This window comes from Myotis myotis, unplaced genomic scaffold (assembly GCF_014108235.1).
Source record: "Myotis myotis isolate mMyoMyo1 unplaced genomic scaffold, mMyoMyo1.p scaffold_m19_p_9, whole genome shotgun sequence".
Taxonomy (NCBI): domain Eukaryota; kingdom Metazoa; phylum Chordata; class Mammalia; order Chiroptera; family Vespertilionidae; genus Myotis; species Myotis myotis.
Genome location: NW_023416401.1, coordinates 76,063,201 through 76,205,921, shown reverse-complemented (window position 1 = coordinate 76,205,921; position 142,721 = coordinate 76,063,201). Strand labels below are relative to the sequence as shown.

The 142,721-nt window shown below is 44.6% G+C and overlaps 3 protein-coding genes, 1 non-coding gene and 1 pseudogene across 10 annotated transcripts; 3 read left to right on the top strand and 2 right to left on the bottom strand.

Moving 5' to 3' along the window:
- The first annotated feature begins 2,515 nt into the window (after positions 1 to 2,515).
- OVOL2 (ovo like zinc finger 2) lies at positions 2,516 to 31,057 on the top strand. 5 transcript variants are annotated; one of them, XR_004969970.1, is made up of 5 exons: positions 2,516 to 2,985; positions 3,770 to 4,011; positions 17,548 to 17,737; positions 18,426 to 18,582; positions 30,362 to 30,493. XR_004969970.1 is itself a non-coding variant. In XM_036322304.1 (4 exons), exons 1-4 carry the CDS (start codon positions 2,742 to 2,744, stop codon positions 30,673 to 30,675), a joined length of 1,050 nt encoding a protein of 349 aa, XP_036178197.1. In that variant the 5' UTR covers positions 2,556 to 2,741; the 3' UTR covers positions 30,676 to 31,057. The 5 variants fall into 5 exon arrangements, 4 of the variants coding, with proteins under 4 accessions (XP_036178197.1, XP_036178198.1, XP_036178199.1 ...); XM_036322304.1 differs by lacking the exon at positions 18,426 to 18,582 and having other exon boundaries at positions 2,556 to 2,985; positions 30,302 to 31,057; XM_036322305.1 differs by lacking the exon at positions 18,426 to 18,582 and having other exon boundaries at positions 2,562 to 2,985; positions 30,362 to 31,057.
- Positions 31,058 to 57,231: 26,174 nt separating this feature from the next.
- On the bottom strand, positions 57,232 to 64,109 carry MGME1 (mitochondrial genome maintenance exonuclease 1). 2 transcript variants are annotated; one of them, XM_036321387.1, is made up of 5 exons: positions 63,967 to 64,109; positions 61,447 to 62,025; positions 59,960 to 60,176; positions 58,380 to 58,512; positions 57,232 to 58,010 (listed from the first exon to the last, which is right to left on the bottom strand). In XM_036321387.1, the coding sequence occupies exons 2-5, from the start codon at positions 61,958 to 61,960 to the stop codon at positions 57,849 to 57,851; spliced, it is 1,026 nt and encodes a 341-aa protein (XP_036177280.1). In that variant the 5' UTR covers positions 61,961 to 62,025; positions 63,967 to 64,109; the 3' UTR covers positions 57,232 to 57,848. The 2 variants fall into 2 exon arrangements, with proteins under 2 accessions (XP_036177280.1, XP_036177279.1); XM_036321386.1 differs by lacking the exon at positions 63,967 to 64,109 and adding an exon at positions 63,779 to 63,910.
- Positions 64,066 to 126,569, top strand: SNX5 (sorting nexin 5). Of its 2 annotated transcripts, none has more exons than XM_036321384.1 (14): positions 64,066 to 64,208; positions 64,432 to 64,514; positions 73,451 to 73,555; positions 75,405 to 75,515; positions 76,260 to 76,381; positions 77,746 to 77,869; positions 79,102 to 79,197; positions 80,339 to 80,444; positions 80,530 to 80,605; positions 81,687 to 81,726; positions 81,809 to 81,895; positions 83,668 to 83,827; positions 89,631 to 89,716; positions 125,025 to 126,569. In XM_036321384.1, the coding sequence occupies exons 2-14, from the start codon at positions 64,464 to 64,466 to the stop codon at positions 125,085 to 125,087; spliced, it is 1,227 nt and encodes a 408-aa protein (XP_036177277.1). In that variant the 5' UTR covers positions 64,066 to 64,208; positions 64,432 to 64,463; the 3' UTR covers positions 125,088 to 126,569. The 2 variants fall into 2 exon arrangements, with proteins under 2 accessions (XP_036177277.1, XP_036177278.1); XM_036321385.1 differs by lacking the exon at positions 125,025 to 126,569 and adding an exon at positions 91,538 to 91,733.
- On the top strand, positions 69,659 to 69,895 carry LOC118663910. Its single transcript, XR_004970206.1, has one exon. It is a non-coding gene; the product is annotated as a small nucleolar RNA SNORD17 (small nucleolar RNA).
- A 9,810-nt stretch (positions 126,570 to 136,379) lies between the features above and the next one.
- On the bottom strand, positions 136,380 to 136,907 carry LOC118663588 (annotated as a pseudogene).
- Positions 136,908 to 142,721: the final 5,814 nt, after the last annotated feature.

The following is a 142,721-nucleotide window of genomic DNA, read 5'->3' as shown; positions in this document are numbered from 1 at the left end:
TATACTTTATTGATTTTAGAGAAGAAGAGAGAGGGAGAGAGAAACATCAATGATGAGAGAGAATCATTGATTAGCTACCTCCTGCAAGCCCTCCACTGGGATTGAGCCCGCAACCCTGGCATGTGCCCTTGACCAGAATCGAATCCAGGACTGTTCCGTACACAGGCAGATGCTCTATTCACTGAGCCAAACCAGTTAGGGCTGTACCTGTCTATTTTCAACCTGACTATACATTACTGGAGAAAACAAGTCTTAAGTGAGAACACCAATGGATCCTTTCACACAGTTAAGCACTACCAGGGAGAAGGGGCCCAGGCATAGTCTCAGCAGTCCCTGAGGGCAAAATGGGGAAAAGGAGATGAAAATACAGGAAAACAGATTTCCATGAAGCAGAAGGAAAAGTTTTCTAACATCATTGCCTAAGCAGAGAATAGTCTGTTTTTGTTTGTTTGTTTGTTTGTTTGTTTTTTAAAGTGAGCTCCCCAGCACTGGAATATTCTAACAGGAATGAATACACACCTACCAAGGATAATATGCAGGGCCATCTTTTCTCCCCGATAGCGGGTGGGGTGTGGACCATGTCATGTCTTCTTTCTCTTCCAGTTACAAGCTTTGATTTTTTTAAAAAAGAATTTGGTTTATTTCTTATCCCACTTTTAGGGGGTGCTCTATGAACTCCTCATAATATATAGAAAACTAACTTTACAACCAGATAAAAGTCAACAGAGGCAAAACTGGTTCTTTTGAAAATGTTAATAATATTGATAAACCCTTTTCAAGTCTGATCAAGAATCAGAAAAATAACACATTGTAATTCCTTTCACTCAGAAACACCCAACAAATATCATCCAACAATCGTTGAATAAAAGTGTAGTTATCCCTGTTATTTTCATCCCCAATTCTCCAAACTTGGCATTTTTCTGAGGCATCTAGCCTTATATCTCATTATTCTACAATCTTCTCAAATAATGGACAAAGTGATCCTCTCACTCATCGCTTTGAAAAAAAAAAAAGAAGCTGTTAATGGGGTTCGCGTTTTTGTAAAATAAGGAATGTTGAGCAAAGCGAAGTTTGAAATATTTTTAAGATGAGGAATAATCCGATTTTGCCGTTTTGCTTCATCTTTACTTCCATTCAACCAAGCTCCTTCTCTTCCTAGCACATCTCCAGTTTGTTGGCACATACAAATACATTCGCAGAGCCTCCCAGATGCTGCGCCATCAGCCTCCTAGACTAGAAGGGAGCCTCGTTTCCTTACACTGCTGTACAAATGTCTTCCTCCTCCCGTCCCTCGCCCGGGCTACGCAGATAAAAGTCTTTTTTTTTTTTCCATTCTTGGTAGCTCTCAAAGAAAATCTGGAGTCCAGACAGGGTTGAGCCCAGAGAGGGCGACCCCTTGAGGGCAGACCTTGAGGCATCGCGCGTCCCCTCCCTCCGCGGTCGCCAGCGCTGCGCCCCCTCTCCGTCCCGCGGAGCACGCCAGCCGAGCGGAGAAATCCGTTACCAGGCGGCTGTGTCCCTCAGGGCCATTCCAGGGCGGAAGAGAACCGGGAAACCGCTGCGCACGTTCTCCAGGCCTGTGGGCTGGGCGCGTAGCGGCTCAGGTTACAGACAGGTGAGTCTGGCCCAGGGGCGAGCTGAGGGCGCCAGGGAACCCCTGGCCAGGCGCGCCCCCGCAGTCCCCGGAGCTGGCACACATCTGACCGCCCCCGGGAGGGTGCGCCGACCACAGGGGTGGAGGCGGTGCTGGGCTGCCCTGGGCGCACCCGAGCAGGGGCCGTGGGAGGGTAGCGTGTCCCCCAACGCGGGCAGGACTGCTCTTAGAAACTTGGTATCTTTCTCTCTCTCCTCCTCCCCTCCAGGTATAAAGGTAGGCAGGGAAAAGCAAAACCAAAAATAAATACAAAATTTCCAGCCACCTCCCCAGAAGGGATGTAGCCTTCTTGCTGGCTTCCCGAAAAGGCATTTCCCAGCCTCAGAATCGGGGGAGCAGGCGGGTTAGGGGAGGCAAGCATGGAAGTGGGCGAGGATAAGAAATTAGATTCGAAGCTGTGTTTGCATAAAGCGCAATTGGCGTTTATTTCCATTGTGTTACAATTTGTGGTGATGGTGCTCTTGGGGTGCAAGGTCTTGAGGTGGGAGCTACGTTGGTGGAACAAGCCGACTTGTTTTTCTTTCATTGTACGGTACGAAACAATGTGTTCTAAAGATGCTGACTTTTTATATTTTATTATGACTGTGTTTATCTGGTGGGACTGTTGTAGTTGATGGGAGCTTAAGCCCTCAAGTTCCCTCTTTACCAAATCACAGTCCTGGGGAGTCTCCCCACAGCCTCCCCCATCCGCCGGCCAAGATTTCAGCGACCGCCGGCAACGATTCACAAAGTCCATTTTCTGGTCGGAGACAAAAGCTCTTGGGGGTGGGGGCGGTAAGTGTGTGTGTGTGGGGGAGGGGGGCGCGGGGGGCATTCTCAGGAGGCCCTAAGTCTCGGGAGGGATGCCCTGGGAAGCGGACCTAGGGTTTAGCTCAGAGTTTGCCCCGAGGTGCCTGTGATGGGGAATGGTTGGGGGTTGATTAAAAAAAAAAGTTCTCCCCTTTTTAAAAAGGGGAGGGGGGAGAATCAGACGTTAAATTCTTTTGCAAACATTCATGCCTAAGGAAGGGCTGGAACAGGCAGCCCCGGCCGCCGGAACCGGTCGGACAGGTAGCGAGCTTGTTGACACCGTTATGTTGCAGGGCGCATGCTCACTCCCAAGTTTCCTGGTGCCTTTTCTATTCCACCTTATGAAACTTTACCACGGCGTGGTCTCACCCGCGGTTTAAGGCATAGGTGTCGCCGAGCCGGGAGTCTGGGAGTCGCCAGTAGTGCCGGAGGGAGGCCGGGGCCGCGCTGCGGCGGGGGGCGGAGGGAGAGGGTCGGCGAGGCGGGAAGGTGGGCTCTGGCCGCCAGGAGCTGGGACCCAGACATCGCTGCGGTCCCTAGCGGTGAGCAGCCGGGACGAGGGGGCCGGGAGGGGGCCTCGCCATGCCCAAAGTCTTCCTGGTAAAGCGGAGGAGCCCGGGGGTCTCGGTCCGCAGCTGGGATGAGCTCCCGGACGAGGAAAGGGCAGACACCTACATCCCAGGTGAGCACGGCTCGGGGGCCAGGCCTGGCGCGGGGCTCCTGGGGTGAGGGCAGGGGTGACCTGGTTCCCTCTGCTCATTGGCTGGGGGTGGACCACCCAACCCCTGCTTCTTCTTCCAGGGGGGAGTAGGAAGTCTCAGAGGTGCGGGAAGACAGAGTGAGAGGCTGGGAAACCGTGGGCATCGTGCTCCCCTTCCCCCTAGTGGGCGCCTTTAATTGCCCGGCGGCGGGACCGTTGGCTGCAGCGGGGGCCGAGGTGGTCTAAGAAGGGGGTGGGGTTGAACGCCGGGAGGGGCTACTAGCCCCCAATTCCACGCCTTCATGGGTTGCACAAGGGTCGGTGATCCTGTCTGGGGCTGGGTATGTAGATATCAGACCCCTCCACCCCCATCCCAGGTAGAGGAAACTTGGCGCGCGGGGTCCCGCACTTCCTCGTGGCCCGGGGACCCGGACCGAGGAGCGTCCCCCAGAACCCCGAGCTCTCTCAGGAGGCCGAGCCGGGGGCTCGCTAGCCCACCCCCTCGGCTTTGCCCACCTGGCGAGATGCCCAGGTCCGGGGCGGGGCGGCGGCGGCACCGGCGGCACCGCCCTCAGGTCAAACTACCGCGGGCGCCCAGGCCTGACGCCGTGTGTCTGTGTGTCTAGGCTCGGCCCCTCCCTTCGCAGTGGGTCTGGGCCGTCTGCTCTGCGACCCCCCCGAGGACTGCCGCAGCGACGGCGGCAGCAGCAGTGGTGGCGGCAGCAGCAGCGCGGGGGAGCCTGGAGGCACCGAGAGCAACTCGTCCACGCGTACCCCCGAGCGCGAAACCCCGGAGCCTGGAGATGCCGAGGACCCCGGTGGACACCTGGCGGCGAAGCAGCGCCCGGTCGCCAGATCGAAAATCAAGGTACGGAGCCGACTCTGCCCGCGCCGCCACCTACACCACGCCCTGGCGTCGGGCTCCCGGGGCCAGCGCCCCTCCCTGCCGCGCCCGCCCGCGCACCCGGCTCCCGAGCCTTCGGCGCGTCCGCCGCGCGGTTCCTGCACCTGCCCCTGGGCCGCGGCCAGGGCGCCTCCGCGCGTCCTCCGGTCGGCAGGGGAGCCGGCCGCCTGCGCCGCTGCGCCCCCAAGGCCAGCTCCCCGAGCGGGCACAGTCGGTCGGCGGCCTAGGGAACTACCTGAAAGGTTCAGGTTCAGCTTCTTTCCTCCCATTCGGTGCGCAAGGGCCAGGGAATTATCAAGTCGTCGGGGTTCCGGTGGTCGGAGAGGAGGGACCTAGACACCGGAACTCCAAGCGCTCTGTGAATTCTAAATATCACACTCTTCCTTTAGTTTTGGAGACAGTGGTGGCAGCTTGGCACACAGTGGGCCTCTCATAATAACAGTGATCCCCAGCGCCATTATGGAGTGCCCGTTAGACACCAGGTCTGCAGGGCCCTTTAAATGGGTCTGTTTCAAATTTTCTTGAATTAAAATGATGGACAAATGAGATCAACTGTAAACTGCCTCATACCGCATCCTCAGTGGGTTGGAGTGTTTGTTCTCCTCTATCTTAGCGTTTCAGCCCCGCCCCCCCCCGCCCCCTACCCCCGTCTTCTTCTAGAATGGTAGGCTACATCTTATCCGGACGCTCTTCTGTGCTTACACGATTGCCTGCTCAAAGGTATCCGCTACCTCCTAGGTTAAGGAATCCCGTTCCACTGACTCACAGCCACCTGGAGTCAGGGAGTGGTGTTTTAGGGATCACACGAACCCCGTCGCTAGCCGGATGGGCCAGAATGTGACCCTTCCAGACTCCAGGTCCTCGCTGTAGGTGATAATTCTTGGGCGTTCCCGCGGTCCGGCTGCCCAGGAGGAGATAGGGAGGAGGAGGCCTAGAGTTTGCTATGGATTAGGAAAGTTTACGTTACTTTTCCTGGGAGAGGCGGGCTCGCCCCTTTGCATATTCCTGGCTCCTGGGGCTTGGCTGGGGGGTGGGGAGCTGGGGAAGAAGATCCCTAGCGTTGGCTGTGGATTAGGAAAGTCTCCGTTACTTTTCCTGGGAGAGACCACCCCTCCCCTATGCATATTTTCTGATGCATAGCTCAGAGGGTTTGGCTGGAGGTGGTCTGGGGGTGCATTTGGTTATGAATGGAGGCTAGAGGCCTGTGCTGGAATCTTAAAGACATCTTTAAAAGATGCTGCCAACTAGGGCATGCTGCTTAGTGTTAAAGGTTCTAAGGAGGTTCAAAATCAGCTAGCCTGAGGCTTTTGTGGGCCAGATGGGGTTAAGTGGGAGGGCTCAGTTTGCCTGAGGCTGGTAGTTCTGCCCTCCAGGAAATTCTACAGTGTCCCACTTGCATATTTATCGCCTGGGTGGAAGGACAATTGCAACGTTGTTTTGGAATGGATTGCAGACAGTTTGCCCCTGGATGCCCAGATTACCCTTGAGAAAAAGTAGCAGAGGGAAAATATCCAGTCCCTTTACCAACATTTTAGGAGATCTTTCTTTGCTGCCTCAGGCAAACAGCGCTATCTGGCTTAAGGGAATGAATAAACCAAATCTATTTCCATGATCACTGTCTATGTGCAGCCCCAAGGGTGGGGGTGGGACATAGAGTTTGCCCCTCAACTGTTAACATAGTTTCCAGAGGAGTGTTAGTTTACTCAGGAGGACAGTCTGGTTCCTTCTCCCTCTCAGTTTCACCCACAAATAGGAGACATCTTGGCTTTAAGATGCTTTGAGCCTCCGGAATTATTAGTAGTGATATTGGCCATTTTCAGTTGACTGGTTAAATTTAGCGCATTGTATAACTCTAGAGTTCTATGCAAAGCAAGCTGAACTCTCTAGTAATTAGTCTTCTAACTAGAAGTGAAAAGTCTCTCAAGGATGAGACCCTTGTGGTAATGACCATAGTTTCAATGACTTGAAGACATTTGGCTGTTGGCTATTAGGACCAGAGGAAGGGCAAGTGTGATCTGCAGAGAAAAGCAACATCCCATCCAATAGTATGGAGTGCCTGTTGTGTATCAGGCAGCCAGCATAAAAATGCTCCCATCCTAGAGTTCCAGAATCATTTGACAGAAATGACTAAGCCTCTAGGCTCTGGCTTTTGTTACTTCTTAGCTGTGTGACCTTGGGCAAATTGCCAATCCCTCTGGGCCTTAATTTTCTTGCTTTTACAGTAGGGATAATAAGGATACTTAGAGAGTTGTGAATAAATGAGTTAAGAGTGGAAGATGTAGGAACTCTAGCTAGAATTAGTTGGGTTGGTGGGGAGACTCAAATATTAATTATTAACTACGACAGGAATGTGAATGCTAACCCAGAAGCACAAGCAAAGATGTGATAAATTCTGAGCAGGGGAAAGTTTCTTGTGTGAATTTGAGGCCTATGGAGAAGGGGAGGTATGGGCTCAGCCAAAACTTGAGTAAGGAAAGAACTCAGCTATGTTGGCTGCAGGATGGGAAACTATTGGGGTCAGAAAAAGTTGAAGGTGAGGCTGGAAATGTAGCTAGTACCGGGTGGGATGGTAAAGAGGCTAAATCAAGAAGTGTGGAAATTCCCTTGGGGTTGTGGGTGGGGCTCTGGAAGGTGGGTTTTTTTTTTCTTGTTTTTTTTTCCTGGGAGGTTTTTGAGAAGGAAACCCTCAGTTGGATCTATAATATGTGGTTCTCAACCTTCCTAATGCCGCGACCCTTTAATACAGTTCCTCATGTTGTGGTGACCCCCAATTTCATTGTTACAAATTGAACATAATTAAAGCATAGTGATTAATCACAAAAACAATATGTAATTATATATGTGTTTTCTGATGGTCTTAGGCGACCCCTGTGAAAGGGTCGTTCGACCCCCAAAGGGGTCGCGACCCACAGGTTGAGAACCGCTGATCTATATCATCAGCTGTGATTGGGGATATGTGACCTGTTTGAGCCTCAGTTTCCTGATATGTAAAATGGAGAAATAATAGAATCATCCTCTCAGAAGTGTTGCATAGATTAAATGAGACAATGGGTGCAAAATGTTTAGCACTTTTTGTGCATGTATGAACTGCCCAATAGGAAGTTAGCTGACAATGACTGATAGCTATTTTGTTACCTACAGTAGGAACAAGGGATTTGCTAACCTGATTGTGCTGATCAGTGGATCTGGACAGGACTCGTAAGTGCCAGTTACGTGGTTTTATTTCCCAGCCTAGCTATCTTTCAACTGTGTGCCTTAGGGTAGGTTATGAAATTGTTTCTTTACTACTGAGGATTCTGTAATTTATAAAACAGATTTGGGGTGGGGAGATGGTGTACCTCTGGGAGAGTATTCATGCCAGAGGTTTAAGTCACTTTAAGTCCCTTTTGTAAAGCTGGATCCATTTGCAGGTCTTTAGCTGTGGGAGATACCCCCTTCCCCCAACCCCAACCACCACTGTCTTCCCAAGGCTTATCAGAAACAAAGTGACTCAGAAATTAAATCAGTTGACTGATGTTATTCATTCCTGACTCAGAGTGGCTGGTGGGACCCATGTGCAAGTATAGACTAGAAGTAAATGTCTTCTTACCCCATCCCATTCTTTTCTCTCTTCCTTTGGTTTCTCCCAAGGATTCTTCAAAGGAATTGAGTTTAGAATTCCTTCAAAAGTATTCTTGGCCTTTTCCCTGGCTCTGTAGCCTGAGTCTTCTAGTAGTCATGGATGTGTGAATGTGTGTCTTTTTTTTGTTCCATCATATTTTATTATGAAAATTTAAATACTTGTCAATACTTGTCACCTGGTCCTAACAACAATGAACCCAAGGCTACTACTGCCATCCTTCCTCCATCCACCCCCCAACACTATTTTGAGACAAATCTCAGCCATCATAAATATTTTGAATGTGTCTCTAATAGATAAAGACCAAAATGCATGATTATACTCACATTAACAATGATGTACACATTGCTAATTGTCTTTTTTTTTTTTTTTTTTAATATGCACAGGGGTTTATCATTTTCATCTAGAGTTTAGAGCAGTGTGGTCTAATAGAAATAAATGTGACCTCTTATGTAACTACTTTTTCTAGTAGCCACATTAAACAAACAATAAGAGCCCCACCAGTGTGGCTCAGAGGTTGAGCATTGACCTATGAACCAGGAGGTCACGGTTTGATTCCCAGTCAGGGTACATGCCTGGGTTGTGGGCTCCGTCCCCCTAGCCCGTGTGTAGGAGGCAGCCAGTCAATGATTCTCTCTCATTGATGTTTCTATTTCTTTTTCCCTCTTTCTTCACACACCAAAAAAATGTCTTCTTTCAAAAGTGTCTAACAGGTCCTTTGCCCATTTTTGATTATCTTCCTTCTGTTAAGTTGTATGAGTTCCCTATAAATTTTGGAGATTAAACCCTTATCAGAGATAACATTAGCAAATATGTTCTCACATGCAGTGGGCTTTCTTGTTGTTTTTTTTTTTTTTTTTTTTTTTTTTTTTTTTTTTTTTTTTTTTTTTCAGTTGATCAGCAGCCTAGCCAGGATCTCCAGCCAGGATCTCCAGCCAAGTTCTGGTCTGGATCTCCAGAGAGGTCCTGCTCGCTAATTGTCTTATAACTTCATTTTTTTTGTTTTGTTTACTGAATCAGGTCCACATAATGTCCACACATTGTAATTGTAATTCATTGAATGTGTCTTTTAATTTATATTTTTCCTCCCTCACTTTTTTAGTTAGTTGTTGAAGAGATGGCTAATTCGTTTTGTAGAGTCCAGCAATCTGGGTTTTGCAGAATGCATCACCGTGGTGTCTAATGCTCCTTCCTCCCATATGTTTTCTCTAAATGGTAGTTGGATTTGCAGCTACACTGTACAAAATGGTAGCCATGGTCACATATAACTACTTACATTTAAACTAAGTAAAGTTAAGTAAAACTAAACATTAAATTCCTTACTTGCACGACTCATATTTCAAGTGCTCAGTAGCGATGTGTGACTAGTGCCTACTGTATTGGACAGTGCAGATTAGAACATTTCTATCATCACAGAAAGTTGTATTGCACCAACACTGCTGTAGATGTTTGATCAGGTTTATTATAGCTAAAATCTGTCACAGTAGGGGTGTCTATTTCCATCAAGAGCTACATAATGTTTGGTTGTCTCTTTGTGATGTTAGCAGCCATTGATGCTCAAGGTCTAAATATTTTAGGTTATTACGGTTTATACATCAGTAATATTCTAATTCTGTCCCTTCTTTATTAGCTGAAATTCTTCTATGGAGAGATAGTTCCTCTGTTTCCTAGTGAGACAGTTCACTTAGGAAAGGCAGAGTAAAATTCTTTTTATTTACCAATTTTCAAGATAATCAGTTGGTTCACCAGAATTCTTTAGTGATGACCAATTAGTTTATTTTTAAGTATTGTTGTGAATTGTGGACTTAAGTACAGTAGTTTATAAAAACACATCCATTTGATAGTTGGAAGGGACCATAAGTGCAGTCCCTAATTGTCTTCTTTCTCCCAAGAAAATTGGGTGCCCCTCTTCCTGCCTCCATTGTAACTCACTGATCATCTCCATGACTGCACATTTGGCTGACCAGACTCCTCTTGAACTGGACACACCAAAGGCAGGCTTGTATCTTCAGCATCCGGTACAGCAATGCCTAACTCTTGGGAGGACATAAGTCAACACAGAACAGAAATACAGATGGGGAAGAAGGGGTCAACAGTCCCTAGATGTAAGTGATAGCATTTGGAGGAAAACAGGAAGCAAGAAGAAAAGGGAGATCTGGGAAAATGCTTAGAATAGATGCTCGAAAAAATTTAATTTAAAGAGGAAAAAAAGGAGGCATAAGAGAACAATACATGTTAACTGCATCAGCTTTTAATTTGAATATATTTTTACTTATTTTTATTTTGGAGAGGAAGGGAGAGGGAGAGAGATATAGAAACATCAGTGATGAGAGAAAATCATTGATCTGCTGCCTCCTGCCCTGGGAATTGAACCCGCAACCTGGCATGTGCCCTGACCAGGAATCAAACTTCCTGGTTCATGATTCAACACTGAACCATGAGCCACACTCACTGGGTTGAAGTGGGTTTTTATTGTTGGAAGGGACTGCATGGGTTTAGTTACAGAAAACAATCTACTGTAGCTTGCTTAAGCAGAGAATGGTTGATTACAGGGCACTAAATGAACTAAAGAAAAACCAGGCTGAGCTCCCAGGCTCTCCTCTGAGAGCCACACTGCAGAACTGGGCAACCTAGGGAGCTACAGCTGCCTCCTCTATGGCTGCCTAATCATACATCATGATGCTTCTGCTAATGCAGTGTGTGCAACAATTGCCACGTGCCTTCCTCTCTTCAGTTAACCTAGTAATTGGTGGAACCTAAGTTCCTACTGGGTTACATCTAAAGATCATAGCTGCAAGGGAGTCTGGAAAATGCAGTTGCTAGCTTACTGGCCTCTGCAGTATAGGAAGGCTCACCAGAGGAGTAGGAATAGAGGCTGACTGTGTGTACATAGGATCCACTACAGGGACCTTTAAAGCTTACATGGTCCAGTCTCCTCATTTTGTTCTGTTTTTATTTTTATTTTTTAACTGATTTCAGAGAGGAAGGGAGAGGGAGAGAGAGATAGAAACATCAATGATGAGAGAATCATTGATGGGCTGCCTCCTGCATGCCCCCTACTGGGGATGGAGACCACAACCCAGGCATGTGCCCTTGACTGGAATCAAACCCAGGACCACCCCCTCCCAGGACACCACCCCCTCCCAGGACACGCCCCCTTTCTCCCCCACCAGTCCACAGGCTGATTCTCTATCCACTGAGCCAAACCAGCTGGGGCAGTCTCCTCATTTTGAAGGGGAGAAAGGTAAAGACCAGGAGGTTTTGTTGAATTCCTCACAGCTGTTAGTGACAAAGCCCAACTCAAGGATCCTTATTCTTTCAATGTTATTGTATTGCATTATGGGAGATTTTTAACACTTTATCATTAGTGCTGACGGTCTGACATAAAGGAATTTGAAGCTGTTTCTTACCATATGAGACAAACAACAGAGTCCTTCCCTCCCCCTCCCTTACAGTTAACGGTAGACACTAGTTTGGCAGACAAACCACATTCAAAGACTCATTGTGGGTACCTAAAAGCCATATGGCCATGGGCATTTTATAGCTCTTTGAGCCTCAGTTTTTTATGGATTATAAGAATATATTTCCTTCATCATCTCTGCGTTTGAGAAGCTTCTCCACTGCCATATAGCAGAGTGGTGAAGCCTAAGGAAATGCTACATGGGACCAGGAGGGAAGTTTTTATCCCAAAGGAATTGGGGAAATACGATTCGCATGTTTTAAGCACTCCAGCATAGCAAATGTGCCCCTGGAAATCTTGTTCATGTGGCCGTCATAAGATAGCTTGGACTCACAGTACCCTCCCACAGAAAATAGGACCATTAATTTAATGAACTTGTTTGATGGAAGCATCAGCAGAAAATAAAGGATTTAAAGTTTTTTTACTTTAGAAGGCTGACAGGTAAGTGACCATAGCCAGCTTTGAAGTTGGTCAGAAGGCCTACCTCCCCAGATGCTCCTGAAGTTTTCAGCAGCACTGATACAATGATCGGTTTGTTTCTGCTGCAGAGGACTGTTTTTTAGAAAAACTAGAGAGGAACTTTGTGTGTTTTTTAAAATGAAAGCCGAGACCTTGCAGAAAACAGGACAGTGAGCAAGACAGTGCCAAGCTGAGGGATTGACGAATTGCTTGCTCTCTGTCTTCATTTTTCTTGTCCTGAATTAATCTCCAGACTGATGTCATCTCCCACCCTCCATAGTAGCTTCCTCACTTCATTACTAAGCCTTTTGCAAAGTGTTAATTTTGGATTAAGGTGAGACTATTAAGCTTTTAGAAAGTAGCATGGTATAAATACCACTCCTGGCAGGTCTGGAGCAGTACCCTGTAATTAAACACATTAATAATTTCTGTATCAAAACACATGAATATTGATACCAAAGGGATAAAGTCTGTGTGTAGATTCATGCTCACTTGTGTCAGGTTTTATTATCAAGGAAGATGGGAGAAAATGTCAGTTTTCAGAGCTTTTTGGATTTCAGTTTCGGATGAAGGACTGCAGACTTGTGGCTCACACTAAAGTTAATCCCCTTTTTCTTTCATCAGAGAAAGAAAAATTCAAAAGCCAAATAAGTAAACGAGGGGTTTTGACCAATTGATTTTTTTAAATATATTTTTTTATTGATTTCAGAGAGGAAGGGAGAGGGAGGTAGGGAGGGAGGGAGAGAGAGAGAGAGAGAGAGAGAGATATCAATGATGAGAGAGAATCATTGATTGGCTGTCTCCTGCAGGCCCCACACTGGGGATCGAGCCCGAAACCCGGGTATGTGCCCTTGGCCGGAATCAAACCTGAGACTCTTCAGTCCGTAGGCCAATGCTCTATCCACTGAGCCAAACCAGCTAGGGCTTGATCAATTGATTTTTAGTTAGAATCACAGAATTTTGGAGCTGGTCTAACTATAAGAGTTAGGACTTATTAAGTAGTTCTTCTTATTTAATTCCTTAATAATCTTAAGAGGCAAATATCATTATTATCTACATTTTACAGGTGATAAAATTAAAGCTTAGAGAGGTTGAGTAACTTGCCTACATCCCACAGTCTGTAAATGGCGGAACAGGATCTGAACTTAGGAAGTTGGAAAAAAGATGCTCTTAGCTTCTTATTCTGCGATAGAGCTCATCTAATACCATTTTGTTATGTTTACATGCGGGAAGTTGTGGCCCAGGGATATTACATGACATCACATAACTAGCCAGGTCTAGGTTTTTATTTGATCCTTAGCATTTCTGTTTCAACATTCCACTCTCATTTTGTAACTAAGATGACTAAAGGGTAACTAGTTTGGGTCTACTACTTGTAGAGTAGAGTAACAATGTAAAATTGGTTAACCCTATTTTGAAACTTTAGGAGGTAGAGTGTAAGGTCTAAACCTGTGTAAACATAGCAAGAGTGGTGTAGTGAGCAGACATGTGTCCAGGGAGGGATTGCTGGTCCTCTGACTCACAGGATGTCATTCCAGAGATCAGATACACATCTTCTTATGCAGCCCATCTTGGGAGACAGAAATGTGGCAGATCTGGTGTTCTGGAGAGGATATGATACATTGGTTATTATTCCACTTTATTGCTGCTTCCCAAATAACCACAAGTTTAGCACCTTAAAATAATTTATCATTATGTCTTCCAGTTCTGTGGAATGACTCATCTCTGCTGGGCTGGTCTTCTCTGGGGCTTCTCATGCTATTGCAGTCAGATGACAGGTGGGGCTGGACTCTTCTGAGCCTTTTGACGGGACTGGACATCCAAGAGGGTTCACTCACGTGGCTGACAATTGCTGATTTTCTTTTTCCAGCTGCTTTAATGAAACGCTTTAAAAAAATTTTTTTTATTATTATTATTTTTTAAAATATATTTTATTGATTTTTTTACAGAGAGGAAGGGAGAGAGATAGAGAGTTAGAAACATTGATGAGAGAGAAACATCAATCAGCTGCCTCCTGCACATCTCCTACTGGGGATGTGCCCGCAACCAAGGCACATGCCCTTGACCGGAATCGAACCCGGGACCTTTCAGTCCGCAGGCTGACGCTCTATCCACTTGAGCCAAACCGGTTTCGGCAGCTTTTTTTTATTTTTAACAAATTCCTATTGACAGACATATAGGTAGTTTCCAGTCTGTTGCTATTACAGACCACATTTCAAGGTAGAAAATGTGAAATTCACTCTGGGATAAATTTCACATGTAGAAATTTATCCTACAAACATCCCTTTTTTTTTTTTTTATTGCTTAAAGTATTACAAAGGGTATTACATATGTGTCCATTTTATCCCCCCGCCCTAGACAGTCCCCTAGCTTCCCCTATCCCCCAGTGTCTTATGTCCATTGGTTATGCTTATATGCACAAACATCCCTTTTTTTCTGAGAAGTGGACTAGCCTGGGAGAAGCTGGCTTCATCAGCCATGATCTTTTACTATTTAATTAGCCTTACATCTTGTTTCAACAAAGCTGTTTCTTAAAGCTTCAAGTATAACTTAATGTGTGGTGGCTGGATTGGTCATAGATGTCTATAGCTCGCAAGTACCACTTCATGAATTGGTGGTTGCACCTTAGGGGAATTCCCTAAGTGAGTCACTCTGTGCTGACTCAGTTATTCATACTGTGAAATGGGGATTTATATGAAGGTAGAGAAATGGAAAAATTGCCTTTGCTGAGGCGTGCTTGGAGAACTTCTATTTTTGCTCCAAGAAAACCAAAGGAAAGTTCCCGCTGGGAATGGGGTGCCCTCGGTCTCCACCCCCTCTCCCCATTCTCATTTTCTCCCCTGTGTTAAAAAGTTTTCTGTGTCTGTGTCAGATGATCCATTGGCCCTGCACTCCCTTAAGTTGTCACTAATCTCCCTTCCCTCTGACCTTTAAGATTTTATTCTTTTCAAACAAAATAATGCCAGTGATTTGAGATTTTTCATCCTGGACTGTATTAGAAGGTATCTATATTACATGCTGAGCATTTTAAAATAGGAATTTACCAAAGTGATTAAAGTAAGGAAGAGGTCAGGTTGGAAATGTCGTTGTCCAGTCCTCAGGCACATTCTATAGGACTTTCAAAAGACAGTTCTTGCTTTCTACATGTTTTTAATTAGAATTACAAGGGTCAGTTGTCTTTGTTCTATTTTATTAGCCCCTCACTACCTCTCAAATGACTTTTATCCTGAGTAGCCTTGGCCTTGAGAAGCTCAAAGTACTCAGTTTGCCAAGATGTGGGCCATATTTAGTCTTTTTACATCTCTTCAAGGGAGGCAAGACCAGGAGGAGACCGTGACCTGTCCTGGTGATTGGAATATGGAAGCCTTGGGCACAGCTGGGTCTCCTTCAGGCTGGGTGCCAGGTCCTACCCCTTCGGGGAACACATGGCAGAGGTGGGGCATGAGGAAGTTGGAGGCCTATGATGACTATCCATCTGAGTCATCAAACTCAACCCAGTAGCTGTCCCCCTTTATCTTCCAATGTCCAACCCCTTCACCCTCTTTGAACAGACTTAAGCTCACCTCCCTGCAAGGTAGAGCCCTAAGGGGGACCCTGCCACTCTCTGCTACCACAGCTCTCTTCATTATCTGCTTTTCTGGGGCTCAGGCTAGCGGTGTGGAACCACACACACTCCCCGTTTCCCACCGTCCTCTCCTGGAATATTCTTTGCCATTCCTCCTCTCTTTCTCCTCATCTTTGCCTGGCTGAGGAGCTCACTTCCTCTATAGGCACCTTCCCCCTTGCCCCATGGCAGAGGCAGGTGCTCCTCCGAGATGCACATTGCACCTGGGCTTTCCAGATGTCAGTGACCTATTGACCAGTCCGCTCCCCCACTAGACTGGCAGCTTCTTGGGGACAGGTGGTCCAGGTGACTGTACTCCCTCAGCTCTGAGCACAGGACCTGTTACAGATCAGGCACTAGTTGTTCAGCTGAGACAAATTAAGCTCTGAGCCGATGAAAAAGAACTGGTACAGAGGAGGCTAACTGGAAAACCCAGTTCTGGAGTCTTGGGCCTCCTTCAGGTCTCTTTGTATCTTGCCACCTGTGAACCCACTGCCCATCGACACTTTCTGAATGTGCACTGACCTGAGTCTGGGCTTGGGGTGTGGGGGTGGGGGGCAGGAATGTGCACAAACACTTGCTGACTCAAGGCACTTCATTGAGGACACTGGATGAGCTCTGAGGAAACATTTGTGGGTGATGGAACCCCCTGGAATGAGATGGAATAAAGTTCTGGACTGCGTGAGGGCCAATGCTCCAGCCTCACTTCTCATGCAGAGCTGGTTAGAAGTGCAGTGTGTAGACCCCATCAGACCTCCTGAATCAGATCCTGCAATCTAGTAAGACACCCATGGGATTTGTGTGCACTCTGGGTTTGAGAGGCACTGGTCTTGCGGGTCAGAGAACAGTGCAGGCAGGGGCTGTAGTCGTTAGAGGAGCTACATAAGAGAAGGAACAGTTGAGCTGGGTCTCAGCGGAGGATAACACCCAGCCAGGGTGGATGAAAGGAGGAGGGTATTTGAGGCTAGGAAGATTTTGAGCCAGGAAAGGTCCAACTTTTCTTGCTAATGATATTTGTCTGAAAATACATTTTTTAGGTTCTTTTATGAGTAGACTTTTGGCAGAACAGTTGGATCATGCCTCTAAAGCAGTGGTTCTCAACCTTCTGGCCCTTTAAATACAGTTCCTCATGTTGTGACCCAACCATAAAATTATTTTCGTTGCTACTTCATAACTGTAATGTTGCTTCTGTTATGAATCGTAATGTAATTATCTGATATGCAGGATGGTCTTAGGCGACCCCTGTGAAAGGGTCGTTCGACCTCCAAAGGGGTCGCGACCCACAGGTTGAGAACCGCTGCTCTAAAGGCTCTGATTTGGTAACTAGGAAACCTTTGAGGAATATATTAGATCTGGTGGTTTTCACCACCGAAGAATGATCCAGGTGGACTCCCATAATAGACTCAGTTTTCTTTCTTAGAGATGGCAAACATAGTTGAGAGAATGCTGGAATGGGAGCCCAGAGTCTGAAATTTAGTTGTGAGTTTGCTTGTAATGAAGCTGTGGGCTCCCAACCAAGTCACTTCCCAAAATTATCATTCTGTTTGTTCATGATTTTGTGCATCAGGAACTGGGGCATGGCTTAGCTAGGTAGTTCTATTCCAGGCAGCATTGGTTGAGGTCACTCACTCATCTGGTGGCAGCCATGGGTGGGCTAGAAGGTCCAGTGAGGCTTTGTGTTCATACCTGGTACTTCTGTGCTCCTCCATGTGGCCTTCCACTCTCCACATGGCTGCTTGGGCTTCCTCACAGCATGGTGGTCTTAGATTCTAATGTGGCAGCTCACTTTCCTAGAAGGAGGATATAGAAGCTGCATGGTCTCTTAATACCTGGAACTGACACATTATCTCTGCATCCCGTTGGTCCAAGGGGAGAGGAGATAGTCTCCATCTCCATACAGCAGCATGCAGGAACAGGGAGGAAGGAACTGACTGCAGCTGTCTTTAGGGACTTTGTACCACAGGTTCTATGTTATCAGGATGTAGATTCCTCCTTTCTTTCTGCTCTTCCATCCTCAGCACTGGCTTTCCCCTTGTGGTCCAAGAAAGGAGAAAATGAGAGAGAGGGCAACATCCTCCCCCCTTAGAGAGAGTATATTTCATCGGCCAGGTGGCCATAGAGCCATGACTTGGTGGGGAATGCAGATGTTTAGCTGGGGACAACGTCCTGCTAGAAATCCGAGGTCTGTTCTCAGGAAGAAGGGGAGAATGAATGTTGGGAGGAACTGCCAGTTGTTCCATCTTCCCCAAAACCAAAACCAGGCCAAGCCTAGAGACTGAGGGAGGTGGACTCCCATAGTAAGCCTGCGAGGTGTGCCCGCCTGCACTGTGGTCCTCACGGCCTCTCTCTCTGTCCCAGTTCACCACAGGCACATGCGGCGACTCGGCAGTTCACAGCTGTGACCTGTGTGGCAAGGGCTTCCGCCTACAGCGTATGCTCAACCGGCACCTCAAGTGCCACAACCAGGTGAAGAGGCACCTGTGCACCTTCTGCGGCAAGGGCTTCAATGACACCTTTGACCTAAAGAGGCACGTCCGCACGCATACAGGTGAGGAAGGGTCATGTGCTTAATTTTAGTTTTGTTTTTCTGCCCAAGAGTTCCTGATGCTTTCCTCTCACCAAAGTACCAGGTTGGCAGATGGGACAATGTTGTATTTCTGGAAAGACCACAGGATGGGGCATTTGGGGCCAGCCCATCTGGGTTTACCTCCAGGCTGTGCCAACTTCCAGCTGTGTCATCTTGGGCCAGGCAAGCCTCCTTCCTCGCTTAGCCTGTTTTTGCCCCCTTTAAGATGGGGATAATGATACAAGTTTTAGCATAACTCAAGACAAATCACTGGCTGAAGACGTTCTGAGAATTATGATGCCTGATGCAATGCTGTGAGATATAGTTTGGCCCCTCAGTCCGGCCTGAATGCAGGGATGTGGTTCCTGTGGTCCCACTGGTGCTATTTTATGCACCTTTCTTGGGAAGTAAGCCTGTCTCCAAATAGCATCTTGTTCTTCCCAAGAACTGAAAAAGAGAAGGAAATGATCGCTCACTTAGAGCTGACTGAGCCTCCTACCTGAGGCTGGCAGGCAAGCGTCTTCCTCCCTTTGGGCCTTCCTCAGTTTCCCTTCTCATGAAGTGGGAGTCTAGGTCCTCCCCAGCTCATTACACAGAGAATCCTGGGGGTGCCCGCAGGCCTCTCTCTAAGCTCTTCTGATTGGTGACAGCCTCATTTATTTTATCTTAGAAACATCTGGCCTCCAAGCTTCTCCTTTAGGTCCATGGTCCACACCTTTGCCAGAGTGACCCCTTGAGGAGAATTCTGAGGATGCGACTTCCCTGCTAAAAAAGTCTCCAACTCTGGGCAGGGGGAAATCCAAACTCCTCATCTTGAGGGGCTTCATGTAAGGCCCCTCAGAATCTGGGACCCATCTTCAAATCCCCATCCTATCTCAGCCCGTCCCAATTCCATCCCATCCCAGCCCATTCAACCTCATCCTGGTTACTACCCACTCTCCCTACAGCCTCATAGAACTTACTGTATATAGTGTCTCTGACCCCTGAAGCCCTTTCAGAGTTTAGGATTTCCTCTGGCATTTTAGTGGGAATGGGAAAATGTCCACTCCTCCCTCCAGATGGCGTTTCCAGTCCCTCAACACCCCGGAGGACCTTCTCAGATCCTCTAATTCAGACTTCTTTTATGGCCCTTATGCTTCTGTGTTCTTAGAGTACTGGCCATAAGCCTCCTGCCTGGCCTGGGGAGAATGTCCTCCACTGTAGTGGGTGAGCTGATGAACTAAAAGGTTTTTTTCCTTTTTAAAAACTATTTCTCAAGGGATTTTTTTTTTTTTTTTTTTTTTTTTTTTTTAGTGTAACATACATCCAAAAGAGTGCATAATTCAGCAAATTTAAAAATTTTTACAAAGTGAACACACCCAGACCAAGAAACAGTATTTCCAGAGCCTGGAAGTTCCTGCCCACTCCTTCGTGCCCCCTTCAAATCATTACCTCCTAAGCCCGGGGGTAGCAGGGGGAGGTCCAGGCTGCAGCTCCAGAGAACATGCTTGTGCATAACTGGGGCCCACTGCTCTTCTCCAGCTGCCCTTTCAATCTTTTTTTTTTTATTTTTTATTTTTTTTATTGATTTCTTGCGGAGAAGAAGGGAGAGGGATAGAGAGCTAGAAACATCGATGAGAGAGAAACACCGATCAGCTGCCTCCTGCACACTCCCCACTGGGGATGTGCCCGCAACCAAGGTACATGCCCTTGACCGGAATCGAACCCGGGACCCTTGAGTCCACAGGCCGACGCTCTATCCACTGAGCCAAACCGGTTAGGGCTGCCCTTTCAATCTTGAGCAACACAACAACAAAAAGATAAATAAACCACTATCTCCTTTCTCCCAAGAGGCACCGATATTGTGACTTCCAATAGCATAACTTGCTGTTGCCTGGTTTTAAACATGATAGAAATGGAATCCTATAGTGTCTGAGTACAAGGCTTCTGTTTGAATCCCTAGCACCAGTGAATCAGTAAAAGGTTGACCTCTGTGTGGCCAGGCTGCTACCTTAGGTTGAGGCAGAGAGAATGCTTAGGGAGTATCACGGTGGAGGGGGGTCCCAAGGCTATCAATGAACCCATCAAGTAGCTGCAAATATAGGCTCATAGACAACTGACCCAAGGGCTGGAGAAACTGGGGACAGCTCACGCAGTCACTTGTCATTAATTGTCCTGGAGAGTTCTCAGCTTTTCATCTCTGTCTGAGGATGTCCTTGAGAACATGGCCTGTTTCTTCTTCTCCTGGTAGACTCTGTGGTCACTTTCTCGATCCTGTCCTTTAAGACAAAGGGAGCATTGCTGGCTGTTCGGTACCTTCACTTGGAGTAAATAGCTGATGGAGCTGTTTACTCATCAGTGCCGTCAACGGAGAATCAACCAGGAAATATTAGGGACTGACTGCTTCTCAGGCAAGAGTTTACAAGTTGAGTCACTGGCATAGTAGTTAAGAACTCATATCTGAGTTAGCTGACTATGCAAGCAGTTTATTTGGGAGATGGTCCCAGGAGACACAGTGAAGAGAAGACAGCCAATTAAAGTGACTACATAAGCAGGTTACCACTGTGGGCAACTGGCACTCAATCCCATTGGGGTCCCCTGAAGAAATATATAGAATGCATCCCAGAATTGATCTAGGGGTGAGGAAGCTAGGTATTGGTCTATCAACTCCCATCCCTCCTTGCTTGGGGGACCAAACTCCTGAATTCTACAGGAAAGACTCACACTGATAGGCAAAGGATACACAAGAATATTTTTAATGTTAATTTCATTTTGAAATGGTAATACCTGAATATATTAAGTTAGACAAAAATATATCATTAAAATTAATTTGACCTTTTCTAAACTTATTTTAATGAGGCTACTAGACATTTTAAAATTGCAAAGTGGCTTGCATTCTAATTTAGATAACTGAAATCTACAGATAATCATTTTTTAAAATTTTAATCATAATTTTGACTCTTAAAGTGGTAAACAAATAAAATTGTGAGAATATCTTCAACTTGTTTTCCCTGCCCTGGTCTATTTTCGGATGGAGATGTACCTTCAAGTGATAGTAGACTAGAAAGAGGAACCAGGAGCTTACTGACCAGTTAGCGGGGGCTGCTGCTGTGCCTGGAGCTGGAGGAATAGGCTTGCCTCCTGGTGTGAGAGACCTGCCCCGCCATCTCTTGAGCTCTGTGCAAAACAGATACTCAGTAAAAAGAGCAAAAATGTGGGATTTTCAGACTTTTTTTTTTTTTAGTTCATTGAACAACCTTCCTATTTCCAAAAGATATCACCAGAATTCTGTGAATTCCGTCTTGCCTTTGATTGAGACGTGAATGTTGGATTTTTACTATTGACTATTAAATGAATGTTGGATTTAGACCAGAAGCAAAGATATGAACACTGTTAACACAAATACAGTAGACAGTTGAGTGAAGGATATGCTTGCTCATAAGTGTGATTAGCCAGGCCACAACTGATGAAAAGACTTCTTGGGGATCCCAGGACCCTCTGAGATTGTGGCGACAATATTGATGAGGTTGGTGAAGACAGTGGGATAGAGAATCAGGATTAATCCCACCCCACTCCCACCTCCTCCTGTGCCCTGCAACTACTGAGGGGACAGGGCATTTAAGGAAGGACTCAAAACCCATGGAAACATCTTGGAAACGATCCAGGGAAACCAGAGCCTGAAAATGTCTTACCTTAATATTTAAGCAGATGAAAGAAAAGATTAAGATGTCTTTTTTGGATATAACTTCTCCAAGAGGAGAGTAAATCAGGGGAGTGTGAGATGGAGAGCTGGGATGCTAGCCAAATGACATCTGATTCAAGATTGGGAGAGAGAATCTACAGCAGAAAAAACTCCATAACAGTTTGTGAAAATATTTCAGGAAACAAATAGCTATTTTCAATCCAAATTGTCTTAGGTTGGGTTCCCTAGAAGCAGATCCTAAGATGGCAATTCTTATAAAATCAGTTGTTGAGGGAGAATGCCCAGAAGAAACCTATAAGGGAGGAGAGAGTGGGACAGGGTAGAGGATGGAGCTGAGTGCCCTGAGCTAGAGTCCAGCCCAAGCCCGATCCCATTGGGGTTCTGGAGTGTGGATGGCACCACAGCCTTGTCCTGTCTACAGGCAAGCGGGGGACATTTCCACTCAATGCAGGCCGCGCATTGGCTGAGGGCTGCCTCTTCCCTGGGCAGGGAGGTCAATTACTCAGTGTCCATTCCTTGGAGAAGGAGGCAGCCAGGCACTGTTAGCTCATCACACATGACAGCTGGGGGACGATGCGCTGGCCCTGAATGTGGGTCTGGACTGGGGACCAACAGCATCCAGTACACATAAGAGAGGAACTTGCTCTATTTAAGTCGACAGGATTGCTGAGGCTATCATGGGAAATTATGGCTGTTGATCCATCTTAGGTCAAAATGGTGCGGGGGCAGGGGTGGCATGAGCTTTACAAAAACCAATGTAAATTCAGTTAACAGCCAATGAAAAACATAGTGGGCCTGTTTATAGAGAATACATGTTTGGATTTAAGTTGAACCAGCTGGGATGCATTCTAAGAATGCATTGAGGGGATGGTTTGCTTTGGGGGGGGGGGGGGGGGCGGAATTTAAGTAGAAAAATAACACTACCAACACTTGCTTGTGCCAGACTCTGCATTCTGTCTACAGCCTCGTTACTCACAGTGTCCATAGTCCGTGCCCTGGCAGCACCTGGGAGCATGTTAGAATCACATTTATTGAGGGCCACATGTCAGGCATGGTCTGGGCATTGTTTACGGCTATGATCAGATATGCCAGGCTCATCAGACAAGTACAGTTTTACAGAAAGTGTTTTATTTTTCTCCTTTGTAAAATGAATACTTATTCTGTAAAAAAAAAACAACGCTAGCCAGTACAAAAGCTATAGAGAAGAAAGTGTAAGCCACTATACACAGTTGAAAAGGGCACACACATCTGTGGGATCCCCAGCTTAGTCTTTGGGGAGCAGGGTGCCAGGGTAAATAACCCATGTTGGTTATAATTTACACTCTGTAATAGAGGGGTCCAAGGTGCCTGCTGTTCCTGGGGAAGCTTCTAAGTTCCATAGAGAGGAGTGGAGGAATTCAGATTTGAGGTCAGGGAAGCAGGGAGGGGGCACTAGCCAAAGGGAAGTATTTGTCCTGCCTCCTGGGACACCTTCCACCTTATCTTCCATCGGCCACACTGAGAGGGACAGAAGGCAAACAAATCCCATTTTGATTGAAGAAGAGGAAACAATGGTGTCTTTCTTTGGAGTCTAAAGGGAAGGATTGACTGGATTGGGAAAAATGCAGATTGGGAGAATTTTGGAGTGGGGCAGATGGAGGGAAAAGAATAAAGTATCCTCCACCTCTAGCGAGTTGAATGGTCTTGTGGGATTGCCTCCTGTGCTCATTAAACTGTCTCTCCTCTATTTTATTTTGACTTACTTTTTAGCTTAAAAAGTAATATGAACGGGTAAATAATGACAGAAAAAAAAGTAAGCCTCCCTCCTCATGCCCATGTTCCACTCCACTTCATTAAAAAAATATTTTTCCCAGCCCTGGCCAGTATGGCCCAGTTGGTTAGAACATCATTTTGTGCACCAGAAAGTCATGGGTTCGATTCCCAGTCAGGGAACATGCTTAGGTTTCAGGTTCAATCCCTTGTTGGGGTGCATCAAATGATTGTTTTATCTCTCACATGGGTCTCTCTCTCTCTCTCTCTCTCTCTCTCGCTCTCGCTCTCGCTCTCTCTCTCCCCCCCTTTCTTCCTTGCTCCCTCTCTAAGATCATTAAAAAACAGTTTTAATTTCCCCCAGAAATTTTTTTTGTTATTGTCTAAAGTTTTATATATGTCTTCTTTTTCCCCAATTGACTCACCGCCCCCCTCCCCTCCCAGTCATTCCCATCCCAGGAAAGACCCCATCACCCCAGTGTCTGTGTCCATTGGTTATGCTAATATGCGTGCATACAAGTCCTTTGGTTGCTCTCTACCCAACCCCCCTACCATTTGTCTCTGGATCTATTCTTGTTCATCAAATTATATTGATTATTATATCCCACATATGAGTGAGAGCATGTGATATTTATCTTTCTCCGACTGGCTTATTTCGCTTAGCATAATGCTCTCCAGTTCCATCCATGTCCCCAGAAATTTAAAAAAAATTTTTTTTATTGATTTCAGAAAGGAAGGGAGAGGGAGAAAGGGATAGAAACATCAGTGATGAGAGAGAATCATTGATCGGCTGCCTCCTGCAACTCCCACACTTCAACCTGGGCATGTTCCTGACCGGGATCGAATTTGTGACCTTCTGGTTCATAGGTCGATGCTCAACCACTGAGCCACGCTGGCGGGGCAGAAGTTTTAAGTACACATTGCTTTTTAATGTACTGTATATCTTAGAGATTGTTTCACATCTGCACAGGTAGACACACCTCACTCTTTTTAATAATTGTCAGAGCATTTCTTAAATATGATTATGACATATTTTCAAATATGGAGGCTCCATCATTTTCCCTTGCCCCAATTAATAATAGTTATTTCCAATTTCAGCATTTTTCTTTTTCTTTCTTTCTTTTTAAAAAATATTCAGGCAGTACTACCATGAATATTCTTGTATAGCCTTTGCCTACCCCCGTGAGCCTTTCTGCAGATAAAGTTCTTATAGTAGGCCAAAGGGTAGTTATTACGATGTTTTTTTATGAGCATTGCCACATTACCTTCTGAGAAGGGTGCCCTAAATAGCCACTCCCACAAGGAGGCCTGTAAAAAGTTTTTCGCTGAAGTTCATGTTTGCATAAAGTTCAATAAAGCAGCCCTTAGCTACAATAAGGAAAGCAAGCAGAAAACGCCAATAACAAAGAATTTTCTTGGGTGATTTGAAGCTTGATTTTAGAAGTAGGAATAGCAAATCTGAAAAGGAGAAACCCTTTTTGATAACCCAGCACACAATATTAAACTAGGTAATATAGGCCCAGGGCACAACATTCTAAAGAACGGACAGTGGCCCTAACTGGTTTGGCTCAGTGGATAGAGCGTTGGCCTGCAGACTGAAGGGTCCCGGGTTCGATTCCGGTCAAGGGCATGTATCTTGGTTGCGGGCATATCCCCAGTAGGAGGTGTACAGGAGGCAGCTGATCGATGTTTCTCTCTCATCGATGTTTCTAAACTCTCTATCCCTCTCCCTTCCTCTCTGTAAAAAATCAATAAAATTTATTAAAAAAAAAAAAAAAAAAAAGAACAGACAGTGAAGGAAGTCTCTTCCCTTCTCTCTACCTAATGACCATCATTTAAAAAAAATACATTTTTTTGTTTTTACTGTGAAATAAATAATACATCTAAAAGTGCATGCAAGTACAAAAAGCATAGATATAATTACAGCTTAAAGACAGATACTAAATACATCCCCACTTATGAATGGCGCATATCTGGGTTACGTTGAGCTGGATTGTAAGCTCTTGCAGCTGTGTCCCATTGAGCACCTAGAATGTGCCAGTCCTTTGCATGTGATGTCTCAGTTAATCCTCAGAGCTGCCTTGCAAGGGGTATGAATATTATCCCTATTTTACAGGTAAGAAAACTAAGGTGGGGATAGGGTGTTCAGCAATCTGACCATGGTCTCAGTTAAAGAGTAGCAGACATGTGATGCCTGGGTTTTCAGTGGCCTTGGACTCTGTTACTCTCTACGTGTCAGTAGGTGAATGGTGTCTGGAGCAGGGATGGTGTTTTTTAGAATCCCACTACAGACATGGACAGGATTGGCCTTTGCTTCTGAGCTCTAAGGTGGATGAGACCCCAATGTCAGGCAGGACTTGGCATCAGTCCCCCTTGTCCAGGGCTTCTGTCTGGCCACCTTTATCTCCCTCTATTGAATTCATGGGGGGAATGAGGGGCTTCAGGAGGGAGGGGCTTGTTCCCAACTCCAGAAAGGGTTACCAAGAGGCTGCTGGATGGCGTGTCTGCCTACACCAATGAGTGAGGTGTGAATGTGTTATTTACAGAGAAAGGGGGGGAGGGGAGGCAGGTGTATAAAGTCAGAAGTGCTGTAACTAGAGTTTTCAGGGCCTACTGTTTCCTTTCCATCTCTGTGTCTGTGAGTCACCTGTCCTCCAAGCCAGGCTCATTCCCACCCCTTCCTGGGAAAACACACACAAAATGTGCTGCAGTCACCCAATTTGAGACAGGGCTACGAAATCTGCTAGCCTTTGCTGTGCAGGCCTCCCAGGCTGCCCTGACCAGGATTCAAACCGGTAACCTTTCAGTGCATGGACGGGACAATGCTCAGGCCAGGGCCACTTTTTATCCATTCATGTATCAACTAGAGGCCCGGTGCATGATCAGGGCCATCTTGCACAGTCCCGATTGGGGCAGGCCAGCTGGCTCGGGGGAGGGATCATGAGAGGTTGGCCGGCCGTGGGAGGTTGGCTGTGGGAGCACATTGTCCATCGGAGGGCAGCTCCTGCATTGAGCGCATTATAGCTAACAGCCAGTCGTCCAGTCATCAGTCATCTGGTCGTAACAGTTGCTTAGGCTTTTATATATATAGATGGGCACAGGTTGCTCCTATATCTTGGAGGTAAATAATGCTACAATGAATATAGGGGTGCATATTGCCTCCTTTGTCGTAGATTTATTGACCATATAGGGGTGAGTTTATTTCTGGGCTCTCTAATCTATTTCATTGATCTATGTGTCTGTTGTTGTTTTTAAGTAGCTATGTCTTTTTTTTTTTAAAATATATTTCTATTGATTTTAGAGAGAGAAGAAGGGAGAGGGATAGAGAGATAGAAACATCCATTGGCTGCCTCCTGCACGCCCCCTACTGGGGATGGAGCCTGAAACCCAGGCATGTGCCCTGACTGCAAATCAAACCAGTGGACTCTTGGTCCTTGGTTTGACACAACCACTGAGCTGCATTGGCCGGATGATATTTTGATTACTGTAGCTTTGTAGCATCAGGTAGTTGATACCTCCAACTTTGTTCTTTTTTCTCAAGATTGCTGTGGCTATTTGGGGTCTTTTGTACTTCCATATAAATTTTAGGATTACTCATACTAGTTTTGTGCAAAATGCCATCGATATTTTGATAAGGATTGAATTGAATCGATAGATTGTTTTGAATATTCTGAGCTTGGAAGCTTTCCCTTTTTTTGAATTTTTTGGAATAGTTTGAGAAAGGTAGGTGTTAATTCTTTGAATGTTTGGTAAAATTCAGCTGTGAAGCCATCTTTGTGCCGGACTTTTGTTTGTTGGGAGTTTTTTGTTTTTTGTTTTAATATATTTTATTGATTTTTTACAGAGAGGAAGGGAGAGGGATAGAGAGTTAGAAACATCCATGAGAGAGAAACATCCATCAGCTGCCTCCTGCACACCCCCTACTGGGGATGTTCCCGCAACCAAGGTACATGCCCTTGACCGGAATCGAACCTGGAACTCCTCAGTCCACAGGCCGACACTCTAGCCACTGAGCCAAACTGGTCAGGGCTGTTGGGAGTTTTTGATTACTGATTTGATTATGTTGGTAGTAATCAGTCAGTTCAGATTTTCTGTTTCTTGATTTGATCTTAGGAGATTGTATGTTTTTAGGAATCTATCCATTCCAGATTGTCCAATTTGTTGGCATATAACTGTTCGTAATATTTCCTTATAATCCATTGTATTTCTGTAGTGTCAGTTGTCATGTCTTCATTTCTGACTTTAGACTCTATTTCACTTATTTTTGCTTTGATCTTGATTACTTCCTTCTACTCACTTTGGGCTTTATTGTTCTTTTTCTGGTTCCTTTAGGTAAGGTTAGATTGTTTATTTGAGGTTTTTCTTGTTTGTTGGTGTAGGCTGGTATTGCTATGAATTTCCCTGTTAGGACTGCTTTCCTGTGTCACATAGATTTTGGGTTGTTGTATTTTCATTTTCATTTAATACATCTATTTTCAATATTTTTTCAACAACTCAAACATTATGGGGGGAAATAACTTAAAAATATATAAAACTGGATGAGTTCATTCATGTGGAATATAAAACAAAAAAATCAAACTAGCAAAACAAACTCATAGATACAACAACAGAATGGTAGTTACCAGAAAAAGAGGATGAGGAATAGGGCTAAGTGGGTAAATGGATCAAATACATGGTATAGAAAGGAAACCAGAGCCCTATTACTAATTTTTGTATCTTTACACATATTAAAATTCTTAATCTTTAAAAATCCTAATTTCTGCCCTAGCCAGTTTGGCTCAGTGATTAAAGTGTTGGCCAGCAGACTGAAGGGATTCTGGTCAAGGGCACATACCTCAGCTGTAGGCTCGATCCCCTGCCCCTCTCTCACATTGGTATTTCTGTCTCTCTGTCTCTCCCCCTCCCTTCCACTCTCTCTAAAAAAAAAACAATAGAAAAAGTATCCTTAAGTGAGAATTAACAACAAAACAAAAAAAGGAAAGGAAACTAGAATACATAGATATTCAATTTATAATCTTGTACATCTGGAAGTTATAGAATATTATTAACCAATGTTCCTCAATACATTTAATTTTAAAAATATGTAGTATATGTGTGTGTGTGTGTGTGTATATATATATATATATATATATATATATATATATATATATTGCATAGGGTGCATGTTTTTCTTTTCACCTCAAGTGTAGCTGCACATGGTATTGATGGATCCTGTCCTTATTTAAAATTTTAATAACATCATATTGTATTTTTTCTATGTTTTGATTTTTAAATATTTACTTGGTAGATGAGTTTTGGGGATACCGTTTAATTTTATGCCTGAGGCTAATAGGATTCCTCCAGGCTGTGACCCTCCTGACCTCTGGGCTCTGGGATGGTCTGACTGTGGTGGCAGCCCCCGCCCTCTGCTCCATGTACCCCAAACACAATATTCACCCTCTCCGGGGCTTCATGCTTATGTGACACTGTGCTTACTTTACAGCCAGGATCCCCAACTTTAGAGCCTAAGTTAGAACCTTACTTAAGTCTCTTGATCTGATATCCGACCTCCCATGGTCGAGTTGAGTACCGATGGTGGAAATAGGAGAGACTGTGCTTTGGTAAAACTGAGCTCCGTGGTATATTTGGCACATGCGAACTCTCCATTTGGAAGGCAAGCCCCACTAATATTAACCCAATTCTAAAGCCAGTAGGAGATCTAATTTGGAAATGCTTTCATAACTGTAGCAGCTGCCAAAAGCGTCTTGCCCTTGCCCCCAGCCCATGCCATTTCTGGGCACACCCATCCTTGCAGCAACTGCCCACGCCTGCACCCTGTTCTTGTGTTGCTGGAGCCCACTCCCCCTATGTGAGGCAGGCCAGAAGTTCAGATCGACCCAAGGGCAGCCTTCAACACTGCTGTTGGAGCTGGTGGGTAAAGACCTAGCTCCCAGGGGGCAGGTGACTCAGAGGTGAGTGTTCTGCAGTGTTTCCCAACTTGCCTAGCCCACGGGACTCTGGTACCCACGGCAAGGGCTGGCGCGATGACCCCTCCCTGTCTCAATTCTTCACTCCCCTACAGGAGCTTCCTGGAGTCCCATCCCAAGTAACTCGTAGAGGAATCTTGATCGCAGGGCTGTTTCCTGGAAAACTCAAACTAAGATAAAAACAGTGTTTATTTTGCCCACTCTAAAATCAAAACATTAAGTACAAGTAGGTGTACAAGTAGGAAGAATGAAACACCTCCTCCCCAAGCCAGGTGGTGTGTGCTTGCTATATTTGCATCCATTTTGGTTACGTTTGCTTGTGTGGATGTTGTAAACTTTTGTGGACAGTTTTGTCTCCTGCCTTAACCATTTTCCTCCTTTTGAATCCTTGGTCATGATGACTTTTATTTCTCTCTACCCTTGCTCCCCACCCCCTACCAACCATTCTGCTATTCTGTTTCTATAGGTTTAACGTTTCTACATATAGGTGATACCAATGCTGTATTTGTCTTTCTCTGTCTGGCTTATTTCACTTAGCATAATGCCCTCAAGATCCATCCATGTTGTCAAAAAATTTGACAAAGGATTCCCTTTTCTCTTGTGGCTGAATAATCTTCCATTGTACAAATAGATGATGGCTTTTTTATCTGTTCATTCATTGATGGACACTTAGGCTGTCTCCATATCTTGGCTGTTGTGGTTAATGTTGCTATGACTGTGGGAGGGCAGATATCTCTCTGAGATCCTGTTTTCATTTCCTTTGGATATATGTTCTAGAAGTGGGGTTGCTGGATCTTTTGGTAGATCTATTTTTAACTCTTGTGAGAAACTTCCATACTGTTTTCCATAGTAGCTGTGCCAGTTTACAAGCCCACCAACAGTGCACAAGGGTTCCCTTTTCTCCACATTCTTGCCAACACTTCTTATCTCTTCTTTTTTATAATAGCCATTGTAACAGGTATGAGGTAATATCTCATCGTGGTTGTGAGGTGCATTTTCCTGATGATTAATGATGCTGAGCACCTTTTCATGTGCTGTTGGCCATTTGTATGTCCTCTTTGGGAAAATGTCTGTTCAATTCCTATGCCTGGTTTTGAATCGGGTCATTTGCTGTTGGGATGTGCGTAATGATTTCTTTTGGCTTTTTAGTTGGAAGGCTCTGGCTTGGCCATGACCAACTGGTGATGTGTCTGCCCCTTGCCCTTGCAGGCATTCGCCCCTACAAATGTGACGTCTGCAACAAAGCCTTCACCCAGCGCTGCTCCTTGGAGTCCCACCTGAAGAAAATCCACGGGGTGCAGCAGCAGTATGCCTACAAGCAACGCCGGGACAAGCTCTATGTCTGTGAGGATTGTGGCTACACAGGCCCCACCCAGGAGGACCTGTACCTGCACGTGAACAGTGCCCACCCGGGCAGCGCGTTTCTCAAAAAGACATCCAAAAAACTGGCAGCCCTGTTGCAAAACAAGCTGACATCCGCACTCCAGGGGAATGCCAACCTGAGCGAGGAGGAGGAGAAGTGAGGAGGAGGAGGAAGGGGGAGACGCCAATGCTAACACGTTTACATGGACTTTTGGTTTTGAGGGTCCCACTGGCTCTTTCTAATTACAAGTGTTCAGTTTATCTCTCTGTCCTTTTGGGGCCTTGGCAGGGGGATCTGCTCCAAGGCTGTCAGTTGTAATGAGTGTGTCAGGTCCCCCGTCACCCATGCCCTGTTGAACACACTCATGTTAAGGAAAGTTGATCGGTAGGTGGCTTTGATCACCGTGCAGAACTTTTTGTGTGTTTTTTAGGATTTTCATATATGGAAGCAGATGTGTTCTTAGAGAGACCATCATAATCTGGTGCCTTGAAATAAAAGTACTTCCACTTGAAATGCTACTTAAGTGAGAAAAGTGAATTTTATTATCCTGAAAGAGTTTATAGAAATTATTTTAATACATGAAATGTCCTCTTGAAACTTTCCTTATAATAACCAAACAGGAGAGTGTTGAGCTATGTTGCTCCTTGCTTCAGGCTTACTGTATGACCTTCAACTTCGAGTTATTTGGGGGTTGATCATTTTGTGTCAGTGGGTGGGTTTGAAGAGGCAAATCTTAAGAGTACTGAACCGCTGACTCCCTCACTGGTGACCAGAGGTGCCTGGGGTCCAGTCAGGTAACTGACTTTGGTCACTTTTTGTGGCTGTGGGGCTACTGACTTTCTGGGACTGGGATTGTTGGATGAAGGAAGAATGAAACTCCTTTCACGTCTCCAGCACTGGGGACAATGTGTGGCAAGCACAGAGTGTGAGGCAGGCTCACTGGCAGGCACAGTGCTTTTGTGGGAGGGGCAGCAGCAGCAGCAGCAGCAGGTGACTGCTGAGGGCAGTGACCTTTAGCTCCCTGCATCTGCTCACCTAGGAGGCTTGGGAGGTTAACAGTAAACCAACTTGAGACCATTATAGGGCAAAAGGGAGGCACCAGGCCATGGGGACGGGGTGGTGAGGAAGTTTCAGGGTGCTTCCATGCCTGGAGGGGCAGCAGGAGGGGCCCAGAACCCTCAGGAAACCACGGTGGTGGCTGAGCGAGGTAATTACCCCAGTCCCCTGCACTGAGAGACGTGTTCAGAAGCTGCACCATGCTGTCCTGCCCCTGTCCTGGGCTGAGTGCTTCAGGTCCATTTCCACCCTGGAAGATCAAGAAAACCTTGCTTGGGACCAGGTAGCTCCATGGCCTAGGGCTGTGGTCGGCAAACCGGCTCGCGAGCCACATGCGGCTCTTTGGCCCCTTGAGTGTGGCTCTTTCTAAGCCTTAGGAGTACCCTAATTAAGTTAATAACAATGTATCTACCTGTATAGTTTAAGTTTTAAAAATTTGGCTCTCGCCCTGGCTGGTTTGGCTCGGTGGATAGAGTGTTGGCCTGCGGACTGAAGGGTCCCAGGTTCGATTCCAGTCAAGGGCACATGCCTGGGTTGTGAGCATGATCCCCAGTGGGGGGCGTGCAGGAGGCAGCCGATCAGTGATTCTCTCTCATCATTGATGTTTCCATCTCTCTCTCCCTCTACTTTCCTCTCTGAAATCAATAAAAATGTATTTAAAAAAAAAAAATTGGCTCTCAAAAGAAATTTCAATCGTTGTACTGTTGATATTTGGCTCTGTTGACTAATAGTTTGCCGACCACTGGCCTAGGGGAACATTTGGATGATGAGACCATTTTCTTATTTCCTCCCTCTTCCGTTGTCCCCCTTCCTCTCTTCTTTCCTTCCTTTTCCTCTCCCTCCTTTCCTTCCACCTTCCCTCCCCTTTTCCTCTTCCACACTGTGGGCCAGCCATTATGCCAATATCTGGACGGTATTAGTAGCATATCCCATGACACTTCTCTCCCAAATCAGCACTTTTCTTTCAGAAGGAAGGAAATTTGCCCTTTTGCAGGGCACCTACGACTTGTGTGTCGCCGCACATGTTCTCTGGAGCCATCCTCAGAGCACAACTGGGGGCCAGCTCTCTGTACCTGTGAGCAGATGAGGTGACAGCAGAGGCCAGCAACTGGTGGCCATTGGAAGGGACCCACAGCAGCACCGTGGGATGTAGTGCAGCGTCCAGGGTCAGCCTGCACGGAGGCTCAACCCTGGCTCCAGTGGGCAAATTGTTAACATTGTGTTGTGTCTCCTAACACTTGATACAGAGGAGAGAGAGGCTAGAATTGGTTTGCTTTCCTCAGTTATCTGGGTCATTAGACACCATAAGGAACATTCCTGCCTGGCAGCGGTGGCTCAGTGAGTGTCAATCTATGAACCAGGAGGTCACGGTTCGATTCCCGGTCAGGGCACATGCCCAAGTTGCAGGCTTGATCTCCAGTGTGGGGTGTGCAGGAGGCAGCCAGTTCTCTCTCATCATCCATGTTTCTATCTCCCTCTCTCTTTTCCTCTCTGAAATCAATAAAAAATATATATATTTTTTAAAAACCAAAACGAACATTCCTGTAAGGAAATATCTAAATTGCTCTGGCTGGATTAACGGCCTGTGGCCTGTTTTGCACAGGAATTGTGAACTAGCTGATGTGATGTTCTCTTTGGGGTCAGATTTTTACTAAGCAGAACTATTTTGGTTGCAGGTGATAGAAATTCAGCTTAAAAGGTCTTTGACAGGAATGCTGATCTATTAGCTAAGTCTAAGGTTGTTCCCGCTTCAGGGGTGGTAAGTACAGGTGCTTAAATCAAGTCATTGTTCTTCATCTTTCTTTTACCCAGTTTCCCCCCAGGTGGCTTCTTTCTCAGGCAGGCTGAAGTGGAAGCTAGATGACCATCCACCCTTGGACTTCTATCCCACAGTGCAGCAGCCCAGCGGAAGGAGGGTTTGTCTTTTAGCCAACGATCTTGGGCTGATGCTTCTTGTCTCTGATTGGCCTGGTTTGGCTCTTGGGCCTGCCCCTGAGCCAGTCATCCTGCTGGGGGAAATAGGGGCTCTTTTCCCCCAAGCCGGAGTCTTATGCCCCTGCCTTCCCTGAAGCAGGGGTAGAGACAGCAGGTCAGCTATACCTCTGGCCTGGGAGTGGTTCCCCAGCAGAAAAGCAGGGTGCCGTGACCAGAGAGAAAATAGATATTAAGTAGGTGTACTAGCTAAGACACCTATGGCTGTAGTAACAAAGATTCCTAAGAAGTGCTATGGCTTAAAGAAGAGAGAAGGTCACTTCATTTATTTATTTTTTAAGAAGATCATTTCTCACCCAGCAGTCCTGGATTGATGGGTGGCTCTCCTCCATGCTATCACTCGGGGACCCAGACTTCTTTCCTTCCTTGCTCTGCCATGCCCTAGGACAGTGATGGCGAACCTTTTGAGCTCGGCGTGTCAGCATTTTGAAAAACCTTAACTTAACTCTGGTGCCGTGTCACATATAGAAATGTTTTGATCTTTGCAACCATAGTAAAACAAAGATTTATATTTTTGATATTTATTTTATATATTTAAATTCCATTTAATAAAGAAAAATCAACCAAAAAATAAATGAGTTCGTGTGTCACCTCTGACACGCGTGTCATAGGTTTGCCATCACTGCCCTAGGACATTGTCAGCATAGGCATGGTCGAACTGGGTCTCTGAGTTTCGGCCAGTAGGAGAGTTGTCTTGGTCTGAGTTCCTCCAAGGCAAGGCTTCAAGTTCTACTCAATCGCTTTGGAGAGTGATCCCAGGAAGCTTCTGCAGGGCAGTGGGGAAGTGTGACAGGGAAGGGAAGACAGCCAACAAAGGGAAGATAAGGAAGTTATTGCTGTGGACAACTGGAGCTTAACCACTGCAGGGATCTCTGGATGACAGTACAGACCTGCCTTAGAGTCACCCCATTTGAGGGGCATAGGAAACCATTTGTCTACTACCTCCTCATTCTTGAGGATTTAGTTGAGGTGCTGGCATTGGGGACATTCATTTCTGGTCCCTTCCAGCTTTCCCTGTGCACTGGCCTAGCATGCTTCTTGTGCCAGGAAAAGCTCTCAGGCAGCATGACGGGTGGGCCATAAGCAGCCTTCAGCACAAAGAACCAAATGCTCTGGAGACCTGGGTAGGGTGGCACCAGGTCTGGTACAGGTGTGGAAAGGTCACTCACCCTGAAGCTGCTGGCCTGGATGTGGCATGGGGGACGGGGTAGGAAAATGCAGCCTTCTCGCCTTAATGCTCTTTTATGCCAGAATGTGGGAGTGGATTATGGTGGACAACTCGCAGTCTCTGCTATGGCAAGCCAAACCAATGACGTCCACCCTAGTTTTGTCTCTCTCCTCCTCCCAACCCTGTTTTCTTGTCCTGCTCTCAGTCCATTGTCAGAAGAGTCAGCTACCATGTGCAGGGTCACGTCTTAGGGCATTGGTTCTCAGGCTGGCAGCTCTGGAACCATAGGCCTCTAGATGGTAGGGTGTAGATGATGAGCTCTTGTCCATACTAGGTCAACACTGTGGAAATTTGTTCATTGTTTTAGAAGTACCTACTGGTGATTCATTTTGGAGAGAGGGGTCTGTTATCAATCAATGTGGTTTATTCGGTGATGTCTTTTTTTAAATTATTTTTTTTATTTTCCAATTACAGTTGACATACATTATTATATTAGTTTCAGGTGTACACCCAGTGATTAGACATTACATAACTTACTAGGTGATCATCCTGATAAATCTCGCACCTATTTGACATCATACATAGTTATTAGAATATTATTGATTACATTCCCTGTGCTGTACTTTACATCCCCATGACTATTCTGCAATAACCAATTTGTACTTCTTAATCCCTTCACTTTTTCACCCATCTCCTTCCCCCATCCCATCTGGCAAATGTCAAAATGTTCTCTGCGTCTATGAGTCTGTTTCTGTTCTGCTTGTTTGTTTATTTTGTTTTTTAGATTTAATTGTTGATAGATATGTATTTATTGCCATTTTATTGTTCATATTTTTTACCTTTTCCCCCTTCTTAAAGAAGACCCTTTAACGTTTCATGTAATAATGGTTTAGTGCAGTGGTCGGCAAACTGCAGCTCGCGAACCACATGCAGCTCTTTGGCCCCTTGAGTGTGGCTCTTCCTAAGCTTTAGGAGTACCCTAATTAAGTTAATAACAATGTACCTACCTATATAGTTTAAGTTTAAAAAATTTGGCTCTCAAAAGAAATTTCAATCGTTGTACTGTTGATATTTGGCTCTGTTGACTAATGAGTTTGCCGACCATTGGTTTAGTGTGCTGAACTCCTTTAGCTTTTTCTTGTCTCTATCCTTCAATTCTAAAGGATAGCTTTGCGGAGTAGAGTAATTTTGGTTTAGTTCTTGCTTTTCCTCATTTTGAATATTTCTTGCCACCCACTTCTGGCCTGCAAAGTTTTTATTGTAGGTAACTAAGTGCTTATCTCTTGCTGCTTTTAAGATTCTCTCTTTGTCTTTGAACTTTTGCCTTTTAATTATGATGTGGCTTAGTGTGGGTCTCTTTGAGTTCATGTTGCATGGGACTCTGTGCTTCCTGGACTTATATGTCTGTTTCCTTCACTAAGTTAGGGAAGTTTTCTGACATTATTTTTTCAAATAGATTTTCAATTTCTTTCTCTCTTCTGGCACCCCCATTATGTGAATGTTGTTACACTTGAAATTGTCCGAGAGGATCCCTACACTAGCCTCATTTATCGGGATTTTTTATTTTCTGTTTGATTTTTTTCCTTTTTTTATTCCAAATTGCTGATTTGATTCTCCACTTCGTCTATTCTACTGTTGATTTGCTAAAAGTTATTCTTCATTTCACTTAGTGTGTCCTTCATTTCTGATTAGTCCTTCTTTATGCTGTTGAGGTTCTGACTAAGTTCACTGAGCATACTTACAGCCAGTGTTTTGAACTCTGCATCTAGTAGATTGCTTGTCTCCATTCTGTTTAGTTCTCTTTCTGGAGTTTGTTCTGTTATTTTATTTGGGACATGTTTCTTTGTTTCCTAATTTTGAGTCTCCCTGTGTTTTTTCTATGTATTAGGTAGAGCTGCTGCATCTCTCAGGCTTGGTGGAGTGGCCTAATGTAGTAGGTGTGTGTCCCACTGCCCTCCCACCCCATGTGGGCTGTGCACACCCTCCTCTTGTAGTTGAGCCTTCATTGCTGTTGGCATGTCAATGGAAGGGATTTACGCCCAGGCTGATCAACTGTAAGGACTGGCTGCCACCACCGACCACCATGAAGGAACAGCTGTGCAGGGGCCCACCACATAGAGCAGGATTTATGGGTTCTGGTGTCTGCTGAGTCCACCCCTAGATTGTGTCGTTTGTGGAGGTGGTTGGGAGGTGGTGCTTCCACACGGTCTCAAGCTATCCACTGGGTGCCCTCACTCTGGGGCCTCCCAGGAGGTGCAGTCCAAGGTCAGCTGCTGTCTGTGTTTTGCCCAGGGCCACCCGGAATGATCTATAAAGCAATCTGCAGATGGCTGGTACTTGTGCTGGGCTTTGAGGTACCCAAGCAAGGCCAAGCTGTGAACCAAGGCTAGCTGCTGCTGGTGTTGGGCCTAGGGCCATTTAGCGAGAAGTACAGGCACACTGAGGCCAGATATTGCTTGTTTGAGAGATTTTAGGAAAGTCCAAAGCCTGAGGCAAGCGGGGCCATTTGTATGAAAAGCCACTGGAAATGGTTTGGGTGGGCCTATAAGTTGGGAGGGCAGGACCTCAGGGAATCACCAGGGTAGGGTGAACTATGTGAGCCAAGTTGATTGAGTCTCAGCTATGGTGCCCACCTGCTGGCTCAGGGCTCATCAAAGGAACAATGGCCTCTGCCCGCACTTCTGTCTGGGAGAAAGCTGCCACCGCAACTCTCATCCTGATGCCAGGTAATTTAGTTCCTGTATGTCTCTGGTGCCTTTAGTTGTTGTTGTTAGTCTTCACCCGAGGATATTTTTCCATTGAGTGGAAGGGAGTGAGGGAAAGGGAGAGAGAGAGAGAGGGAGAGAGACATCAATGTGAGAGAAACACATCAATTGGTTGCCTCCTGCATGCCCTGGACTGGGGTGGGGGGATCAAACCTGCAACCCAGGTACTTGCCCTTGACCTGGAATCAAACCTGTAACCCTTCGGTACACAGGCTGACGCTCTAACCACTTAGCACACTGTCCAGGGCTCTGGTGCCTTTTAAGTTGCTGCCCCAGCACTGGCGCTCAGAGGGATTGTCTGCAGGCCCTTTAAGAGGAACTGCTTTGGACTCCAGGAGTCCTCTATCTCACAGCCTCAATCCCCACTGTTTTTTTGTTTGTTTGTTTTTTTACGTATCAAATATATTATTTTTTCTTTTTTAAAATTTTGTTTTATTGCTTAAAGTATTACAAAGAGTATTACATATGTCTCCTTTTTTCCCCCCCCTTGACATTCCCCCGGCCTCCCCTACCCCCCAATGTCTTATGTCCATTGGTTATGCTTATATGCATGCATACAAATCCTTCGGTTGATCTCTTACCACCCCCCCACTACCCCCCACTGGTTTTTACAGCCAGAAATTATGGGTACTTCTCTTCTTGCCACTGAAACCCTGGGCTGGGGGACCTTTGCAGGCGAGATATTCCTCCCAATTTTTATCTGCTACATGTGGATGTGGGACCAGCCCATTCAGCATCTCTGCCCTTCCTATCAGTCTCCATGTGTCTTCTTTAAATCCCTAGTTGTAGGACTTCCATTCGGCCAGATTTCAGATGGTTCTGAACGATGATTGTTCTGTAATTTTGATGTGGTTGTGGCAGGAAGCGAGTACCGCATTTACCTTCACCGCCATCTTGACTGGAAGTTTTGGTTGATGTTTTAGGTTGAGTTCCTACAAGCAGAGCCTGAGAGAGTCTGAGGTAAGTGATTTATTGGGGGAGGCTCTAGGGATAAACCAATAAGGAGGTAAGAGGAACAAGGTACAATAGAGGAAGAAACTAAGCAAGGCTGTGGGTTCAATTGCAGTCTAACCTCGGCCTGATCTTAGGGAAAGCTCTGCAGTGTGAATGGCATCACAGACACTGACTCACCTTGAGGCCAGGGGCAAGTCATTGGCTCCTGTTGTTACCCCTGGGAGGGAGGGGAAAAGGCATGACCACCAATCTGTTTAGCAGCCAATGTTCTAAGCAGCTGGGGGCTGATTCACTTGGAGGTTTCCAAGGTGAGGGAGAGAAATCACAGGAATGGGTTCTTAAGGGTGAAAAAGATTGAGGTCCATAAGCTCTGGCTACTTTTCCATGGAATATTTACATTTTGAGAGAGGACCTCTTTTGATCCTAAAGGAGTGAATCACTTACTGCAAATTATGTGGTATTTGTGTGGGAGAGGTAAAAAAATATTAAAATGTATATAGAAAAAAAATCTTCCCTCCAAATCTGTTTCTCATCTGCCAAGCCCCTCTTCTCTATAATAGTCAACAACTGTTAGCTTCTTATAGAACTTCCTTGAGTTTCTTTACTCATATGTAAGCAAATATGAATATATCTATCCTTGTTCTCTACTGTTTTTATTTTCAATTAGCAGATAGCATTATGCATATTATTTAGAGCCTTGCATTTTTCTTTAAAAAATATATTTAGTAGTTCTTTTCATAATAAAACAAAAAAAGTGTTCTCATTCTTCTTTATAGCAATCTGGTATTGTGTTGTATGAATATACCATAATTGAGACTATCTGTCTTCTACTTATGGATATTTATGTTATTTCCAATGTTTTGCTACTATGAAGAATGCTACAGTGAGTAACTTTATACATGCCATTTCACATATGTGCAAACGTGTCTGTGGGGTAAATTCCCAGAAGTGCAATTGTGAGGCTAAGGGTATGCCCACCACAGTGTTGATTGATTTGGCCCATTTTTTTTGGCCCAGAAATGTACCACTTTGCAGTCCCACTGGCAATGGGAGAGAGTGCTCCCCTCCTCACTACTCTGCCGGTGTTGTACTGTCATGGTTTGGGATTTGGGCCAATCTGATAGGGGAGAAATCGTTCCTCAGGGTAGGGTTTTTTTTTTGTGTTGTTTTTTTGGTAAATCCTCACCCGATGATATCCCCCCCCCCCCCACATTGATTTTTAGAGAGACTGGAAGGCAGAGAGAGAGAGAGAGAGAGAGAGAGAGAATGAATCATCGATGTGAGAGAGACACACATCAATTGGTTGCCTCCAACCAGGTACATGCCCTTGATTGGGAATCAAACCCAGACCCGTTGGTCTTGTAGGCTGACACTCTAACCATTGAGCAAACCGGCCAGGGCCCAGGATAGTTTTATTATACATTCTCTTACTATGTGTGAGAGAAAGAGGTTGTATGTCTCTGCTATGATCAAGGACCATTTGTAGTTCCCTGTTCTGAGAACTGCCTGAATGCCCATGTGTTTACTGGGTTATTGGCCTTTTTGTTTCCTGCCCAACTTCTAGGAGTTTATTTATGTAATTAAATGTATTAGGAAGTTTAGCTCCCAGATGATCATTATCTTTTTTCCCCCCTTCCCAGATTATCTTTCAATTTTGTTCATGCTGGTTTGTTTTTGGCCAAGCAGAAGTTTTGTGATTTTTTTTATGACTTTTGAATCGATTCATCTTTTTCTTTGATGGCTGCTGGAGATCGAGTTGCAGTTAGAAAGGCCTTCTCGCTCCAACGTTATATCCGAATTCAGTCATGCCTTCTTCTGGGGCTTTAATGGTTTCATTTGATCATGTATAAATCTTTGATCCATTTGAACTGCTTCCTGGTATATAGTGGGAGGTATGGCTCCAACTTTGTCATTTTCCAGATGGTTGCCAAGAGATATTTTTTAACGGGAAGCAGGTCCAAACACCAGAGAATGCTTTCTTTAGGAAAAGTTCCCGTGCCGCGGCAGGTGTTGTGAACTGCAGTGAGAAGCAGTTTTCTTTAATTAGCGAAGACGTATTTGTTCAACGAATATGTGCTGAGCGCCCCCTGTGTGGCATGTACTTCCCCAGATACTGAGGCTGGGAAAAAGCCGACCCAAGTCCTCGCTCACCAGGACTCCCATTCTCTTGGGGGAGAGACAGACAAGAAATAAACAAGTAAACATAGACTGTGTTACGACTATAGAGAGAAATCACATCAGTGTTCCACTGACTCTGACTGTAACAAATCGTGCCAAAGCTCAGGGGTTCTGTGGGTCAGGAATTCGGACAGGTCACCACACAGAGGCCCAGGGCATGGCTTTCCTCTTCTCCATGATGTTTGGGGCCTCAGCTAGAAGAATTGAAGGCTGGGGCTTTCTAACCATCTGAAGGCTTGTTCACTCATGCATTTGGTGGTTAATGCTGGCTATTGGCTGGAGTCTAGACCAGTGATGGCGAACCTTTTGAGCTTGGTGTGTCAGCATTTTGAAAACCCTAACTTAACTCTGGTGCCGTGTCACATATAGAAATTTTTTGATATTTGCAACCATAGTAAAACAAAGACTTATATTTTTGATATTTATTTTATATATTTAAATGCCATTTAACAAAGAAAAATCAACCAAAAAAATGAGTTCGAGTGTCACCTCTGATACGCCTGTCACCTCTGACACACATGTCATAGGTTCACCATCACTGGTCTAGACTCTTCTCCACATGGGGCTCCCCGTATGGTCTCTCTGTGCGAGCTAGTCTGGGCTTCCTCTGATGTGATGGGTTCCAAGGGAGAATGTCCTAGGAGAGTCAGGTGGAGGCTGTATCACCAATGGGACCATGCAAATTGCTATGGCCAGTTTTAGAAAATAGAATCTTTCACCTAAGCCAAGGAGGGCTGGGATGAGGATGGATATGTGAGGTCAGCGGAAATTGTGTGCATTTATATAGGGAGTCAGGGATGTAAGGCCTGAAGGAAGTGAGGGACTAAGTCCTGTGGTTATCTGGGGAAGTGTCCCAGGCAGAGGGAACAGCAAAGGCAAAGGCCAGGAAGTAGGGGTATACTGGACTTGTTTAAAGAGCAGGAGGACAAGCGTAGCTTTAGCGGAGTGAGAAGGGAAGGGGAGAGTGTAGATGAGGCCAGAGGTCCTGGGGAGCAGGTCGCCAGTGCAGGCTATTCTTCTGAATGAATTGGAAAACCATTGAGAGTTTTGAGCAGAGGAGTAACAAGATCTCATCTACGTTTTAATGGACTTGTTGCTGCTGCTGTGAGAACAGATTTGGGTGGAATCGGGGAGAACAGCTAGGAAGCCATTACAAAAATAAAGTCAGGACACCATGAATGCTTGGGCCAGTGTGATAACATAAGAGGTGATGAGAATGGCCGGATGCTGGATATATATATATATTTTTAAAATAGCTCTGTTTTTTGTTGATGAACTGGATGTGGGTTAGTGGACAGACCACACACCCTTATTTGTTTGGGACCGCTGCAGTTTGTATAATGAATGACATGGTCACCCTAGTTATGAGAAAAAGAGAGGAGTCAAGAATGGCTCCATATAGGGGAAATAAATGGTAATAGAAAAATAAATAAATAAAATAAAGAGGGAAAACAATGGCTCCAAGGCTTTTGGACTGAGCAACTGGAAGAGTTGCTCTGCCAGAGGAGCTGGGTTGGGGGAAGGATGGGATCAGGAATTGTAGTTTGAATCTTTCAAGTCCATTAAGAGACTTCCAAGTGTCTGGTAAGCACAAGGACCACTGACTGGGAGGGGGGAGTTCCGGGACAGGGTGTGAGGTGGAGAGGGGAAGTCCAGCGGTAGCTGAACCACAGAAAGCATGAAGCCATGAGGCTGGGACCTACATGAAGAATGGAAGGAGCTGCCATAGGAAAGGAGGTACGGGGTAGGGGATGGAGGTGATGGCTAGCACCCTTTGAGAGGTGTTTTTTGTCCCTCGCTGGGTGCCTGCTCTTTGCTGTGAATGAAAATCTTTCTTATATATGTGTACTTCCTCATCTTAAACAGAGGACAATAAATCCCATCTGCTGTTAAAAGTGACTTAGTCATCATCGTAAATATTGCCTGTGGTCACACCCATTTGTAGGCATGGCTTCTGCAAGGCCCTGTGGCCCGCAGGCCTGCTTGTCCCTGTGGCCCGCAGGCCAATCAATGTGTTCTGCACCTTCCACTTGCATTTCAATTTCCAGTCACTTTCCTCCTTATTTTATTGCAGCTCCTCCTCTTTTAATGCAGGGCTTTAAAGGAGCACACTAGGACTGCAAGCGAAGGGAGGGCCTGTCCTGTGACCATTAGTCACTACTTTCTGCTTTGAAGGCTTGTTTCTTTCTTTCTTCATTTTCCCTGGATAACTGCTTACTGGAAGGTAACTTGTGGGTAAGAGAAATGGAACTATAAAAGTTATTTTGTTGCCAATTTAATCAGTCGTGCAGTATTTACTAGGCACACCCTCCCATGTGTCCCAAGCATTGTGCGAGACCCAGCAGGGGCTACAGTGACTGATTAGCTCATTCCTACAACAAATATTAGTTGTGGGCCTACAGACAAAACAGACAAAAATCCCTGCCAGTTTTGAGTGTATCTTCTAGAGCAGTGATGGCGAACCTATGACACGTGAACTCATTTTTTTGGTTGATTTTTCTTTTTAAATGGCATTTAAATATATAAAATAAATATCAAAAATGTAAGTCTTTGTTTTACTATGGCTGCAAATATCAAAAAATTTATATATGTGACACGGCACCAGAGTTAAGTTAGGGTTTTTCAAAATGCTGACACGCCAAGCTCAAAAGGTTGGCCATCACTGGTCTAGAGGGAGAAGGTAGACAATAGATAAGAAAACCTAGTAAAATATGGGAATGTGAGTGGTGCTAAGAGCTATGGGAAATCATCAAGCAGAGAAGGTGCATGGAGAGTTTGAAGGAGAGGAGCTGCAAACAGGGTGGTCCTGGAGGCCTTAATGAGAACAGGAGGGGCTGTCTCCACCTCAGGCTCAGGATCCAGCAGCACCCAGGTCAGGTGGCTATTGTGAATCCTGGCAAATCCAGGGCTGCCCATCACACTAAGAATAACTCCTGGATCCTTCCTTTCCGTGGCCTGCAGCACTGAGGGGATGTGGCCCTGGCTGCCTCCCAACCTCACCACTCACTACTCAGCTCCAGCCGCAGTGGGCTCTGCGTTCCTCACACATCCCAAGCACATTCCTATCTCAGGGCCTTTGCGTGTCCTCTTTTTAAAAAAAATATTTTTATTGATTTCAGAGAGGAAGGGAGAGGGAGAGAAAGATAGAAACATTAATGATGAGAGAGAATCATTGATTGGCTGCCTCCTACATGCACCCCAATGGGGATCTAGCCCACAACCCAGGCATGTGCCCTGCCTGGGAATTGAACTGTGACCTCCTGGGTCATGGGCCGATGCTCAACCACTGAGCCACGCTGGTTTGGCTGAGAGGGCGTTTATTAAAGCGGGGGACAGTGAAACAAGAAAGAGCTGGGGAAATGAGCCTAGGCTGGTCTGCTTTAGCTCCCTAAGAAATCAAAGGAAAAGGGACCTTGGGGGACAGGCTCAAGGGGTTTGCCTGGGATGAACTATCACTGCCCATTGCTGTCCTGGTTGCAAACCTTGTGGGGTCCCTTAGAGTTTAGGAGATGCATGCCTGTGGTGGAGGGAAGTGTGGGATGGGAGGAGCCCGGGTGCACTCCTGGGAGGGAGAGAGTGCCTTTGACCTTCATTTGAGGGGTCTTTAAGGCTGGGCATTGCCCTAGCCCAGGGGTAGGCAAACTTTCTGACTCGAGGGCCACAATGTGTTCTTAAACTGGACCGGAGGGCCGGAACTAAAGCATGGATGGAGTGTTTGTGTGAACTAATATAAATTCAAAGTAAACATCATTACATAAAAGGGTACGGTCTTTTTTTTTTTTTTTTTTTAGTTTTATTCATTTCAAACGGGCTGGATCCGGCCCACGGGCCGTAGTTTGCCCACAGCTGCCCTAGCCAGTTTGGCTCAGTGGATAGAGCTTCTGCCCACGGACTGAGGGTCCCAGGGTGCGTGTATGAGGCAACCAGCCAATATATGTCTTTCACATCCGTGTGTCCTTCTCTCTGTCTTTCCCTCTCTCTAAAAATCAATGGAAAAATATCTTTGGGTGAGGATTAATAATAATAATAATAAAGAGTAAATAAAGTAAAGGCTGGGCATTTAGGGGGGTCTTGGGGGAGGATATCAATAGAATATTCATCAGTGTTATGCTGATGTATCAAAATGAGGCTTATTCTCTTATCTGTCCTTGGGTGTGGTTGGCAAATGGCACTAATTGGATTTCTGCGGTCTCCCTGAGTAGGGTGATTTAAGCTATTTACCCTCTGGTTGGGGAGGGGAAGTGCAAACCATTTATTCTTAAGTGTCCCTGGTTTAGGGAAGATGGCTGAACCTGCTTGGCATCTTGATTTTCTATTTGGCTGCAAGCTGCTGTTTAACTATTTGGTCTCAGTTTCCCGATTCCGCTTTTCCTGGCTTACTGGCCTGTCTCAGTCTGACTGCTCTGCTGGAAAGGCCATGGGAGAAGCCACATGGACAGGCCGCCTGGAGAGGGAAAGGTCCCGGGACTACTTGGAGAGAGAAGCCCAGCCTCCTCACCCTCCCTGCCAGCACACCAGGCGTGTGGATGAGTCACTCCAGCCTAGTCAGGCTGCGGGACCCTGCAGCCCCGCAGAAATCTGTGAAGAGCAGAAGAACCACCTAGATGAGCCCAGACAGTACTGGAATTTGAGAGACAATAAAGCAATTGTTTTAATCAACTAGTTTTGAGGTGTTTTCTCATGCAGCAGTACATCACTGGAATGCTTTCCCTGACCAGCGCAGACTATACCCTTTTCTTTGTTTGCTTTGCTTTGTTTTGTCTTTCTTCACATAACTTAAACTTCCCTGACATTTAACATGCATTAAATTTACTGTCCATCTCTCCCACTGGACTGTGATCTCTGTGAGATGAGGAAATTTATTGGTTCTGCTCACTGCTTTATTCCCGGATCTTAGGACAGTGCCTAATAAACACTCAATGAGCAAATATAGAAATATCCACTCTTCTAAGATCAAAATAGCCTTGGTGATAGAATGATCCTTTCCCTCTGAGAAAAGTAATCTAATCCCCAGCTCTCAGGGGCACACACTGTTCTTTTTGTAAGGAACACCCTGCAACTGACCGTAGGCATCAACATCCACACACTTTTATTGAACTCCTGCTACATGGAAGACTGATTGGAGAACTAACAGATAAACATTTGAAAATAACTGGCAACTTTAAACAAATCCAGCTCTTTGTTTGGAGAATCGCCTGTGTTCCCAAAGAGGGGGCAAGAAGAAGTAGCTGATGCAAAGCCAGCTGGAAGAAGGGGTGAAGAGCACCACGTACCAGGGAGGACATGATGCAGGGCACTGGCCCAGCTTCTAATGACTCCCAGGCTTGCCCTGCACCCCCAGCTGTCTACTAATTCCTTTAGAGAGGCCTCCTGGGCTCCAAGAGTCCTGCTTTCTATGTAAAGGGGCAGATTGGCATGGCCACCACCATGGTCCACACAGTTGCTATTTGGGTTCTCTCCTGTTCTCTAGGCCTGATGTTTTCTCAACTAATTCCAAGCCCAGTGTACCATTTTAGCTCACGTGGGCGAGTGTTTCATGGGGACAGCAGATGGATGGGATGACAAATAGCAGGATGGTGAGGACAGCTAGGAAGTGCTTTTTCCTGTGTCAGAACTGTTGGCTAGGCACGTGCTCCAATATAGTCTAAGACTCAATGGGGAAGCAACAGCATGTACCAGGGGATAGCAGACAAACTGGCTTCCATTTCTGTCTTTGCTGCTAAACAACCTCATCCATACATCCAATGAACCATCTCACCAACTGTCCCGGAAGTAGACCCTGAGACAGTGGCTTATTACTGACATTGTCCTGGGGAAGTGAAACAGGGAAGAGAAGAAAGCCAATACAGCAGGTTGCCGCTGGGCCTCAGTCAGCTGGGGAGCTCTGGGCAGCTATATAGTAGAATATGCCCTAGAGCTGTACCACCTGAGGGATGAGTAAGCTGGGCTATTTCCTGTGTTTCATTGGCCCAGGGTTGCCTCCAAGGGAATTAACTCTATGGAACTTTGGCCTACCCTGCAGCCAGACAAAAGCTTCAGGCAGTTCTAAGGTTTTTTATAAGAAGCCATCTGTCTTAGCTTGGGCTGCTGTAACCAAGTACCATTGACTGGGAAGCTTGTAAACAATAGAAATTTCTTTCTCACGGGCTAGAAGTCTGAGATCAGAGAGCCAGCATGGTTGGGTTCTAGCAAGGGCCCTCTTCCGGGTTGCAGACTACCACTGATTCTCTTTGTGTCCCCACATGTGGTGAAAAGAGCACAAGGTCTCTGGCTTCTTCCTATAAGGGCTCTAATCCCATTCCCAAGGGCTCCGACCTCATGACCTAATCACCTCCCAAAGGCCCCACCTCCAAATACCATCACATTGGGATTGGGGCTTCAACCTATGAATTTTGCGTCTCCCAAAATTCATTGCACCATCATGTGGAACAGTGAGTGCTGAGGGGATATGGACAGGGCAAGATGGTGTTGCTACATGGACCAGCATGGCCTGTCTGCCACAAGTCAGCCCTGTGCTAGCACTGGGTGCAGAGGAAATAAAAAACCAGATCCTTGTTCATTGACTAGTGGGGGAGATGGATGTACAAGTAGAAGTGACCACTAACACAGAGGCCCTGTCAAATGCTGTGGGAGGTAGATCACCACTGAAGGGGCCAGGAAGCTCACAGAACAGGGAACAAAAGCTGAGTCTTGAGAGCCAGATACCAGTTGAGGCTCAAATATGTGTCATTAACAGTTCAGAGCCTCGCCCTGGCTGGGTAGCTCAGTTGGTTAGACTGTCCTGACACGCCAAGGTTTTGGGTTCCATCCCCAGTCAGAGCACATACAAGAATCAACCAATGAATGCATAAATAAGTGGAACAAGTCGATGTCTCTCAAATCAATCAATTAAAAAACATATTTTAAAAAAACCAAACAGTTCAGAGTCTCTGCACTCATGTGGTAGCTGCCGTCTGATGTTGGACAGCTAGAGTTCCTAACCACGATAATGATCCCAGGCATTCAGAAAGCAAGCTACACCAGGAGCGGGTGGAGACTTCTCAGTTAATTCCATGTGATACGTGAAAACAATTCTTAGCACATGGACTGTGCTAAAGTAGGCAGCAGACTGGATTTGGTCTGTGGGCCATGGTTCACTGACTCATGAGCAAGACTATTGCAATAGCTGTCCAGCTGGTCTCTGACTCAACTCCTGTCCCCGTTTTTCGCTCTCTAAATAAGACTGATCTTTTTGAAAGGGGATGGGATAACTTTATTCCCCTGCTTAGCCTTCCTTTTCATCTTCCTTAGAATTACTCCAATGTCCTCTCATGGCCTATTGAATTTGGCATCGCCTGGATGCCCACCTGTCCCTGGTCTGCAATTCCTTCCCTTTCTTCACTGCTTCCTGACCACCCCTGTCTTCAGATGTCCCTCCTCCAGACTGTAAGCTCTCTTTCTTACTTCTAGGCTTTGAGGATACTCTTCCTGTGGCTCTCTCTCTCTCTCTCTCTCTCTCTCTCTCTCTCTCTCTCTCTCTTTAAATATATTTTTATTGATTTCAGGGAGAGAGAAATAGAAACATCAATGATGAGATAGAATCATTGATCGGCTGCCTCCTGCACACCCCTGACTGGGGATGAAGCCCACAACCCGGGCATGTGCCCTTGGCTGGAATCGAACTTGGGACCCTGGGACCCTTTAGTTCGCAGGCCGACACTCTATCCACTGAGCCAAACCGGCTAGGGCTCCTGTGGCTCTTTATGTTGGCTACTTTTCATCTTTCAGGTTTCATCTTAGGTCATCCCTCAGGGGAACCCTCTCTGATCACCCAATCCAAACTTTCAATCCCCTTGCTGGCTCAGTGATTCTGGTTCTTCATGCCTCTCAATCTGTAATTTTCATGCTACTTTTTTCACTTGTTAATTGCCCGCCCTTCCTCTAGATTATAAACTCCATGTCTGTCTTGATCCTCAGTGTCTTGCACAAGCTGGCACAAAACAAACACTCAATTTGTGGGGTGAAGGGATGAATTAACCTCTAACTTGCAGCCCTGTGCTTTCTGTCCCACCCTGTCCATCTCTGTACTGCTACACACATCCCATTTTACAACTCTTATTTCACCGTCTGGCTCCCCTAGTTCTGCATCTACTTTCAAATCACTGAGCTCACAGAACCCACAGCCTCTTAGCAATGGGCTAGAACTAACCACAATGTCTCTGGTGGGCCAGTCTGGCCCCCAGCTCTTTTTCTGTTGTTCTGGAGCAGGCCACTTTCCTTTTGTTGTTTGTCCCCTCACTTAATCTCTCTTAAAACTGTTCCGTGTGTCTTTTGTCTACTTCTTTCACTTTCCTGATTTTGAATTCAAGATGTACCCAGATCTCCTAACCTGTGACAATCTGAAGCCTCAATCATGTTTTATAGTTATTACCCAAGTCTTGTTGTTTTTTTTTAAAAAAAAAAAACTGCACCCACTCCTTATGTGTAACTCCTATTAGGGTAATGGAAAAGTAGGACCGTTTGTGCAACAAGCAGAATATATGTCGTGAATTTGTCCAGCACATTTGTCCAGTGCTGTTGATGTGTCCCAATGACTGGGGAGATGATATACACATCTGAAATGGTTAAGTGACAGAAAAAGGCAGAATGCAAACAAGAATCAATGCAAGTGGTAAAAATAATGGCCCCTTAGGAGTTCAGTGAAGGGTGCAGTCATCACGTGCTGTTTGGAGTCAGTTCCAAGGAGGAAGGAACAAGTATTTGCCCAGTGCCTGCTCCGACAACACTGGGGTCAGTGCTATCTCCAAATTACTGATGAGGAAGTAGGTAAAGTGATTCCCTTAACGCCTTAGGGCTGGGATTTGAGCCCTTGTCTGCTTGATTCTGAGGCTCCTACTTTCTACACATACACCAGCTTCTTTCCTACAGAGTTAGGAAGACTTGTGCTGGACCTCAGGTAGGACTGGGGTTCAGGTCCAAACACTAAGAAAATTAAGATTTGGCTGAACAAAGGGATGAAGGGAAATTATTTTAGGCAAAAGTATCATCACAAACAAGAGCTTAGAAATGGGCGTGAACCTGGGGCTGTGGGACAGTCGAGATCTGTCTGAATGGATATTTCTAATCACAGCTGACCTTTGCTTGTTGTTTGGACTCTGTTTCCTTTTCTTAACTTTTCATATCCCATTAATTTAGTGATTGTACTTATTTAAAGACATCTAAGATAACAGTTCAGCAATTTTTAAAAAAACTTTTAAAAATATATTTTTTATTATTGATTTCAGAGAGGAAGGGAGAGGAAGAGATAGAAACATCAATGATGAGAGCGAATCATTGATTGGCTGCCTCCTGTACACTCCACACTAGGGATTGAGTCCACAACCCGGGCATGTGCCCTGACTGGGAATCGAACCATGACCTCCTGGTTCATAGGTCGACGCTCAATCACTGAGCCACACCAGCCAGGCTCAGCAACTTTTTTTTACACCCTTGCTTTCATGGAACATTTTTGTATAGATCTTTTAAAATGTATTTTATCTCTTTGATAATTAATAGCTAACATTTTCATGCACCCTGAAATCTTTTTAGATTATCACTTTAGGAGTCTTTACAGTAGACAGGACCAGCCCCTGATTTGGAAAGAAGTTAACGGAGACTCTCAGCTCGGCCCTCTGAGGCGGTTTGAGGGAGCAGCCCCGATGCCTGCATTTGGCCATCTCTCCATGAAAATCCTGCCCTGCTTAGAGCCACAGTCTCCTGCCAGTTTGTAAATAGCCTTGTTTCTAATTTATCTCACTTCTCTTTTCGGAGCCAGTGACCCAGATTCATTCAGCTGTAGGAAGCCTCACAGGGCTGTGCAGACAGGTCTCCATGTCGCCATACTAGGAAAAGTGAGAAGGAAATCATGAAGCTGCCTAAAAACGGAGAGAAAACCTCTCACACAGTTACTTTAAATCAAACCTGACCTGTGTTAGGAACTGAGATGCCCCAGTTCCTCCAGATAGGTCCATCCCTACTGTATTTGGCTTCTGCCCGCTAAGTGCAGTCTACTTCTCTCACCACTAGGTGGCAATCCCCCAAAATCATGCAGATTTCATCCAAACGATAATGCTGTTCAAAACAAAAAGTAAAAACCAACTGTTTTCACCCCATCATGTTGGCAAACAAAAGTCTTAAACTTCTTGTTAATGAATGTGTGGGAAAGCAGGAAATTTCAGACATCACTGGTGGGAACATAAAGATGATTTGGGAGGGGAACTGGGCAGCAACGTTTAAGCTGTGCACATACTGGGGCCAGCAGAGATGCGTCCAGGTGTGTTCATTTGATGATGATGGCGGTTAACATTTATTTTGTTCCCATGATGTGCCAGGCGCTTACATCACTGTACTGCTGTGTTATAATAGTAGGTACCGGTATTTCTCCCCAATTTACAAATGAGGAAATCAGGCACAGAACTGTCGGATAACTTGCCATAAGGTCACAGAGCTATTAACTGGCAGAGCCACAATCGACATCCTGCTTCCACCACATTGCACCTGCCTCCTGTGTGCCAGGAAACACGCACAGGAGGGTGCTGTTCACTGCACCACTGTCTATAGTAACAAAACGTTGTTAGTTAGCCTTCCAGCCCAGTGGTGAGACAATGAAGCATGAGGAAATATAGATCTGGAAGTGGTGACCTGGAGAGATCTCAAAAATAAGTGGAGACAAACCAAGTGAAACCAAAAACACAGAAAATACAGCCATGTATTTTTCATGGAGACCAGCACAGGTCGTAAAACTGTAAAAGGATATACTGGAAAGATACCCTCCAAATTTACGATGGTGTTTATCTCAGAGGAGAGAAATGGGATTAGGGAAACAAAGGCAAGGACTTGTTTATCTGTGATGATCTATTTTTTTTTTTTAATATATTTTATTGATTTTTTACAGAGAGGAAGAGAGAGAGACAGAGAGCTAGAAACATCGATGGGAGAGAAACATCGATCAGCTGCCTCCTGCACATCTCCCACTGGGGATGTGCCCGCAACCCAGGTACATGCCCCTGACCGGAATCGAACCTGGGACCCTTCAGTCCGCAGGCCGACGCTCCATCCACTGAGCCAAACCGGCCTCAGCTGTGATGATCTATTAAAAACTCCCCTCCCCCACTCTTTTTGTTTTAATTTTTTAAATTGATTTCAGACAGGAAGGGAGGAGAAGGATAGAAACTTTTTTTAAAAAATATATTTTATTGATTTTTTACAGAGAGGAAGGGATAGAGATAGAGAGTTAGAAACATCGATGAGAGAGAAACATCGATCAGCTGCCTCCTGCACATCTCCCACTGGGGATGTGCCCACAACCCAGGTACATGCCCTTGACCGGAATCGAACCTGGGACCCTTCAGTCTGCAGGCCGACGCTCTATCCACTGAGCCAAACCGGTTTCGGCATTTTTTTTTTTTTTTTTCATTTTTCCCACAGCAGTATATTTACTGTGCTGAAATCAGGTAGCAGGGAACGAATAGCTCTGGGGACCAGTACAGAATGTTCACAAAGATTTACAAATCTCTAGTCATTATACACTGAGCAGCAAAAACACAGGTGCTGAATACTCTTAGACCAAACAACTATATTTGTTGCAAATTTTCTATAATTTTCATGACTGCATACCTTTTGGGGGAAAAGTATGTAATTTTAATGCACAATAAATATTTTATAGTTTACAAATATTCTGAAATAGTTGGCCTGCACAAACAGCATACATCCTGCACATGCAGTTTTGACATCTTGAGATGCTTAGAAAGATTCATGCTTTCGTTTTTTCGTTTTTTTTGTTTTTTGATTTGGGGGGGAGGTTACATTTTCTCTTCCCATAATGATTCCTGTGCAACACCCCTAACAATTTGACCTATGCAATAAGACACTGTACAACTTCTCTTTCTTAGTGGATTTCCAGTTGTTCATTTACATTACATGAAATACTTCATTTGTAAACAGCAAATTTAACCTTCTGGTTCTGACTACTCTCATTTTTATTCATTTTGTGTCTTAACAACACCTTGTAACAATCAAGCACTGAATTTAATGATTTTTTTAGCACCAAGGAGTCAGGAATATTGCACCAAAATGGGTTTACACTTCATATCTAGTTAATAAATAAGACCTTGCAACTCTGTCACAAGAAAAATATCACTCCAAAATTAAACACATTGAAAGAGAAGAATAGGCCGAAACCGGTTTGGCTCAGTGGATAGAGCTTCCGCCTGCGGACTGAAAGGTCCCAGGTTCGATTCCGGTCAAGGGCATGTACCTGGGTTGCGGGCACATCCCCAGTAGGAGATGTGCAGGAGGCAGCTGATCGATGTTTCTCTCTCATCGATGTTTCTAACTCTCTATCTCTCTCCCTTCCTCTCCGTAAAAACTCAATAAAATATATATTTTTTAAAAAAAAAAGAAAGAGAAGAATAGTTTCATAGAAAAATGATGAGAATCCTTGATCGGCTGCCTCCTGCATGCCTTCCACTGGGCATGGAACCAGCAACCCTGGCATGTGTCCTTGATCAGACTCGAACCTGGGACCCTTCCATCGGCAGGCACTGAGCCAAACCGGCTAGGGCCGACCCGCACCTCCCAATCTTGATCATAAAGGAACCCCTAACCCAGAACATCATTTTATGATTGGATTCACACGTGTATTACTCAAACCTGACCACTGTTATTGTCAAGGCAATAATCAGGGAGATCTCCCTAAAGAGATTCTCTCAAGCTCCCTTATATAGTATAACTTTAAAGGTTCACAGGTTCCGCTTCCAGCAACAGCACATCTCTTTGCTTAACCTGCAGGCCTCAGAGGCTGGAAGGAAGGGAGGGAGGCAAGGAGAATCGGTTCTGCTCTGTACTTAGTAATTGATTGGTTTAAGACAGTGTTTCTCTTTAGGATACAAGCTCCAAATAATTGAAGTATTTATTTAAAAAAAATAGTTCCAACTATTTCCTTGCTTCACTTTTGTGTGTGTCTGGGAGACAAAAGGTAGGGTAGGTTATAATAAAATGTTTAATTGCTCAGGTGGAAAGACACAGTGATTAAAACAAATTACCCCTCTCCAACCCTTTTAAAGCTGGTAGGCAAATTGGTTACCTGGAAACACATTGACCTATGACTAAACCCTCTTCCTCAACAAATATAAAACCATAGGTCATATGTTCACTCATTTTCCTAGAACTATAATGGGTTTATAGAAAGAATATTCTCAGATTAACAGGTATTAATAGCTCTGAGCAAGAGGCCAGGTCTGAGGGGAAAATTTTAAAAAAAAGTATTTTTATTGATTTCTGAGAGGTATAGAAATATCAATAAGATAGAATCATGGGTCGACTGCCTCCTCCACATCCCATATAGGAGATTGAGCCTGTAACCTGGGCATGTGCCCTGACTGGGAATTGAAATGTGACCTCCTGGTTCATAGTCAATGCTCAACCACTGAGCCACACTGGCTAGACTGGAAAAAATTTTGTTTTTGAAAAAAATTGGCTCTTAGTACCGGCTTGGAGCTTTGGCAGCTTCATTAAATGCAGTCTTATTAAATGCATTAAGCAAGTGTAGAATTGCAGAATGAAATGCAGCTTTAAATCTAATGGACTATCTCAAAGCTCAAATCTATAAGGTTACCTTTTGTACTTCTGTGAGGTAACCCCTTTAGAAAAGAATCTTTAAAATTTTTTTAATTACCTCAATTTGGAGACTCATTACAAATCTTGTTTCATTTCACAATTTCTTTTTTTTTTTTTTTAACATATTTTATTGATTTTTTACAGAGAAGAAGGAAGAGGGATAGAGAGTTAGAAACATCGATGAGAGAAATTGACCAGCTGCCTCCTGCACGCCCCCCAGTGGGGATGTGCCCGCAACCAAGGTACATGCCCTTGACCGGAATCGAACCCGGGACCTTTCAGTCTGCAGGCCGACGCTCTATCCACTGAGCCAAACCGGTTTTGGCTACATGTTAATTCTTAAAAAGTTATGACTCGTTTAGAAACTCAGATTTGGCTTTCTCCTCTTATACCTTAGTAGTGAAAATAACTTTTTTTCCTTATCAACATTTCCTTCTCAAAGGATTGAGATTTCTTTAATTGGTGAGATGTGAAATTTACCGGGATTGTAGTGAGAAATTGGGGTTCAGGGAAACCTACCTAGGGATTTACCTTGACTGTTCTACCAACCATGTCTTCTTGATTAGGCTCTAAGGATCTTTATGGAACTTTTCATACCACCATTAGCTTGGGTCAAAGTGAATTTCTGTTAACTCAACAGAACCGTATTAAAATGAAGGCTTGTTGGCTCTGGTTTCCTAAATCCCAGGGTGAAACTTATTAGAGCAGCGTGGAAAAATAATCTGCTGGTACAATTTTTAATTTTCTCACTTGATTCCTGACTTTGGATATTACAGGTTATAGAATACTAGAGGCCCGGTGCACAAAAATTTGTGCACTCGGGGGGAAGGGGGGTCCCTCAGCCCGGCCTGTGCCCTCTCTCAGTCTGGGACCCCTTGGGAGATAACGACCTGCTGGCTTAGGCCTGCTCCCGGGTGGCAGAGGGCAGGCCCAATCCCTAGGTGCAGCCCCTGGTCGGGCTCAGAGCAGGACCGACTGGGGAGTTGGTGCGCCTCCCCCTGTCATGCACAGAGCAGGGTGATCGGGAGGTTGTGATGCCACCCTCAGTCACGCTCAGGGTAGGGCCGATTGGGGGGTTGGGGCACCGCCCCCTGTCACACTCAAGGCAGGGTCGATGGGGAGGTTGCGGCGCCACCCCGTCACGCACAGAGCAGGGCCAATCAGGGGGTTGGGGCACTGCCCCCTGTCACTCACAGAGCAGGGCCCATCAGGGGGGTTGGGGCTCTGTACCCTGTCACGCACAGAGTAGGGCCAATCAGGGGGTTGGGGCACTTCCCCCTGTCATGCACAGAGCAGGGCCCATCAGGGGGTTGGGGCGCCGCCACTGTCACACTCAGGGCAGGGCCGATGGGGAGGTTATGGCTCTACCCCATCACACAAAGAGCAGGGCCCGTGGGGGGGGGGGAGGTGGTTGGGGCGCCGCACCCTGTCACACACAGAGCAGGGCTGATCAGGGGGTTGGGGTGCCACACCCTGTCACACACAGAGCCGCAGGGTGACCAGGGGGTTGGGGAGCTCCCCCCTATCAGGCACAGAGCAGGGCTGATCAGGGGGTTGGGGCGCCTTCCCCTGTCACGAACAGAGCAGGGTGGATAGGGAGGTTGTGGCCCCCCCACCCCCGTCACACACAGAGCCGCAGGGCGATCAGGGGGTTTGGGCGCTGCCCCATCACGCTGATCCCGGTGCTGGGAGGCATATTACCCTTTTACTATATAGGGTAGAGGCCTGGTGCACAGGTGGGTGCCGGCTGGTTTGCCCTGAAGGGTGTCCTGGATCAGGGTAGGGGTCCCCACTGGGGTGTCTGGCCAGCCTGGGTGAGGGGATGATGGCTGTTTGCAGCTGGTCACACACCCTTCAGGGTGGGGGTCCCCACTGGGGTGCCTGGCCAGTCTGGGTGAGGGGCTGAGGGCTGTTTTCAGGCTGGGGGGGACTGAAGCTCCCAACTGCTCCTTTTTTTCTTTTTTCTTCTGGGCCAGCTTTAGCTTTGAGGCTTGGCTCCAGCTCTTAGGCCTCCGCTGCTGAAAGTAGGTTTCTGGCCTTTGCTTACAATGTTGTGATCCTGCTGGCTGAAGCCCGGTGGACTTTGTTTAGCTGGGGTTTTGTTTAGCTTCTTTATTTGTTACATAGTTGCTTAGAGTTGCAGCTCAGAGGCCTGCAGTGGCAGGCAGGTAACGTTGGAGTCCTCCGTCACTGAAGCAAGCAAGCCTCATGTTAGTTTCAAGCTGCCTGGCTGCCGGCCTCCATCTTGGCTGGCAGTTAATTTGCATATTGCCCTGATTAGCCAATGGGAAGGGTAGCGGTCGTACGCCAATTACCATGTTTCTCTTTTATTAGATAGGATATGCTATTTTAAAAAATGTAGATGTGTATAGAGTCAATAAATGGTCACCCACAAGCCTCCTCTCTCCCAACTGAACCTTACTTTCCTTGACAGGTAACTGATTCAGGTCACCTCCTTGTATTCATTTACATAAAACACATACCAAAGCTACTGGGCCAGTGGTATAATTCTGAATATAAAAACAAAGTCTAAACATTTTCCAGGTTTGTGAAATTAATCTATAAACACAGAAATTAAAAAACCAAAAACCTCATTATTTTACTCACATCTTGTATTTTATTTATAATTATGGCTACTGAAAGAAACAAATTAATTGTAGCAACCTATGATTTTAAAATAGTAACTGTAACTTAAATGCTAACCCACTCCATAAAATAGGGACCCATCCCCCAAGGCTATAGTGGGGATTTACTTGTTTCCCAAACCCAGTGACAACTAATAGTTTTATTATTTATCAAACACCCCCTAAAAATGTATTGTTTCCCATAGCTGAAAAATTCCACAAATGATACATTTTCTCTATGGACATGATTCAATTACTCAAAGCAGAATATAACTACTAAAATACCTACAATTACTTCTCGGGGTTATTTGGTGGTATGCCAAGGGGCAATGCCAATGATATGGTGAATATGCTCTATCTTTCTCCAGAGCAATTATTTATTCGAGGCTAAGGAGTCACATATTTCTTTTTCAAAAATGTTAAATGGAAGTTTTCGTTCCCAAAGAAATCTATAGAGAACCCCAATATATAAAACAAGTTCTAGGAAACTGTGTTGGCAGTAGTAGTTGGCTGATGTGAGTTCCCCCTCCATACACCCTGGGACTGCCATGCCCCTTCCCTTGTGGTGTAACCCTGGGGAAATGCTTGGCACACCAAGCCTCATTGCCCTCCAATTTTAGTTCAAAGACTGGGCAGGCTGCCCAGGACACAGAGAGGTTCCATGGGGTCCAAGAGCCACCAACACTGCCAATCCTGCTTGACCTTTTTTCAAGTAAATCATAGTCAGAGGTAGCATGGCTGATCTTTTGTATGCTTAAGTCCAGTTTTTTATATCTAAACTTTTCTGGCTTTTTAGTCTTTTTCTTTTTTATCGCAATAAATTTTAACAAATTAATATTTCTGCTTTGTGTTAAAGCAGCTCTCAGATCCAGTGGGACCTCCATCTTAGGTCACAGTAAACAGCAATATGTTTTCCCAAACTGTGAGAAAGTGCTGAATGCTTCCAAATAACATCCTGCCCCTAATCTGGTTTCTGAATATTCTGGTTCTTTTCCTTTTTTGTATATTCTTCTAGTCGAAGAAGCCACTTTGCCCAGTACTGGGAACACAGCTCTGTGTCCATGAAATGTGGGTGGGCAGGGGATCCATCTTTGTAGGCCACCACAATTAAACCACACCGAACCTAGAAGAAACACAGTAGGCTGAGTGAGTTTAGGTTAATTTCCTTCTTACTCCAGGGCAAACTCAGAACAAAACAATCTACAGTCACATCTGCTAACTCAATTTCTAAGATGGGCTGATGAAAGACTGCTCCAGGATACACAAGAACACAAAGATGACAGATAATGCTTTGAAGAATGGACTGTCATCATTAAAGAACTATTAGCAACAACAGCAAAAAGCCGCAGAAGGGGAAAAGTGCTTTTTAAAGTGGCAGATAGACAAGGAACAAAGTAAGCAGTGGGCTACACACAGAATAAGAACCATAATGAGTTAAATAGCTTTAAACAAGTGTTGAGCAAAGCTTTGAGCAGAGGCTCAGTGTCCTGACCTGAAAGCTATAGTTGGCATCATGGTTTATGGCACCCATGTATGCCACAACCTGCAGCGGATTGTCAAATGTATTTCGGATAAGAGGTTTTGGTTTTTCCGATGTTTTCCAATCAATCACACACAGGTTGCCTCTAAAGAGAAACCAAAGGAAAATCTTTGTAGGTAATAGTTAAAACCAAAAAGCTCTATTAGGTTAACCCTCTTACGTGTAATTTACTACTTGTCACTCAATGACTGTTGTTTCTATTCTCCACCTGCCAAAAAGACAGCTCCTCTGAGCTTTAACCTCTTAGGATAGAAAGATCTGACCTTCTCTTTGCTTTGAGCCCTTTATTCAGTAAATGAGCCTGTCAAGAGTTTGATGAAAATGTTCCCTAAATTGCACCGGTGAGATCCACAGGTGCAGACCCATGGTGGGAGTGCTGGGAAATAACATTTCCACAGTTCAAGTTTCTATACATTCTCGAAATGCCTCGGAACCTCCAAGGCCTCCTTTCCTTTAACAAGTGACAGGGGAATTGAAGCTACACCTATTATTACCTTAGTTGATTTTGCTTCAAATGTCTATCAGATCAGAATGAACCACCATAGACCAGTAGCAAAGTCCTCAACATAAAAGACTAAACATCCTGGAGCTTTAGAAATTCTCTTGCTCATAAACCAAGGCTGGGGTTCAAATCCATCAACACTTAAAAAAAAAAAAAAAAATCCTGGCCCTAGCCTGTTTGGCTCACTGGATAGAGCGTTGGCCTGTGGACTAAAGGGTCTCAGGTTTGATTCTGGCCAAGGGCATGTGCCTGGGTTTCGGGCTCAAGTCCCCCCAGTAAGGGGCATGCAGGAGGCAGCCCATCAATGATCCTCTCATCAATGATGTTTCTCTCTCCCTTCCTCTCTGAGAAAAAATAAAAAATCCTGCCCTAGCCAGTTTGGCTCAGTGGATAGAGCGTCAGCCTGCGGATTGAAGGATCCTGGGTTCCATTCGTCAAGGGCACATGCCTGGGTTTCGAGCTCCATCCCTAGTAGGGGGCGTGCAGGAGGCAGTCGATGAATGATTCTCTCTCATCATTTATGTTTTTATCTCTTTTTCCCACTCCCTTCCTCTCTGAAATCAATAAGAATATATTTAAAAAAAATCCTGCCACTTTTTTTTTTTTTTGGCCCAGCTGGTGTGGCTAACAGATCAAGATGCTATTTTTAGGGAACAGGAAATAAAATCCAGGAATCAAATTTGATCTCATGGCTGGTACCTGGCTTGGGGGGAGGGGAGGAGAACATGCTAGAAAACAGGCCATCCTAGGGATATTGAAAAGTTATCTTCAAAAAAAATAAAGAGGGAAAAAAAGTTATCTTTTCTCCACCAAACATTTTGATTTTGGAAAACAGATTTACAAGGATTATGTCGCTCTTCCCTCTGTATCCATCCTTATCCAATTCTTTTACCTATCACACAGGTTTTGACTTAACAGAGGCTTCAGTACCTTGAAGTAGGAGTTAAGAGGAAAAAGTAGGCACCATCTGTCCCACCCTGCATTAATGTATAATTTTTACATACTTTCATAAAAACAATCTAATACTTACTGATACTCAGCCACACAGTCCAGCAGACCTACATACTTTAAGGTCTCATGTTGAACAGCACTTTCAAGAGCTTGAACTCGACCGACATCTTTCAGAATATGCTGGATGCTTTCGATGTAGCCAGACTCAAGATTTTCATCTCCCTCTTTTAAGTTCCCTTGGGGTGAAAGTATGCTTTCCAAGGCTTCATGGAACTGTTTCCCTTGTAAAAATAAGTCTAAAAAAAAAAAAAAAAAATCAAGGGAAAAGGAAAAACAAAACAAAAAACAGATCAAACTAGTACTAAAAAACAAATATTCTAAAAAACTCTGAATAGCCGAAACTGGTTTGGCTCAGTGGATGGAGCGTCGGCCTGCGGACTGAAAGGTCCCAGGTTCGATTCCGGTCAAGGGCATGTACCTGGGTTTCGGGCACATCCCCAGTAGGAGATGTGCAGGAGGCAGCTGATCGATGTTTCTCTCTCATCGATGTTTCTAACTCTCTATCTCTATCCCTTCCTCTCTGTAAAAAATCAATAAAATATATTAAAAAAAAAACCTCTAAATAATTAAAAATTACACGATTTACTTTTCTTTAAAACACATGTAACTACTTGTTTAACATGTATGCACACATGCATTTTTTTTCTAAGATGCTTCAAAATAATTGCATTACTCTTAAAAAAGTGCTTGTGTACAACCACTTGGGGGAGATATACTGCTCTCTGGGAAGCATAGTTTAAGGCACAGGTCCGCAACCGGTGGTCTGCGGACCACTGGTGGTCAGTGAGGTCTGAAAGGTTGGCGACCACTGGTCTAAGGAATGATCAATGTAAAACTTAGCTTTAAGAAAAGACAACTACACAGTCCTGATGAGGATCAGTTAATTCACCTGTGCAATGGTCTTTTTATCTTGCTTTTGAATGGAATCTGTTTAAAGGAAGTTAGTCTCTTCACTTGTCTAGTAAGTTAGGAGTTGAAGGCTAAAGTTTATTTATTCTCAGTTCCTAATCAAGAGCATCTGATTATCTCAATTTACCAAGAACTAAATACAGATGATATGTTCAGGCTTATTGTTTTAATTCCATTAGTCTGGCTTGTCAGTCTATGTTGATAAGTAGAACGAGGGTTATGTACATTCTGAACAGAATGCCTAGCAAACAACTATAGTTCCATTATCAGGTGATTGACTCCTTTCCATAATCAAAGAAAACAGGCAATTCTAATACTTAAGTTTGTAGCTTATAAAATAAATAAATTTTACACATCATTTAGTCAAAATACTTGATCTCTATGCTTGTTTCATTTGTGAAATGGGGATAATAGTATCTATGCTTTATAAAGTTGTCATGAGGATTGAGTTAAACACTCAGTGCTATTTAAAGCTAATATTATCTGAAAGTAATTCCTCACTAGTTAAGGCTTAAAAAAAAACTTAAAAGAATGACACTAGTGCTGTACATTCTAGAAAACATATTAACAATATAGAACCAGGATTAAGAAAATTACTTGAAGTATATTCTGCAAAGCCATCCTCTCCCAGTTCCAGAATCATCCGCTGCTTCCACCTCTCCAAATAGAAAATCTGTTCTGATGTCATGGTCTGCTGAAGGACCCGGGTCACACTTGGTATCTTATTCCTTTGCAAAGGGATTTTCAAAGGAACTGTCGCAGCACTTGTTGCATTTGGTTTGCAGCTTCTCTCTGGATTGAAGAGAGGAAACCAGTTTCCTGGAACTCTTGCTTCCTCATCTTGCTTTGGGGGTTTACACTTACTCACAGGTCCATAGAGTAAAGAATCTTCCTCGAACAACGATTCTGGAGTCTGAGCAGGGCCTCTGAATGACAAGACAGACTGTACTAAGTCAGAGTACTTTTCTTGGTTCACCTCTTCATAAGGGTTCACTTTTTTCTTCCGGCCACATGAATAAGAGGACGTGGAGAAACCCCGATGTGGGGATAGTTCTACAGAAAATTGCTTTGAACTTTTAAGCTGCCTGCAGATGGTCTGAAAAGCCTTCATCTTTAGACTTTTCACTTCCCTCTAGTCCCCTTGCAATACGGAGGGTCTTTTTAGTTTTTGCATTCCTATTAAAGAGAAAAGTGGTGTTAGGTGCCAAATGTGTTAAATTATTTTAACTATCAATGGGAAAGCTGCATCAGTATGATATTGCACATTTAAAAGCCTATTCAATAAGCTTTTGCAACATGCTCAGACACAGCTATTTCCAAAGAAAGGCCCTGGTCAATACCAGAAGGACCAGCACCTACTAAATTCGAAATAGCAGCTTGGGCAAGACGTCCCCCAATATTCTCTCTGAAGAAATGTGATGCCTAGGAACAGAGGGAGGAGTGTGAGACTAGAGGAAAAAACAACTCTAGAATCCATCCTGTAATAGCCAGGAGTCACAGTTAACAATTACCCACGGATCCTCAAATACCAGGTTGTTTGCTAAGTATTCTGTGTGGAGATTTCTCATTCTACCCTCACTCCCTGTAAGGTGAGTACTACTTCCATCGTTTTACATATGTGGAAATCAAGCTTCTGAAGGACATGTCAGGTCCCAGCAGGTAAGCACAGCCCTCAGCAGGAAGCACCACTGTGACCCCCGGAAGTCAGCCTCTTTAGTAGGCAGTTAAAACAGACATGAGCAGAGCAAGAAGGGCCAGGCACAGAAAGTCACCAGGGTGGGAAGCCCTGGGTACCTACAGTAAGGGATAGTCAATTGTAGGTACCTCGCCCCCAGGGTGACTTTCCTTCCCCTAGCAAAAAGCTGGTCCAGCGTTTTGACCCTCTGACCTTTCCTCCCTAGAGATAACATCTGTGCCTCAATTGTATTTCAGCTCCAGGTCCAGAAAAGCAGCAAAACCAGGCCAGCGACCTCCCCGCCCCCCTTGCCCTCAGGACCAGCTGCATTGCAGAATGACCCCTGCCCTGAGACTGGCCAATCGACCAGTGAAGACCACAACCCTGAAAGGCCACACCTAGAAAACTGATGAATATCTATTGAGATCTTCCCTTAAAATCTCCACCTTAAAACCACGAGCAGACTTGGCTCAGTGGATAGAGCGTTGGCCTGCGGACTCCAGGGTCCCAGGTTTGATTCCGGTCAAGGGCAGGTACCTTGGTTGCGGGCACATCCCCAGTAGGGAGTGTGCAGGAGGCAGCTGATCAATGTTTCTAACTCTCTATCCCTCTCCCTTCCTCTCTGTAAAAAATCAATAAAATATTTTAGAAAAACAACAAAAAAACAGGAACAGGAGGACCCAGTGTGCTCTCCCTCCCAGAAGCTCCCCTTCCCCCCAGGAACCTTGCCATTAGTTCCCTCACTCCCAAGCGCCAAGGGCCCTTCCTTTTTATTTTTTTGTTTTGTTAATCCTCACCCGAGGATATTTTTCCGCTGATTTTTTGGGAGAGTGGAAGAGGGAGGGAAAGACCATGTGAGATTGGTTGCCTCCTGCCTGAGGCCCGGTCAGGGCTCCGTGGGGGAGGAGCCTGCAGTGGAGGTACTGCCCCTGACGGGAATCGAACCGGTCGACCGCAGGCCAATGCTTTATCCACAAATTCCCTCAGACCATCTCTTCTACCAATTACTTTTCCGACCGCTGTGATTTACCAAGTAAAAATCCTCTTACAGTTTGGGTCTTGGCCCCGAATTCTTTCTAGCCAGAATCCAAGTACCCAGGTTGCTGAAGGAGGGTCGGCCTGACCCCATGGGTCAGACTCCGGGTGCCGTAACAGCCGCCAACAACAGAACCATGTTGGCGGTCAGAATGCAGGGGCCCTTACGGTGAGAGTCAGGACTGGGAAGGAGACGGCTTAAGGAGCAGGGGTAGGTACCTCAGCGGCCACCACCCCGCGCTTAACTCCCGCGTAGCTAACAACCTCTTCGGGCGCGTGAGCTCAGCGTTCCCGCGCTTTGGTCTCGAATTAGGCTTCCGCCGAGGCAAGGCGGTCCCAGCATGCACTGCGCCCTGCGGCGCGCACGCCCCGCCCCTAGGCCTTGGTTCACCTCCATAGGCACTCACGCGATCCTCGGAGAGTCCCGCCCCGCCAGCAGATGCGCGGGCGCCTGCAAATCGCGCCCTTCCGCTCTCACGAGATCTCGCTGACGTCACAGCTCGTGGCCATCTTGGACCCTGGCTAGGTAATAAATTTCGCCGCGCGACAGCACGCTCTTCCTTGAGACGCGCCTAGCGGGGAGTGTTTCTGCCTTCGCGTCCCTCTCGCTGCCTTGTGGTCTGCGGCTCCCTCGTGGCCCGGAGCGAGGGTAGGCCCCGCGTAGCTTCTTTGCCCGGCTCCAAGATGGACGGGGGAGGCAGCTCTGGGGGAGCACGTGGCGTGCCGCTCGCCTTTCCTGGGGCTTCTGGGATGGTGGCGGAGTCCCGTGGCCTCCTGCCGCCGTGGGGCAGGGAGGCTAGCGGAGGCGGGGCCGCGGCCGCCCCTCTAGGCGCCCCGGCGGCGGCGGCCCAGCCTCTTCTTTCCTCGCACAGCCCGGCAGCCCGCGCTCGAGACCCGCGTCGCCATGGCCGCGGTTCCCGAGGTGCTGCAGCAGCAGGACGAGGACCGAAGCAAGGTGAGGCCTTACACTTGCAGGCGCCCGGCGGGAGGCCCGCCGGCCTCTCGGGGCCCCACATTTCTTCCCTCGTCGCAAGGGGGCTTTGGGGCCGCTCGCGTGCCCACGCGGGACGCACCTGCCGGGCTCCGAGCGCCCTTTGTTCTTCCTGAGGCTGAGAACAGACGCGGCACCGTGCCCAGCGGCCCGGTGTCCGGGGCCGAGCGGGCGCGGCGAGCCTCTGGAGCCCCGAGAATGGGTTTTTACGTAAAAAAGTTTTTTAAAACTGATCTTGGCTTCACGAAGACTGGACGGGGGACGTGAAATCCACTTACTATGCAACTAAATGCTTCCAAACTGTTCCCCCCCTCCACCTTGGTAAAACTCTTTTTTTGGCCTAAAATTTAGGCCTTAAATACGGAGGAAATTTCATCAAGTCAGAAATCTGAAACCTGTATCTTACAACTTTCATAAACGCTGAAGGCGTCGCTGCGGGAGTTGTGTGATTTTTTTTTTTAGTAGGTGCTCTAATAGTTGTTGAACTCGGTTTTTATTTTTAAAATTTGGGTGTTTATGTAAATTACCCCCATGCCACTTAAAGCTTGAGGTCTGGTAGGTAACGTGCAGTAAAATTAGTTTGCCGTAGCCTATTAAAGATTTAGAAACAAGCCCTGCTCTTTTTATTGACCCTTTACATTTGAATTAGTGTCGCACAATTCGCATAAGTTGGTGTGAACCACAACGTTATGTGCAGAATCGTTAACACAGTTTTTCTGACAGAAGGGGGGGAAACTTTAAAGCTACAAAGCACTGTTGGATTTAACCTGGAAGACGTCTTAAAAGGCCCCGTCTGTGTTGGCCATCTTTGGGGAGAGACTCATCCAGTCCAAGTCCCAACGAGGGCCTCATGCTGTGTTAGTTATTCAAGTGCAACTTGGTGATGGGGGTAGTCAAGTCTTCCTGGGAGTATTTTTACTTGAAAGTTGAAAGAAGGAACTTGTTCTTTTTACTAAAACTGAAAGTGGGAACTTGAGACTACGATTCTTACCAGAACATTCCAAAGGTAGATTTCTTCCTACAAGTTTAGATGCTGAATAGGAATTTTGATAGCAGTTTGATACACACACACACACACACACACACACACTTCTTCCTTGACCCACAGTGTTTGAGTCTAAAACATCAGCTGTTTAAAAGTGCTCCACTGCTTCAACGGGCCTTCCTGCTTGCTAGTATGGTATATGGTAGCTGGAATTTTAAGTGCCCATCATTCTAACCCTCCAGCAAAATTGGAGGATTATGAAGGCTATTTCCTGCCCTCCCCCACGCCCCCAAACCTTGTAGTGGCTACAGGAAAAGGATTTATGTAGAATCATTTTCCTTCTATTTTTTTTTTAATGAAGAAATAAGGAAATAATAAACTTACTATAATATTGCCCTAACACGTGGCTTCATTTTGCTTTCTGATCTAATTTTCGTCCTGTGCTGTGTATCTTTAGATGGTTTTTACTGTTAACTTAAAGGACGTTTTTTATAGAGAGGAAGGGAGAGAAACTGCCTCCTGCATGCCCCCTATGGTGAATGGAACCAGCGACCTTTTGGTCCATGGGAGACTGCTCAGCCCACAGCCAGGGCCCGGGCAAGCCTCATAGATATGCCCTGACTGGGAATCGAATTAGAACCTGGTTCAACTCGTTCTCTACTGATGGAAAAGATTGTATTTTGATCTTTAAATTTGGAAAAATGGGATTTTTACCATGTGTCATCCCTGAAAAAGCGAAGGCATTAACACCAGTGGCTCCATCGTTATAGTTACCTAGTACTGTGCCACCGTCCGTGGGACATTCTCGGGTGTCTGGAGTTTTTAATGGGTAGTGGGGGAATGAGATCATGAAGAACCTCGTTCCCATAAAATAAGTTACCCTGGTCTCTAGTCATTTTGCACCTTACAGGTTCTCGAGGCCTTCTGTTTGCCAAAAAGCCACTTAAATAGCTGGCATCATGGTTAGGTTCCCACTCCCAGATTCAGTGTGTATCCATCTGTTGTGATGAATCCCTTCAGTATTCCAGCAAACCCACCGCAAATAGAGTATGGGTCCTGATTGCCTACCAAGACTTTTTTTTTTTTTTAATGATTCTTAAATTGCTAATATACTGAAGTAAGTTTAGCATGTAGGAAAAGTTTTGCAAGGAGATGGTAGCCCTTCCCAGCCTGGTGGATGATGTCTCCTTGGAGCCTCATTAACATTTATGCTGCTGCTCTGGTTTGCAGTTTTTTGTTAACTGGTGTGGAAATTGTCTCTAGGGACACTTGACTCCCAGTTTGAGTGGGAAAATGTCCTAAAGTTTGTTAGTGTAGGAACAGTACTAAACTTTGACAACTACTATGACAATTTCAAAATTATTAATTTTTGTGGACTTTCTTAATTTAATGGCTTGACTTCGTTTTTCTTTTCTAAACTCTGAAAGTATAGGACTTATCAAAACTACCCAAATCTTAGTTCTGGATCAGTAACTTGTACACAGTGTCTTAAGATGCCCACGATCTCGCATTTTTTGGGCTGTAGGAAGAAATGGCCAAGGGAGACTTACAGAATTTTCTAGATTCTGAGATCTAAATTCTCATTTGGTGTGAGACCTGGTAAATAACCAACATCTGATGTAGAGCTTGAGTTTAAACCAGGGTTTTACAGCCTGAGCATTACTGACATTTTGGGCTTGATAATCTGTCGTGGGGAATTGTCTTGTGCATTGTAGGGGTTTAGCAGTATACCAGGCTTCTGGGTGACAGTAGCTCTCTTTCCTCCAGTAGTGATAGTCAAAAATATATGCAGCCATTGTTAAATGTTCCTTGGGTGGGAATCACTGGTTTAAACTTTCCTTTTAAAAATGATGTGTATGAGTGGGTGAAGGTTGTGTTACAGAGGCTGATCTTCAGTGTGCCAGTTTTTACATTTTTTGCAAATCTATGATTGATAAATTATAAGAAAATACATGCTAGCCCTAACCAGTTTGGCTCAATGGATAGAGCGTCGGCCTGCGGACTGAAGGGTCCCAGGTTTGATTCTGGTCAAGGGCATGTTCCTTGGTTGCGGGCACATCCCCGGTAGGGAGTGTGCAGGGGCCAGCTGGTTGATATTTCTCTCTCATCGATGTTTCTAGTTCTCTATCCCTCTCCCTTCCGCTCTGTAAAAAAATCAATAAGATATATTAAAGAAAAAAGAAAATACATGCTGTACCGTTGACTTTGGGGGAATTAGCTCCTCCACCCCAATATTGAGGAACCTTATCAAAAGATGGTAAAAGGGTTTCTTGAGTGGGTTCTGGGGGCAATTTAGGATTGCAGAGAGGCAGCTGTGTGTTCACTGTTGAAATGTAGTGCCTGCTTTGTATTGTGGAAACCTGAAGCTCTGATGTTACAGCACTCAAAACGTTGTGGACTAGAATTGAAGTTCACTAATAAACGTGCTGCAGAGTAGAACTTAGTTTAAAATCTTAAAAACATTTTGCTCTATTTATTGTCAGGGCCTGGTTGTTCGAGGAGATAAGGCAAAAATATTTCTGTAGCTTAGTACCCTTGAGATAGTGATAGCCATTGATGAAAGGGCATGAGTGAAGTGAGGTGGTAGGGAAACAACCCTTTAATGAACCCAATTTGAGGACAGTTGTAAGTTCTGCCTTTTAGAAGCAGTGAAGGAAGATGGCTGTGGAGGACATCTTGTCTCATGCATGTGGCAAACTTTACAAGTATAAATGGAAAGTTTCTCTGCCTGATCTCGCTTTCTAAAAAGCCTCACCTCCGACATCTGTTTATTTTCTGATGGGCCACTGAGTTAATTCTTAGGAGATAGCCCTTCTACAAGAGGGACATGAAATTCATCAACTGTTTCATAACCCAAAGGCAAAAGCCAAGAGGGAGGAGAGTGTAAGTGCAGTTAGAGGCACAGAGGAAGGACTGCACTTCCTCAGTTCAGATACGGGATTGTTGGCTTGACTCTCCCCTCCTTCCTTCCCTTTTACAAATTTGGTGTAACTTTTTCAGGCACTGCTATGTGGTCTGTAGAGAAAACTAATGTTCTCAGAATAGCTGCTTGTGGTATGCATTTTCTGCTTGAAGAGTATAGTTTACTTGTTTTTGAGGGGCAGGCCTTTAACCATTCTAGTCACTGTTAATGGTGAGTACAAATGCAGAAGCCAACTTCTTGGGTTTTCACTTTATATTTCTTTTTTTTTTTAAAATATATTTTTATTGATTTTTTTACAGAGAGGAAGGGAGAGGGATAGAGAGTTAGAAACATCGATGAGAGAGAAACATTGATCAGCTGCCTCCTGCACACCTCCCCACAGGGGATGTGCCTGCAACCAAGGTACATGCCCTTGACCGGAACCGAACCTGGGACCCTTGAGTCCACAGGCCAACGCTCTATCCGCTGAGCCAAACCGGTTAGGGCTCACTTTATATTTCTTGAAGAGCAGTACAAAGCTACTGGTGAGTGATGAAATGAGGTAATGGAATATTTACATCTAAATGACTTGGGAAATGTGTGGTACCTTTGATTCAAAGTAGAGGGAATCTCATCAGGAAGCAGGCAGCCTTCTCTTTTCTCCATGCTGCCATTTGTGTCTCAAACTTATATAAGCTTAAGCTCAGATAGCTCTCTTGTGTTGCTGAATAATCTGGTGGTGGTGAAGGTAAATTTGTGTATTAAACCTATTTCCATTCATCTTGGTTTGATCATAAAGGTCAGGCAATGAATGTTCTTAAATATCCTCATCGACATGTGTACTAGTAGTGTGTAACATGTCAGGCTTGTAGCAGAGGGCTGTGGACTTGATATATCAAGGAACTTTGGGGAGGGAGCCTTCATAGAATTGGGTAGTAGTAGATTAAGGGCTTTAGCTTTGAATGGAAGAAAATTAATTTTTTATTTGTTCAGCTGCTTTCTCCATAGCACCGCTGTGTTGATTCCCAGTAGAATTTCTGTGCTAGGAGTTCCTTAGATCATACAGTATAACTCTTTCATTTTGTGAGCTCATTTGAAAATAATCCAGGTATCTAGTAATTAGTTAGATTTCTTGTAATGAATGTTAGTTAAGCCAATAATTCAACTTAATCTTTCTGGTTCCAGGTTGGGATTTGACTAGTTCATGGGCTTTGCAGCCTTGTGAAATGATGATTGAGTTTATCCATTCGCTGAGTACGCTGCACTGACCTTCTTCCAAGCCTTGGTTCCTGTTCTAGGAACTCAGGGTTCAGTAGCCTCCAAATGCCCTGCAGTCTGTGGTGTTCTACCATGGACAGCTTGTGTGTTGGTGGACTACCCGTAAGAATGGTTGGTGTCAGCAGGGATGGGTCCCTCTTGGGCCCATCTCACCAAGATGAGTGGTGGAAATCTGATCACTTGCTGTGGCCCTTTATCTAGGTTTTTTTTTTTTTTTTTTTTTAAGTTATGGCTAACTTCCATAACTTTTATCTATATTAGTATACTGAGATCTAGAAGACTGGTTCTGTTATGATTGATACTGGTAGACCAAAGTTATGTGAAGAAGGGAAGAATCTATTGTAGGTTGGGGAGAGGGGCAGGAAATGAGAAACAACTAGGTTTAAAAGCAGAGCTCATTGCTTATAGTCAGTTCAGTTGTTTTCATGCACCAGTGCTATAAGGAAAAGCTGGGATAGAACAGATAAGCAGGTTTTGGAAGAAAATGGTAACAAAAAATTTGAGTACCAGTACTTGGAACCATAAAGGAGGGATTTGGAGAAGGATAATGGCATTAGAATTTCTTATAGAGCACTTCTTTCCTGTGAGTTGAAACAGTAACAAAGTAATATATATATCTGCTGAATGTACCTTCTCTGTTCTCCCTTGTAGGTTCTGAATTTCAGAATCTAGCCTTCCATGTTGTCCAATCACATAGCTGCCCTTTGCCATCTGTGAACCATTAAATCTTTTGAAGAGTGAGCTTTGTAGATGGTGGTAAGCCTTGCACCAAAGTGAGTCAAAGTGAGATTTGGATCACAAGTGGTCTTTAGCTCAAAAGTCTGCAGAGTTGTCCTGCAGCCAGTAGTATCATGTTCCCCAGCTGGGTTGGCTGATGAATGGGTGAGGAAGTGCATAGGGATTCTGTATCAGGTTTTCTCCTTTTCAGGCTCTTACCAAGTATTTAGAGTTTTTAAAAACAGTTAAAATTTTGCTTTCTAAATAAAGCAGTGCTGTTTATCTTCCCCTCCCCTCCCGCCCCCCCCCCCTTTTTTTTCTTGTCACAAGATCATTGTAATCCTTACTATAAGGATTAATCTGGAAGGAAAGTATGTTGGGGGTGAAACTCCATCTAAAACTTTTGGGTATATCATGCAATGGTTTCTATAGAAATATACAAAAGAAAGTCAGTTTTAAAACTTACATTTTATTGTTTGAGGATAGGTGTTTTAAATTTGATTCTCAAGTGACCTAAGGGAACTGGGAAATTGAAAAAATAACATGACTTGGTTCTGAAGCCTGCTTTTCTCCACTGATTTAAACAGCCATTCTTGGCATTTTGACATCAGTAGCCCAACTTGGTATTGGCCACCAGTGCTAAGTAGTACTCTGGATGCTTATTTAGGGTAGGGGATAGAGCTGGGTGAATGGGGTACAACCCAGTTCTTATACTCTACATCCTGCTGATTTATTTAGCAAGTACTGTGGCGGAAGGCTGTGGGGTTTGGGTTTTGTTGACTAAGCATCATACTTGATGCTTCCGGAGTAAGAATTCTGTGCTGACTTAGAAGTTTTAAGCATTTCACAACTTTCTATTGATTTATTTGCTTCATTTTCTGGAGGGTTATATGCTAACTGTAGGTTATGTGTGTCTTCATTGCACTCATACCAAAAACAAACCAAAAACCATATTCCTATGGTAACAAGAAAGGAAGATAGTAATATAGTAAATAATCTAGGCTATTAATTATATGGTTAGAGTTATGGGAAAAGAGATGAAACCAGAAGATAATTGTTTGGTGGGATAAAAGCAGCTGGTAAAGTTCATTTTAGCTTTGATGCTTAAATAAACTATTTCTCTATTACATTCACCTTGGTCCTTCAATACCTAATTCTAAAGCTAGCCCATGTGGAGATCACAGGCTCATTAAGTTTGTTTGTCTTATAGTGAGCTAAAATGGAATTGTCAGCCTGTTTAGAAATTGAGAGATGGCTAGAAACCAGGATTTGAGACTTCTTTAGGAAATGGAATCTCAGGAAGCATCACAGTTGTTGCTGAGCTCAGGGAAATGTACCTTAAACCTGCCCCGTCTTTCTACCAAGGTCTGTTGGCCCTTTTACACCTGCCCGCTTTGTTCCTGTTCTGATTGACAGATACAAACATAAAATAGTATTCTCTGCAGTCAAATTTTAGTGTATATTTTGAGGTCTTTTGAATTTTGTATTTGCCCAGTGGTAAGTTATCGGAAGGAAGGAAGCTTTTATCAGAAATATGTCAGGAGAGTCACAGTTATGACAATATGAAGTACCCCTGACCTTGAGTCTTATCTTTGTTTGTAGAGATCTTATAAATGGACATAGGAAAATTAAGTCAAAATAAGCAAGTATTTCATAGGAGTCATCAGGAATTAATTTGGGAGAAGTATTTAGGTTGAAATGTCAGGGACTTAAACATATTGTGATCTTACTAATATACCTGATGTTAAAATCAAGTTCTGGCAGAACTTGAAGCTTGTTTCTTATTAGAAAGCCATTGTTACAGGACTAACTCTGATTTTTGCAATTTAAATTTTTTCTTAGTGCTTAAGGGAAAACGGGAGGTAACTGACAGTTTCTAAGATGTAGAAATAGAAGTTATGCATTTTTTTAGTGGATATATTTAATCTTTTTGATTAAACCTGATTGAACCCATTTTTCTAGTTTCAAAAGTTAAGTAAGTGTATCAGTCTTAGGTCTTGAACTTTTTATTTTGAAGAAAAGAATTCAAAATGAAATTTAGGGGGAAATATCTCAGTATTCCTTATTCCCTCATTCTCTTAACTCCAGTCTTCACTTGGCATTCTTCCTGTGTGCAATAATCGAGTGTTACGACATCTTTACTTTAGCTCTGGGGGGGTGTAGGTGGGAAGACATGAGATGCTTATTTCATGCAGTTTAATGCCTTGTCTGTGTCATACCTTCACATTGACCATTACTCAGCTTGTCTGCTTTAAGAATTAGGGAATTTATCATACTTTAAATTCAGGACAAACACCATTTTAACCACTTTTTTTCCTTAACAGTCCATTTCTCCCCAAAATTCTTTTTAAACGGACAAACATGGAGTTGGGTGTTATTTTCCTCTGAATTCCTCTCACAAAATCTGTTGCTCTTGCTTCCAGGGCAGTGCTCACACTTGTCCCCTATGTGTAGCTAACGATGAGATTCTGCTAAGTAGGGCCTTTGTTAGTTTTTCAGTTCATTTCTCGGTGTCTAGATGAAACAATCCCTGGTAAATAGCTCTACTCTTGAGCCAGGTTTTTCTTATCTTTTTGACCTAGGATCCCATACCACATAACTGTTCTGTTTTACTAGTCTCGTCTTTCATATGAATGATCTGGTTAATGCCACTTGAGTATTCCTTGTAGTTTAGGCATTTATGTGAGAAGTTCACGAGTTCATCCTGTCTAGTTCAAGCCTTCTTAATAATGGTTCTCTAGGTGTTTGATTAAAGAAATTTTTCATGCTGATATAAAATGAGTAATGCACATGATATTAAAATTATAGTTGGCTTTTTCAGATCACAGGAATACTTTGTACCCATCCATATATTTAAGATTTCCCTACAGTGTCAGATAAACTTAGATTTATCTCAGCTGACTTTGTTCTAAATGATCTCGTACAGGCTGCTTTTTAATTACTAGCTCCCATTTTTTGGAAGGATACTTTTTAGGACTAAGATGAATTTGAAACTAATGACCAAAAAATGTATTTCAGCTGAGATCTGTATCTGTGGACTTGAATGTTGATCCCTCGCTTCAGATTGACATACCTGATGCACTCAGTGAAAGAGATAAGGTCAAGTTTACAGTACACACCAAGGTAAGTGGTGGAATGGCTTCAATAATACAAACAGTGCTAGTTTGCAGCCTTGTTTTTTACAGTGGCTGTGAGAAGAGACTTCCTGAACTGAAATGGTTGCCATTTGTTTGCAATGTAGCACCACTGCTAAGTGAGCACCTCCCTCATCTTGTAGTGAGCCCTTAAATAAGTGTAATTGCTGCAGTGTTTTCCACTATGGTGGAACCCTAGGGCATTGCTGATGTTAAATGTGGCTTGTACACTGCTCTCTGAGGAAGGTACATCAAGCAAAGTGAAGCAGGCTGAACCATCTTCCTACACAGCTGAAGTCTTCCACCTTTGTTTTTTGTTTTTTTAATTTGATTTTTTTATTGATTTCAGAGAGGAAGGAAGAGGGAGAGAGAGAGAAACATCAAACAGTGAGTGAGAATCATTGATTGGCTGCCTCCTGCACACCCCCTACTGGGGATTGAGCCAGCAACCCGGGCATGTGCCCTTGATTGGAATCGAACCTGGGACCCTTCAGTCCACAGGCTGACGCTCTATCCACTGAGCCAAACCAGCTAAGGACACCTTTGTTTTTATTTATTTATTTATTTATTTAAATATATTTTATTGATTTTTTACAGAGGGGAAGGGAGAGAGATAGAGAGTTAGAAACATCGATGAGAGAGAAACATCGATCAGCTGCCTCCTGCACATCTCCCACTGGGGATGTGCCCGCAACCCAGGTACATGCCCTTGACCGGAATCGAACCTGGGACCCTTCAGTCCGCAGGCCGACGCTCTATCCACCGAGCCAAACCGGCTTCGGCACCACCTTTGTTTTTAATTTGCATGTGTGGGAAGTGCTTTCTCATGTTTACCAAGTTCTTGGCCTTTGCCCCACTTATTTCTTGTGATTCAAAAGAGCTTTTTTTATTTTTGCCGCCAAATTTTTGTTTTTATAAATTTTAATTTTTTAAATTGATCTTAGAGAAAGGGAAAGAGAAACATCAATTTGTTCCACTTATTTATGCATTCTTTGTTCCACTTATTTATTCCTGACCAGGGATCAAACAGCCTTTGGCATATAGGATAACCAGCTGACTACCAGGCCAGGCCTGTCTCCACTTGAGGATTTGCTTTATTTGTTTTAGAGAGAGAGGAGGGGAGAGGGAGGGAGAAATATCAATTAGTGGCCTCCCATACATGCCCCAACCAGGGATTGAACCCCAAACCTAGGTATATACCCTGACCAGCAATCAAAACCACCACCTTTTTGGTGAAAGGGAAAAGACTCCCAACTGAGTCATCTGGCCAGGCTTGTTTCCATATTTTTAATTTGACAAAAAGCAGTATTAGTTCTTTCAGGAACACTTCCAGCCTCCTTTTCTCCTTACCTAGTAGTTAAAATGTATTGAATACTTTTCCTATCCCAGGCGCTGTTGTAAAAGGTTTACATGGATTTGTTTTTTTATAACAACCTTATCGTGTTTTATTATCCCCACTTTACAGGGCAGGAAATAGGAACTGATTTAAATAAAGCAAATAAATATCTATAAGGTCTTTTCCCATGTCTTTTTTTCTCTTAATACCTTGGTAGCTTGATTGGCGTACCTCAATCAAAAGGCAGTGTGAAGAGTGCGTAATTTTATCTGAGTTGACGTACAAGGTGGAAATTTGTGAAAAGAATTCCTTAAAGAACATGTTTAATCTTGGCTATGGCTTTTCATAGTGGTGGAGAGATTGTGTGTTGCTGCATTTTATTCTTTAGTGGATCTCATTGTGATGTTTTATTTAGGATTTTCCCTTAGTGCAGCTCAGGAAATTCAAGCCACTTTATCTAAAATAAATGGTAGTTACCAGTTAACTTCTCTTTTATTTACAGACCACACTGCCCACATTTCAGAGCCCAGAGTTTTCTGTTATAAGGCAACATGAAGACTTTGTATGGCTACATGACACTCTTTCTGAAACTGCAGACTATGCTGGGCTTATTGTAAGTGCATTTTGGAAAATAAAATAATTACTGAAGGATATTTCTTCTACCTTGCTGTTCATTCTGTTTAGAGACTTTTACCCATTTTTCATCATGGATTGTGAAAGTCTGATTTCACCTGCCAACTAGAGTAGGTGCTAATCATTACTGTTAAAATCTAGAATATGAGATTAGTGTTGTAGCTATGAATGAATGGAAACATACAGTCTTACATTCTCAAATGTTGTAGTCTGCTTAAAGGATAAAGAAGGCAGTTCTTGTGTTCACCTCTTTAGAGTTAATGTATGGCTGCAGGAAGAGACCTTCTGATTTTATAGGAGTGTGGTTTGTACTGTCAGGCAGACTGAAGAATCTGGCAAAATAATTAAAATTAGTACTGAAACTTATGTTTAAGAACATTCTGTTCACTCAGTATTAGAATGTATTTTATTGTCCTCTGGAATTAAATTCTTTTTAAAGTCTATAGACTATTATCTTGATGTTTCCTCATCAGCTCTATTTTAGTACTGATTGTTAATGTTTAAATTTTAAACGTAAACACTATTGTACCCTACCAATTGTTCATAATAGATAAACTGAACAAGTGAGTGCCCAGTTTTGGGGAGGACACTTTTAAACGGCCAAAACCAATAAGGTTAAAAGAAAGACAGGTTGACCACAGGACTGGTGGCCTGTGTACAAGCCCTAACTAGAGAATGTCACTGCTGGGACAAGAATGTTCATGAGTTACCTGCTCTGCTGCAGATTCCACCTGCTCCTACAAAGCCTGACTTTGATGGCCCTCGAGAGAAGATGCAGAAACTGGGGGAGGGCGAAGGGTCTATGACCAAAGAAGAATTTGCCAAGATGAAGCAAGAGTTGGAAGCGTAAGTGGATCTTCTTAATGGGATGAGTATAGTAGTTACTAGTGCTGTCCTTTAAAATTGCATTTTGCAGAGTTTCGGGCATAGTTTTGAGCTTTAGACCTTGACTTCCTTGGGCCACAAGCACTGGTGAGAGTAGTTTTCCCCTATGTAGACCATACTTGTTATGGAATGCTGGTCTGGCATGGTGAAGTAAACCTTTGTGTTTTCATATGTAATTTTTTCAAGCTGCTGATAGTGTGCAGTTCTCTGAAGTTTGATTACTGGAAACATAGTTGAAACTAGAATGCAGTGAGTGCTGTTACAGAGAAGCATTCTGAATGATAACCACATTGCAGGATCAGAAGAAGTCCACAGGAAGTTTATTTTTCTTTGATTGTAATTTAATTCAAACAAAAATGGTTTTTTAATTCTGTATCATAGTTGGAGATTTGCACTAAAGTTTCTTGTGAAACCATCCTTGGTTTATATTGACTTCCTCTCCTCTTCTACCATCAGTGTATTGAACTTAGGTGCTCATTTCAGCACTTCCCATTCATGCTCTGCCCCAGACAGGTTCAAGGGGTTAGCCTTGGACAAGCTGCTACTGCTAGTTGCTCCCCTGGTTGCAAGTCTCATGGACACCTTTATCTTAGTTTATTTTTTAGAGAGTGGAAAGAGAGGGACAGGGAAAGAGACATCAATTGGTTGCCTCCCACAGGGAGGGGATCAAACCTGTAACCCTTTGATGTGTGGGCTTATGCTCTAACCACTGAGCACACAAGCTAGGGCTCTCTGGGACCTTTAGATAGGAGATGTATGCCTTAGTGGGAAAGAGGGATGGGGGTGTGTTGAGATGGGGGAGAGTGCTGGGTCCTTTTATCTTGAGGGCTTTTAAAGGCTGGGAGTTTAGGGGAGGATCTCAATAGTATATTCATCAGTTGTATTATACTGATGCACCAAAATGAGATTTATTCCCTTAACTTCATCTGTCCTTAGGTGTCTTATAATTTCTTATGATTCTGAGCCTTTTTAGTCTCCGTGCTGTCTATACAGCTGCCAAATTAAAGGGTGTTTTTTTGGTGTGTGTGTGATTTTAAAGAAATCAATGTTCTGTTGGCTGCTAAATACCAGCAGTGTTTGCATGTAGATTCCAGGCTTTGTAGACTTGCTCCATCAACCCCAGTTATAATACCACTTTCCCTCTTTTGTTCATTCCATAGATTTCAAAATAGCAACTATCTTATTACTGAATTAGATATAAAGTTATACCAAAATGTTTAGGCCTTATTCAGATATTTTACTTAGTGGCATGAGCAGTAATTGGGTCGGGTAGTGCTTGCCAGTTGAGTGGTGCCAACCAGATGTCTTGTATGCTTCTCTTTTAGTGAATATCTTGCTGTCTTTAAGAAGACTGTATCCTCCCATGAAGTCTTTCTTCAGCGGCTTTCTTCTCACCCTGTTCTCAGTAAAGATCGCAACTTTCATGTTTTCCTGGAATACGATCAGGATGTAAGGCTTTTTTTTTTTTTTTTTTTTTTTTTTAAGATTTCATTTCCATGATCCAGGAAAATGTACAAGACTATTCTTTAAAAATATATCTGATGCCCAGCTGGTGTGGCTCTATGGTTGAGTGTCTACCCATGAACCAAGAGGTCACCAGTTGGATTCCCAGTTGACACATGCCCAGATTGCAGGCTCCATCCCAAGTAGGGAGTGTGCAGGAGGTACCTGATCGATATTTCTCTCTCATTGATGTTTCTATCTCTCTGCTCCTCTCCCTCTTTCTAAAATCAATAAAGACATATTTAAAACAAATAAGCTATAGACTTGATAAAAATAAAAATACTTGATACATATTGTCCAAAATTGACTTTTAGTGTTCTGAATTTCTTACCAACACAGTGGAAACCTTTAGTATATGCCAATTCCTCTCCCTGGCAGATCAATTATGTAAGACATTTTTATAAAAGGCTAAAGATTATGACCTTTTTCCCCTTCCGAAGAATAGTTTTCTCTCTCAGTTAAGTTTGGGATTATTAGAAGAAACTTAAATCGATCCAAATTTGTTTTTTCTAGGCTACCTTTTTGTTGACAAAAGACTTGTATATTTGTTTTTTTTAGTGTTTCTGTTAATATGTATGAAGCAAATCCCAACTTAGAAATTTCCTCAGTGTCTTCTAACCAGTGAAGTTTAATAAACATAGAACAGAACAAATTTTACCAAAAATTTAAAAGCCACTGGGATTTGGTGCCTAGCTAACGTGGCTCAATTGGTTGGAGTGTCATCCTGTACACAAAAGCAGCGGTCGCCCACCAGTGTTCCATGAGGTCCAAAAGGTTGGCGACCACTGCACTAAAGGATCACAGTTCAACTCCCAGTGAGGACACATATCCAGTTGAGGGTTCTATCCCAGCTCAGAGTGCATGTGGGAGGCCACCGATTGATGTTTCTGTCTCTCCCTCTAAAATCAATAAAAAAGGTGTGTGTGGGGGGAGACCCATCTTGTTGACCAGATAGTTTTCAAAATATCTATTACATCATACTTTTAGAATTGTGACCTGGATTTAGGTTTAGCTATATATTCAATATCTTAGATGTGGTGGTTAAGATGGAATTTGTCTTAATGTCTTTATCTTATGCGTGTGCCTATACTAGTAAACAGTCTTATTTGGAAAGTATTTAGGACTTACCCAGAAAAATATATTTACCATAAACTTCCTTTGACATTCTCTTTCTTCAGCTAAGTGTTAGGCGGAAAAATACCAAAGAGATGTTTGGTGGCTTTTTTAAAAGTGTGGTGAAAAGTGCTGATGAAGTCCTTTTTTCTGGAGTTAAGGTAAGTGGCTTTTAGCTGTTTAAGAAAATTCCTGACTTTGCATAGATAGGTGACCTTTTATTTCTTTAGAAAAGATATTTGTGAAATGAGTTTTTCCAAAATATCCTGTTCTCTCCCTGGAGAAGGGATAAGAACCTTCTCACACTTAAGCCTTTATTTTCTCCTTTTTTTTTGTAAGGAGAGAAGTGAAATTATTTAAAAAAAGAAAATTAGCCACAAGGGCAGTCGTTCATGACGGTCTCCAGAACTGCACAGCCCATTTTGGTAGCCCCACACACTTGACATTTTTAATTTTATTTATTTGCTGGATTCCAAGGACTTGATGTGAAGAAAAGAATGTATTATGTCTCACTGATAGTTTTGTTGTAGATAATACTGAGTTAAGTAAAATATTTAAAGTTAATTTCACCTGTGGCTACTAGAAAAATTTTAATGGCACATACGGCTTACACATTTATACTATTAAGTACTATTCTAGAAAATCAAATTAATATACAAGTCTCTCATTAACCTCATACGTGTGATTTATTCCTTTATTCCTCATCCCCCCTTTTAACTGTGTTACCTTAATAGCTACTATTTGGTATCTAACTTTGTCACTTGCGGGCTTGAGTAAGTAGCCTAGAATATAGGTGCTGAGTACCAGGGGCCTTGTTAGAAATTTGGAAGCTCTTTGGTGATCTCAGTGGCACAGTTTAAGGTGTGTGGGACTTAATCTGTACCCACATATTGCAGGGTGTTTAGTGTCCCTGGCTGGTGCCCACCAGATTCCAGTATTGCCTCTCAGTCTGAAAGCAACCAAATTCATCCCTCCTCTACACACAGAGTATCTGAAGCTAGGTGGCAGCAAATCACTAAGCAGAACTATTGCTCTCACAGAATTGCTAGATCTTAGGATACCAGAGTGTTACTGGGCTTTGTTAAATGGTTCTTCAAAATGGTTCTCTGTTGACATTTCCTGCCATCACTTGACTTTTGCTGGTCTTAAGTGTGAAATGGTATTTTATCAATTTGTATTTACCTGGTCTGTAGAGCTTAAGCTTATGCATGAGTTTATTTCCTTAATGTTTCTTCTAATTCAAAAAACATATTCATATTTTTAAGTTTTGCTTCTTAAATTTTTCCCCCCCTCTCCTTTTAGGAGGTAGATGACTTCTTTGAGCAAGAGAAGAATTTCCTCATTAACTATTATAATAGGATCAAGGATTCATGTGCAAAAGCTGACAAAATGACCAGATCTCATAAAAGTAAATATCATTCACCCACTAGCCACCTACCTTTGCTAATGTGCCAGTTCTGTTCATATAAACAAGGCTATTCTTGTTTCTACAGATGTTGCAGATGACTATATCCACACTGCAGCCTGCCTGCATAGCCTGGCTTTAGAGGAACCCACAGTCATCAAAAAGTAAGTTTTTGTTGGAAAAGCTATTCCCTAAATTCTCTAATCCAAAACTAGTAGGTGGTATGATTGAAAGTATAGTGAGTAGTGACTACATAATTTCAGTTCTCTTGAGTACAAGCTTATCAAAGGTAGATAAGATAGTTTCTAGTAGCTAAAATCTTATACACTCTCTGAACACACAGACACTTTGTAGCAGACTCAGAGGGCACTTCTGTACCAGACGTGATTATTGAGTCTGTATTACATGTCTCTACTACTTTTTGTTTTCTTTTTTTTGAAGTTTGCCTTGTATGTTCTGTTCCACATAGTTCTTGGCACTTTACTTGGCAATATCTTGGAAAGAGATTTGATGGAAGTGGTCATAAGGATAATGTAGTGATCCCAGTCTGATCTTGAGCTTTTTAAAAATTTATATTTTTCAGTTTCTTTAGCCCGGCCATTTTTGGTATGATACAGTATTCTATTTAATACCTAGGCTTAGTATAACAGGCAGCAGTATTTCTGATTTGAAAGTGGAAGTCAGCTAATGGCAGAACCAAGATGAAATAGTTTATACTGGGGCACACCTGATGGTTCATTAGAACCTGACCTTGGTTAACACAGATTTAGCATTAGATAAAAATTGGGGACACACCCTGGCCAGTGTGACTCAGATGTTTGGGGTGTCATGTACACCAAAAGGTGGCGGCTTCGATTCCTGGTCACAGCTAGATTGTGGGTTTGATCCCTGATTGGGGCTCCTGGGAGACAACCAATTTGATGTTTCTCAATCAATCTCTCTCTCTCTCTCTCTCTCTCTCTCTCTCTCTCTCTCTCTCTGTCGCACGCACACGCATAATATCAATAAAAAATACTGATAATTAAAATTGGAGCACAGGTTCTTCATGGCAATATGGCTGAAGGGGGGTAGTATACCAACAGGTTGATACCCATGATTATGACACTATAAGTGTGTTCAACTTTATAGTCATCTTCTCTACTAGAATGGGCCAAATCTAGTGATGAAAATAATATTTTGATATGTTAATTCTAAAGCACCAAAGGCTAAGACTCCTGAATTTACCCATTCCTGTATATATTTTAGGTACCTGTTGAAGGTTGCTGAGCTGTTTGAAAAACTTAGGGTAAGGATTTTTATTTTGGTTTTCATTATATATTTTATCTGTTGATATCTACTTTGATGATGATCTTTATTTTTTCTAAAAGAAAGTAGAGAGTCGAGTCTCCTCAGATGAAGATTTAAAGCTGACAGAGCTCCTTCGATACTATATGCTCAACATAGAGGCTGCTAAGGTAAGTTCTTTACGTCTGCCTTGCCATGACTTTTAAGAGGTGTGATGTTAGAGATTTTTGTTAAAAATGAAGGAAGATAGGAATTTGTCAGGATTGTTTATGTAAGTGATGAGGATCTAAACAGAGATGTAAATTGAGGCAAGCTTGAGTTATCAGAAATTGAGTTTATTGAGGAATGGCAATTCGGAAAAGGCATGCAACAATAGTAAGCTACATGTGAGTCTGGTGAGGGTGTGGAGCGGATTTATGGGCAAGGAGGGTACAAAGAGTGGGAAGTCTGTCCAAGCAGTAAGTTCAAGCAGTAAGTTCATGGGTGGATGTTCATTGGTCAGGAGATTCTTCTGTAAATCAGGCATTTACAGGAAAGTAGCCTGTTAGTTCTTAAGTTCTGTTCTGTGGGCACATGCATGAGGTTCTTCATTTCATGTCTTTCAGTCTCATTTTAGATTGAAAATTTCCCACAGTTATGTATCTTTTTGTGGCATTGTATCCTTACCTTGTATTACTTGAGATCAATAGCGGTTGTACTTGAGAAGACAGATACATAAATAGTTTGGGGGTTATGAGTTATTTGATGCAGTACATAACTGAAGACTTTCTGAAGGGGCTATTTCCGAGGCAGAAAAGGTTTTGGGATTTCTGAGTTTTATTGAATTGCAGTTGTCATTAAGCATTATTTATTAAAAAAGCAAGACTAATTGGGTGCAGAATGACTTTTTAGAATGAAACATGCATTCTCCACTGTCTACACAACCCTGAACAAAAATGTTTAAGTCATTTTTGTGTGAAATAATGAATCAGACATAAGATTAGATAGGGAAAATATGTAACAGAAAAATGCCGTCAGAATGTAGAAATTCATTATTTTCCCCTTAGTTTAGTTTTGTTTTAGTTAATTTGTCATTTGGCATGTTTCTTTAGTCTTATATTTGGATTTTTTTTTTTTTACACATTCTTGACTATTCTTGACTATCTTTATATGAATTTAAGTGCTGATGATAAACAAATTTTTTTGCATATATACAAAGAGGGACATAATTGAATCTTAGATGTCTGTCATACATGCATACCTTTCCATTTTATTATAATTATTTTTTAATATATTTTTATTTCAGAGAGGAAGGGAGAAGGAGAGAGAAAGATCAATGATGAGAGAGAATCATTGATTGGCTGCCCTCCTGTATGCCCTCCAATGGGAATTGAGCCCGCAACCTAGGCATGTGCCCTTGACTGGAATCGAACCTGGGACCCTTTAGTCTGCAGGCTAATCCACTGAGCCAAACTGGCTAGGGCATAACTTCCCATTTTAGATACTAAGGTAACTTTTACTTTGCTGCAACATTGCTAAGAATATTTCAGATTAGGTCCTCAGGGTAGACTTCCAGAGGCAGGGTTCTCTGGATAAGGTTATAAGAATGTTCTAACTACCTCATTGCCCACTTTGCATTCTATCTGCATCATTTGACTCACCTTGCAGTCATTGCACATGTTCAATACACAGTGGTTAATTTTCTGAAATTACTTTCTTAGAAAAAGAAATCCTTCAGTTTTCACTGTTGTTTTTTTTTTCTTTTGACTCACATGAACAATTCGGAAAAAATTCTCAGTAATGCCATAAGAATTCCTCCCAAGACTGATCTTGGAATTAAAAAAATAATGGGGCGGGGGGGGGGGTCATGAAGTAGACTAGATGTTGACATTTCAGGTAGTGCATTGGCACTAGAGTACTTGGGATATTTTACCATGTTTTTATCTGTTAATTTTCTTCTCAGGATCTCTTATACAGGCGTACCAAAGCCCTCATTGACTATGAGAACTCAAACAAAGCGTTGGATAAGGCCCGGTTAAAAAGCAAAGAAGTCAAGTTGGCTGAGGCACACCAGCAAGAATGCTGCCAGAAATTTGAACAGCTTTCTGAATCTGCAAAAGAAGGTAGAGCAGGCCACTCTTTACCTTTACTTTTTACATTTTACTTGTAAACTAGAGGCCTAATGCATGAAATTCATGCAAGAGTAGGCCTTCCCCCAGCTGCTGGCACCCAGGACCCGGGCTTCCCTTGCAGCCCCAGCTTCCAGAAGGATGTCTAGTGTAATTAGCATATTAGGCTTTTGTTATTATAGATTATTTCAACCTCACTGAGAGAAGTTGCACAAATAGTGCAAAGAACACCATACATACATCCTTTAGTTGTGGACACCTACCTGTCCACATTTGTTCTTTCTGTTTTCTAACTTGGCACACTTGCTCCCATGTGTGTGTTTTTATAACTGCATTAGAGTCCCAGAGCACGAAATCACGCGAGTCCCAGACCCAGCGCTCCACGGGACCCATCAGTGCACCTCCTGGTGACCGGTCTTTGGATGTTATGGCGTTTTGGCCACAGGCCTTTTATAATATAGACTAGAGGCCTGGTGCACAAAAATTTGTGCACGGGGCGGGGCGGGGGGGGAGTGGTCCCTCAGCCCGGCCTGTGCCCTCTCTCAGTCTGGGACCCCTTGGGAGATAACGACCTGCTGGCTTAGGCCTGCTCCCGGGTGGCAGAGGGCAGGCCCAATCCCTAGGTGCAGCCCCTGGTCAGGCTCAGAGCAGGGCTGATTGGGGAGTTGGGGCGCCACCCCCTGTCATGCACAGAGCAGGGCAGATCGGGAGGTTGAGATGCTACCCTCAGTCACGCTCAGGGTAGGGCCGATTGGGGGGTTGGGGCACCGCCCCCTGTCACACTCAATGCAGGGTCAAAGGGAGGTTGCGGTGCCACCCTGTCACGCACAGAGCAGGGCCCATCAGGGGGTTGGGGTGCCTCCACTGTCACACTCAGGGCAGGGCCGATGGGGAGGTTATGGCTCTACCCTGTTACACACAGAGCAGGGCCCGTCGGGGGGGGGGGGGGGGGCGTTGGGGCGCCGCACCCCATCACACACGGAGCCGCAGGGCGATCAGGGTATTGGGGAGCTCCCCCCTATCAGGCACAGAGCAGGGCTGATCAGGGGGTTGGGGCGCCTTCCCCTGTCACGAACAGAGCAGGGCCAATAGGGAGGTTGTGGCCCTGCCCCCTGTCACACATAGAGCAGCAGGGTGATCAGGGGGTTTGGGCGCTGCCCCGTCACGCTGATCCCAGTGCTGAGAGGCATATTACCCTTTTACTACATAGGATAGAGGCCTGGTGCACCGGTGGGGGCCGGCTGGTTTGCCCTGAAGGGTGTCCTGGATCAGGGTGGGGGTCCCCACTGGGGTGTCTGGCCAGCCTGGATGAGGGGCTGATGGCTGTTTGCAGCTGGTCACACACCCTTTAGGGTGGGGGTCCCCATGGGGTGCCTGGCCAGTCTGGGTGAGGGGCTGAGGGCTGTTTTCAGGCTGGCAGGTGACTGAAGCTCCCAACCGCTCCTTTTTTCCTTTTTTTTTTTTTTATTCTGGGCCAGCTTTAGCTCTGAGGCTTGGCTCTAGCACTTAGGCCTCGGCTGCTGAAAGCAGGTATCTAGTTTGTTTGGGTTCTATAATCGAAACACTGTATCAACTCCAGCTCTGAGATCCCAGCTGGCTGAAAGCAGGTTTATGGGGTTTTGTTTAGCTTCTATATTTGTAACAATGTTTCAAACTGCAAGCTCAGAGGCCGGCGGCAGCAGCAGGTGGGGAACGTTGGTTTCCTCCATTACTGAAGCAAGCAAGCCTCATGTTTGCTTCAAGCTGCCTGGCTGTCGGCCGCCATCTTGGCTTGCAGTTAAATTGTATATCGCCCTCATTAGCCAATGGGAAGGGTAGCGGAGTGACACCAATTTGCATGTTTCTCTTTTATTAGTGTAGATTGGTGCCTTTTTCTTTTTTTCAACCATTTGAGTTTGCGGTTAAGTTTTATGTATTATGGTCTTTCTTTCCTAAATGTTTGTGCATTTTTTATTTTATTTTATTTTTGAGTTTTTTATTTTATTTTTTAAAAAATATATTTTATTGATTTTTTACAGAGAGGAAGGGGGAGGGATAGAGAGTTAGAAACATCGATGAGAGAGAAACATGGATCAGCTGCCTCCTGCACACTCCCTACTGGGGATGTGCCCGCAACCAAGGTACATGCCCTTGACTGGACTTGAACCTGGGACCTTTGAGTCCGCAGGCTGATGCTCTATTCACTGAGCCAAACTGGTTAGGGCTGTTCATTTTTTTAAAATATAATTTGCCTTTTTGAAGACCATAGTCTCTTACTAAAAATAGAATGCTACTTTTTGGTTGGTTTATTTCCTCGTTAGATTCCAGTTATCCATTTCCAACAGAAAACTATATAAATAATGTGCTTCTTAGGATATGGTATCTGAAAGTATTAATTTTTATTACCTAGACATGTGTTGTTATATTTCTCCACTGTATAGTTGATTTTTTTTTTTTTATGCCACTAATTACTAATTCACGGGGAGACAATTTAAGACCAGCATATATCTTATTCATCAAACTTTTCCCCTAAATGTAGCTTATGTTGGTTCTTGCCTGAACCAACCTCTACCCTTGTGGTTGTATGAGATTTGGGAGGTGATTGGGTGCTAAATATGCTCATTGATTCTGGAGAATCTCTGCTTCGGGGCCCTTGTGCTGACAGCGAGGAAATAATAGGGATGTGTGCACACATGTGCACGTGCATTTGGCTTCTCTCTCCCCTCAAAATTCATAAATCCATGTTGATGAATTAGTTCCAGTCCATGTCCACAGGGCTTTTCTTGCCTTCCCCCATTTTTGCTTTGAGGTGAGACGGTGCACCATGTAGTCTTTTCCTTAAGGGATCTCACTGCCCTATAGTTCTTAGGGTCCATGGAACATGCCAAACCAAAAAGTAAAGATTGTGTCTTTTAGAACAAACTTAATTATAGTGAGTCTATACTTGACACAACCTCAAAACATGTTCCTACCCCCCTCAAAACTCAGGTTCCTTTGAGAAATCCAAATCTCATGTTAAGACTTTGTTTTCTCAACTTTTTTCCTTTCCTGTGGTTTAAAAAATCTAAGCATATTTGGAAGTGTCCTGATAGTAGCTGTCCATGAACAGTAGTACAATTCTCCTTTGTCTTGGCTCATACGTATTCAAGACTGTAATGCCTTAACTATAAGGAGCAGAATTTCTCTGTACAAAAACTGCAGATGGCATGCAGGCACACAGGTGGCAGTCTTTTAAATTCTTTCAAAAGGAACCTCCTTTAAAAAAAGGTTTCATTGATTTTAGAGAGAGAAACAGCACTGATGGGAGAGGATCATCAAACCTTCTTATTGCCCTATTCTTCCCCATTTTAGCAGCTAATTTAAATTTATAAGGAACACACTTTAAAATGACTTGAGTTAAAATCTTAGATTATTATATAGGCCAATGATGGCAAACCTATGACACGCGTGTCAGAGGTGACATGCGAACTCATTTTTTTTGGTTGATTTTTCTTTGTTAAATGGCATTTAAATATATAAAATAAATATCAAAAATATAAATCTTTGTTTTACTATGGTTGCAAATATCAAAAAATTTCTGTATGTGACATGGCACCAGAGTTTTTTCAAAATGCTGACACGCCGAGCTCAAAAGGTTCGCCGTCACTGATACAGGCCAAAGTTTAGTGGCTCTCAAGAGTTTTAGAGAAGGGGATTAAAGAAAAAAAGTTTTTAAATGGTGCCAACTTAGGCCTGTCCTTATTGCCTAAGGTTGTTCCTGTGTTACAGATTTTTTTTTTTTTAATATATTTTATTGATTTTTTACAGAGAGGAAGGGAGAGAGATAGAGAGTTAGAAACATCGATGAGAGAGAAACATTGATCAGCTGCCTCCTGCACACTCCCCACTGGAGATGTGCCCGCAACCAAGGTACATGCCCTTGCCTGGAATCGAACCTGGGACCTTTCAGTCCGCAGGCCGATGCTCTATCCACTGAGCCAAACCGGTTACGGCCTGTGTTACAGATTTTATCCTCTTTATTCAAATTACTAGTGGCCCGGTGCATAATTGTTCCCTCAGCTCAGCCTGCACCCTCTCCAATCACACCCTGTGGGATTGGGCCTAAACCGGTGGTCGTACATCCCTCTTGTAATCTGGGACTGCTGGCTTCTAACCACTCACCTGCCTGATGGCCCCTAACTGCCTCTGCCTGCTTGCCTGATCACCCCTAACTGTCCTCCCTTGCCGGCCTGGTTGCCCCCAATGGCCCTCCCCTGCTGGCCTGATAGACCCTAATGGCCTCTGCCTTGTCCCCCACCACCATGGCTTTGTCTGGAAGGAAGTTGGATGTCTGGAAGATGGCAGGTAGACCCGGTCTAATTAACATATTACCCTTTTAGTATTATAGGTAGATTTTATAGGATAGGATTGCTTAAAAAGGGTGAAAGCCTTTAAAACCCTCAGCCCCCACTGCCTTCGCAGTTCACCCAGATTTGGTTCTGATTGGTTGGTTTCTATGCCAGTCAGCATCTCCAGGCATATCAACGGGCCTGATCAGAGAGGCGGGGCTGATTAGCAGCCCCAGCAGAGGCCTAAGAAAGAGGCCGCGTGGCTGCTGGCCAGGCCTCGAGGGAAAGAGAGGCAAGGGCTGATCAACAGCTGCCACAGAGGCCTCTCCTTAGGCCCCTCTCTGGGCCTGATCCGCAGCCCCCTCGGCAGTCAGTGCTGGGTCACAGCAACTGAAGCAGCACAGTCAGTGCTGGGTCACCACGGCAACCCAGCACTGACTGCAGGACTGACTTCCAGTTGGTCGAGCCTTCAGTCGTTTTGGATGTTACGGACCCTGGATTTTTATATATTAGGATAAGCCTGGGTGTATGATATTTAAAAGTACCATATTACAGACCATTCAGAGATTAACGGGTCTTAACTTTAGTCCCAGTTCTTTATAAGATTTGTGGCTGAACGGATTTGAGTTATTTGAATGAGCATAGAGAAACAATGGTGTGGGGAGACAGAAGGGTTAGTGTGTAGAGTCTTGATCCTGGGGAGCTTATCTTGACATCTGGGAATACCCATTTAGCCAAGATGTGGCTATTAACACATCAGTATAAAAATTTTGTGTATGAGTTTTTAGTTCTTAATGTGGCTGCTTGCATTATCCTTCCATTGGACAGTGCTGTATAGACATGGTACGAGTGGATAAATTTGCTCCTAAGTACCCTACCGCACCAATTTGAGCAGGGAAGGGTTTTCAGAATTAAAAAAAAATGTCCTTATGCCCTAACCGGTTTGGCTCAGTGGATAGAGCATCGGCCTGGGGACTCAAGGGTCCCAGGTTCGATTCTGGTCAAGGGCATGTACCGTGGTTGTGGGCACATCCCCAGTGGGGAGTGTGCAGGAGGCAGCTGATCAATGTTTCTCTCTCATTGATGTTTCTAACTCTCTACCCCTCTCCCTTCCTACTCTGTAAAAAATCAGTAAAATGCATTTTTAAAAATGTCCTTAAAAAAAAGCCGTTGGTTCAAGTATGTGTGGCTCACCACCTCCCAACCCTCTGTCTACAAACTTTGGTTAAGGACAAAGCTGCTCATCCTAGAGATTCTCCAATAGTCCTGAATTTTGATTCTTCAGTGATTGAGTGGTGTTGCTTATTTAAAGGTAATGGCAAGCATAATACAGTGTCCATAGAATGGGATGTGTACTAATTGTAGAAATAATAGAAATGTGAGAAAATATGGCAGTGCTTCAAAGCTTTGGAGATCATTTATTTGTAAGAATGATATTTGGAAGTTAAAGATGAAAATTCTTAACTTTTTTGAAACTTTCTGTTTTGTAGAACTAAGCAATTTCAAACGAAAGAGAGTGGCAGCATTTAGAAAGAATTTAATTGAAATGTCTGAACTGGAAATAAAGCATGCTAGGGTAAGTATTCAGATTAAGCCAACAACTTTTTCAGGTTTTTTGTTGTTGGTTGTTTGTTTGTTTGTTTTTAATTATTTTCCAGTTATCCCAATATCTTTAAGCAGGTGGGGTTTGCTTTGTGGCTTTAATCCCCTGTAGTGTAGGTGGGAGCCAGTTGTTACAGTATGTTTATCTACTGCAAAACAAATTCATAATGTCTTGGTGAAACACTGCTTTTGAAAAGAGCATTCTTGATGGTGGCTCCCCTGCCTCCTTCTCAAAGTTCTGTAGACCACACTTTGAAGAATCTGTTCTAATAATTTGTGAACACACCTATCATACCATTTTACAGCTCTTAATTATCTGGAGTTTTCATGGAAAACAATTTTTAAAATAAATTGTCATTAGTTTTGCTAAATGTCTTCTGATACTCCTTTTTGGTTTAGAAAGGAAGAAAAATATATATTGATGTCGAGCTTAGTTTGCACAGAAAAGTTGGAGAACAAAGGTTTTCAATGGTGGGTGCACATTAGACTTTACTAGGGAATTTTTAAGACTTTTTGCTGCCCAGGCCCATTCACTCAGAACTTCTGGGTATGGTTTTCTTGGGAGGTTCCGGGGTACAGCTGAGATTGGCCCCCCAAAAGTGCTGTCTGGTCCAGGGCCCCTGGGTCAGCCCTTGGGGCAGTAGGGAATTGGAGGAGGGACTGTCACCAGCCATCAGCATTGGTTAAAGCAAGAAGACTTAGAGTTAGAGCATTTGTGTGTTTTGAATTCCTTTATTGTCACTACAACATAGATGTGTTTATTCACTTGTCTCTTAAGTTCAGGTCCTTTTAAATTGGAGTTTTAAAGTATCATACATAAATTATACCCATAATGTTCTGGGTATTTTAAGTTTTCTGAATTCTTTAAAGTGAGAACTATGAGACGATTTGTGCGAAGTCCTATATAAATATTTATCATTTGTTATCTCATTTAAAATTCCACCCATAACTAATGTTTAGCAAGTTTAAAAAATATACATTTTTTTTATTTATTTAAAAATATTTTTTAAAAATATTTTTATTGATTTTAGAGAACGAGAGGGAGAGATAGAAGCATCAATGATGAGAGAGAATCATTGATCGGCTGCCCCCTGCATGCCCCCTAGTAGGGATCGAGCCCGCAACCCAGGCATGTGCCTTTGGCCAGAATCAAATCTGGGACCCTTCAGTCCACAGGCCTATGCTCTATCCACTGAGCCAAACTGGCTAGGGCTGCAACTTTTTATCTAGTCTCCTCAAGGCCTTTATCTTCAAAGAACAACTTATTTATGTAGTAGTTAGGTTAATTCACTTAAGCAGAATTAGCATGACTGCGTTTGGTGCAAACCTGGGGCTGGGATGGTGGAGGTGCTGGAACTGCATCCACTAGCTCTTTAGCTGTAAGCAATCCCAGACCTCTAAGGGAGACGATCTTCCCAACATGAAATCGGGTGAGAAGGATTGTAGACTAATTCATTTGTGATTTTAAATTTTTTTAAAAAATTGATTTTAGAGAGAGGAAGGGACAGAAAAATTGGTGTGAGAAAAATATCGATCAGTTACCTCCCACATGCACCCCAACTGGGAATTGAGCCCAGCACCTTTTGGTGTATAGGACGATGCTCCAACCGACTGAGCCACACCAGCCAGGGCTGATTAAGTTGTGATTTAATGAAGTAAAACACCAACCAAGTTTGACTGGCTTTAAATCTTGAGAAAAGCTAGGTCGATGGGTTTGAGTTTAATTCTTACAGACATGTAGGAAGTCTTGGATTCGATTGGCTCATTGGTCTACCTTGACTTGTTTTTCTTCCAGAACAATGTCTCCCTCTTGCAGAGCTGCATTGACTTGTTCAAGAACAACTGATCTGCCTTTTCTCTGAATGAAGGATATGAATGTGAAAGCCAGCATCACTTGCACTTAAATCATTACCACAGAAGATTTATTACCTTTGACTTTCTTTAAAATTATGTTAATAAACATTTTGATTTCTAAAAATCTTAACACTTAACCATGTTGGTTTAAAAATATTTCTGTTACATGCTCCTTCAACATAACTGATCTTTTCTTTACGCAGTTAACTCAAAATGGGCAGAATTTAAAAGTGGGTTCTCTAATTTGTCTTTACTTATGAAGAAAGGGTGCAGGAAATATGTGCCTTCTGGAAACAAGTATAAGCAATTGCCTGGCACATGTAGTCTCACTATTTCATGTGCCCTTGTCCCTACAAACCAGTTATTTTAGGGTAGGTGCGAGTTACAACAACTAATTCAGCTATACTTGTCCTAGGTAACAAACATTCCATTCCTTAATTAGGTAACTTTCCCCCTTACTCAGTTCTTTAGTAGTCATGTTTGTGCTATAACCAGCAAGAATGCCTCATTTGTCTTTCTGTACCCTTTGCAGTACCATTTTTGTAGTTGGAATATAAATATTTGAGAGAAATATCTTAAGGGTATAAAAATCAATTTGGTTTGCTTCAGAAAATGGCCAGATCATCTTGTTACGAAAGATGTGGGTGGTGGATGTTTGTGTTTGGACATTTTATAAAGTGTATAATAAAATAACAAACTATGATATATGGAGTGTTTTTGTGGAAAATAAAGCCCAAGATTGCAGTTGCAGCTCAGTCTTGGCAGTGGTGAAGGGCTTCCATGTCTGTCTAGTCCTCATGGCCTCTGTTCTAATCTTAACATCAACAGTTTTGAAGACTTAATGTGTCAGAAGGTCCCCAGATCTGGGTTTGCCTGCTTTTGGTTTGCAGTTTTGACAGGCTGTATATGATGCTGTGTCCTCAGAAAGGATATGCCCATCTTATTGGTTGTGAATGAGCCCTAAACGTGGTGCTTTCCAGGTTTTCTCTGAAGTTTATTTTTTTGTTAATCCTCACCCTAGGGCATTTTCCAATTGATTTTTAAAGAGAGTGGGCAGGAGAGGGAGAGAGAAACATTGATGTGAGAAAGACACCAATTGGTTGCCTCTCACATGTGCCCTGACCAAAGCTGGGGATAGAGCCTGCAACTGAGGTATGTGCCCTTGACTGGAATCTATCCACTGAGCCAAATGGGCTAGGGCTCCTGAAGTTTTACCTCTTATCTATCACTATTGGAAAGATACTTTGAGACAGTGTAAAAAATACCCACCACTTTTAGCCTCTATTCTTGACTTTAATCAGTTGTAACTGGTTTGTAGGGTTCCAAAACATTGCTATCTATGTGAATACCTACCACAGGTAGCATTTTTTTTTTTTCCCCTAATGGTAAACTGCTTTGAAATCTTACCTCCCCAGCCAGTTACAGGTAGCTGAAATTTACTGAATGAGCTAGACAGTAGCTCCTACTTTATTTACATATTTTTGGAAGCATGGTGCTGGAAATGAGTGGATTTAAATGGTGGTCTGGGTTCCTAACATTTCCGTCTTGCTTACTTGTCACCCCCCATACTGTCTATAGTTGCACGAACATTATGTATGGTTGGGCTGGGTAACTAGGTGGGTTGCAACTGGTCCAAGGAGCTCTGACTGTTGGACCACCTTGCCTCAAGGCCTGACAGGCTTTGTTGCACCTTGTTCTAGATGTGCTGTGTTCTGAGTCCTGGCTCTTTTTACTGCATGGTCTAAACGGGCATCCCCTCTGAATCAATTGCATCTGTAAGCTGCCACAATATTTCAGGTGTCCTTCAAATTATTTTAAGTAACTAGGTCTGAAGGTCATTCATGAAATTTCATGTGGCTCTTGGTGAGGGAGGGATGTTTGTAGTCCTTTTCCTACTCATGCCAGTTAACAGCGATGTGTATAGCCCTGTACTCTGTTCCTGAAACCATCAGAGGGAAGGCAGTGGGGGACTAGAAGCTATGTTCTACATGCCACCGAGCCTGTGGGGATTGTGGGGGGAAGATAAAAGGAAGGCAGCTTCCCTGTGGGCTTCAGCAGGAGGAAAGCCAAGCTGCTGGGCAACTTTGCAAGAGTGCAGATGGGCTTGGGTAGAGCATTTTGAAATGTTTTTTCTAAAGGCAGTCGGTGAATATGGGCCATCTCAGAATGATATGGGAGGCTTTTGTAGGGGTGTCTGTTTCAGACCTTAGAGTGCTGTTAAGTGGATTGCTTTGAGAGACAGCTCTTTTAGGAAAGGTGCATTGTAGCACAGAACCACAGTTCTTAGGTAAGGCATTTTACCTAAAGGAAGATAAGGGATGCAGATCAGCAAGGGAAGGCCACCTCTGATCTGTAAAGCTTTGGTGGAATGTGAAGGCTAGTGCTGGCAGCCATGCAGTGGGCCAGCATTTGCCTTGCCTACCTTTGAGGTTGTGAGGTTTGAGATAATGCCTAGACACAGCTCTCTTGAGTTGTGATTTCCATTTGGGAGCTATTTCCAGCAGACAAGTGCCTTGCACCATCAGCCTTCCACCTATAGGTGGCAGAGGCACCAAGGGCAGCTACAGGCACTCAGCTTGTGGAACCTCTTCAGGAACAATGGAGAGGTTAAGCCTGGCATTCTTGCAGGGTTGCTCAAACAATCATCTCGGAACAGAAATGTCCTGGGATCTAAGATTCCAAGTTTTTTTTTTCTGAATGGTGTCTTCCCATTCCAGCAGTGCTCTCCAGGATTCATGAGGGCCTCTGATGCTTGGTGACCCAAGATAACCTGTGTTGCTGAGGCTGCGCCTTCTGTTCTGGGAACTTAACCTTTTCTGGCACTTAAATAGCTAGCTGCAAGGTCCTGGGGGTTCAGACCAGGGCCATGCAGCATGCCTGGAAGGAATGTGGGGAGAACCCTCCCTCCCTGCCTGGGTGGGCAGAGCAAAGATTCCTCATTGTCATTTGGTTTGTTGTCATTCAAGGACATTTTAAAAAATCTTTATTTCGGACTCTAAAAGCAGTTCATTTAAGGAACTGAAACAATGCCGATTTATAAACTAGAAAGTAAAAGTCCTACCACATTCCATAAAAATCAGTTATTAGAAAACTTTTAAAGGGAAAAGTTATTAAGTGTTTCTTTTTCCTATCCTTATGTGTAGTGTATTTTACAGAAAATTTCAGGATGCCAGAGTTGGGGGTGGTATCAATTTCTGGAGGTTCTTAGTTCTTGAGTGTCTCTCCTTCTGGAATGGTCTCCATGATCCAGGGGCTTGAACACTTCTGCACCTCGTTCTTCCACTGCCCATCCCACTGGAAAGGGCAGAAGACTGGAGGAGGCGGGAGGCCCTCCCAGCCTTGTCTTCCCTTCAGCAAATCTGGCCGCCTGCAAAAGTTTCACTAGTTTGAATGACTTACATAGTTCTTTTAGGAGGATTTTATTTACAGTATACAAATTAAATCTATTACCAGATTGTAGATACAAAATAGCCATTGACATGCAATAAACATTAACATTTCAAGAAAAAAAGATTTTAAACATATTACCAAAACAGTACTAACAGTATACCACAAAAGTTGTAGGAAATAATAAATATCTGCAGATAACCGGATTACTTCTAAAATATTTTTTCCCTCTGGCTCTTTTTGTTCATCAGTTTATGTTCTTTACATTCCACAAATGAGTGAGGTCATGTGACACTTATCTTTCTCTGACTGGCTCATTTAACATAATGCTCTCCAACTCCATCCATGCTGTTGCGAATGGTAAGAGTTCCTTCTTTTTTACAGCAGTATAGTATTCCATTGTGTAGATGTACCACAGCATTTTTATTTCTGATGGTTGCCTTTCAGCTCTAGCCCACAAGCATTAATTCATCTGGTACAACTCAGCTAACGGGGAGTTTGGGGTTCAGGGTGTAGGATTTCCACTGAACCTTGCTGCAAAGGTTACACAGTGGAAGTCTCGCCAGCTGCTTATGTTTCAAGAACTGTTTATTACTGGCCTTATTTTTTAACTGCCACATTGTAGATCCTTTCCTGTCATTTTGGTGTAGTTTGGAGATGGAATGGAGATCATATGTCTGTTCTTTGCCGTGTTGCCTCCAAAGTGCAAAGCACAGGAGGGGACTATTCATGCCTCAAAGATCAACCTAAGATAAGGCAAGATTCGGGAACAGAAAGTAAAAACTGCTGCTGGGGTATGAAGCTAGTACTAATTACTCTGGATTTGGGCCTGATACTCATGGTAATTTTGGGCCTAGTTGATGGAAGTCCCAACTCCCCGTTGCCCTGTCCTGCCAGAGTAAGGTTTCTGCAAAGCTGTTGAGCTGTTGAAACTTCAAGCTAGAATCAGCCTTTGAGATTCCAGTTGGCTCCAGCTGCGGCTCCCAGGCCTCTGCTCCTGTTTTTATTTTATTTTATTTTTTAATTTTTAAAAAAATGTTTTTATTGATTTTTAGAAAGGAGGGAGAGGGAGAGTTAAAAACATTGATAAAAGAGAAAACATTGATTGGCTGCTCCTGCATGCCATACTCCTTATTCTGGGGACCGATCCCACAACCCAGGCATGTGCCCTGACTCAGAATCAAAACTTTGACCTCTTGGTGCATGGGATGATGCTCAACCAACAGCCATACCAGCCAGGTTCCTTGGAATTGATTGCATCATGAGCCCACAGTTGTGCTAGGAGGTCGTGTGGGGAGGCAGGCAGCCTGCCCCGGCATGTATTTGGGGGCAGAAAAAGTGGCAGAATGAAGGATACAGAAAAAGGACCCTTGGGATGAGAAGAGGAGGAGCCAGTGAGCAAATAGGTGATGCAGGAAGCCCCACTCCCTTCTGTGAAGCTGACCTGGGCCTGCTCAGCAAACGCCCTGTCCCAGAAGAAATCCCAACTGGATGTTCTAGAGGGAAACGGTCGGCTGGGAAGGCAGGCCTGGGGCTGAGCCCCCTGGGCTTTGGGAGGGGCCCTCCCAGGAGACACCATCCGCCCGCAGGGTCTCTTACCATAGCTCATCAGGCTAATGAGAGCTCTGGCCTCGCCCACTCCACCTCTGTAATTTGCTCACTGCCTTTCCCCTCTAATTTTATTGCCACCTCAACAGTTTCCCAAGACCTGGGGGCTCATTTTCAGTGGAAGTCCCCGCCCTGGGTTAATGAAAGGGGCTGCTTTCCTGCAGCTAGCCAGCTCGCCTGGGGGTGGGGTGGGAGAACAGCTTCTTTGCAGAGCCCTACAAGGGGTGGGACAATCTGTTGGCAAATGTTTTAGAGTAGGAGGCAAACCCTTCTTTTCACCAAGTGCCACTCTAGGTACTTTTTCAGACACTTTTAGAAACTTCACAGTAAAGGGGCAGAGGGCAGACCACAAGAGGAGGAGCAGGCAGGACACCTGGGTGCTCAATGTCCAGCTCGAGGTGGTAGCCTCTCCGGTGTCACTGCCTTGTGTGGAGTTAATGTCTCTGTTCAAGTTCCTCTGGCCTTGTTTCCCCACGGACTGTGGCTACTGTAGGAAAGGCTACGTTTTGGAATCATCCAGGCCTTGCAGGCGCTGGTTCCTATCTCAGTCCATGGACAGATTCCTGAAGGTCACGCATCCCCACATTTGTAGAGTTGGTGGCAGGGGGGTATCCTGAACACAAAAGGGGGGTGTAGTTGGTGATGCTTTTGCCCCCTGCACCTAAGGCATTTGGAATAGCAGTCCCACCTAAGATGAGAACAGTTCAGACTGCTTCTAGGGGCTGTGAGGACCAAGGGAAGCAGTCCATGCAAAGCCTTCATGCTCACCAGAGTAAGTCCTCAATAAAGTGTCACATCATTGGTCCCTGCCTCTCTGGGCTGTGCACACTGTAGACTTAATGTTTGTTCCATTGGGTTGGAGCCATTTACCTAAGGGCTAATTCTAGGTAATTCAAAGCTAATAAGTGCTTTCCTTAGTTTTCTAGAAACTAGATGTAAAAATCACGTGTTGCATCTCTACAGTTTTTTAAGTATTTTAGATATTCTTAAACTACGAGCCTTCTTACCACCACTGTCTTGCCAGACCCCAGCACTGTACCTTGGCCGCGGCTGGCCCCTCCGCCTCCCTGTGTGGACACGCTTCCTGTTGCTCTGCCTAACCATGTTCCTTTGGGTGGGAGGTTGTGACCTTGTGCTTGTGCTAACAACGTTCTGTATAGCTTACCCACTGGCAAGAACACAAATTGGACCTTTCAACCACTAGAACAACATTTTTTAAATTGACATTTGCAGACTTGTGGAGTGTTTTTACATTGATCTTTGCTAATGCAGTTAGCAGTATGTTTGCATGTATGACTTAATAAATCCTTGAATCCTAAAAAAAAAAAAAAAAAAAAGAGTTCATATCTCAGGTGGCTACAGTGTGACCGGAGGTGATAGGTTGTGGCTTAATATGGCAGGCAGGCAGGCTGATCCTGCAGCAGCCTGGACCTTGCTCCCCTTGAACCTGGAGCTGTCCTCCAAAAGACCGCATTTGCACAGATGCCTTTGCCGCAGCCCTTAGCCAGGTGGGCGGGGAAATTCAGTGCCCAGCCTAAAAGTGAGTCAACAACACAAGTCCTCTCACTCAGAGCCACTCTTTGATCTCTGTCCCCTGTAGATTCCTTGGTTTACACAATGTTTTATCAGTTGTCCCTAGGGCACTGGCCACTAAGGCCACCTGCTGCTCCTTCCCAAACACACACACACTGACCCTACCCCTGGACGTGCCTCTGGCCCAGGGCATGTCTGCCTGTAGGGGCCACTGCCAGCCCAGGAATACTTTCAGGTAGTGCCCAGCAAGGGACAGGAGCTGGAGGGATGAATAGAGGTGGGTTACACACAGCCTGTTTAATGACCCCATCTCACTTCCACACCCCCTGCTCCCGCTTCTTGGGGCCACCTCCCAAATAACACCCTTATGCCCAAATCCTCAAATTGGTTTGCTCTTAGAGGAGCTTTAACTAAAGCAAACATTATTGAGCAGTCAGCAGTGGACTCCAGAGACTTGCACTCTGTTTTTTCTCCCAAATTATCAAAAATCTCCCCAGCGTCCCTGGAAGGGAGGGAGGGCAGCAGGGAGGTGGAGGTGCAGATGGGAGGACCTTTTTGCCCACACCCTGAGTCTCCCGATTCCCTATGCAAGTCACAGCCTCTGACTTCTCATCTGAAAAATAGGGGTGGGAGTATCCCCACTGGTGGATCCAGGGAAAGGAGGATTCAGTAGATAAGTGTGAAAGTCCCTTTTACACTTTAAAGGGATTATTCAAATGTAAGGACCACCAAGATTCAGGGGAGTGAGGGCCCAGAGCAAGGCAGGCAGATGGTGGGATGCCTGGAATGAATCTACCAAGTGATAGATTCCCCTGCATGCCCCACACTGGGGATTGAGCCCGGAACCTGAGCGTATGCCCTGACCAGAAATTGAACCATGACCTCTTCCTGGTTCATAGGTCAACGTTCAACCACTGAGCCATGCCAAATAGGCATCAGCTATTTATTTATTTATTTATTTTTATTTTATTTTTTAAAAATATGTCTTTTTATTGATTTCAAAGAGGAAGGGAGAGGGAGAGGGAGAGAGAGATAGGAACATAAATGATGAGAGAGAATCTTTGGCTGCCTTCTGCACGCCCCACACTGGGGATAGAGCCCAAAACGCAGACATGTGCCCTGATGGGGGATTGAACTGTGACCTCCAGGTTCATCGGTTGATGCTCAACCACTAAGCCACGCCAGCCAGGCCAGCTGTTTATTTCTAATGCCTGGGCCCAGCTGAGCAGTTCTGGTAGCTGGGCTCACTCAATTGTCTGAGGTCAGCTGCCAGGTTGTCTGGGGCTGGTGGCTTAGAATGGCCTCAACTGGGATTGTTGTTCCATGTGATCACTCATCCCCCAGCAGGCTAGACCAGGATGATGCTTATGGTGGCTGGGCAGGCATCCAAGGGAGCAAGGGAATCTGCAGGCACACCATCACATCTGCCACATTCTATTAGCCAAAACACCTTACAAGGCTGGCCTAGGTTCCATCTTTTTTTTTTTTTTTAAAGCTAATAAACCCTATTTTTATTTTATATTTTATTTTTAAATCCTCACCTGAGGATATTTTTTCATTGATTTTTAGAGAGAGTGGAAGAGAGAGGGAAAGACAGCGAGAAATATCGATGTGAGAGAAACACATCGGTTGATTGCCTCCTGCACGAGCCCTGACCAGGGCCTGGGCCAGGGAGGAACCTGCAACCGAGGTACATTCCCTGGATCGGATCGGAATCGAACCCAGGACACTTCAGTCCGTAGGCCGACACTCTATCCACTGAGCCAATCAGCTAGGGCCTGACTCCATCTTTTGATGGGAGGAGCTGCAAAGACTGCAGCCACTTTTGCAGCTTTCTATAACCTTCCGTGTTGCAGGTGAGAAACCAGAGCTCAGAGAGATAAAGGCCATACAACCCCTGAGATTCAAACTCATGCCTGTTTAACTTCAGGGTTGGTGCCTTTTCTAATATAAACTGTCTCTTGTCCATCGGGTTTCTTAAATTGATTGATTAGTTTTTCCTAATGACATGGTAAGGTAGAAAATGCAAAAACGACAGGACCGCCCTAACCAGTTTGGCTCAGTGGATAGAACATCGGCCTGCGGACTGAAGGGTCCCAGGTTCGATTACAGTCAAGGACATGTACCTTGGTTGCGGGCACATCCCCAGTAGGGGGTGTGCAGGAGGCGGCTCATCGATGTTTCTCTCTCATCCATGTTTCTAACTCTCTATGCCTCTCCCTTCCTCTCTGTAAAAAATCAATAAAATATATTAAACAAACAAACAAACAAACAAACAAAAAACGACAGGACCTGCCCGGCTGGTGTGCCTCAGTTGTTGAGTGTCGACCTATGAACCAGGAGGTTACGGTTTGATTCCCGGTCAGGGCATATGCCTGGTTGCGGGCTCACTCCCCAGGTTGGGGGCATGCAGGAGGCAGCTGATAGATGAATCTCTCTCATCATTGATGCTTCTATCCCTCTCTCCCTTTCCCTTCCTCTCTAAAATCAATAAAAATATATTTCAAACCAAACCAAAAGACAGGACCCAGAGGTGATAATGCTGAAATTTCCTTCTAGCCTTTTTTCCTGCACATTAACTGTGAACCTCTCTACCTCCCACCCCAAATCTCTCTCTATTTGTCAAATACTTTTTTTCAGGTGGTTTCTTCTTTTTTTTAAGACATTTTTTTAAGAGTAGTTTTAGGTTCACAGCAAATGTAAGGGGAAGGTACGGTTGATGGTATCTTCTTTATCCCCCAGGGGAATAATGTAGAAGAACGAATTTTTCATAAGTAGGTCAACTTTATTGTTTAAAGTATTACATTTTCCCCCATTGACCTTCTTCACCCTGCACCCACCCCTCCCCAGGCCTTCATCGCACTGTTGTCTGTGTCCATGGGTTATGCATATATGCATACAAGTTCTTTGGTTAATCTCTTCCGGGGGTCAGATTTAGATGGACCTAAACACCAGAGTGAGGGTTCTTTTTTAAAATTCTATTTTTATTGATTTCAGAGAGGAAGGGAGAAGGAGAGAGATAGAAACATGAATGATGAGAGAGAATCATTGATTGGCTGCCTCCTCCACACCCCACACTGGGGACCGAGCCTGCAACCTGGGCATGTGCCTTGACTGGGAACTGAACCGTGACCTTCTGCTTCATAGGCCGATGCTCAACCACTGAGCTATGCTGTCTGGGTCAGAGTGAGGATTCTGAGGCAGGTAATGGGGAACTATTGAGGGTTTGAACAGAGGAGTGGTCCACGTGTGATAAATAACAGGTATCCATGCTGGGCAGGTAGCTGGCAAGGGAGAAGTTGGGGAAATTACCTGAGCTGTACCAGAACCAACGTCCAGGAGACCGGAAGAAGAGTGTGACAACTCCAGGATTAGAATTTATTCTGTTCAAAGGGGAACTTTTGGACAGAAGCTGAGTCTTGGGCAGCAGCAAGACAGTGAATCCCTGAACAAAACGTGATATACTGGTATACAGCCTCCAGGAACACGGGCGGCTTGCAGCCATGCGGTACGTGCTTGTTAAGAACTATATGCCCCAAGTGGTAAACAATGTAATGGGCCTACTTCTCTGCAAGAACATTCCTTTCAGGTGATATGGACCCACCCCTCCCAGGTGAACTGGTGGACACTGAGAGCAGCCTGCTTCTTTAAAAAAAAAAAAATTTTATTGATTTCAGAAAGGAAGGGATAGGGATAGTAAGATAGAAACATTAATGATGAGAGAGAATCATTTATCAGCTGCCTCCTGATTGCACCCTACTGGGGATTGAGCCTGTAACCTGGGCATGTGCCCTTGACTGGAATCAAACCTGGGACCCTTCAATCCACAGGCTGACGCTCTACCCACTGAGCAAAACCATCTAGGGCAGGGGTGGGCAAACTTTTTGACTCGAGGGCCACAATGGGTTCTTAAACTGGACTGGAGGGCCGGAACAAAAGCATGGGTGGAGTGTTTGTGTGAACTAATATAAATTCAAAGTAAACGTCATTACATAAAAGGGTACGGTCTTTTTTTTCAATAGTTTTATTCATTTCAAACGGGCCGGATCCGGCCCGCAGGCCGTAGTTTGCCCACGGCTGATCCTAGGGCAAGAAGCCTGCTTCTTAAGATGGTGTTGGTCCCGCCAAGCACTAGAAACCTTTTTGGCTAACAGGGATCTGAAATTCTGGGCAAAGGCAGTGGGAGTCCTGGGCCAGGGGTGTGCCGACTGAGGGAAGTGGAGCTTGAGTGGTTCGTGGGGGATGTGAATGCTGTCTGCAAACCCTTTAGGGCCCTCAGGCGAACAGAGGGCAGGTTGTGATGGGTGGGAGAGACAGGGGGACAGGACTGGCAGCCCTCGGGAGGGTGAGCCCCTTGTGAGGTGGAGTGGGCTGGTTGGACAGGTGCTAGGTTTTGCTGACTCAGCTACTCTGCCTCCTTTGGGCAGAACCCCTGATATTTCTGTGGGCACCTCTCTTCCAGCCCTGCCCTTCTGGGGTTGCTGACCCCACCCTCTGCTTTCAGGTGTGGGTGGCCAGAACTCTGAGGTCTGGCCCAGGAAAGCCTTCTCCCGCTCAGGAACATGGCTCCATCAGGGACTTCTGCTGGGGCCATTGGTTTGGGAACACGCTCCCAGGATGTTAGAGCTGCCAGGGGGTGGTGACGTGGTACTGCCGAGAACCCAGATGGCATTGCTCCAGCACCTGTGTCCACATGCCAGGCACCATGCTGCTGTGGGGCACTTGACAGTCGGTGGGTAGTCACAATCCAGTGTGGCCAGTGCCAGGAGAGAGAGAGGCCCAGGGGCCGGACTGGAGGTGGGGGCCAGGGTAGCCTTCCTGTAGGAAGGAATTGAGATTCCAAGTGTGGCCCAGGGGGGTGATCTGGAGGGAAGAGTGTTCCCATCCACAGGCACAGAGGCAGGTCTGCCGGCAGCGTTCTGTGAGACTGGAGAGGCGGAAGCCAGGACACTGGAGCTCTCCTCACTCCCTGTGTAGCCAAAGAAAGGCGCACGCCCTCGCTGGGCCTCAACTTATTCTCGTTTGTCTGGGCCTCACACCTGGACAGAATCACCGGAAGGTGCTAAAAATGCACATTTTGGGGCTTCCTTCCTGATTGTCTCGAGTGGGATATGTGATGTGTGTGGCCCAGAAATGTACATATTTACCCAGCACGTCAGGGGCCTCTGATGAGAGCCTTGTACCCACACTTTGAGAAGCTCTCCCCGAGAATGCCAGCAGGCGTCTGGACCAGGAGATCCACCAGGTACCTGCTGAAGCAGGAGTTACCCCAGGACCTCCCAGCCTGGCACTGGTCAGATTGAGGGTGCTGCCTTTGGGCCACACCTTTGCCAAACACAAGGTGCTGAGCCCCTGGCGTTGCTCACCATCCGGTGGCTTGACTCCAAGTACCCCAGGGTCCGTGAGAGAGGCCTCTCCAAGGCCCTTGAAGAGGGGATTCCCTGGAACCGGTTCTAGGCCATGCTCCCTCCTTGGCCTCCGCCACCTGGCCTTGTGCTACTCCTCACCTTTGTCAATATTTATTTCTCGCCTGGCCTCAGTCTGGTATTTGCTTGAAAAAGCAGGAACAGACGTGGCAGCCTTGCCTCCTTGTTTTGCACTCTGCTTCCTGGCATTTCTGCGCAGGCTGCCTTGTTTTCTGCAAGTGGGCTCACCCTACAGCCCTGCCTCTGCCCGGCTCCAGCACAGAGCCCAAGGCCTGAGAGCTTTCTCATGTCACTCATTTTTTTTATTTTAAATATATTTCTTTATTGATTTCAGAGAGGAAGGGAGAAGGAGAGAGAGATGGAAACATCAATGATGATAGAGAACCATTGATCAGCTGCCTCCTGCACGCCCCCTACTGGGGATCGAGCTCGCAACCTTGGCATGTGACCTTGGCCGGAATCGAACCCAGAACCTTTCAATTCGCAGGCTGATGCTCTATCCACTGAGCCAAGTCGGCTAGGGCTCTCGTGTCACTCTTGACTCCACCTTGAACCTGTCCTCTGGCTCCACACACAGCTTATCTGGCCTCCAGGCCTAGAATTGAGGTCCTGAGTTAGAATCAGAACATTCTAAATGTTCCAAAGATACTCCTGGCTACTCAGCAGCTCTGGCTCCTGATCCAATTTTGAATAAGCCACCAAGAGGTTGTGGTGAAAGGTCATGCTGTTTGAAACAGATGTGCACATCATTTTCTTTCTTTTTAAAAAAAATTATTTTACTTTTTCTATCACCATTTATCACTTCTATGGCCTCTGACTATCATTCTTTATGAAGTCAGACCCTGGTGTTGGCTGATGCAACAGAATGGGCCTGGGAGACCCGACTCAGGCAGGGAGCTACTAATGCTGTTGGTAAATGTGATCAGCCTCAGACAGGTCACTGGGCATTTTTTTTGCCAAATCTATTCAGATGGGACCTTGTGATTTTTGCCTCCTTCGAACCTCAGCAGCACGTTTCAGAGAGAGAGAATGCCTCGGCCCTGACCTCCCCATTCCCACATTTCAAAGTATTTTGAGATCAGTTGTCTGAGTTTTGAGCATTCCTCAGGTCAGTGCAAGTGTGGTGAGTGTTCCTGTTCTAATAAAGACACTGCTACCAAAGTTGGGCGTTTCTGCTGTTTCTTTTCTTTTCTTTAAAAAAATATGTTTTATTGATTTTTTACAGAGAGGAAGGGAGAGGGATAGAGAGTTAGAAACATCAATGAGAGAGAAACATCATCAATTAGCTGCCTCCTGCACACTCCCTACCAGGGATGTGTCCGCAACCAAGGTACATGCCCTTGACCAGAATCGAACCCGGGACCCCTCAGTCCGCAGGCCAACGCTCTAACCACTGAGCCAAACCGGTTAGGGCTGCTGCTGTTTCTTTAGCTTTTTATTTTGAACTACAGTTAGAAAAGTAGTGGCAAAAAGAATTAGTAAGCGTAGTAGGAAAGTTGGAAGAATAGTACAGTTTCCCTATATCCCTCCCCTACCTCCCCAACCTCACAAAACCATAGCACCATGAGGAAAGCCAGGGCATTAGCCTCAATACAACACCCATAATCCAACTAAAGACCCTGTGAGAACCTCACGTGCTTTCCCAGGAATGTCCTCCTGCTCCAGGAAGGCATTCAGGATCCCCCATTTGCATTCGCTTGTTTTTCTCTCTCTGGTGTCCAGCTGTCTGCAATAGTTCCTGGGTCATTCCTAGCCTTTCAGGACCTGGATACACATGAAGAGTGTTGATCAGTGACTTTGCTGAACATTCCCCAGTTCAGGCCTGTCTGGGTCTCCTCATGAGCGGGTGGAGGTTGTGCATCCAGGCAAGGACATCACAGATGTGGATATCTACCCTCCACGCTAACATCTTCAGAGGATAACTTAAGGGTAAGCCACTCCCTTTTCTCCTCAAACCTTCCATAGATTCTAGCATCTGTCAGCAGATCTTGTCTGCAACAGTCACCTCTGTGCTGTTTGCCTAGGGCTGATTTTTCCCTTCCCTCCTTCCTTCCATATTTATTGACTGGATTCCCATTGCAAGAAAGAGCTGTCACTTCTGCTCCATTAATTTATTTAATCAAGTAGTTATATCAATATGGACTCATGTATATTTTATTATATAGGTTATAATCTAATACTATTATTAATTTATTTTACTGTTCACATTATTTTAACCCTGGTTATTAGGAGGTTTTGTGTTCGTTGTTTCTTTTTTGTTTGTTTGTTAATCCTCACCTGAGGATATTTTTTCCATTAATTTTTTTTTTATTTTTTTTGGATAAAGTGGGAAGGGGAGAGAAACATCAGTGTGAGAGAGACACATCTATTGGTTGCCTCCTGCATGCACCCCAACTGGGACACGGGATTGAACCTGTAACTCAGGTATGTGCCCCTGACCAGGAATAGAACTGGTGACCCTTCAGTGCGTGGGCCAATGTTCTAACCGCTGAGCCACACCAGTGGGCTCCTCTGTTCTTTCAATAAGCCCCCATCTTTTTCTGCTTTCACACAAGTTCCAGAATTTGCCGCTGGCCTCACTCAGCTGATTGTTAGATATCCTTTTTGAGTTCTGCATAGATTATGAGTTCCTGAGGCCACAGACCACCTCTCCTGTATGCTGGATTATGCCCCAAACATATTCCTTAGTTGATTGGTGTGCTGGCAGAGCTGGTTCTTTGGGAGAAATACCCACTATTTGGAGGTTAGAAATTGTGATTGTTGTGCTGGGAGCTGGTAAAACCAGGTAGGACCCATGTAGGCACCAACGCTACTGTCTTTTACAGCTTATGTTCCTTCTACTTGAAAGTCTCCACAGTGAACACCTGGAGTTCAAAAGCTCCAGAATACCCAACTCCTATTGACCTGTAGCTCCTTTTGCCTGGCACACAGAAGGGTGCCAAGATTTCATGATGATAACCTTGACCTTTGACCAAGCTTTACCTGATTTTACCAACAACTGAGAAAGTTGGGACATTTCTTAGTTTGGGTTCCCCCAGAAACTGACCTTATTATAGGTCAGTGATGGCAAACCTTTTGAGCTCAGCGTGTCAGCATTTTGAAAAACCCTAACTTAACTCTGGTGCCGTGTCACATATAGAAAAATTTTGATATTTGCAACCATAGTAAAACAAAGATTTATATTTTTGATATTTATTTTATATATTTAAATGCCATTTAACAAAGAAAAATCAACCAAAAAAATGAGTTCACGTGTCACCTCTAACACGAGTGTCATAGGTTCGCCATGGCTGGTATAGGTCTACTAGAGGCCCGATGCACGAAGGTTCGTGCAAGAATGGGCCTTCCTTCCCCTGGCTGCTGGCACTGCCTTCACTCTGGCCCAGAGCTGCCTTTCTGCCTTCGTTCTGGCCCGGAGTCGCCTTTCCACCCTCCCATGCTGCCCAGAGGCCTGGAGCGGCTGGGGTGGTGCGAAACGCCTGCATCGTCACCATGGTGATGACGCAAGTGTCTTGCCTCGCCCCGGCCACTGGGCGCCTGTGCATGCAAATTAACCCGCCATCTTTGGTGGGTTAATTTGCATACACACTCCTGATTGGCTGGTGGGCGTAGCCAAGGTATGTTCAATTTGCATCTGTCTCTTTTATTAGTGTAGACTAGAGGCCCGGTGCACAAAAATTTGTGGACTTGGGGAAGGGGGGTCCCTCAGCCCGACCTGTGCCCTCTCGCAGTCTGGGACCCCTCAGGGGATGACCACTCCCCGGGGGATTGGGCCTAAGATGGCAATCAGACATCCCTCTGGCAGCCTGGCAGCCCTCGGGGGATGTCCACTTGCCAGCAGGGAGCAGGCCTAAACTGCAGTCGGACATCCTTAGCGCTGCTGAGGAGGCAGGAGAGGCTCCCACCACCACCGCTGTACTGGCAGCCATCAGCCTGGCTTGTGGCTGAGCAGAGCTCCTCCCATGTGAGAGTGCTCTGACCACCAGAGAGCAGCTCCTGCATTGAGCATCTGTCCCCTGGTGGTCAGTGTGTGTCAGAGTGACCAGTCATTCCCAGTCCTTCTGCTATTAGGGTCAGTTTGCATATTACCCTTTTACTATATAGGATAGAGGCCTGGTGCACAGGTGGGGGCCGGCTGGTTTGCCCTGAATGGTGTTCCGGATCAGGGTGGGGGTCCCGCTTGGGTGCCTGGCCAGCCTGGGTGAGGGGATGATGGCTGTTTGCAGCTGGTCACACCCCCTTCAGGGTGGGGGTCCCCACTGGGGTGCCTGGCCAGTCTGGGTGAGGGGCTGAGGGCCGTTTTCATGCTGGTGGGCGACTGAAGCTCCCAACCTCTCCTTTTTTTCTGTTTTTTTATTTTTATTTTTTTTATTCTGGGATTTATTTACCTTCTATAGCTGTCACTGGAGCTGAGTGCTGGCTCCAGCTCTGATGCCCGGCTCCAGCTGTGAAGCTGCGTCTGGCTGAAAGCAAGTATCTGAGTTTGTTTAGCTTCTATAATTGAAACATTGTTGCCATCACTGCCGCTCTAAGCTCTGAGGCTGAAGCTGGCTGAAAGCAGGTTTCTGGAGCTTGTTTAGCTTCTATAATTGCAACATTGTTTCTTAGAGTGCAGCTCAGAGCTGGGCGGCGGCATGCGGGGAACATTGGCTTCCTCCATCACTGGAGCAAGCAAGCCTCATGTTCGCTTCAGCTGCCTGGCTGCCGGCCGCCATCTTGGTTGGCAGTTAATTTGCATATCGCCCTGATTAGCCAATGGGAAGGGTAGCGAAGTTATGGTTAATTACCATGTTTGTCTGTTATTAGATAGGACAAGTGCAAGTACTTTCTATGGGATGTGATCTCAGTGGGGAGTGGAGAAGTGAGACAGAGGATGGAGGGCAGCCATGATTGTGTTATTATACTATCAAGCACATCATACCTATGTACAGTGGAGCCTGGTCCTTCTGGAGAACCCTGGGCGAGAGTGTGGAACATGTGCCTAAGAGTTCTGCCCCTCAGGAGCTGGGGTGTTTATGTACCAACTCCCATTAGTTTGTGGTTGAGGGCTGCTCCTGGGCATGTTAAATCTCTAGCTCTTCTAAGCACATAGGCAGGGTGGGCTCTTGCCGCTAGAGCAGGGGTGGGCAAACTTTTGACTCGAGGGCCACAATGGGTTCTTAAAGCATGGATGGAGTGTTTGGGTCAACTAATATAAATTCAAAGTAAACATCATTACATAAAAGGTTACAGTCTTTTTTTTTTTTAGTTTTATTCATTTCAAACAGGCCGGATCTGGCCCGCGGGCCGTAGTCTGCCCACGGCTGGGCTAGAGCAAGAGGCTCATAAATAGGAAGGGTCTACAGGATATAGGGAAAGGCATATCCGCATTTTACAGATGAAGAAACTGAGGTACAGAGAAGCTAAGTGACTCTCCTGAGGTCTAGAAATGGTACTGAGGGCTGGTACTTGAGGCGATGAATTTGAGGAAGGACTATGTTAGATGGTCCTCTGAAATCTTCTCCCTTTGCCTCTGCATCTTATGGCAGGTTCTTCCTCCATTGCCTGCTCGCTGGCCTGAAAATGACCTCCAGGCTTGGCAGGGAGTGTATTTGCACAAGGCACACCCCAGCAAAATGAGTGATGGTTTGGCCTAATGTCTTGTAGTTGCAAGTTCATTGTTTGAGTTGGATGGGTCCAAGCCCCTGTATTATTTCAGGAGGCTTGAGTTATGTCAACCCCACCAATAAGCAGTGTTGAAAGATTAGGCAAATAGGTAGAAGAAACTCCTGGCTCTTGTTTGCTTACACTGTTGGGCTGACAGAAAATTTGTTTATCTCCGACACCAGGTTCCTCTGGGCTGCACGTGGTGTATCCCAGTATCTCACTGAGCCCTGTCCTCTCCTGAACTTCCAGACCTAGTTGTTGGTTCTTTTTCTGACTACCCCCTCCCCACAGCCTCTCACACATTCCCAGCCTGCTTCCCTGGTTAGCCTTTGGACCTGGGCTATCCTTAGGAGGCTGGAGAGGGAATCTTGTGCCAGGAGACCTGGGCTCTGCCAACAAGTAAATGGGTGTGTGGGACAGATGTACTTGCCCAGCCTCAGTTTCTCACAGAAGGAATGGAATATGTAAAGAGGAAATTCCTTTTGCCTGGTCATCTCCCCAGACAGCCTGGAATGCCAAAGCAGATGAAATTACCAAAGGATTGTCACATCCCAGGGCCTGACTGACTTCCTGGGCTCCAAGAAACATTAAAACAGTTTGTAAGCATGTAAAAAAGAAGTTCCACCTCACTGATGTTCAGGAATATGTGAATTCAAACAAGATACTAGTGGGGGTGGGGATGGGGGAGTATCTAGCCCCCGTGGGGGCAAATTGACACTATCTGTCACACAAAAAAGCCCATGTCCTGTACCCCAGAGAATCACTTCTTTTTCTTCTCTTTTTAATATATATTTTCATTGATTTCAGAGAGGAAGGGAGAGGGAAAGAGATAGAAACATCAATGATGAGAGAGGCTGCCTCCTGCACACCCCCTCCTGGGTTGGGTATTGAGCCCTGACCAGGAATCGGACGGGTGAGAATGACTGCTTTAAATCTGCAGCAGAGAGTGCCTGGCACAGATGCACAAGCACGCAGGTCTGCGTGAGGCTGTTCACCAGAGCAGTGCTTTTCCACACCATGGCAGGCTCAGTCTTGATTTCCAATCTGTTGCAAACCTGTACATTCTTACTAAAATTTATTACTAGAGAAATGAAAATTTTAAAACCGAAGACTTTCAAAACACAAGCCCCCGATTTTTATTGTGAAATCTGACAAAACATTGCTCTGGCCAGTTGCTGTAAAGGGTCCTCAGTGCTCACCCCAGTGTCTGTTCTCCTCTCATCATGGGCCGCTGACAGCTCACGGGCCACACTAGGCATGCAACCACTACTGTGTTGTGTTGCTTGTAAAACAAAACAAAACACTGGGAAGAATCTAAATATTTACCAATTGGAGAATGTGCACATAAACATATCATGTCCATACTATAAAATCCATGTACTAGTGAAGAATCAAATGGGAGGTTTGTAAATCCTGACCTAGAAGGGTGGCTGAGAGACATTGAAAAGTGGGAGAAAAAAACAAAAACATACAAGCTGCTAAAGGATACAGTTTTCTCATGTGTTAAAGGTGAAAAAAAATCCACAAAACATTATATATTTCCTATCCTATCTAATAATAGACAAACATGGTAATTAACCGTAACTTTGCTACCCTTCCCATTGGCTAATCAGGGCGATATGCAAATTAACTGCCAACCAAGATGGCGGCAGGCAGCCACACAGCTGAAGCGAACATGAGGCTTGCTTGCTTCAGTGACGGAGGAAGTCAAGGTTCCCCGCCTGCCACAGTCCAGCTCTGAGCTCCAGATGCAACAATGTTGCAATTATAGAAGCTAAACAAACCCAGAAACCTGCTTTCAGCCGCCAGCGGGCTCAGAGCTTAGAGTGCCAGTGATGGCAACAGCGTTTCAATTATAGAAACTAAGCAAACCCAGATACCTGCTTTCAGCCAGCCACAGTCTCAGAACTGGAGCTGGCTCTCAGCTCCAGTGACAGCTATAGAAGGTAAATAAATCCCAGAATAAAAAAAATAAAAATAAAAAAACAGAAAAAAAGGAGAGGTTGGGAGCTTCAGTCGCCCACCAGCATGAAAACGGCCCTCAGCCCCTCACCCAGACTGGCCAGGCACCCCAGTGGGGACCCCCACCCTGAAGGGGGTGTGACCAGCTGCAAACAGCCATCATCCCCTCACCCAGGCTGGCCAGGCACCCAAGCGGGACCCCCACCCTGATCCGGAACACCATTCAGGGCAAACCAGCCGGCCCCCACCTGTGCACCAGGCCTCTATCCTATATAGTAAAAGGGTAATATGCAAACTGACCCTAATAGCAGAAGGACTGGGAATGACTGGTCACTCTGACACACACTGACCACCAGGGGACAGATGCTCAATGCAGGAGCTGCTCTCTGGTGGTCAGAGCACTCTCACATGGGAGGAGCTCTGCTCAGCCACAAGCCAGGCTGATGGCTGCCAGTACAGCGGTGGTGGTGGGAGCCTCTCCTGCCTCCTCAGCAGCGCTAAGGATGTCCGACTGCAGTTTAGGCCTGCTCCCTGCTGGCAAGTGGACATCCCCCGAGGGCTGCCAGGCTGCCAGAGGGATGTCTGATTGCCATCTTAGGCTCAATCCCCCAGGGAGCAGGCCTAAGCCAGCAAATGGTCACCCCCGAGGGGTCACAGACTGAGAGAGGGCACAGGTCGGACTGAGGGACCCCCTACCCCTGAGTGCACAAATTTTTGTGCACCCGGCCTCTAGTCTATATATAAAAGCCTAAGCAACCAAACAACTGAACCACCAGAATGACTGGAACAACTGGCCAACCAGTCACTATGATGTGCACTGACCACCAGGGGGCAGATGCTCAATGCAGGAGCTGCCCCCTGGTGGTCAGTGTGCTCCCACAGCGGGAGCGCTGCTCAGTTGACTGACCCATCCTGGTGGCCCACCAGCCCAGCGGTAGCCACTCACTCCATCGGTAGTCCTGCAGGTCCAATCTCTGGAGAATGGGCCAGGCACTGATGGACCAGCACCGCGGGCATGATCTGACAGCGCCCCCAGCCTCCTGGAAATTGGCCTCAGGCACTGCAGCTGCTTCTCCTCCCTAGACACTCTGCAAGGAAGAAAGGATATAAAAGTGGCCTCCAGGTGGCTCCCGACAACTGGCGCGAATGTCAGCGGGACGGATCTGGATCCCGAGCCAGCAAGGGCATTGCACAGCTCACCGGGAGGGCTGATCACATTCTGGCCCCCCCACCCTCAGGACCCCACCCATGCACGAATTCATGCACAGGGCCCCTAGTCTGTGTATAAATATGTATAAACATATATAGAAAAGATACTGGAAATGCTATTGAGAATGGCAATAGTTTCATTTTTTATGGAAAGATGGCATTCAAATAATACTTGTATAATAAAAAAAAAACCCCACACTAACATCTAAGCAAGGTTGATCTAAGGCAGGTAAAGCCTCTCCCTAGTTCTCAGGTTTCATTGGAAACCAAATTTTTGCTGCCTCCCAACCAAGGGACACACCACACACTACCACGTAGGTGAAATATTAGACGAACAATCCGTATCAAGGACAAACTCATAGGAAAAAGAAGACACTCTGGCCCCAGTTGCGGCCTGAGAGGCTGAGAGGGGACCTGGCTGGTTGGTTGATAGCATATGAGCCCCCCATGAGGTGGCCAGAGGCAGAATAATGAATTTGGATTTTAGATTCAACTGCAGAGTAAAATTCTAGGACCTGAGTTCTGAGGTGAAGGTAGATTGAACACAGGTATTTAGTCTTGGCTCCTTCCTGAATCCTGGCTCAAGTGATGGTCAAGGGAGACAGAACCCTACAAAGATGAAGAGAACGAGGCTGGAAGACAGGTGAAGGAATGTTAACGAACTTAGCAGAAGACACACTGGCATCCTCAGTGGGTAGTGAGAAGGGGAAGCTGCAGGACTTTCACGACAGAGCCCCCAAAGCCCTTTTGTTCTCTCCTCTCTGGGTTCTTTGACTCTACAGTTCTGACATTCATGCTGATTTACCTTGATATGAATCTTGTAATATGGAAAGTTACTTCCTTTGATTCTGTTAGGTTTATTGTATAGTTTCCTTGATCTTTTCCTCTGTTCTTTTTCTGGAACTCTTTCTAGCTGGATGTCAGACCACCTGAATTCATACTGTATTTTTCTTCCCTAGTTTCCATGTTATCATTTTTTGTTGCTGATCTACTTTTGAACAATGTCATTGTCTTTATCTTCTGAATGCTCCTATTGGATTTTTAAAAATTAAACTTTTAATTTTGTAGATGCACATATAAGAAACAATACAGAGAGATCCTATTTACCCTTTACCCTCCTCCTAGTTGTAACATCTTGCAAAGCTATAGGACAATATTAAAGTCAGGATATTGACATGGATGCAGTTACGATACAGACACTTTGGTCACCACAGGGATCTTTCACGGTGTCCTATCACAGCCACATTTGCTTGCCTCCTGAGCGGTTCCCTCTCACTTATTTCTATAACTTTGTCATTTCAACAATGGACTCAGAAATGGAATCACACAGTATGTGATTAGCTTTTTTTTACTCAGCATAATTCTTTGAGATTCATACAGGTTTTTTTTTGTTTTGTTTTTTAAAATATATTTTATTGATTTTTTACAGAGAGGAAGGGAGAGGGATAGGGAGTTAGAAACATCGATGAGAGAGAAACATCGATCAGCTGCCTCCTGCACACTCCCCACTGGGGATGTGCCCGCAACCAAGGTACATGCCCTTGACCAGAATCGAACCCGGGACCCCTGAGTCCGCAGGCCGATGCTCTATCCACTGAGCCAAACCGGTTAGGGCTCATACAGGTTTTTGCTTGTATTGATAGTTCATTCCTGTTTATTGCTGAGAAGTATATTCCATGTTACTGATGTACTACCATTTCTTTAACTATTTGCCACTTAGAGAAATTTAGTTTGTTTCCAGTTTTTTGGCTATCTATATATATAAAGGCCTAATATGCAAAGTGTCCCCCTCAGGAGTTCAACCAACTGCGAGATCAATTGACCAGGACATTGATATGCACTGACCACTGGGAGTGGTGTGGAATGAAGGGAGGCTCTGGCTGGCAGCCAGGGAAGGGAGGCCCCAGCTGGCAGCCAGCAGCCGCTAGGGACTCTACCTGCGCACAAATTTTGTGCACTGGGCCTCTAGTTACAAATAAAGCTGCTATAAACGTTCATGTACAAGTTTGAATGTAAGTTATCATATACTGAGATAATTGCCCAGGAGTGCAATTGCTAGGTCCTATGGGAGTTGCATGTTTAGTTTTTTTTTTAAGTATATTTTATTGATTTTTTAGAGAGAGGAAGGGAGAGGGATAGAGAGTCAGAAACATCAATGAGAGAGAAACATCGATCAGCTGCCTCCTGCACACCCCCTACTGGGGATGTGCACGCAACCAAAGTATATGCCCTTGACCGGAATCGAACCTGGGACCCTTCAGTCCTCAGGCCGATGCTCTATCCACCAAGCCACACCGGTTAGGGCATGTTTAGTTTTTTTTAAGACCCTGCCAAACCAATGTATGAGGGATTCATTGTTTCCAGACCCTTGCCAGCATTTGGTATTACCAGTTATGTATTTTAGAAATTCTGATAATCATCTCATAGTGGTTTCAATTTGTATTCTCCTGATGACCAATAATGTTGAGCATCTTTTCATATTATTATGTACTATTGGTATATCCTCTTCAGAAATGTCTCGTCGTGTCTTTTGCCATTTTCTAATTAGATTGTTTGTTTTCCTACTGTTGAGTATATATATATTATTGATTTCGGAGAGGAAGGGAGAGGGACATAAAAACATCAATGATGAGAGAGAATAATTGATTGGCTGCCTCCTGCATGCCCCCCACTGGGGGTCGAGTCCGAAACCCGGGCATGTACCCTTGACCAGAATCAAGCCTGGGACCCTTCAGTCCACAGGCTGACGCTCTATCTACTGAGCCAAACCAGCTAGGTCTCTACTGTTGAGTTTTGAGGGTTCATTATATAGTCTAGATACTAGTTCTTTGTTGGATAAATGGCTTGCAAATATTTTCTCCCAGACTATAGCTCATCTTTTCATCCGCTTAAGAGGGCCTTCCACAGAGCAAAGTTTTTAATTTTGATGAATACAGTTTACTAGTACTGATACTCCTTTTATGGATAATGCTTTTGGTATCAAGTATAAACCCTAGACCCCAGAGATTTTCTTCTCTGCTTATGTGGGGGCTAAAAAAATTAATACCTTTCCTTCTGTCTTCTAAATTTTTCTAGCTGGTTTAATAATTAAATTTACAGAGACAGATTAACAGGAGAAAATTAAAGTTTTAGTTCATACGCATGAGGAGTTCACAGAAGCATGAAATTCCAAAGACAGTGAAGCAACATTGGGTATATTTGTTATTTGTGGACAAAGGAGAAGCGGTGATTTCAGAAGTGAGAATGGGCGATTTACAGGTAGTTGAGGAAGAACAGAACATACATGGCAGGAAAATTCTTGCTAGGCAACTCAGAAACAATGAGACATAGGGGGTATCCAGCTAACAGACCTCTGACTGAAGCCCTCTTATTTACATACTTAATTCAAATTAGGTGAAGAATATCCAAAAATTTCCTTCCTGAAGCAGGTTTGTCTGTCTGAGTCCCTTGGGCAGGAAAGAGAGGAGGGTCGAAGGTTCTTCTGAGTCTTGTTTCTTTTTTTTAAAATATATTTTTTATTAATTTCAGAGAGGATGGAAGAGGGAGCGAGAGATAGAAACATCAATGATGAGAGAGAATCATTGATCGGCTGCCTCCTGCAAGCTCCCCACTGGGGACCGAGCCAGCAACCCGGGCATGTGCCCTTGACTGGAATCGAACCTGGGACCCTTTGGTTCGCAGGTCGACGCTCTACCCACTGAGCCAAACCAGCTAGGGCCTGAGTCTTGTTTCTTTTTTTTTTTTTTTTTAAATATATTTTATTGATTTTTTACAGAGAGGAAGGGAGAGAGAGAGAGAGTTAGAAACATCGATGAGAGAGAAACATCGATTAGCTGCCTCCTGCACATCTCTTCCTGGGGATGTGCCCGCAACCCCAGTACATGCCCTTGACTGGAATCGAACCTGGGACCTTTCAATCCGCAGGCCGACGCTCTATCCACTGAGCCAAACCGGTTTCGGCTTGTTTCTTAATAAACAACTTAAAACCAATATCCCAAAGAGGCAGCTTCGGGGTGGCAAAACTTCATTTCCCTTCACTTATTTTTTAACGTTTTGTAGTTTTACATTTAAGTTCATGATCTATTTAGAGTTAAATTTTATATTAAGTCTGAGGTTTAGGTTGATGTTCATTTTTTTTTTTTTTTTTTTTTTTTTTGGTCTATGGATGTCCAATTTCTCCAGTACCACTTGTTTGAAAAGGCTCTCTTTCCTTCCTTAGATCATCTTGGCACCATTGTAAAAAATCAGTCTGGCCCAGCTGGTGTGGCTCAATTGGTTGAGCATTACCCCATGTACCAAGAGGTTGCCGGTTAGATTCCCAGTCAGGGCACATGCCTGGGGTGTAGGCTAGATCCCCAGTAGGGGGCATGCAGGAGGCAGCCAATTGATGTTTCTATCTCTCCCTTCCTCTTTCTCTAAAATCAATAAAAACGTATTTTTATAAATTAGTCCGATCAGTCTTTGTGCACCTATTTTTGAGTTCTCTATTCTGTTCCATTGACCAATAATCCATCCCTCCACCAATACCACCCAGCCTTGGTTATTCTAGTGTTATAGTAAGTTTTGAAATCTGATAAGCTAATTTCTCCCTCTTTCTCTTTCTCAAAATTATTTTAGATATTCTATATCAATTTGTGGAGAATTGACATCTTTACTATGGGGTCTTCTAATCCATGAACATATTATATCTCTACATTTGTTTAGATCAGCTTTGATTTCTTTTATCAGCATTTTGTAGTTTCAGCATACAGATCTTGTACAGCTGTGCATATGCCTGCTTTATTTTATTTTTTATATTTTATTGGTTTTTTTAGAGAGAGGAAGGGAGAGGGATAGAGAGTTAGAAACATTGATGAGAAAGAAACATCGATCAGCTGCCTCCTGCACACCCGCTACTGGGGATGTGCCTGCAACCAAGGTACATGCCCTTGACTGGAATCGAACCCGGGACCCTTCAGTCTGCACGCCAACGCTCTAAACACTGAGCCAAACTGGTCAGGGCTATTTTTTTGTGTCCAATTGTAACTATTGATTTTTAATTTTGGTGTCCACTGTTCATTACTAATTATAGAAATACAATGGATTTTTATATGTTTAACTGGTATCCTGAGACCTTGTTGAACTCACTTATTCGTTCTTGGATTTTTCAGATCCCTTGGGATTTCCTACATAGACAATTATGTCATCTGCAAATAGCGACAGTTGAATTTCTTCCTTTCTAGTCATATGCTTTTATTCCTTTCCTTTTTGATTGTTTGTTTTTGCCTTAATGCACTGGTTAGAACTTATTGAATTAAGAGCCATGAGAGCCTTGACTTGTCTTTTTCCTGATTGTGTTATTGTTGTAATTAGCTAGTTATTAATAGAAAAGGAGCAAAGAAAAGGCTGGACATTATAAACATGGCCATTTGAGCAGCTTCACCAGGAAGCTACAACTTTACATTCCCAGGCAAACCACCGGCTCAACAAAGGGGAGATGGACACATGTGCAGTGAATTTGGGGTAAAGTAAAAAAGGTGCCTGTCGCCTGAAATAAAGATAATTGGCTAAAGAAGGCAGAACCATTGCAAACTCACAAAAATTTACAAATACATAATTTCTCAGAGCCTAGGGGCCCAGTCAAAGGAGTTTGCTCTTGGTGCTTTTGGCTCTCTGTTCCTCTGGTTTTGTTTCTGCTTTCTTATATTTGCCTGTGTTCCCTCCATAGCTATGTGTTTGTAGAAGCTGCATGGCTCATGGCCATGTGGACCCCATACGCAATGGACTGATGGACTACAGCTTGGAACACAAACTAAGCTAGCCTGATGCTGGACTGAAGGGTGCAAATGTGGAGCAGAAACTCTGGGAAATGGCTTTAATCCTAGCTCGGCTGAAAGCAATGGGCCTTTTCCTTGGCAGAATGTAGAAAAATGGGACCTTGGAAACTAAGGGATTTGATTTTACAGAGATAAAGCTCTCTACAATATTTCATCCTCCCGTGCAGATCTAAAAAATATCTTTTCTTGTGACATCGCAAAAATCCCCATTCCACTAGCAAAGTTGGGGACACTAAGAATTCTCCATCGATAACAATTTTATGGGGAAAACATTCAGTGTTTGCCATTAAGTTTAACATAACTGATAGATTTTGTGGTAGATACAACTTATCTAGTTAAGTAAGTTTTCCTCTATTATTTTTCTGAGAGTTTATTTTTAAAATCATGAATGGATATTGAATTTTGTCAAATGCTTTTTCTGCCTTGATTGATATGATCATGTGATTTTCTTTTAAATAGTGTTACTATTGATAGATTTTTAAAAACTACCGAATTAGCTGTGCATTAACATATTTTTATTTAAATAAACCCTATTTGGTCATTGCTGATATTTTGATAAGTGTTGCATCTGAATATTAAATATATTTTTATTGATTTTAGAGAGGAAGGGAGAGGGATAGAGAGATAGAAACATCAATGATGAGAGAGAATCATTGGTTGGCTGCCTCCTGCATGCCCCCCACTGGGGATCAAGTCCACAACCCATGCATGTGCCCTTGGCCGGAATCAAACCTGGGACCCTTCAGTCTGCAGGCCGATGCTCTATCCACTGAGCCAAACCGGCTAGGGCTTGGACTATAGTCTTTTGTTTTGTTTATTATTTGTTTGTTATTTTCATTCAATTCAATAAATATGTTAAAATTCCCTTGAGACTTTCTCTTTGATTAGTGGATTATTTGGAAGTGTGTTATTTATTTTCCAAGTATTTGGAGATTTTCCTGTTATTTTTCTGTTCTTGATTTCCATTTTCATTTCATTGTAGTCAGAGAACACACTTGGTGATTTGAATTCCTTTAATTTGTTTGGTTTGTTTGATGGCTCAGTATATGGTCTATCTTAGCATATATTCTGTTTCCACTTGAAAAGAATGTGTATTCTGCTATTGGCAAGTAGAATGTTTTATACATGTCAATTAGATTCTGTTGTTTGATGGTGGTGTTGAGTTATTTTATATCCTTGTGATTTTCTGTTTAGTTGTTTTTTCAACTGTTTTGAGAAGGATATTGAATGTGCCAACTCTCATTGTGGATTTGTCCTTTAAGTTCTGTCAGTTTTACTTTATATTATTTTTTAGCTCTGCTGTTCGGTGCATGCACATTTAAGATTGCTGGCGAATTGACTCTTTTATCATTATACTAGTGGCCCAGTGCACAAAAATTTGTGCACTCAGGGGGCATCCCTCAGCCCAGCCTGCCCCCTCTAACAGTCTGGGAGCCCTCACAGGATGTCCTACTGATGTCCCTGTGGGGAGTGAGCCTAAGCCACAGTCTGGCCTCCCTCTGTGGAAGGCAACTGGCCGATCAGGTATATAGATACTTTCTGAATGCAGCACAGACTCCTTCCTTATTTCTTTCCTCTGTGGTTGGAAAATAGGGTACAAAAAGGTGGAGACAGAACTGTGGCTGGGCCTGGGGCTCTTGTAGGCAGCAGAAAGAAGGAGAGGGCTGGGGAAAGTCTAGACATGGTTTTTTTCAATTGTCCCCCCTTCCTCCGGGCCCCTCACTCTGTTCTTTCCTTGTCGTGGTGGACGCTTGGGCCTCGGACTGACAGGAGCCCAGCGACAGTGGAGTTCAGCCCCCTCACTTCTCAGCTGAACATACAACCGCCTCACATTCCAAGTGGAGCTCTTTTCAAGTGGCTAAAGTGCTGGCAATTCATGCCTCCCGGCCTTTCCCCTCTGGGGCTTCCTCAATGGGTCAGTTGCAAACTTTACCGAGACACTCTGCCCTGGTAGTTCTGCACCGGCCCCTGCACTCTTCCTTGAGGTCTCTGGGTCCACAGTCTGAGCTCAGGGAGGTCACCCAGAGCCCATTGCCCCGGACAGGTGGGGCAGGGGGGCTAGCTTGAAGAGCTGGAGGAAGATGGCAGAGTAAGAGTTGGTATGAACCAGCGCCTGCTTAGCCAGACTTCCTAAGCTCCCCACTGGGCCCAGGCCAGGCCCCTTCCCTACACCAGGAGGATCCCAGTTGAGGTCCCCTCCCTGCACCCAGCACTCTCCTCCCTGTTCTACCACTGGGGGAAGGGAGCAGCTCACCTGCTCTGGACCTTGAAAACCTGGCAGGCTGAGGCACAGGAGGTGCAGCCTAGGGTGCTGGTGGCTGCGAGCCTTCTCCCCGACCCTGAAGCGTGGGGCAGGGTTGCAGCAGCTCACAGCCATCCCTGGGCACCATGCATGGAGAAACTGCTCTCCACTGGGCCACCATCCACCTGAGACCTGTGGGGGTTGGGGTGGCCTCAAAGGGCTCCTACTGGCCCCACTGAAGCCAGTCTTGGCTTGGCCGGCCACCCCCTGCACATGCCCCACGGGCCTCATCGTCCTCATGAATCGCCGTGGTCCGGCCGTCCCATCCCAGGAAGTGGCCATCCTGATCACCATGGCTCACTCCTGGGTGCAGTTGGGCCTGCCCAGCAAGCATGTAGGCAGGAGCTGGGCCTCTGAGGGGAAGGAGGATGCATGCCCGGCCAGGGTAGAAGTGGGGAACTTGGCGGTATAAACACAGCTCACCCCCACGTTGTGCCAGCCCCTCGTGCTGCATTCCCAAACCCCTGGGTGCCCCTGCCCAGCACTGTGCTCTCAGGCCTGGGGTGGGGGTGAGGGACCTGGAGCACCGTCCTGAAGGCAGCCCTTGCTGGCTTGGAATCACAGTGGTCAATCCGGGAGGGATGCAGGATGCAAAATTCCGCCTCTCTCTCTCTCTCTCTCTTTTTCTTTCTCTCTCTCTCTCTCTCTCTCTCTCTCTCTCTCTCTCTCTCTCTCTCTCAGAGTGGGCCCTGTGTCTCCGGTGGGCGGGCTTGGGCCTGGGCGAGGCGATCCACATCTCTTGCCTTCGCATTGGGACGTGTCTCTGGTGGGCGGGCAAGGGCTCTGGCAAGGCAATGGGCACCGCTTGCCTTGCCCCAGCCCCCGCCCGCCCCCAGATTGCATTGGGATGTGTTTCCGGTGGGCAGGCGAGGGTTCGGGCAAGGCATCTGCATGGATTGCATTGCCCCAGCCCCCACCCGCCCCCTGGATCGCACTGGGACATGTCTCCAGTGGGCAGGCAGGGCTCCGGCAAGGCAATCTGCACCACTTGCCTTCGACCCAGCCCCCGCGCATTGGCACGGGTCTCCAGTGGGCAGGCGAGGGCTTCGGCGAGGCAATGGGCACCGCTTGCATTTGCCCCAGCCCCCGCCCGCCCCCAGATCGCATTGGGATGGGTCTCCGGTGGGCGGGCTTGGGCTCGGGCTAGTCGAACTGCACCGCTTGCCTTCGCCCCAGCTCCCGCCCACGCCCACGATGGCACAAGGAGTGGGCCCCCTGTCTCTGGTAGGCAGGTGAAGTGATTGGCACTGCTTGCCTTGGCCCCAGCCCCCACCCCTCCGGTGGGCGGGGGAGGGCTCCGGTGCAGTGACCAGCACCGCTTGCCTTGGCCCCAGCCCCCGCCAGCACCCATGGCAAACGGGGGCCTGGATGGTGGCTTACGCTGTCCTACCCTGCCTTCAGTATGCAAATTAGCCGCCATCTTTGTTGGCGGTTAACCGCCATCTTGGCTGGCAGTTAATTTGCATGTCACCCTGATTAGCCAATGGGAAGGGTAGCGGTCGTACGCCAATTACCATGTTTCTCTTTTATTAGATAGGATAATGTCCTTTTCTGTCTTTGGTAATATTCTTTTCCCTGGAATCTACTTTATCTAATATTAATATAGCCACTCCTGCTTTGCTTTGATTGGGGTATGCATGATATATCTGTTTCCACTCTTTTACAATCTGCCTATATCATAGTTGAAGTGAGTTTCTTGTATATAGCATATGGTAGGGTCATATTTCTTAATTCACTCTACCAATCTCTGTTTTTTAAGTTGGTATATTTAGACCATTTACATTTAATATTATTATTGATTTATTTATAGTATTTTTGAGTGTATCTCTTTGAATAGATTGTTTTGGTAGTTGCCTATCCTTCCTTAGGAACTTTCATTAAAGGAACATTTGTTTCTTCATGCTAGAAACACAATGACAACAACAATAATTATGGTTTCCTTTCTACCTTCTGCCATGTGCCTGGCTCTCTATAATTGATCTCCAAGCATTATTGTTTCAATTTTTCGATGTGAAAATTAAGGAGACTCAGAGTACTAGAGTGATTTGTTCAGGGCTACACAGTAAGAATCTATTTGCCACCAGGCTCCAAGTTGTTCTAACACAGTTAAAAGCATCTGTAGCCTGTGGGATTGTTTTGAGATAGTCTTTTTAGTTAATACGTAGGCTATTCTCCATTTATAATGAAGGCTCTTGTCTACCTTGGGGGAGATGTACTCTTCCTTCTCTCACTTTTCTTTTTCTCAGTTATGTTTCTGGAGACTGCCTGCATCATGGGTTCTGGAAAATAAGGAAGTTTTCAGCAGCAAAGAGTCTGCAGCTAGTAGGTGGCAGTATAGCATCCAATGATTCTAAAAACACCATGAGATGATCTGTCCTAACTTTGGACACATCATTGCTCTCACGGGAAAGTTAGTGCTGCTATTTTCTCCCTACCAATTAAAACAGACTCATTCCTGATGGGTAGATCTTGTGGCAATCATTTATTTCAATTTAAACTCCACCCTAAAGAGATAAATCTTTTCAACCCTGTCAGAATTTCCTTTGTCTATCTCAGCTGCCCACTATTATAATCACACCTTGGACTTTGTCATTACTAGAAATCACATCAGAGCTGAAATCTTGTTTTCAAACATTTTACCTCTCTGACAACTATTTATCCTCCTGGCTCACTTGTTGGAAATTTTCCCATTTCAAGAAACCTATTACTTCATCAAGACTTCTAATAGCTTTTCGCTATCATTACTTTTCTTCCTTCCCTCAGTAGGTTTATCATTATAATCCCTGTATTAGTTAGTCTTTGCTGCAGTAATAAATCTCAGTGGCTTACACAACAAAGCTTACTTCTTACCAATAGTTTTCCTGGCTTAAAAAAAAAAGCAACACATGGACTTTAATATTAGAGAATTTGGCCTTTATTAACTTGCTTACACATAAACAAAGCTACTCTTTGCTCATCTGTCCTAACCTATGAAGTATGGCACCAACAGACCCCCTTCCATAGCTTTTACTATGTAATCCGATGACTCCTCCCCTCAAAACATGGTGAAAAAAAAGTTTTCACCCAGGGGAATGCTAACCAGAAATATTAAATTCTAAAGTTTCAGCAGATGCAACACCAGAAATAGGTTATGGACAGCTCTTACTTAAGTCTTTTACCTAAATAGTATAATAGAAAGTTATGGCGTTAGCCAAAAGAGCACACAGGTTTCCCACTGAACTTTGTTCTAATGGGTTTCAATGTTCTGTGACAGCTTTTGGCCAAGTTGTTTTTATTAAAAAGTACTGATTTTATGCCCGGCCGGTGTGTCTCAGTGGTTGAGCATCGACCTATGAACCAGGAGGTCACAGGTTCGATTCCTGGTCAGGGCACATGCCCGGGTTGTGGGCTCAATCCCCAGTAAGGGGGCGTGCAGGAGGCAACCGATCCATGGTTCTCTCTTATCATGGATGTTTCTATCTCTCCCTCTCCCTTCCTCTCTGAAATCAATAAAAAAATATTTAAAAAAAGTACTGATTTTAAAAACTAACTTAAAAACTGCCACACAAAAACCCCCAGACGGTCCACCAAACATTCTCCTTTCGTTCTGAAGGTTTTACAGTGCATTGTAATCATTAACCAGTCTTTATACTATTAAACTTCAATGGCCACTTGAGACAGTTTTGAGATCATTCTTCCACCAACGACTAAGACGGGTGGCAGGTATTGGGGCTAATATTCATTTGGCCTTCTGAGCTTTCTGGGCAGACTGGTGACTGCCAGCCCCCGCTGTCTCCTTGTTCACTGTTTTGATGGCACCTGTGTGTCTGTCTCATGTCATGAACAGCAAAACGGCTGAGAGGAGGACAGTCAGAGAAGCTCCCAACACACACGGGCTTGCCAGGAACCGTATTAATGATGGCAGCAAATTTGCAGGCAATGTGAGCTGTGTGACAGTTCAGCACAGGTGCATGTCTGGCACTGATCTGGCCTGGATGGTTCAGGGTAATCACCTGAGCTGTGAAACCAGCTGCCTCCATTTCTGGATCATTTTTGCTGTCACCAGCCACATTGCCATGACAAACATCTTTGACAGACACATGCTTGACACTGAAGCCCACAATGTCCCCAGGAAGAGCCTCACTCAAAGCTTCATGGTGCATTTTAACAGACTTCACTTCAGTTGTAACATTGACTGGAGCCAAGGTGACCACCATGCTGGGTTTGAGAACACTAGTCTCCACTCGGCCCGCATGGACAGTACCAATGCCTTCAATTTTGTAGACATCCTGGAGGGGCAGATGCAGGGGCTTGTCATTTGGACGAGTTGGTGGCAGGATGCAATCCAGAGCTCCAAGCAGCCTGGTCCATTGGCATTGCCATCTTTATGGGGGACTTTCCACCCCTTGAACCAAAGGATGTTAGCACTTGGCTCCAGCCTGTTGTCGCCATTCCAACCTGGAACTGGCACAAATGCTGCTATGTTAGAGTTGTAGCTAATTTTCTTAATGTAGGTGCTGACTTCTTTAACAATCTCCTTGTATCTCTTCTGCCTTGTAGGGTGGCTCAGTGGAATCCATTGTGTTAACACCAACAATCAGTTGTTTCACACCCAGTGTGTAAGCCAGAAGGGCATGCTCACAGGTCTGCCCATTCTTGGAGATGCCTGCTTCAAGTTCACCAGCATCAGCAGCAACAATCAGGACAGCAGTCAGCCTGAGATGTGCCTGTAACCATGTTTTTGATGAAGTCTCTGTGTCCTGGTGCATCAGTGATCATCACATAATACTTGCTGGTCTCGAATTTCCACAGGGAGATATCAATGGAGCTACTACCCTCATGTTCAACTCTTGATTTATCCAATGCAGGCATACTTGAAAAAGCCCTTCCCATCTCTGCAGCCTCCTTGTCAAAAATTTCAATGGTTCTTTTGTTGATCTCATCACATTTGTAGATCAGATGGCCAGTAATGGTAGACTTGCTGGAATCTACATGTCCAACTATGATGATGTTGATATGAGTCTTTTTCTTTCCTACTTTGGCTTAGATTTAGGGGTAGTTTTCATGACACCAGTGTTCCGGTGGCAAACCTGTTGTGAAAAAGCCGATTTGTTTTGTCACACCTGGGCTTTAGGCTCCAGCATCTCTTGTTCTAAGACTAGGTGAAGGAGCAATGGCTGTACAGAAATGTTCTTTCCATGGCGCATAGTGGGAGCATCAGAAGGGAGTGAAAAGATGCAATCTTTTAAGGCCTCAGCTTGGAACTGGCACATTGTCACTTCTGCCTGCCTATTGGTCAGAGCAAGTCACATGGTCAAGCCCAATGAGTCAGGGAACTGTTTTCCATTCCCTGGGATGGAAATATTTGCTTGACAATAATAAATCGACTACACCTCTTCGATCAATTCCCTAGCCCCTCTCTCTTTGTAGAATCAATCCTGGATGAACACAAGTATTTGTCTTCTTTCTGTATATACCTGAGCAGCAGAACATTGGTTGGAGGAAAACTGTGCAACTGAGCTGACTGATTTCCCCATAAATGAATTATCTCAAGTCTCACCGGACACTAACCATGCCATGTCTAAATTTTTTCCTATTTATTTATGTAATACCTTATTGTGGTGAAATATGCATAATGTAAAATTTAACATCTTAACCATTTCTAAGTGTACAGTTCAGTAGCGTTAAGTGTATTCCCATCGTTGTGCAACCAATCTCCAGAACTTGTTCATTTTGCAAAATTGAAACTCTGTGCCCATTAAACAATAACTCCCCATCCCCCACTTCCCCCAGCCCCTGGAAACTACCATTCTACCTTCTGTTTCTATGGATCCGATTACTCATATGAGTGAAATGACATCGTATTTGTCTTTTTGTGATTGGCTTATTTCACTTAGCAGAATGTCCTCAAGATTCATCCATGGTGGAACATGTGTCAGAATTTCCTTCCTTTTTAAGACTATATAATATTCTATTGTATGTATAGACCACATTCTGTTTATCCATTCACCCATCAATGGACACCTGGCTGTGTTGCTTATACCTTTTGGCTATTGTGAATAATATTGTTATGAATATGGATGTATAAATAACTTTGAGATCATGCTTTCATTTCTGTTTGGTATATACCCAGAAGTGGATTTCTATATCATATGGTAATTCTCAGTTTAATTATTTGAGCAAACTTTATGCTGTTTCCATAGTATTTTAAGTATTTCCCACAATTTTACACCTACCAACAGGGCAGCCAAACATTTTATATTTCTCTGGAAAGCCTACTTTGGCCCTTCCACCAATGACCATGTCATACTGTATCTTTCTTCCTCAAAACTTCCTCTTCTCCTCCCCCATTTTTTACTTTTAGGTTCAGCTGCTGACTTTGCCTCATTTCACTGAGAAAGTAGAAGCCATCATATGTAAACATACTTATCCTCCTTGTATCAGACAACATTCCTTCATTTTCACCATCTTCCCATTCTGGTTCCTGTTTGTTACAACCAAAGAGACATACCTGCTGCTAACCCCTTCATCTAATCCCACCCTCACCCTCATTTCAGGGATTCATCACCTCATTCATTTTTCCCATCACCCTTACTGAACTGAGTATTTTCTATCTTTAAAAAAACTCTCCCTTGAGCCCTGGCCAGATAGCTCAGTTGGTTACAGCATCGCCAATCAGGGCACATACAAGAATCAACCAGTGAACGTATAAATAGCTGGAACAACTAGTCTCTCTCTCTCTCTCTCTCTCTCCCTCTCCCTCTCTCATCAATTATATATGTAAAAAACCAACCAACCAAGCAAACAAACAAAAACCACTCTTCCTTAAGAAGTTCACATCATCTATGTGGTATTCTTGCCAAAAATGTTTAACCTGAATCCAATCATGAGGAAACAATCAGACATATCCAGGATGTGGGACATGCTACGTGACAACTGGCCTGAACTCTTCTAGCTGTCAGTGCCATGAAAGACAAAAATAAATAAAAATAAAAAATGCAGAGGCTGTTTTAGATTAAGGAGAGTACAGAGACGTGACAACCAAATGGAATGTATGAATCTCAATTGGATCCAGCGCCAGGAAAAAAGAAAGCAGCTAGAGGGGATGTTTCTGGACTGTTGGGGAAATGTGAATATGGTCTGTTTATGAGGTAATGTCATTGCTTCAATATTAAATTTCTTCAGGTGGGATATGGCATTGAGGTTACATAGGGGAATGGTCTTGTTCTTAGGAAAAGCATGGTGAGTATTTAGGAATATCTACAACTTTTTTTTCAATGATTCACCCCAAATGAATATATATATTTTTATCTAATAAAAGACAAAAAGGGTAATTGACCGTACCTTCGCACACTTCCCATGGGCTAATCAGGGCAACATGCAAATTAACTGCCAACAAAGAAGGCAGTTAATTTGCATACGTAAGCTCCAAGCGGTGAAGCAAAGCCAAACGGCCCCAAAGCCGGCCGAGCAGTGAGGCCTCCTGGCCCTGGGATCAGCAGAGCCGTGAGGCCTCCCGGCCCCCGCGCCAAGCGGAGCCTCGAAGCCTGATGGCTGGGGGTGGAGGGGGGGGCTCTGGCCGGAGCCCAGCCAGAGCCAAGGCCTGGGTCCCAGGTGCCAGAGGAAAACTGGTGCCAGCAGCCAAGGGAAGGGAAGGCCTATTGCACGAATCTCTTCGTGCAACAGGCCTCTAGTATATATATATATGAATGGGGGAAGTAAATGTGGCAGTGTTAACAAATGATGACTAAAGAAAGGTAAAGGGTGAAGAGGAGTGCATTGTATTCCTCTTTCAACTTTCTGCAGGTTTGAAACTTTTCAAAAGAAAAAGTTGATCAGAAAAGAAAAAGAATCTTCCCTTGAGTCATATCTGCCTGTAGCTATACCCAGTTTATGAGCCATTCTCAGCTCAGTGATTGAGCCATTCACACACAGAGCTTCTGCCCTCACTTCCCTTCATCACTGGTCCATTCCTGCAGGCGCCTGCCCCTGAAACTGCTCTTGTCGAGGTCCTGATGGCCTCCAGGCCAGCAACTCCCAGACCAGCATTCCACACAGCTGGTCACTCCCTGTCCTCCAGGTGCTCCTGTCTCTCAGCCTCAGAGACACCTTCTGGTTGCCCTTACCTCAGTGGTCTCTTCTTGTTTATCTTCCTTGCTTGCTCCTTTGCTCTCTCCAACCTCTAAATTTTGGGCTCCTCAGGTCCCAGCCTTTCTTCTTTAAAGCTCTCCTCAGGCGAGTTTATCTGTTCCTATGGAGTTAAAAGCTGAATTTGTTCTAATGATGTCCAAGTGTACACCTCCAGCCTGGATGTTTTCCACATTTGATGGCTTCACATCTGCCCTTAAATATTTCACATACATCTCAAGCTTAACTTTCAATTATTTTTTCATTAATTGAGCAAATATTGAGTGTCCTCTATGTACTAGGCAACTGCTCTAAACACTGGGGTCATGGAGAACAAGCCCATTATGGCCGTGCCATTCCTTGTGAAAGACAGCAAATATGAAAGAATTTGATGATCATACGGGCTATAAAGAGAATACATTTTTTAAAAAGGGGATATATTAGAGGCTGCTTGGGTGGATCTATACCTCTTCTTTGGGTGCCCAGAGAAGGCCTCTTTGAGGAGGGTACAATGAAATGGAGCTCAGGATGAGAAGTGGGGGCCAACAAGAGAAGATTTAGAGATGGGGAGTCGAGGTAGAGGAGGTGGCTAGTTTAGCTGCCCTCAGGTGGGAATGTGCTTGGCATGTTCCAGACCTGAGGTGTATCCCCAGAACTCAGAACCTTGATCCCCTCTCTCTCTGGTTCATATTTTTGAATTCCAGGGCATTTAAGACATGCTGATGAACTCTATCTGAAAAACCTTCACTTGACCTTGAATTCCTATTTTAGAATCTTCTTCAAACTAGGAACTGCTCTCTGTCTGGGATGGAAAGCACTTTGATTCTTGTATTGGCAAAGGGTCAGCATGTTAGTTCAGAGTTTCACCAATCCTTTCACCCTCTACCATGTGCAAAGCCCAAACAGTAACCTGAAATCTTGAAGGGGGAAGGTTTCCATCCTCCACGGTTCCCTCCCAGCCCACCCTTACCCTCTGTAGCTGCCACTGTATTCCTGGAGACTGGAGGGGAGCCATGAGAGAGGGTCCTGGTACTAACAGTTGTCACATTGCTGTAAGTGTCTCTCCCAGCAAAGTGGAAAAGGTGACTTGACTCTGTTTTATAATCTTTCCTGGGTAGGATTGGTAGCCAATGATAATAAAATAAGCCTCCCTCAGGGCTAGATCCCATTAGGCCTTTGCTAATGAGGCAAAAATCCATCTTTTCCTAAATGAGGCGCGCGCCTGTGTGTGTGTGTGTGTGTGTGTGTGTGTGTGTGTGTGAGAAACCACTCCTTAAATAAATTTGAAACATACTTAGAACTTAATTTTTTTTGAGTCAGCAATGCATTCATATCTTTCTAAAACTTAAAACATTAAAAAAGTGTAGCAAATAAGTGAAATAAGCCAGTCAATGAAGGAAAAATACCACATGATCTCACTCATTCATGGATAATAGAGACCATTATAAACTTTTGAACAATAATAGATACAGAGGCAGAGCTGCCTCAAACAGATTGTCAAACTGCAGCAGGAAGGCCGGGGAGGGTTGCGGGGCAGGAGGTAGGGGGGTAAGAGATCAACTAAAGGACTTGTATGCATGCATAGAAGCATAACCAGTGGACATAAGACATTGGGGGATAGGGGAGGCTAGGGGATTGTCTAGGGCGGGGGGATAAAATGGACACATATGTAATACCCTTTGTAATACTTTAAGCAATAAAAAAAAAAAAAAAAAAAAAGTGTAGCAAAAAAAATGTTTCCCCACACCCCTGTCCCTAACCTCCCATTTCCTGTCCTCCTCCATCCCCTGCCCTGCAAATGGATAACCACTATTATCAGTTTCTTGTGTATCTTGTGTGAGGACCCACTTGGAACCCCAGAATTGGAACAAAGATTATTTTAAGCTAAAGATGTTTGAGATTCAACAGATACAGAAAGAAGCCTTCTCGGAGTTTCCCTTATCCAACTCAAAGCAGAAACCTCAGAGAAATGAGGACTGCTATGAATTCCCTCTTCAGGGCAGCTTCTGCTACCAGGAGAGAGAGAGAGAGAGAGAGAGAGAGAGAGAGAGAGAGAGAGAGAGAGACCAAGAGTAAATATACCATAAATCTCATGAAGAAGATGAAAGAGTATCACACCTGCACGAGCAAACATTACCACAAACTTTCTTATCTCTGGTTTATTCTCCTAAAAACCCACTTGTCTTTCCTAAAGAAACCTTTTTGTTCTTTCTGGAGAAGCCCTTTTCCCTCCCTTTCCCTTTCTTCTACTAAGTATATAAATATAAAAGGCCCAAATTCCAAAGACCGCTTTAATTTAGTCATCACTGAGCACTCCCTCATGTATGCATAAATAGGTTCTGACTTCCCTCTTGCTGATCTGTCTTTTTTTTTTTTTTTTTGATCTGTCTTTTGTTTAGTCTACAAGCCTCCACCTTCAGAACCTAAGAGGATAGAGGAAAGTTTTTCCTCCCTGACACTTGCAAAGACATTTTTTGGTATATATACATATACTAGTATAACTATGTAAGCAAATATATTCTTCTCACCCTCCTCATACATATAGCATTTATTTATTTATTTATTTATTTATTTATTTATTTATTTAAACAGATATGATTTCACTCTATAAAACTGTTATACATCTTGCTTTTTTTTTCACTTGAAAATATATCTTGGAACCCTTCCAATATCTGTACATAGAGAGCATTATTATTATTATTATTATTATTATTATTTTTAAAATATGTTTTTTTATTGATTTCAGAGAGAGGAAGGGAGAGAGAGAGAGGGAGAGATAGAAACATCAATGATGAGAGAGAATCATTGATCAGCTGCCTTCTGCGTGCCTACAGGGGATCGAGCCCAAATCCCAGGCATGCGCCCTGACCGGGAATCGAACTGTTCCTTCTGGTTCATGGGTTGATACTCAACCACTGAGCACCACTGGCTGGACTTCTTTGTATTTTAAGAAATTCTTATTCTTTTTTGTTGTTATTATTTTTGCTTTTTAAAATACTTAAACATTTTCTTTTGCTATTTTAAAAATTAACTTTATCAAGGTATAATTTATATACAATAAACTTCATTTATACATTTTAAGCATCAGTTTGATGACTTTTGACCAATGTATACACCTAAACAAGATCTAGCACCCATCCATTATCAGAGGAAGTTCCTTAGTCCTTCTTTGCTGTCCCCTCAATTCCAGGCAACCACTGTACTGCTTTCTGTTACTGTAAATTTGCTTCTCTTGTTTAAAAATTTTATATAAATGGAATCATGTTTTAGACACTCTTTTTATCTAGCTTGTTTTACTCCCTACGGTGATTTTTTAAAAAAATTGATTTTAGACAGAGAGGAAGGGAGAGAGAGAGACAGAGAGAGAAATGTTGATTTGTTGTTCTACCTATTTATGCATTCATTGGTTGATTCTTATATGTACCCTGACTGGGGATCAAATCCCAAATCCTTAGGGTATCAGGATGATGCTCTATGCTGGGAGCCGGTCCATCCTTGCTGCTTGACACAGTCGCTGCAGGGAAGGAACATCTGCACAGCATATGTTTCAAGGGACCTGGCGTATATGGCATACTGTTCTTAATATGTTTTCTCACCTTCTTGGCGCTATGTGTTTTAACCAAGGTCACCTCCGAGAAAGGTTGTTTCCCCAGGTAGGGATTTTCCCCTGAAGTTAGGAAGGGAATAAAACCCCTTAACTAACTGCCAGGCGGGTAGTTAATCACTTTAACTACGAACAATCACACTTAAGCTACATAATCTTTACTCCCTGGAATGGAGATAAGAAACGCCCTAACCTTTGTAATAGAGATTGATAGGATTGAATCAACTGGTATAAATACAGATGTAACAAGACAACAGGACACAGAACCTAGCGAGAGAACCTGGCTGAAGAACCTAGAGACAGAACATGGCTACAGAACCTGGATAGAACATGGCAAGAGAACCTAACTAGAACCTGGTGACCGAACCTGGCTGGAGAACCTGGACAGAACCTAGCGAGGGAACATGGCTACAGAACCTGGCTGGAAAACCTGGACAGAACCTAACGAGGGAACATGGCTACAGAACCTGGCTGGAGAACATGGAGAACCAGGCTGGAGAACCTAGCAAGAGAACATGGACACAGAACCTGGCTGGAGATCCTAACCAGAACTTTGCTGGAGATCCTGACCAGAACTTGGCTAGAGATCCTGGCTAGGCTGTTGATCAACTGAACGCTGTCTCTGTGTCATTCCTTCTTCGCCGACTCTGTCCACACCTTTGGGGACCCCTGGACCTGCTGGGGTTGGACCCCAGCATCTCTAATCTTTTTTGTTTTTGGATACATGCATATATTTAATAATGAAGCAATTCACCACCAACAACAAAAAATTAGAAAAATGCATGAGACCTCAGTGCTGTGGAATAGTATGGGACATCAAGGCAAAAAGACGCAGCAACTGACCCAGAAAGCTGAATGAAGAGAGAAGCAAAGGCAAATTTGGCTAGGATGGTGTTATATGCTCTTGAAAAGGAGAATGGCTGCAGAAACACCCATTTATTTGACTGCTTAGAAGCAGGCAGCCTTACTGTACGCTGCATGGAAGGGAAGCAAAGAGCTAAGAAGGGAAAGAGAGGAGAGGGAGAAGAGCAATATGGAATCCAGGGTAAGCAGATGGAAGAGACTGAGATAGAGTTACAAAGAGAAGACTCCACGGCCTTTTGTTTCCTCTGAACTCTAAAATAGACCTGTGCCGAGTCTTCAAGTATGTCAGTTAAATTCAACGATCACATAAATAGCACCAGGCACTGTGAAGGAATGGTGGAGGGAGTGCTTCACAAAGTACAGGGACGACGTGGTCCCTGCTCTCAGGGAGCTTACATCCGATGTGGGGAGACAGATTCCACGCACAAAACAACTATAAAACATATTTACAAAGCAACATAAATACAAATAAGTATACATAGGAATAAACAACATATGAAAGCTAAGGGGTACCATGTCAATAATTGCTTAGAAGTCCCTAGGTCAGTCAAAGAAGACTTTCTGAAGGAAAAAGTTTTGGACTTTGAGTATGATGTTAGCAGAGAGCAGAGCATGTGCCACGGCATAGAAGTGGAAGTAAATATGTCATGTTCAGTAAGTAAGCAGAATAGCTTGATGAGTAAAAAGTCTCAGTGGGTCTCGTTAAGAAGAAAGATGAAATAGTAGGGGTCTATCTGGTGAGAGATACTACAATATTGGGTCTGGTCCCTAAAACAAGCAAACAGGGGAAGATGTTTTCTTTAGGTAATAAGTGACCACAGGTCCAGGAGCAATTCCACGGCTCTCAAAAGTTTTGTAGTTACTCTAAGACTAGTAATAAGATGGTAGAGAAGTATTCAGCATTGTTCAGCAGTTCAAGAACTCTTGCAGCCTGCTGCAAGAACTCTTATGAAGTGACAGGTGGAAAAACGCAATGAAATTCAAAGATTGAGGATCTATACCCAAAGGCTAGCCAGATCCCAGGAATCTCAAGTGCTCAAGCAGAATGTCCCAGACCCTTGTTACTGATTCCTGGTGAGGAGCAGATTATGTATACTTCTAAAATAATTTGAATGCAATCATAATTCCCGGAGAACCAAGATGGCGGCATAGGTTGGCGCCGGAGTTTGCTGCTCTGAACAACTGCTTCGGGGGTGAAGCCAAGGAACGGAAGGGACGTCGCCCAGAACCACAGGAGCGCTGGCTGAGTGGAAGTCCTACAGCTGGGAGGAAAGAGAGGCGCATGCGGACACTCAGAGGCGGCACAGTGCTGAAGTCGAATTCTGAGGTGCGGAGTGCGCGGAGCGGGCTGGCGGCGGGGGGCGCGGTTGGCGTTTTCAGTCGGGAGGGAGTCGCAGACTCTGAGCTCCAGATACAGGCGAGTCTTTGGGGACCCAGACTCAAGCAGGAGAGGCGGGACTGTCTGGCTTCGGTCAGAGTGAGTGCAGCTTTCTCTCTGAGCTTTGCGGCGGGTGCTGGGACTCAGAGAGGCGGAGCCCCTGGGGACGGGACTGAGAGCCGCCATAACTGCTCTCTCCGGCCCACCCTGTTGATCCTGTGTGACCCGCCCCACCCAAACCCTGCACACAGGCATTTGCCGGATAGCCTCAGGCAAACGCCAGATTAGCACCTCCCTAGAGGACAGAAGTTCTCTCACTGCTGACACAGCTGATTCTCATAGCCACTTGGCCTGGAGGTCAAACCCTCCCTGGAATTAACTACAACAATCAAGATTTAACTATAAGACTGCGAACAAAGACCACTAGGGGGTGCACCAAGGAAGCATAACAAAATGCGGAGACAAACAGGACAAAATTGTCAATGGAAGATATAGAGTTCAGAACCACACTTTTAAGGTCTCTCAAGAACTGTTTAGAAGCCGCCGATAAACTTAATGAGATCTACAAGAAAACTAATAAGACCCTCAATCTTATATTGGGGAACCAACTAGAAATTAAGCATACACGGACTGAAATAATGAATATTATACAGACTCCCGACAGCAGACCAGAGGAGCGCAAGAATCAAGTCAATGATTTGAAATGCGAGGAAGCAAAAAACACCCAACTGGAAAAGCAAAATGAAAAAAGAATCCAAAAATGCGAGGATAGTGTAAGGAGTCTCTGGGACAGCTTCAAGCGTACCAACATCAGAATTATAGGGGTGCCAGAAGATGAGAGAGAGCAAGATATTGAAAACCTATTTGAAGAAATAATGACAGAAAACTTCCCCCACCTGGTGAAAGAAATGGACTTACAGGTCCAAGAAGCGCGGAGAACCCCAAACAAAAGGAATCCAAAGAGGACCACACCAAGACACATCAGAATTAAAATGCCAAGAGCAAAAGACAAAGAGAGACTCTTAAGAGCAGCAAGAGAAAGAAACTCAGTTACCTACAAGGGAATACCCATACGACTGTCAGCTGATTTCTCAACAGAAACTTTGCAGGCCAGAAGGGAGTGGCAAGAAATATTCAAAGTGATGAATACCAAGAACCTACAACCAAGATTACTTTATCCAGCAAAGCTATCATTCAGAATTGAAGGTCAGATAAAGAGCTTTACAGATAAGGAAAAGCTAAAGGAGTTCATCACCACCAAACCAGGATTATATGAAATGCTGAAAGGTATCCTTTAAGAAGAGGAAGAAGAAGAAAAAGGTAAAGATACAAATTATGAACAACAAATATGCTTCTATCAACAAGTGAATCTAAGAATCAAGTGAATAAATAATCTGATGAACAGAATGAACTGGTGATTACAAATAGAATCAGGGACATAGAAAGGGAATGGACTGACTATTCCTGGGGGGGAAAGGGGTGTGGGAGATGCGGGAAGAGACTGGACAAAAATCGTGCACCTATGGATGAGGACAGTGGGTGGGGAGTGAGGGCGGAGGGTGGGGCGGGAACTGGGAGGAGGGGAGTTATGGGGGGAAAAAAAGAGGAACAAATGTAATAATCTGAACAATAAAGATTTAATTAAAAAAATAAAATAAAATAATTTATTTTTTTAATTGCCATGACAATCAACTTTGATACTAACATTTTAGAAATTAAAATAGGAGTATAAGAAGAGCCCTAATCTACTAGTATAAGGAATGCTCACGTCCCTGAAGAAGGGACAGGTCAGTAAGGGCCCCAATTTTCCCCGGTCTTTAAGTGGAAAGGCAGAACATCACACCTTGAAAAGAGGCTTTTTTCAGCCAAAGTTGCTAAGACCTCTGTAAGCCTATTGACCTGAAGCTGTTCCAGGAAGGAAAGAAGAGTCCAGGTCAGACATTCAGCAGCAGCCAGAGTTGGACTCTATGTCACGAGAGTTCCGCTGGGAGGCAATGGGTGCCACTGATGTTGAAATATACCGTTGAGGACGGATCTTGATGCCATTTGCCTCATTGTGGATATGAAATAAACCCTGCTGGATCTCCCTATATATTTCTTTGGTTGTGTTAATGAAGGCCTCTTCAACATGGCAGGCTGTTTTGGCTGAAGTTTCCATGAATGTAAGTCTACGCTCCTGAGCAAAAGCCTCTCCTTCTTCTTTCTTCACATCCCTGTGGGACTTTAAGCCACTCTTATTCCCAATCAGCATGGTAACCATGTTGGGACTGGATTGCTGCCGGGCATCCTGTCACCATGAGGCCAGGTGGTTGAACGTTTCACGCCTTGTAATGTCTTACACCAGCAATGCTCCGGCTGGTCCCCTGTGGTAGGAACGGGTGCTGGAACGGAAGGATTCTTGCCCAGCTGTATCCCAGATTTGCAGTTCGATTTGTTTCCCATCAGTGTTGACCATATGGGCCCCAAACTCCACACCTATGTTGAGGTCATGGACAGGCTGGAACCGCTTGTCTATAAACTGCAGGAAGAGACATGACTTCCCCACACCTAAAAGAGGAGGACGTACATTCTAGCCTTCATGTGGCCGGGGAGCAGTCCTGAATCACTCTAATTTTTTTAAAAAATTGTTTTTAAAATTGATTTCAGAGAGGAAGGGAGAGCAAGAGAAAGATGGAAATATCAATAATGGGAATCATTGATCGGCTGCCTCCTCCTAGCCCCACACTGGGAGTAGAGCCCTGACCAGGAATTGAACCATGATCTTCTGGTTCATAGGTCAACACTCAACCTTTGAGCCATACCAGCTGGGCAATGCTCTAACCTTTGAGAGTCATCCATGCAGTCATCTTTCAGTAATTTCATCATTTTTATTATAATCCCTTTCTATGGCTATACCAAATTTTGTTTATCCATACCCTAGTTGATGGGTATTTGAATTGTTTCAGTTTTGAAAAATTGTGAATAAAGGTGCTATGCACATTTGTGTACAAATCTTTTTTTCTTAAGCATTTGCATTTTTGAATTTTTGATAACTTATGCATCTTAATGTAGACATTCACAAACATTTGAGCAACCAGATTACATACAGTTGACATATCCAAAATGGTGGTCATTAGCTACCTTTACCTGTGGCTATTGATATTTGTGTACAAGTCCTTTTGTGGGCATTTGAAAAAATTGCTTTTTGATGAACACCTAAGAGTAGAATTAGTGGGTCATATGGTAGGTATATTCTTTGGGTCCCCAAGTGGTTGTACTATTTTCAGTTCCTGCCAGCAAGATATAAGAATTCCAGTTACTCTCCATCCTAGCCGATACTAGGTATTGGAAATCTTCTTAATTTTAGCCATTCCAGCAGGTATCTTGCTGTGGTTTTATTTTGCAGTTCTTCTGATGACTAATAATGTAGGCCATCTTTTCATGTGCTTGTCAGCCATTTCTACAGCGTTGTGAAGCGTTTATTCATGTCTTTTGCCCATTTCCCCCCCATTGAGTTGTTTGCCTTTCTATTCATGAGTTATCCAAGCTCTTTATATATTTGGAATGCAAGTCCTCTTTCAGATACATGTGTTGTCAATAGTTTCTCTCAGGCTTCGGTTTGACTTTTCAGAGCAGGAAGTTTTAGTCCTGACGAGGTCTGACTTTTTCCCATGGTGTGCTGACCTCCCAGGCCCCACACTCCTCTGAGGTCCCCCTTGACTCATTTCAATCTCTTTCTTTCCTGATTTGCAGTTCAGCTTGTCCAGCTCCTCTCTGCAATCGTTTACAAAACCCTTCTCAGTGCTCAATTGAAAGAGAGAGAGAGAGAGAGAGAGAGAGAGAGAGAGAGAGAGAGAGAGAGAGAGAAAGAGAGAGAGAGAGAGAGAGGCAACCATCCTTAGAAAAAATATCTACCCTTCTCTCTCATAGTTCTCTCTCTTCCTCTTCCACTCCCTGCACATAATTTCTTCCTTTTTCATCCCCGTACTCCTCCTTAATTTGCTCTGTTTCTCATTTATCTTGGACCAACGAGAATAAAATCAGACCTTTTCCCAAACTGAGGCTTTTATGCAATGTTCTACCAGAAACTTCTCCAGGTCCAATAGTGCCAGAAAAAACCCTCAGGGATGGGCATCCAGGAAGTAAATCCTGTGACACCAGGAACCTCAATTTGCAGCTTTATTGGATGAAAAGAGGCTTATACAGGTTCTGCAGTGGTTCTCAACCTTGGCTGCACATTAGAATCACCTGGGAATCTTTGTAAAATCCTGATTTCTGGGCCGCATCCTCCAGAAATTCTGTTTCTTTGTTACTAATGTTGTGGCCCCACCCCATAACAAAGAAACAGAATTTCCGGAGGATGAGGCCCAGAAATCAGGATTTAAAAAAGATTCCCAGGTGATGCTCATGTGCGGCCGAGGCTGAGAACCACTGAGGTTATGTGAGGAACAAACTGTATTTCTTCTCCTGGAACATTCTCACCTGTGTGCACCTCCTGCCGATTAGATCATGAAAGTCTATGGAAGCCTTATTAACCCTCCTCATCTGCATCAGAGTCACTCACCTGGGTAGCTTTTTTTTAAAAAAAAAAAAATTTAATTACTCTAAGTTTCACCACTGTTTTTATTTTATATATTTTTATGGAGTTTATTTCAGCCAGGAAGGGAGAGGGAGAGAGAGATAGAAACATCAATGATGAGAGAGAATCATTGATCACTGCCTCCTGCACGCCCCACACTGGGGATTGAGCCTGCAACCTGGGCATATGCCCTGACCGGGAATCGAACCCATGACCTCCAGGTTCACAGGTGGATGCTCAACCACTTAGCCACGCCGGCCGGGCTTGGGTAGCTTTTATTATCGCCGCTTTCCCTCCTGCATCAGAGTTCGGCTTTATCCATTAGATAGACAGTAGTGGTTCTCAAATTGTGGACTGCATCACCTGGGCAGCTGTTAGAAATGCAAATTTCTAACTACAGCAGCGGGTCTCACACTTGAGTGTGCATCCAAATCACTGGGAGGGTTTGTGAGAACAATGGGAGCAGAGATTGCTGGAGCAGCTCCAATGGGCCTGAGGATTTGCATTTCTAGTTCCTACTCCAGGAACACACTTTGAGAACCACTGTACGAGTGGTTCTGATTCTGTTGGTCTGGGGTCAGGGAGGCCTGGACAGCCTATGTTTCAGAAACTCCCCATGGTTCTGATGTGCAGCCAGAGCTGAGAGCTCCTGGTGCATGGGCTGGGGTACAACACAGCTGGAGCTACACAATTCCAGTGGAGTAACCGGCGTTTTAAATACAGAGCCTTCCTAAAGGGCTGTTTCCCTTGTCTAGTTTTCCTTACACGTCAACCCTGCACATCCAGTGTGCTCGGGGCCCCACAGGTTTCCACTAAAGACCTGCAAAGCCTTGAACGTGCCTCTAAGCAGGGCTGTGCTGGCCTGGCTCTTGGCACTTGGCCCCATGTGCTGTTGGAGGTGTATGAGGGCCACTCAGGGGAGCTAGTCCTTTGAGAGCTCTGGGCAGGGCCACAGCTCACTTGGCTGGAAAGGGCCATGTCCTCTGTGATACTTACTGCTGGTGGGTAGTAAGTATCAAAACTATTGTCAAGGGCCCCAGGACTGGGACTGTATTTGAGGCTGTTCTGTGATGACTGTGTTCATTGTATTACATGCAAGTCTTTGATATTCAGTCATGCTTCTATCAAGTGTGGTCACCCAGACTTTTTTACGCTTTTACTGAGGCATAATCTACATGTAAAATGCACACATCCTAAGTAGACAGTTCAGTGAATTTTCACCTATGTATGCACCATGTCACCACCATCCAGATCAGCACAGAGGACATTTCCATGATCCAGTAAGCTCCTTGGAGCCCTATTTTAGTCAATTCTCACCTCCCACTGGTGATCTGTATTGACACAGATGAGTTTTGCCTCTTGAACTTCATATGAATATCGTCACATAGGATGCGTTTGTGTGTGTGTGTGGTTGGTTTATTTTTCTTAACATTGTTTTTGAGATTTATCCATATTATTGTGTATAAGGGCAATTCATTCATTTTCTTCTGTGCTGTACACAATATACGTACCCATTCTTCTATTGATGGACATTTGAGTTGTATTTAGATTTTGGCTATTATCAATTCAGCTGCAGTGTACATTTTTGTATATGCCCTTTGCTGTGTAAAAATTCTTTTCTTTTTTTAAATGTTTTTATTTATTTATTTTTTAAGAGAGAGAAAAAGGGAGAAGGAGAAAGAGAGAGAAACATCTGTGAGAGAGAAGCAGCAATTGGCTGCCTCCTGCAGGCCCTCTCCTGAGGATCAAGCCTGAAGCCTGGGCATGTGCCCTCACCAGGAATTGAACTGGTGACCTCTTGGTGCATGGGACAGTGCTCAATGGACTGTGCCACACCGCCAGGGCAATGCTCATTTCTTTTGAGCATATACTGGGAGTGGAAATGCTCAGTCATATGTTTATGTTTAACTTTAGAAGAAATTGCCAAACAGTTCTCTGAAGTGCTTGTACAAGTGTGCACACCCATTATTAGTATATGAGGATTCTGGTTGCTCTACAGCCTCACTCAACCTTGCTATTTTCAGAAGTTTGATTTTTAGCTATTCTAGAGAGTATGTAGCCATAGTATGTTGTAGTTTTAATTTTATTTTTCTGTAACCATTGAAACTCAGCATCTTCTCATGATTCCTGGCCATTTGGACATTCCTTTATGTGAAGTGCCTGTCCAAGTTATTTGTCCATGTGTTCTATTGGGTATCTGAAACCTTTTAAATAAAAGTGTTATGAAATAGTGGCTTACTTATTGAGAGGGATTGAGAGGGTCTCAAGAGGGTTTGCGAAAAGGAGAATGAACGAGATAAGGGCCTTTCTTACTGAGTCTGCGCCCCTGAAACTTACTGATCTCTGTCGTCCCAGCACCTACAAGAGGGCCAGGCACAAGACTGGGACCCAGTAAAAGTTCATCAGCTATGGGGACCATCCTTCGTTTTTTTGTGGGAGGGGGGTGGGCTGTGGTGGATCTTGCAATCAATGCCATCTGTCACTCTCTACTCTTCCATCCCTCTGAAGCTACGCCAGACCTGGGTCCCTCCCAGTGCTGGACATGGGCTCATAAGCAGCCTTAGACTACCAGGCAGCTAATACAGCCCTGGTCCAGACTTGATTAGCCTACTTGGGTCCCATGAATACCCTCCCCAGAAACTGGGGTCCTCCACAATCTCCTGGGATTGCATCACTATTTATGCTTCAATTAAAATTTTTTTTTTAAAAAATCTTCACTCGAGGATATTTTTTCCATTGATTTTTAGAGAGAGTGGAAAAGAGAGGGAAAGACAGTGAAATATCGATGTGAGAGAAAAGCATGGATTGGTTGCCTCCTGGGGCTGCGGAGGAGCCTGCAACCGAGGTACATATCCTTGACCGGAATCGACCCTGGGACCCTTTGGTCCGCAGGCCGATGCTCTATCCACTGAACCAAAACCAGCCAGGGCTATGCTTCAATTTCTTTAAAGTCAAGATGCATCCGTGGCACAGGTTTTCTAGCATCTAGATCCCAGATTCCCAGAAGAGTTCCTCTGAGACCACAGCCAGGTCTTTGCTGACCGTTTGCTCTGTGCACGATGATTTCCAGATTGTGGGACGCATTGTGCTCTTTTGTATGCAGGACTCTGATAAGCACCCTCCTTTGCCACCTGGCTCCCTAGCAGAGCAATCAGTGTCTGTGAACTGAATGGAGAAATGAATGATTTAGGGTCTGACTCAGCTCCCAATCAGACAAGCCATCTTTCATTCCTGCTACCTTGGGCCAAAGGAAAAAACAAACTGTCTTTTCCTGTTTTCGCAGAGACTCAAAAATGTAGATGTCTTTCTGTTCTTGATGACTTCGTCAAGTCCTAACATTCCTTGATTATTGAACATTGTTGTTTGTGGCCGCTAAATTGTTTGAAACAGTAAATCCCATTTCTGCATTGACATCATAATAAAAGATGTGTTCAATTAGTAAAAACATGTTAAGAGAATAAAATGCTCAGTTATGCAGTTCTGGAACCCCAGAATCAATCATTTAAGTAACTAACATGTATCTCTTTGGTGCCAGGCATTGGGTGAGGCGTATGATACCGGAGATTTCAGTCTCGGGGTGAAAGACTTTTCTGACTCAGTTTCTCCTCCTGACACTTCATTCCTGATCCTCTCCTGGTGTGTGATTTCTCCCGCGCTTGTGGATCCTCCGACATCCCACTGATGGCTGTTGGGTCCCAGTCTCTGGCCAGTTTCCAGTGTCTGATT

What these genes read in the sequence shown, in the direction of transcription:
- MGME1 (XM_036321387.1), bottom strand. Translation starts at nt 61,960, where the DNA reads ATGAAGGCTTTTCAGACCATCTGCAGGCAGCTTAAAAGTTCAAAGCAA. An exon ending in CTTTGCAGAATATACTTCAA is followed by an intron (nt 60,177 to 61,446) that starts GTAATTTTCTTA and finishes TTTTTTTTTTAG; the next exon opens with ACTTATTTTTACAAGGGAAA. An exon ending in ATGCCAACTATAGCTTTCAG is followed by an intron (nt 58,011 to 58,379) that starts GTCAGGACACTG and finishes TGTTTCTTCTAG; the next exon opens with GTTCGGTGTGGTTTAATTGT.
- SNX5 (XM_036321384.1), top strand. Translation starts at nt 64,464, where the DNA reads ATGGCCGCGGTTCCCGAGGTGCTGCAGCAGCAGGACGAGGACCGAAGC. An exon ending in TCCTTTTTTCTGGAGTTAAG is followed by an intron (nt 79,198 to 80,338) that starts GTAAGTGGCTTT and finishes CTCTCCTTTTAG; the next exon opens with GAGGTAGATGACTTCTTTGA. An exon ending in TTCTGAATCTGCAAAAGAAG is followed by an intron (nt 83,828 to 89,630) that starts GTAGAGCAGGCC and finishes TCTGTTTTGTAG; the next exon opens with AACTAAGCAATTTCAAACGA.
- OVOL2 (XM_036322304.1), top strand. Translation starts at nt 2,742, where the DNA reads ATGCTCACTCCCAAGTTTCCTGGTGCCTTTTCTATTCCACCTTATGAA. An exon ending in CATCGCTGCGGTCCCTAGCG is followed by an intron (nt 2,986 to 3,769) that starts GTGAGCAGCCGG and finishes CTGTGTGTCTAG; the next exon opens with GCTCGGCCCCTCCCTTCGCA. An exon ending in TCGCCAGATCGAAAATCAAG is followed by an intron (nt 4,012 to 17,547) that starts GTACGGAGCCGA and finishes TCTCTGTCCCAG; the next exon opens with TTCACCACAGGCACATGCGG.